Source organism: Berghia stephanieae, chromosome 4 (assembly GCF_034508935.2).
Source record: "Berghia stephanieae isolate SIO BIC M18660-M18661 chromosome 4, UCSD_Bste_1.3, whole genome shotgun sequence".
Classification (NCBI taxonomy): Eukaryota; Metazoa; Mollusca; class Gastropoda; order Nudibranchia; family Aeolidiidae; genus Berghia; species Berghia stephanieae.
Window position 1 is genome coordinate 14,193,869 of NC_088363.1, and position 144,179 is coordinate 14,338,047.

A 144,179-nucleotide genomic window follows, 5' to 3' on the forward strand; every position below is an offset into this window, starting at 1 on the left:
CGCTAAAATACTGTGTCAAACAAATGTCATTATTAGCATCCCGTCTCAACATTCATGAGACGCCGGATTCGTCGTACACACATCGCGATATTTTGAACAGCATGTTAAGTTGATAGCCAAGTATCTCAACACAAACATATAACATAGAACGAGTTGAGACCATTGAGTATGCTCCGGTGTATGGTGAAATTTTAATTCAGAAAGTGGTGAGCAGGCACTTATGTTGTATCAACAAGATTGATAGTGAATAGAAAAGTGCCAGAAGACAATAGAAATAAAACTTTTTCGCTGATTAAATTGAACCCACTACCTGGACGCATACTCGTCCTCATAAGCGTGTTCTATGTACTATCACTGATCCAGATAAATATTCGTCTAATAAAGCATTAACTGCTGTCAAATATTTTCGCGATGGTGGTTGTACACACCAATCGCGAATAATAGTGACAGAGGTTAGTTAATGAGCATATTCTCAACAATATTTTCTATAGTACATAAGCACCACCGATTGGAGTTGTCAGTATGTCCGGTTAAAAGCGCGTGAATTTTAATTTCAAATGTATTTGGCACTTATTTCTAACAACAAGTATTGAAGTGAATAGAAAAGTGCCAGAAGACATAGAGAATAAAATTTTTCTGAATTAATTACACCCATTAACCGAGCATACTCAATGTCTCAATCGTTTACTTGTTAATGTTTGTGTTGAAATATTGCTATTAAGCTAACTGCTGGTCAAATTATTCGCGATGGTGGTGTACGAACGAATCGGCGGTCCAAAGGTGAAGAGGGATCTAGTATAGACTTTGAGATTGAAAACGAAATTATTTGTGTTCTGGATAGCTCACCGGTAGAGCCACGCTCTCAAACCTGCCAGGCGGAGTTGTCGACCAATAAGGTCGCAGGTTCAAACCACACCGCCGCGAAAAAATATTTTATTGTCTTTGGCTTTGCACTTCACTTCATATCTTGTGTTACCAACATAAGTGCCTGCTCCACTCACTTTCTGAATTAAAATTCACCCATACACGGAGCATACTCAATGTCTCAATCGTTTCTATGTTATATGTTTGTGTTGAGAATATTGGCTATTAAGCTTAACTGCTGGTCAAAATTATTCGCGATGGTGGTGTACGAACGAATCGGCGGTCTCAAGAAGTAGGTGAGAGAGGATCTAGTAATGACTTTGAGTTTGAAACGAATATTTTGTGTTCGTGGATAGCTCACACGGTAGAGCCACGCTCTCACCTGCCAGGCGGAGTTGTCGTACATAAGGTCGCAGGTTCAAACCCCACCACCGCCGCGAAAATTTTTATTCTCTATTGTCTTCTGGCACTTTTCTATTCACTTCATATCTTGTTGTTACCAACATAAGTGCCTGCTCCACTCACTTTTCTGAATTAAAATTCACCCCATACACCGGAGCATACTCAATGTCTCAATCGTTTCTATGTTATATGTTTGTGTTGAGAATATTGGCTATTAAGCTTAACTGCTGGTCAAAATTATTCGCGATGGTGGTGTACGAACGAATCGGCGGTCTCAAGAAGTAGGTGAGAGAGGGATCTAGTAATGACTTTGAGTTTGAAACGAATATTTTTGTGTTCGTGGATAGCTCACACGGTAGAGCCACGCTCTCACCTGCCAGGCGGAGTTGTCGTACCAATAAGGTCGCAGGTTCAAACCCCACCACCGCCGCGAAAAATTTTTATTCTCTATTGTCTTCTGGCACTTTTCTATTCACTTCATATCTTGTTGTTACCAACATAAGTGCCTGCTCCACTCACTTTTCTGAATTAAAATTCACCCCATACACCGGAGCATACTCAATGTCTCAATCGTTTCTATGTTATATGTTTGTGTTGAGAATATTGGCTATTAGCTTAACTGCTGGTCAAAATTATTCGCGATGGTGGTGTACGAACGAATCGGCGGTCTCAAGAAGTAGGTGAGAGAGGGATCTAGTAATGACTTTGAGTTTGAAACGAATATTTTTGTGTTCGTGGATAGCTCACACGGTAGAGCCACGCTCTCACCTGCCAGGCGGAGTTGTCGTACCAATAAGGTCGCAGGTTCAAACCCCACCACCGCCGCGAAAAATTTTTATTCTCTATTGTCTTCTGGCACTTTTCTATTCACTTCATATCTTGTTGTTACCAACATAGTGCCTGCTCCACTCACTTTTCTGAATTAAAATTCACCCCATACACCGGAGCATACTCAATGTCTCAATCGTTTCTATGTTATATGTTTGTGTTGAGAATATTGGCTATTAAGCTTAACTGCTGGTCAAAAATTATTCGCGATGGTGGTGTACGAACGAATCGGCGGTCTCAAGAAGTAGGTGAGAGAGGGATCTAGTAATGACTTTGAGTTTGAAACGAATATTTTTGTGTTCGTGGATAGCTCACACGGTAGAGCCACGCTCTCACCTGCCAGGCGGAGTTGTCGTACCAATAAGGTCGCAGGTTCAAACCCCACCACCGCCGCGAAAAATTTTATTCTCTATTGTCTTCTGGCACTTTTCTATTCACTTCATATCTTGTTGTTACCAACATAAGTGCCTGCTCCACTCACTTTTCTGAATTAAAATTCACCCCATACACCGGAGCATACTCAATGTCTCAATCGTTTCTTGTTATATGTTTGTGTTGAGAATATTGGCTATTAAGCTTAACTGCTGGTCAAAATTATTCGCGATGGTGGTGTACGAACGAATCGGCGGTCTCAAGAAGTAGGTGAGAGAGGGATCTAGTAATGACTTTGAGTTTGAAACGAATATTTTTGTGTTCGTGGATAGCTCACACGGTAGAGCCACGCTCTCACCTGCCAGGCGGAGTTGTCGTACCAATAAGGTCGCAGGTTCAAACCCCACCACCGCCGCGAAAAATTTTATTCTCTATTGTCTTCTGGCACTTTTCTATTCACTTCATATCTTGTTGTTACCAACATAAGTGCCTGCTCCACTCACTTTTCTGAATTAAAATTCACCCCATACACCGGAGCATACTCAATGTCTCAATCGTTTCTATGTTATATGTTTGTGTTGAGAATATTGGCTATTAAGCTTAACTGCTGGTCAAAATTATTCGCGATGGTGGTGTACGAACGAATCGGCGGTCTCAAGAAGTAGGTGAGAGAGGGATCTAGTAATGACTTTGAGTTTGAAACGAATATTTTTGTGTTCGTGGATAGCTCACACGGTAGAGCCACGCTCTCACCTGCCAGGCGGAGTTGTCGTACCAATAAGGTCGCAGGTTCAAACCCCACCACCGCCGCGAAAAATTTTTATTCTCTATTGTCTTCTGGCACTTTTCTATTCACTTCATATCTTGTTGTTACCAACATAAGTGCCTGCTCCACTCACTTTTCTGAATTAAAATTCACCCATACACCGGAGCATACTCAATGTCTCAATCGTTTCTATGTTATATGTTTGTGTTGAGAATATTGGCTATTAAGCTTAACTGCTGGTCAAAATTATTCGCGATGGTGGTGTACGAACGAATCGGCGGTCTCAAGAAGTAGGTGAGAGAGGGATCTAGTAATGACTTTGAGTTTGAAACGAATATTTTTGTGTTCGTGGATAGCTCACACGGTAGAGCCACGCTCTCACCTGCCAGGCGGAGTTGTCGTACCAATAAGGTCGCAGGTTCAAACCCCACCACCGCCGCGAAAAATTTTTATTCTCTATTGTCTTCTGGGATAAAAATAGGTACTACCTCGAGACTACTCGTGTAAGGGCTTAACACACAAACACACAGCGTACTACTGGTCATGGTAATACACACGAGTAAAGGAATGTTGATATCAACAAGCACAGAGGCACACAGTCTTGCATACAATTAAAAAGTGATGGTAGCGACAAATAGTAAAGAGTACAAAATAAAATAATATTAGATGGGATGGTTATTCTATCACATATTATAGCCTGTACTAATTTAATTAACAAGAAAAAGCATAACATCATGAATCATATTATGTCCACGCATAAACACCAAACAGAAAACATCTCCATCACTGGAATACGGATCACACGTCATGAAATAAATAAAACAACACGAGTGGCCAACATATAACACATTGTGATTATTTTATCAACATTTACACTTGTATAAATAACTGAGGGAGAGAGAGAAAGAAATTTGGGTAGATAGACAGAAAAAAGTGTTTAGATAGATAGAGAGCGAGAGAGAGAGCGAGAGACACACAAACATACACACACACACACACACGCACACACACACACACACAGAGAGAGAGAGAGAGAGAGAGAGAGAGAGAGAGAGAGAGAGAGAGAAAGAGAGAATGCAACCAAATAACTAGCCTGCATGGAATTTTCAATCCTAATCTCCGCCACTTTCATCTCCCATTTTTTTCTCTTCTCTGGTTCAGGCTTTTCATATTTTTTTTTAAAGCTAAAGTACAACAGATTGTTTGTTTTTAGGTGTTTAACGGCGCTTTCGACACTCTTTAGGTCATTTAAGCGCCCGTTTCTGTCTTTTATTAATTTTTATCGGCATTGAGGGGCCATAGCTGCTCAAAACGTGTATTGTTGTAATAAAATCTTTATAAAATCATAATAGTTACATGTTTGTTTTGTAAAAATATCTATTTACAATTTCTGTAGGAGTTCACATTCCTGCAGATACTTTAAAATTGTAAGCGGATCGACCGACTGGAACAGAGACTTCAAGACTCTGTTATCATAATGTTGTGACCTTATCTGTTCTAATTCTGTACATTCAATTAAAATGTGTTGAACTGTAAGGTCACAGTTACATCTTCTGCAGAGGGGTTTTTCATCCCTCTCCAGAAGGAAACGGTGAGTGAGGGCAGTATGTCCGATCCGGAGTCGAGTTATTTTGACCTCGTCTCTTCTTTTTAGCCCCGAGTTGGGTCTGGGGCCGAGGTCACTTTTAATTTGTTTTAATTTGTTATGTACATCTCGACTCCAGGATCGTTCCCATTCCTTTCGGACATGTTTTTTTTTATATTGATCTTTAAATCCGCGTGTGGGATTTTACTGCCCTTTTGTAATTCTTGGCTCACCGCCTCTTTTGCCAGTCGATCCGCTTCTTTGTTCCCCTGGATACCCACATGACTAGGTACCCAGGGAAAACAAACTTTCTTTTTTTAATAAATAATTTATTTGCACCTTCCAAGATACTTATGAGTCTTGGATCGGTGCAATAAAAATTTGAGATCCCCTTAAGTACGGACAGCGAGTCAGACAAGATCAAGAATTTGTTTTTATTCGATCTCTCAGCCAAACGGAGAGCATTTAGGATTGCTCTCGATTCCGCTGTAAAGATCGAAACATTTCTATCCAGGCGAAGTGATCATGTGCCTTCCGGTGAGTGATAGGCACATCCTACTGCATCTGCGCTCTTTGAACCATCCGTGAAGATGTGAGTATAATTTTTGTATGTTTGAAATATTGCTTTTAGTGTCTGTTTGTAAATATGTGGGTCTGTTTGTGATTTTTCGAGTTTTGTTAGATCAAAATTTATGTTTGGTCTATGTATGGACCATGGTGGTGTCTTTGCCTGGACGTATGGATGTATCCTATCTAGACTGATGTTCATGTCTGCGATGTCTTTTTTTATTCTGTAACCTAATGGTGGTGTCATTTTTTGGGTGCTTGCGAAATTTTTCTTCTAGTGTCCTATCCGTGTAGTGTACGTGTTTGTGTGCTGGGTTGTCGTGCAGCGATGTGACCTTAGTAACATACTGGAGAGCCAGTTTTTTTCCTCCTGAGATGGAGAGGTGGCTCATCTGCCTCAGCATAAAGGCTTGCCACTGGAGAAGTGCGGAAAGCCCCGAGTGCCAAGCGCAGTCCCTGATGATGAATTGGGTCCAGCATGCCTAAGTAGGATGGTTTTGCTGAGCCGTATACAAAAGATGCGTAGTCCAATTTTGATCGAATAAGGGTTCGGTATATCTTTAGAAGAGTGTTAGTGTCCGAACCCCATTCCATGCTCGACAGAACTCTCATTATTCTCATTGCTTCCATGCATCGCAGTCTGAGATCTTTGATATGGGCGAGGAAATTTAGTTTCCTATCAAAGATCAAACCCAGGAATCGGGCTTCGTCCTTTACCTCAATTCTGGAATTGTTGAGATAAAGGTCAGGCTGTCTAATGCAGGTGCGTTTTCGGCAGAAGTGGACAGCTACTGTTTTTGATGGGGAGAAGGAGAAACCATTGAGATTTGCCCACTCCGACAGTTTGTTTAGTTGGAGTTGTAACTGTCTCTCAATGGTGTCCATACTCGATTTACTTCGATAGCATACAAGAAAGTCATCAACATATAAGGAACAGTCAACATTCTGTCTCATTGCATTCACTATTGAGTTTATTTTAATCTCAAACAGAATGGGAGACAGAATGCTACCTTGTGGAACTCCCTCTTCATGATCAAATGGATCAGAAAAGGTGGATCCTGCTTTGACCTGAAAGGATCTGTTGTTTAAAAATGCTCTGACAAACATTGGAAGGTTTCCTCGTAGACCAAGATTGTGCAGATCTTTGAGGATTCCGAATTTCCAAGTTGTGTCAAAGGCCTTCTCGAGGTCAAAGAAGATTGCTACCAAGTGCTCACCTTTGGCAAAGGCCTCACGAATGAAGCTCTCTAGTCGAACAAGGTGATCAACAGTTGATCTGTTCTTTCGAAAGCCACATTGGAGGTCGGAGAGGGAGTTGTTGTGTTCCAAGTAGAACATCAGACGCTTGTTGACCATTTTCTCCATCAGCTTGCATAGGCAGCTCGTGAGGGAGATTGGTCGGTAGTTTGAAGCATCCGAATGGTCTTTCCCAGGTTTTGGGATTGGAATCACGGTGGCCAGATTCCAACTAGGTGGAAAAGTCTGTGTTGTCCATATCTTGTTATAGATATTCAAAAGGACAACCAGACTATCTTGTGGAAGATGTTGGAGTATTTCATAACTGATGTTGTCAGGACCCGGTGCTGTGACATTTGTGTCACGGAGGCAGGCACCCAACTCCTCAAGTGTAAATGGTTTGTTGTCTCCAGTGTTTGTAGATGTAAAGTTTATTGGTGTGTTTTCTGCGTTTTGTTTATGGCGCAGAAATTGTGGTGTGTGGTGTGCAGACAAGGAGTTGTGCGCCAGCCTCTCGGCCAGAGTGTTGGCAATTTCTTGTTCTGTTTCAGCCACGGATCCATCGGGACGTGTCAAGTGATTTAGTGAATCACTATCGGATCCCTTAAGTTTCCGTAACATCTTCCACACCCTATTCAGGGGTGTCTGGCTATTTATTTTTGAGACAAAGTTTTGGAAGGATCTCCGTTTGTTTTCTCGGAAGATCTTCCTACACTTTGCTCGTAGTTTCCTAAATGTTGCGAAATTCTCAGGGATTGGGAATCTCATCGCTTTTCTGTATGCTTTTTTCTTCTCCCGTAGGGCCGCTCGACATTCCTCTGTAAACCAGGGATAGTGTTTTCTTGGTCTTCCAGAGGTTGTTGGTATTGTCGAGCTGCAGATATTTGTTAAAATATTTTTGAATTTGTCATAGCTGTCCACCTCTGTCGTAAGGAGTCTGTGACACTCCTGTGAGAAAGTTTCCCAATCCGCTCGCCGTAATTTCCAACGTTTGGGCTGTGGGGCCCTTGAAGTCGGGGTGATGTCGAGGCAGACTGGAAAATGGTCAGAGCCGTGATCGTCATCGATCACAGTCCAGGAGAGCTCTGGAGCTAGTGTGGGATCACAGAAAGTGAGATCAATGGCAGACGTGGTAAGATTGTGAATATTTACCCGTGTTGCCTCGAGACCGTTTGCCAAGTATACATCCATTTTCATTATGAATGCCTCCACTGCCTTTCCCCTCTCGTTTGTGTCTGTGTTTCCCCAGAGAGGACTGTGAGCATTGAAATCTCTCATATGACCTTGTCGCGGTCGGAGGGCTTGCGTGTCTCGATGATCGTAAGTGAGAGGCCAGACCAAGAATGATCTACAACGGTCAGCATCGTCAACAAGGAAGGAAGAAGGGAGGAAATCAACCGTCGAGTTCAGCTTCCCCTAGTCCACACCCTTGGGTGTGGGTGTTGTCCACGACGTGGGGGAGGGGTGAAAAGGGACTGACTCTCTACAGTACATCCTTCCGGATTCCCAACTTAGACCATCTGACCACGGGTAGATGGAGCTCGTCATCGGGGGACCGACATCCATCTAAGAGAAGGACACTCTGAGCAAAAACCCGGACAGATGGAGTTCGTAAACGGGGGACCGCAATCCATCTAAGAGAAGGACACTCCGAACAAAACCCCGGACAGATCGAGTTCGCTAACAGGGGACCGCAATCGATCTAGGAGAAGGACACTCTGAAGTAAAACCGCCACTGCCTTGTGACAGACCTTGGATGGTCAAAGGCTAAGGAAGCAAATCCTGAAAAACAGCACGCCGAAGACAGAGCAGCGCTGCCGGAAGGCGCAAATATCACAGGAAACTGGAAACTGCCACTGCATGCTTAAATCCCAAAATGACACGTCACAATAATCAAATCTGATGTGGTGCAAAGCCCGTGGAATCCCGCCGGACGGGCCTAGTGCCGGGCCTCAATGGCCCACCCAAGCGATCTGGTGGTACCTTGACTTCATCTTGCGGAACCAGCGGAGGAGGATCAAGGTTACATGCGACTGGAACACCAAACACAATTAAAATCCTCCAATGGAATGCTGAGGGCGTTGCGAAGAAGAAAATAGCTCTTAAAAAGAGACTCAAAGAGCAGGACATTAAAATTGCCTGCATTCAAGAAACTCACCTCACGGACAACATGAGATTTGCCATCAGAGGGTACCAGGTAATAAGGCATGATAGAAAGGATCACAAAGGAGGAGTGATGACATTAGTAAAAAACGACTACCCCACCGCAGGCATAAAAGTTGATACACAAGAGCAATCAGAAATACAGCAAATTAAAGTATGTATCGGAAAGAAAGAACTCCTGATTTTTAATTGCTATTGCCCACCAAACAAAGAGCTTCATTTATACAAGATAAAAATCCAGGAAGAAAGATGTCTGGTACTAGGGGACTTTAACTGTCACTCTCAAAGCTGGGGATATGGAGATATGGACAAACGTGGTGAAACAGTAGAAAACTGGCAAATTGAAACAAAACTTCAACTATTGAATGACGATGAGGATGAGGACACATATTTCTCAAGAGCGTGGAAAACCACATCTACCCCAGATCTTACGTTTGCCACAGATGATATAGCAAAGACGATAAATAGAACAGTACAGCCCAGCTGGGTGGTAGCGACCATAGGCCAATCATCACAAACCTCTATCATCAAAATGAAAACAAAACACAAACTATCCCAAGATGGAACTACAAAAGAGCAAAATGGGAAAGCTTTGAACAACTTACAGACAGCCACTGCAAAAACATAAACTGTAAAACCAAGAATGTCAACAAAAGTGCAAAAGTGATAAAGGCCATCCTAAAAGCAGCAAAAGAAAGTATCCCAAGGGGAGCAAGAAAAAATTATATACCACTCTGGACAGATGATCTTAATCTGTTAAGTAATGAAGTATCGGAAACAAAAAAAAAGGCTGAAGCAGACCCCTGTGATGACAATATTGCAGCGTATAAAGAGGCAGAAGCTACATTTAAAAAAGAAATGGCAACGACATCCAAAATGGCATGGAAAGAAAAAACGCATAGCCTTAACTTCGAAAAAGATGGAAATAAACTTTGGAAACTTACAGAAGCCCTAAATAGAGAACCGAATCACTACGCCCTTCTCGCTTTGGAAAAAGAAGGAGAACTTGTCAGTCCACAACAAGCTGCAGACCTATTCATGGAGCAGTTCAAAAAAATTAGTGACAACACAATAGAAAAAGAACTGAAGAAAAGAGTTAAAAAAGAATGCAGAAAACAAAAAAAGGAACTCAAGGAAGCCATAGATGAAGTGATGACAAAGAAGCTAACTATGGAAGAACTAGAAAGCTCTCTCAAAGTGTTAAAAACAAAGAAATCGCCAGGCCCAGACGAAGTAACAAATGAGATGCTTATCCATCTTGGAAAGACAGCGAAAAAGAAGCTATTACAACTCTACAACAGCACTTGGAAAACTGGTAAAATACCAGATATATGGAAAAAGGCTTTTATTGTCCCAATCAAGAAAGAAGGAAAACAAGCAAATGAAGCCGCAAATTACCGACCTATAAGTCTTACAAGCTGCATGTGCAAGCTGGTAGAAAGAATTATCAACTCCAGACTAATGTGGTATCTTGAAAACTATAATGTGCTTATAAATGAACAAGCTGGTTTCAGAAGACACAGGAGTACTGAAAATCAAGTAACCTACATATCCCAAGAAATAGAAGACTCGTTTCAGGATGGAAATAAAAAAAATTGTGGTATGGGTGGACTTTGAAAAAGCATTCGACAAAGTGTGGAAAAAAGGTCTGGTATATATACTACAAAAATCAAAAGTATCCCATAACATGCTCAACTGGATACAAAACTACCTAAAAACAAGAAAGGCAAGAGTAACAACACAAGGTCACAAAAGTAGAGAAGCAAAACTAAAACATGGAGTCCCACAAGGTGGAGTACATCACCTACACTATTTCTTCTCTATGTTAATGATATAAGAGAAACAATATGTCGAGGAGTGAAAATGTCGATGTACGCAGATGACCTAGCTCTGATTAGCTCTGACCAAAACTTAATCAAGGCACAACACAGGATGCAAATCACACTGGATAATATCAAAGAATGGACTGACAACTGGGCGATGAAAATAAATGCAGTGAAGACAAAGTTCACAATATTTAGCCCCTCACTAAAAAGATGAAAAAGCAAAGCTACGTATTGAAGACCATGAATTGGAAAAAGACGACGCACCAAAATACATAGGAGTCCATTTTGACCCAAGACTAACATGGAAAAATCAAATCAGCAACAGTCAGAAAGTTGGGGTAAAGCGAACACAACTCTTGAAAAAACTAGCTGGAACAACTTGGGGAGCTAGCTCCGATATACTGAAACAAACTTACACAGGATATGTGAGACCAGCGCTAGAATACGGGATATCTGCATGGGGGAAACTGCTCCAAAACTCAAATGGAAAAACTGGACAAAGTGCAAAACAGCAACATGAGGATAATAAGTGGAGGAATGAAATCGACACCGATACATGCAATGGAAACCATAACAGGACTTACATCACTATCAGAAAGAAGGGAATCAAAAATTTTGAAACAATATACAGACGTGAAAGCAATGACAGATCTGCCTCTTCACGCTAGAGCGCAACAAAAGAAAACTAAGCGGCTGAAAAGATCACACTTTATTGAAAGAGCCCAGCAAATTGAAAAAGATCACGAACTTGACGAACTATGACCCAAAAATGCAAAGCAAATACCAGAGTACCAATTTGGAAAAGGCAAAATCACTTGAAAATCAAGACTTCCGTTGGTGCCATTTCAACAAAACAAAAACACGGCGAAGAAATCAAGAAGTCTGTACAGAAGTGCATTGATCAAAACTACCCTGGAAAAAAATGGACAAGAATCTATACCGCTGGTTCATGCAATAAAGAACACACATGCGGGGGCCTGGGAGTGCACATCGAGTACACAAATGGTCAACAAAAGGAGATCAGCAAACCGACTGGTACTCGCACTTCAATCTACAAGTCAGAGGCAGATGCAATCCATGAAGCTATTAAGCAAATCCTCTCAGAAAATGAAAAACCAAGACACATAGTGGTTTTAACAGATGCTAAGACAATTCTGGAGGATATCATGGTGTCCTTTGCCGATGATATAGACGCCCTGGTGGAAGACCTCATGAAGCTAAGCAAGTTCACCAACATTGTACGGCAGTGGATTCCAGGACACTGTGGGATACTTGGAAATCAGATCGCTGACCAACTGGCAAAGGCAGGCAGTCGCATGCAGCAACCCTCCCCAATGTACTTAACAGGAGAAATCAACAAAATGGCCAAATTTATCCAGTCTCAGAGATGGAGAGAGAAGCACCCAGAATACAACATGAATGACCCAATCAAGGTGCTCAACAAAAAGGAACAGGTCATCATCTTCAGACTGAGAACTGGACACAACCAGTTAAAGGAACATATGTGGAGGATGTCCAGAGCAGGTGCCTCTGGACAATGTGACTGCGGACTTGAAAATGAAAATGGACATCATGTCCTAATGGAATGTCCAAGGTACAACCAGCTGAGAAGGAACTTCTGGCCTGACCCAACCTCATACTCAAAGAAGCTGTACGGCAGTGAGGACGACCTCAGGACCACTGTGGGCTTCATTCACCAGACCGGACTGACCATGTGACGTGACGGGAACGAAGAAGAAGAAGAAGAAGTAAATAAAAGTTGATATTTTTTAATCGGCAACAATATTTATCATGGCGTCCGATGTGTGATTGCGACATATCATTGTGACAAACACGAAGCGGCGCAAAGGTAGAAGCAGGGTGGAGGGGTGCGTGTTGGTGGAAATTACCCAATCGGCTGACAGTTTCAAAAAAGTTATTTTCAGAATGGGCCAATATTGGGGCTGGCGGTGGTGTTTGAAGGCAAAAATAAAACGTAAACAAGTGACTCATTTTATAACTCTTTGTTAGCATGGATTGGTATCTAAGCGACCCGACCCAGCCCGCCTAGATTGGTATTGATATAATCATATTTATACACAGTTACATAGCATTATTTCATTGATTGAAATATAATGGTGGGGATGTTCTCTCTCTTTCTTTCTCTCTCTCTCTCTCTCTCTCTCTCTCTCTCTCTCTCTCTCTCTCCCTTTCTTTCTTTCTCTCTCTCTTTCTCTCTCACTCCCTCCACCACCACCACCGTGCTTTAGGCATTGATCATTGTATGTAAAGTATTGTATTAATTATGGCTTTACCTATGAAAATCACACACTATTGAGAAATCGTATATATGCACATGCTAACAAAACAGATTGTGCCTTAGGTGAATGACTAGTTGATAAAATTGTGTTATCGTCGTTTAGGTCATATAACCGTCAAAAAGTTGGACATAGAAGAACCCCATTAGGTTTTTTTTGTTTTTGTTTTTAAGGGTTTTACGGCGCTTCCAACACATTAAGGTCATATAAGCGCCAGTAAAAAGGAAGAAAATGGGATAGTAAAAAGTTTTAGAATTACACTTAAAGCATCCAAGAATAAGGCAGACAAAGGAGAATTGGTTCAAATAGGCAACCGTTGTAGATTCCAAGAGCACACTATCAGTGTACTTAAGTTTGAGATCACCTAAAAGTCTCATCCAGACACAAGCACAGGTCCCCACTAAGAGGAGTACACTGAAATGTTTACAAATCATATAATACATAAACAAAACATAATACAGTGCATAACAGAGAGATGATTTACAAGGAAAAAAATATCATCTCCCAAAACTAACTATACATTTGACTGTTTCCCTCCCAGCCAGGGCCAGGACAAAACCGAGTAATCTCATTCCAAGACAAAGACAGAAAGCATGTTGGAAAACAGATATACGAGGATAGAAGACACAGTATGTACATCCCTGCCCGCTATGGGAGGTCAGGAACCCCACCCAGGACCCCATTAGTGATAAATTAAGTAAACATATGTATGCAAACATATTATATAGATAGTACCTAATATTGAACATTGTTTGTTTGGCTGTTTTCATGCACGATGGCAAAAATTATTGATTCAAATGACTGGAAAAAGTGTTTGATTTGCCAAATTGATTCATCTGAAAAATTGATTTGTCCAGCTAATTCTAAACTTCCAAACAAGGACCAAGGATATATAACCTTTCTAGAAAATCTAAACCAATACAATTCGTTACCTGATAGCGATGTCAAAACACATCTTAATGGAACTCTTGAAGAATTGAAATCGAACAATGCAAAATGACATCGGTCGTGTCGAGTGAAATATAACTCTAATGCAATTAAAAGACTCCAAGACAAGAAAAACAAAGAAGAAAAGCATGAATTTAGACTAGAAGCGAACATTACAATATCTGTTTTTGATTTTCAAGATCCATCTTTGAGTATCGAATTGCCAATTGAAACAACACCCAGGGATACTTCAGGGAACCATGTCAAAAATCAGAGGAGAAGTTGAAATCAAACAGGACAAAGTGTTTTATATGTCAAAATAAGCGGCCAGGAAGGCTCCATGCTGTAATGACGAAGGAAATGGAAGATAAGATACTTGCTACAGCAACTTTGATAAAAGATATTACAATGATCAGCTACATCGATGGTGGTGATTTAGTAGCGAAAGAGGCACACTACCATAAACTCTGCCACACCAAATACATGAATAAGGGTAGAAAATCGAAGACTCATCATATGAGGGGAAAATGTTCAGGTCCTGATGAAAGTTTCGATTTCGCAGCAGTCGTGTCTTATGTAGAGGAGAACCATAATGTAACCCACCAGTTGTCAAAACTTATTAAGAGTTTAAAAGTGAGTGCACCACTAGAGGTTGTGGAAATAACTATGCACACCCCACCCGGTTCAAAGAGCGGCTTATGAGAGTCTTTCCAAGCATATAATTCTATTCTTCTGGACGAAATACATATGTAGCACACGATAGCAAAGTTGCTGCGTTATTAGTAAAGAATCAAAAGGAACAAGCAGATGATAATACAATGTCTTTGTGGCGTGCAGCAAAAACTAACCGACAAGACATCATTCGCAAATGCCTCCAAACACCAACACAATGGGACATCGGGATTGGAAGTCAAGAAGGCGCAGTGCCTAACTCCCTGTTGACATTAATCAAAATGATTTTGGTTGGATCGTCTCCTTCAGAAAAGACAGATTCCAGGCATCAAGACAGCCTATCTATATCACAACTTATTGTGTCAAATACCAAAAATAAAAATAGAACCGAGTCGACTTTTCAAAAAAGACAGTCGCAGATCAAAGAGACGCCATTACCGTTGTATGTAAGTATTTTTTTATACACACATACAAGATCAAAGAAGATTACAGCAATACATTAAACGGGCGGCATATCACGCTGGCTATGTTTTGAGCTCTGCAACAGAAAAAGATCCTGTACTACCATCACCTCTGGAATGGGGCTGGAAAATGGACGGAGGAAAGCTCTTACCATACTGGTCATCACAGCCGAAAGTATCCAAAGTGTGCCAACAACTTGTCAAATGTGGCTGCAAGAAAGGATGCACGTCCCGATGCAAATGTTTGCGAGCCCGCTTACCATGCACAGACTTATGTCGATGTAGAGGATGTCATATCATAAACAATTAGGTAGGTTGAAAATGTAATTTGATTATGAAGGACTATAAGGAAAAGCCAAACAAATAAAAGCCAAGCACTTTGGTCAGGCTTAACTCTTGACTTTAAACAGTCAATATCAGGTCTCAAGGTAGTTAGCATTAGCTTGAAAGCTTACCCCGTCCGGGAATCACTGTAAAGTGCTTTGAACAGTTTGGTGGATATTGCCCTATATAAAAGCTCACAGGGGTTTTGTTTTCATTGTAAAGCCACATGAATATGGAGTTGGCCGTGGATTTTGTACTGTGTAATATAATTTTCATGATTTTATTCATTTTCAAATAATATTTAATTTCGCCCGATTTGACGCTGTTAACATATGCCCCGTTGAAAACAAACAACCCTAAATCTTCCAAAATGAAAGCTATAAGATAGGGAATATGTCTATGGTTGATATGCAATAAAAAGTACGAGAGAAAATATGGTAATTTCGCAACATAATAATATGTTCAGTACTAATCAGAAAGAGGGCGAATAGAATTTCCTCGATTATTCCCCCTGAATTTACTAATGTTTATAAAGTAAAATATAAAATGCTTTAAAACCAACTTTTTTTGTAAAATGTCAGAATGCTTCTCTATCAGATTGTGTTCTTGGTGGTATAAGGTACCTGTGTGCCAATTTTCATGCTTTCATCACCTATTTGCACAATTATACCTTAATTCCCCCTGCGAATACACGCATAAGTAATTGTCAATACACCAGTGAGTCATCAGTGGTCGAAATCGCCGGGTGCAATTTTATAATACCCCTTTAATTAAAAAAAAGATAAATAAATACGTTGGCTAGGTAAAATTAGTTCGGGGTAAAAATTTGTTCCGAGGTAGGAATGGAATAATAACAAAGAATACGTGTGAAAAGACAAACATTATTTGGGACATTCAAAATAGTTCGAGGAAACCGTGCTGGAATGTAATCTGGTTTTGTTTGTTTGTTTGTTTTTAGGTGTTTAACGGCGCTTTCGACACTATTTAGGTCATTTAAGCGCCCGTTTCTGTCTTTTATCAATTTTTATCGGCCTTTTTCTTTATTTTTTTCTTTAAGGGTTTAATGGCACTTGCAACACATTTAGGTTATATCAGCGCCAGTAAAAAGGAAGAAAATGGGATAGTAAAAAGTTCTAGAATTCTAGTTAAAGCACCCAAGAGAAAGTAAGACAAAGGGGAACTGGGAACAAATAGGGATCAGATGTAGATTCAAAGAGCAAACCACCAATGTACTTAGTTTGAGATCACCTATAAGTCTCATCCGGACATAAGCACAAAATCCAACAAAGAGGAACACACTCAAATGCTTACATTATACACTTGAAATAACAAATATAATAATACATAACAGAGAGATGATTTACAAGGAAAAAAATATCATCTCCCAATACAATAACTATGCATTAATGCATTTGACTGTTTCCCCCTCAGCCAGAGTATCCGGCCAGGGCCAGGACAAAACCAAGTAATCTCATTCCAAGACAAAGACAGAAAGCATGTTGGAAAACAAATATAGGGGGATAGAAGACACAGTATGTACCTCCCTGCCCACTATGGGAGGTCAGGAACCCCACCCAGTTATCGGCCTTGAGGGGCCATAGCTGATCAATCGTGTACTGTTGTAATAAAATTTTTATAAAATCATAATAGTTACATGTTTGTTGTTTAAAAATACCTATTTACAATTTCTGCAGGTATTCCTGCAGATACTTCAAAATTGTATGTAATCTCATTCCAAGACAAAGGCAGAAAGCAAGTTGGAAAACCAAGGGATAAGAAAGTATGTACCTCCTGCCATAGGGAGGTCAGATCCAAAGCAAGTTGAAACAGATATAAGAGGTATAGACGTAGAAGACATAGTAAGTCACCTTCCTGCTCACTGTTTGTTTTTGTTTTTGTTTTTAAGGGTTTTACGGCGCTTGCAACACATTAAGGTCATATCAGCGCCAGTAAAAAGGAAGAAAATGGGATAGCAAAAAGTTCTAGAATTACAATAAAGCACCCAAGAAAAGGGAAGACAAAGGGGAATTGGTTCAAATAAGAAACAGGTGTAGATTCCAAAAGCACTCTATCAAAGTACTTAGTTTGAGATCACTAAAAGTCTCATCCAGACACAAGCACAGGTCCCTGCTAAGAGGAACACACTCGAATGTTTTACAAATCATATATAATATAAAGAAAGCATAATACAGTGCATAACAGAGAGATGATTGACAAGGAAAAAAATATCATCTCCCAAAACAATAACTATGCATTCGACTGTTTCCCTCCCAGCCAGGACTCCGACCAGGGCCAGGAAAAAACCAAGTAATCTCATTCCAAGACAAAGACAAAGCAAATTGGAAAACAGATATAGGGGGATAGAAGACACAGTAAGTGCCACCCTGCCCACTATGGGAGGCCCGGAACCCCACCCAACTGCTCACTGTGGGAGGTCAAGAACTTGTAAAATATTAAGAGGAAAAAAAAAAGAAACTAATTACATGCATTTCAAATGTTTATTTATCATTGCTATTAAAGCAAAAGGGTCGGGGAGGGGGGGGGGGGGGGGGTCGGGGTTGGTCATATTCAAAGCAGAGGAGGAAACAAGAAAATACCAGCAAACAATTCAATCGACATAAACACATTACATATTATGATCGCCTTTTGCGGTTTTGTTTTATGGATTTTAAATCTGTAAAAGGGTTTATCGGCACTTGCATCATACCTGGGTCATATAAGTGCCAGGAAAAGTAAGACCACAGACATATTTTTTTGTTTTTTGTTTTTAAGGGTTTTACGGCGCTTGCAACACATTTAGGTCATATCAGCGCCAGTAAAAAGGAAGAAAATGGGATAGTAAAAAGTTATAGAATTACAATTAAAGCACCCAAGAAAAAGTAAGACAAAGGGGAACTGAGAACAAATAGGGATCAGATGTAGATTCCAAGAGCATACCACCAATGTACTTAGTTTGAGATCACCTATAAGTCTCATCCGGACACAAGAACAAAATCCAACAAAGAGGAACACACTCAAATGCTTACATTATACATTTTTTCAAAATAACAAATATACTAATACATAACAGAGAGATGATTTACAAGGAAAAAAATATCATCTCCCAAAACATTAACTATGCATTTGACTGTTTCCCTCCCAGCCAGGACTCCGACCAGGGCCAGGATAAAAACTAAGTAATCTCATTCCAAGACAAAGACAGAAAGCAAGTTGGAAAACAAACATAGGGGGATAGAAGACACAGTATGTACCTCCCTGCCCACTATGGGAGGTCAGGATCCCCACCCAGAAAGCAAGTTGGAAAACAGATATAAGAGGTATAGACGTAGAAGACATAGTAAGTCACCTTCCTGCTCACTGTTTGTTTGTTTTTGTTTTTTTTTTAAAGGGTTTTACGGCGCTTGCAACACATTAAGGTTATATCAGCGCCAGTAAAAAGGAAGAAAATGGGATAGTAAAAAGTTATAGAATTACAATTAAAGCACCCAAGAGAAAGTAAGACAAAGGGGAACTGGGAACAAATAGGGATCAGATGTAGATTCCAAGAGCATACCACCAATGTACTTAGTTTGAGATCACCTATAAGTCTCATCCGGACACAAGCACATAATCCAACAAAGAGGAATACACTCAAATGCTTACATTATACATTGAAAATAAGAAATATTAATAATACATAACAGAGAGATGATTTACAAGGAAAAAAAATATCATCTCCCAAAATAATAACTATGCATTTGACTGTTTCCCTCTCAGCGAGGACTCCGGCCAGGGACAGGACAAAACAAGTAATCTCATTCCAAGACAAAGACAGAAAGCAATTGGAAAACAGGTACAGGGGGATAGAAGACACCGCAAGTACCTCCCTGCCCACCTTGGGAGGTCACTGTGGGAGGTCAAGAACTTGTAAAATATTAAGAGGAAAAAAAAAAGAAACTAATTACATGCATTTCAAATGTTTATTTATCATTGCTATTAAAGCAAAGGGGTCGGGGAGGGGGGAGGGGTTGGTCATATTCAAAGCAGAGGAGGAAACAAGAAAATACCAGCAAACAATTCAATCGACATAAACACATTACATATTATGATCGCCTTTCGCGGTTTTGTCTTATGGATTTTAAATCTATAAAAGGGTTTATTGGCACTTGCATCATACCTGGGTCATGTAAGTGCCAGGAAACGTAAGACCACAGACATAGATAAAAGGAGGAACATGCGGAAGATGAAAATTGCTCATACTAAGAACATCTAAAAAGTGTGTATGTATTACTTAACTTAACACATACAATATTATTATAAGATCTGATTCATCCTTAATATAAATCATATATTGACATAAGAATAATAACCCAGAGATTTATACGAGAAAAGAATCACCTATCATATAAAAATATGCATGGTGTCAGTGGCTATACTCCTATGACATGCTGTGATTCCAAACATATTCCTATATATATATATTACATGTATACAGAGACGCCAATTTTCAATTTGACTCACAGGAATTTCAGACACCACTCGGAGGAATTTCAATGCCGAAAGAGGAATTTCCACACACACAAAAAGGGAATTAGGATGATATTTGGTATGGTGTTTAATATTGTATAGATCTAAATAGATAACTGATTAGAACTATATTATGATATATAAACACATTGCCAAACGCAACCTCAAAGTGTCCTTATTTCAAATGCAGTAAAGCTCCAAAACCTAATGGTGGTAGTGAGGATGATGTTGTGTTGGTTGTTGTAGTAGTAGTAGTAGTAGTAGTAGTAGTAGTAGTAGTAGTAGTAGTAGTAGTAGTAGTGGTAGTAGTGATGATGACGATGTGATAATGGCTGTTGTTGTAGTAGTAGCAGTGGTAGTGATGATGTTGTGGTGGTGGTTGTGGTTGTAGTAGTGGCAGTGGTTGTTGTAGTAGTAGTGATGATGTGGTCTGGGGGTTGTAGTAGTGGTAGTAGTAGTAGTAGTGATGATGTAGTGGTGGTGGTTGTAGTAGTAATGATGATGTGGTGGTGGTGGTTATAGAAGTAGTGGTAGTGATGATGATGTGGAGGTGATGATTGTAGTAGTAATGATAATGATTTGGTGCTGGTGGTTGAAGTAGTAGTGGCAGTGATTGTGATTGTAGTAATAGTGGTCGTGATGAAGATGCGGTGGTGGTGGTTGTAGTGTGTGTGTGTGTATGTGTGTGTGTGTGTTTGAGAGAGAGAGAGAGAGAGAGAAAGAGAGAGAGAGAGAGAGAGAGAAAGAGAGAGAGAGAGAGAGTGTAGAGAGAGAGTGCTGAAAGTGCACAGTGATAAGTAGAGCAACATGAAATTGAAAAACGAGGCTAAAGTTTGAGGTCAAAGTATTCGTGATTAGCTATTACTGGCTAGTACAGAAAGGTGAACATGAACATCAGTCCAGTGCCGTGAGCGCAATTTATTGATTTGTGTGTGCGTGCGTATGAAGAGAGAGAGAGAGAGAGAGAGAGAGAGAGAGAGAGAGAGAGAGAGAGAGAGAGAGAGAGAGAGAGGAGAGAGAGAGAGAGAGGAGTTTGGGCTAAATTTGTTTGAAGGGTTTTTACGGCGCTTGCAACACTGGTTGCAGTAGTATTGGTGGTGGTAGGGGCAGCGTTGTGGTGGTTGTAATAGTAGTTGCAGGGATGGTATGTGATGGTGGTGGTAGAGATGATGATGTAATAGTGGTTGTAGTTGTGGTGGCATGGATGGTGATGTAGTTGTTGTAATAGTAGTGGTAGGGATGGTGATGTGGTGGTTGTTGCAGCAGTGGTGGTAGGGATGGTGATGTGGTGGTTGTAGCAGTAGTGGTGGTAGGGATGGTGATGTGGTTGTAGTAGTAGTGGTAGTGATGGTTGTAGTAGTAGTGATGATGATGTGGTGGTGATGGTGGTTGTAGTTGTAGTAGTAGCATTGGTGATGATGACGATGTGGTGGTGGTTGTTGTAGGAGTGGTAGTGATGGTGATTTGGTGGTGATGGTGGTTGTAGTTGTAGTAATAGCAGTTGTGATGATGACGATGTGGTGGTGGTTGTTGTAGGAGTGGTAGTGATGATGATTTGGTGGTGGTGGTTGTAGTAGTAGTGTAGTGATGATAGTGTGGTGGTGGTAGTAGAAGTAGTAGTAGTGATGGTGGTAGTTGTAGTAGTAGTGGTATTGATGATGATGTGGTGATGGTTGTAGTAGTAGTGGTATTGATGGTTGTAGTAATAGTGATGGTGATGTGGTGGTTATGGTCGGTGTGGTTGTAGTAGTAGCAGTAGTGATGATGATGATGATGATGATGATGCTGATGGTTTTTTTTTTAAAGGGTTTTACGGCGCTTGCAACACATTAAGGTCATATCAGCGCCAGTAAAATGAAAGAAAATGGGATAGTAAAAAGTTCTAGAATTACCATTAAAGCACAAAAGAAAAGGTGAGACAAAGGGGAATTGGTTCAAATAGGGAACAGGTGTAGATTCCAAGAGCACACCGTCAAAGTACTTAGTTTGAGATCCCCTAAAAGTCTCATCCAGACACAAGCACAGGTCCCAAGTAAGAGGAATACACTCAAATGTTAACAAATCAAATAATATAATATGTAAACTAAACATAATACAATGCATAACAGAGAGATGATTTACATGGAAAAAAATATTATCTCCCAAAACTATAACTATACATTCGACTGTTTCCCTCCCAGCCAAGGAACTCCGCTCAGGGTCAAGACAAAAATAAATAATCTCATTCCAAGACAACGACAGGAAACACTTGGAAAAAAGGGTATGGGGGGATAGAAGACACAGCATGTACCTCCCTGCCCACTATGGGAGGTCAAGATCCCCAGCCAGATGACGATGATGCGGTGGTGGTTGTATAGTAGTAGTGGTAATGAAGATGATGTGATGGTGGTGGTTGTATTAGTAGTGACTGGGGGGGGGGGGTATCCTTGGAAAAATTTAACCTCGCCGGAATTCGACGGAAGTTGCCCGTAACCCTGAATTTTTTGCTCCATACGGGATTTTTTCTCCGGTGAAACCGGAGTTTTGGCATCACTGTGTATTGTGTATTTATAATATGACTAAATATGAAGTTAGATAAAATGATCATAGCAATGCAAACAGCGTGGAGCAAAAATCAATCACAGTTCGCTATTCATACCGACTAGAAATATCAGACTAAATGATACAAAATAAAATAAAAATCGTGCCTTTTTCTTACTTATTTTTGTTTGTTTTATTTTAAGGGTTTTACGGCACTTGCAACACATTAAGGTCATATCAGCGCTTGTAAAAAAGAAGAAAATGGGATAGTAAAAAGTTCTAGAATCACAATGAAAGCATCCAAGAATGAGGCAGACAAAGGGAAATCGGTTCAAATAGGAAAAAGTTCTAGAGTTACAATTAAAGCAAAAAAGAAAAGGTAAGACAAAGGGGAATTGGTTCAAATAGGGAACAGATGTAGATTCCAAGAGTACACTATCAGAGTACTTAGTTTGAGATCACCTAAAAGTCTCATCCAGACACTAGCACAAGATCCCACTAAGAGGAATACACTCAAATGTTTACAAATTATATATAATACGTACAGAAAACATACTATAGTGCATAACTGAGGGATGATTTACAAGGAAAAAAAATATCATCTCCTAAAACTTTCATTTGACTGTTTCCCTTTCAGTCAGGCCAGGGTAAAACCAAGAAATCTCATTCCAAGACAAAGACAGAAAGCATGTTGGAAAACAGATACAGGGGGACTGAAGACACAGTAAGTACCTCCCTATCCACTATGGGAGGTCAGGAAACCCAGCGAGAATGTTACTGTGGGGGAATGTCAATTATACAATACTCCTCCATATTGAATTTTCAGGAAACAACATAACACATAACATCACTTAACGAGGCATTTTTTTACTTTAAAAAAAATCCATAAGTTGTTCATTGTTTAATGCTATAAAAATTTTTTTATTTTTTTAAGTAGAGAACAAGTCGAGGGGGTGGGATGGGTTGAGGACTGCGGAGAAGTAATATCACTCTGTTGCCTTATGCGCCCCCGTGGTTCAATGAGGACTTAAATAAGTAATGTTACTCTGTTCTGAGGCAAAAATATCAATAAAGTTGACTCTGCTTGTGACCATTCAAAATCAAAGCAATGAGTTACACAGACTGGGCACCTATAAAAACTCCCCCCAAAAAACCCTAACTGATTTCATGTTTATATGAAGATAATACATAAAAATGTGTTCATTAGCACAGCATTTATCACAGCCAGTACACAAAGTACTAATGTACGATTTCATATTGATTTCCTTACCAACAACAAACACTAAATTTATTTTTTAAAGCTTCATGAGACAGTGTATCTGTCATCTGCATTTTTTGCCAAATTGGGACCTAAAATTTGCCAAAAAATTTGCCGAGGAGAACTAAGCGTTTCAGTAAAAATTAACACGCGATACAGAAAAAAAATTATAAAAGACAATTTATTACATTTGAGGAGGCTACATTATGAATAGCGTTGTTACAAAGATTTTAAAGGATCATTATCCGTAGAGAGTAGCTTCCCTTGGTTTGGGCCCAGGAAATGTTTTGTTTTTAAGGGTTTTACGGCGCTTGCAACACATTTAGGTTATATCAGCGCCAGTAAAAAGGAAGAAAATGGGATAGTAAAAAGTTCTAGAATTACAATTAAAGCACTCAAGAGAAAGTAAGACAAAGGGGAGCAGGGAACAAATGGACAGTGTAAATTCAGCATCCATTTTTTGAAATTACCTAAAGTTTGACCAAAAAATTTCCGAGGGACAACTCATAGCTTTCATGTAAAAAATTATACTAGAAGGATTACAAGAAAAAAATATATCAAAAACAATATTATTACTATTTGAGGCAGGGCCCGACATTATGAATTCTTTACAAAGATTTTAAACGATCATTAAGGGTAGAAGAAGTAGCCTCCCTGCCCAGGAAAGCTGCAACATTTCTCAAGTTTCGCACTTTTTTTTTCGTTATTTTGTTTTCGCATATTTTTTTCCTCAAAAATTTGCCACGCAATTTGCCAATTTTCCAAAAATTTGCCACGATTTGCCAATTTTGGGAAATTTGCCAAAATTTGCGGATCACCCTGATATTTGCGGCCGCAAAAAATGCAGATGACAGGTGTATAAAAAATGAGATCCGTGAACCTATTTATTCGTAGCAGACCTATAATACAGACATCCTTTACAAAAGTTTTTAAGGGTTTTACGGCGTTTGCAACACATTTAGGTTATATCAGCGCCAGTAAAAAGGAAGAAAATGGGATAGTAAAAAGCTATAGAATTACAATTAAAGCACCCAAGAAAAAGTAAGACAAAGGGGAACTGAGAACAAATAGGGATCAGATGTAGATTCCAAGAGCATACCACCAATGTACTTAGTTTGAAATCACCTACAAGTCTCATCCAGACACAAGCACAAAATCCAACAAAGAGGAATACACTCAAATGCTTACATTATACATTCAAATAAAAATAATAATACATAACAGAGAGATGATTAACAATGAAAAAAATATCATCTCCCAAAACAATAACTATGCATTTGACTGTTTCACTCCCAGCTAGGACTCTGGCCAGTGCCAGGACAAAACCGAGTAATCTCATTCCGAGATAAAGACAGAAAGCATGTTGGAAAACAGATATAAGGGGATAGAAGACACAGTATGTACCTCCCTGCCCAGTATGGGTTTACAAAAATATAATAAATAAAAATGAACAGTTCTAAAGACAAATTGGCAACCCATACTTTTCTACAACTCGTGTGTTCACTTTTTCTTAATTAAAAATTTCTAGATTTACAGTTAAAAACACACGAGAACAAGACAAAGGGGAATGGGTTTTAACTGGGGAACAGGTGTCGTTTCCTCAAGCATTAGTTTGAGGCCAGTTATTAATGACGAGGTTCTTATTTTACACCTGAGTATGGTGAGAGAATGTGAATAAAGAGCCTTTTCCAAGGAATCAACTATGCACCACCCAGAGCGGGACTCGAATCCTGGACCTTCCGACCCAAAGGTGAGTGTCATACCACAAGACCACACAGCCCGACAATAATTACCACATCAAAATATTTTTTAACTAAAAATTAGATCAAATCAAAATTGCATACCCACTAAGGGGAAAACACAGATATTCCTGATTCCTGATTAGAATAACAGGAAAAATTACGATCACAAAATACCAACAAAAAAAAAAGAAGTATAACAAAACAAAAACAAACAAATTGTTTAAATCAAGATTAAGGGGAAAACATTTTTAAAAAATAATACGAGACTAGAATAAAAGAAACATTATTTGAGTGCATGGCAGGGAAGGGTGGTTTAAAAAATGACACTTTTCGAGCTAACCTTACTTATTAAATGAGATGGTAAAAAGCAGACCATAATTTGTGGTTCAGGCAGTTTATTATTACAAATATGAAATGAGTGTGAAGTTTTTTTTGTTTTCGTTTTTAAGGGTTTGACGGCGCTTGCAACACATTAAGGTCATATCAGCGCCAATAAAAAGGAAGAAAATGGGATAGTAAAGAGTTCTAGAATTACAATAAAGCACCCAAGAAAAGGGAAGACAAAGGGGAATTGGTTCAAATAAGTAACAGGTGTAGATTCCAAAAGCACTCTATCAAAGTACTTAGTTTGAGATCACTAAAAGTCTTATCCAGACACAAGCACAGGTCCCCGCTAAGAGGAACACACTCAAATGTTTTACAAATCATATATAATATAAAGAAAGCATAATACAGTGCATAACAGAGAGATGATTTACGATAAAAAAATATCATCTCCCAAAACTAACTATACATTCGACTGTTTCACTCTCAGCCAGGACATCTGGCCAGGACCATGACAAAACCAAGTAATCTCATTCCAAGACAAAGACAGAAAGTATGTTGGAAAACAGATATAAGGCGATAGAAGACACAGTATGTACCCCCCCCCCCCTCCCCCGCCCACTATGGGAGGTCAGGAACCCCACCCAGTGAGTGTGAAGTTTAATTTACAAATCATCTTTTCTTTGAGTTATGAGCAATCCTTTCTAAATAAAAGATTAAAATACATCATATCCTTTTGATGGATTTTTAATGAAAAAATGTTACATTGTGCTTTCTAAAAACAAAAATAAATAAATAATTGGTTGAGATAAATAAAATAATTTTAAAAAACCCAAAAAACTTTTTTGAGTTTCAACCTTTTAGCAATTCCAGTCACAACATCTCAATATTAGTGAAACTGGAAAGGATGGAGCTAAGAGAAAAATAAAATAAAATAAAAAGTAAAACAAAAAGTTAAAATCCCAATTAGTTTTGGGAAACAGAATCCTGGTATTTTGACTGAGAATGAATCTTACTATATTTTGATGCACCTCAGAACTAAAAAATGAGTTTAAAAAATGCTATAGGGAATGAGATTAGCGGAAGAGTAGCGTCCCTTGGTTGGAGGTCACCGGTGGAGAAGTTATTAGAGAGAGAACGTCATGTTGGTTGTGCGCATGCGTCTCTCGTCCTCGCTTCTGGTGAAAGCGGCATGAGACACTTCACCGAAAGCGAGGACGAGAGAGATGCATGCGCAAAACCAATTTGACGTTTTCTCTGTAAGGTGACGTCCAATCTTCCGCTAATCTCATTCCCTATAAACTGAATTTCTCTCTATAATAATAATAATTTAAAAAATAAATGCAGCACCACCAACAACTACAACAAAATGCTTCAGTGTAGAAATGATTATATCAAATATCAGGAATATCAAATTGTTAAAAAAATAATCAGAATGACTGTGCGTGTGATCAAATTGTAAAATTTAGAAAACATAATAAATTTTAAAAAATAATAGATGAAACGTTTGTTGTTGTCTTATAATCGACATCAATAGTGTTTCATTCATCCTGTTTTGTTGATAAAGGGGAAACTTGATACGTTCATTTGATTTGTCTTTATAATTAAATTGAAGCTTACATTCAATTTCACATTATTATTTATAATCGACATCTGAATCTAAAACTGAATCTTCCTTTAACGGCCACCTTCACTCATGAAGATTTTGACGTGAAGAATTTATAAATTAGTGATTAGAAATGGATTGTGAATTTGTGAACGAGCTCTATTTTGGAATATTGTTATTATGCTGTCACCACCAGATTCATGTAGGTTTAATAGTAAGCCTTATCACGTATCGCAATATTTTAGTTAAAGTGAATCATTTTGTGAAGAAAGGATTTCTACTTTGTTAAGGTTAGAGAATGTTAAGAATTGAAAAATGATGATAGGAGATGAGCAGTCAACACCTATTTTGCACACCAAAATATTTGGCAGACAAGATGTTTTTGTTGTTTGTTTTTAGGTGTTTAACGGCGCTTTCGACACTATTTAGGGCATTTAAGCGCCCGTTTCTGTCTTTTAACAATCTTTATCGACCTTTGGCAGATGAGAGAGAATTGTGTTGGGTCAAAACCAACATGAACCTTTCCATGACAGGAAAATCAACATGTGATCTTTGGACCCGCTATGGCAAACCAGGGATGTAAATCTTTCCGAATTATCAGGATTTCCAAAATTTTCTAGTAGTCTACTTTTCAATAGAATATTTCATAAATTTCTTCACTTCGGAATTTTTATTTAACGATCGTAAGTGTGCACATAATGCAGTACAATTTTGTGTCCAAATTTAATATACAGTTCGCTCCGCTTAACTCAATACTTGCGGCTATACAGAGGACGTCAGCCATTCTCTTATTGGCTGAGATAGGGGTCAAATAGTGGGTTCACTTCCAGGGCGGGTGTTGCGAATATAAACAACCTCAACGTGTCTGCTAAATTTCAAGCCTAGAGCAAAACACAGTAATATTCTTATCTGAAGCATGGCAGGTATTAACAGCGCTTCCTCTTCATCAAAAACTGCATGACATTCTGTCTCACATGGACAACGGGATGAGTGTAGTGATTCTTGATTCATCTTCTTACTTTTTTCAGAACAGTGGGACCAAAAAATATCAGATTTACCAAAAAGTACAGTGCAACCTCGATATAACGACATCGTCGGGACCGGGAAAACGTGTCGTTATAGAGGGACGTCGTTACAGAGAGGATTCCTATGTGTGTATATCAGGAGGTGTTTTGGGTCTTGTGTAGTGAATGTATACTTTTTCATTTTCCCTCTGTAGTTTATCCGGGCTTGGGACTGGCAATGAATGGAGAGTGGACAAAGGATTTATAAACAGTCCAGCGTTGACCTGTCACAGGCATTCATTGGGTGAAAGGCGAGCCTTCTGATTGGTGAAAGGCGAGCCTTCTGATTGGCTGCAGTGTTGTACAAATGTGACTATTGATTGGCTGAAAAAGAAGCGTTTTCTTGGCTACAATAAGAACTAGCTCTAGGCTTATTACGAGTAGACAACATACATAGAATGGAAGATACCACTTGTAACAGTTACGAACAATTTCATGGTAGACAAACACCTTCAAGGTTTGTCGGACCAGAAATGTCGTTATACAGGGGTTTTGCTGAAATGTACGTCGTTATAGAGGGGTTTTTATTACTAATGATATATAGTAAAATAAAATGGGGCCTGAGTACCATGTCGTTATACAGGGAATGTCGCTATAACGGATGTCATTACATCGGGGTTGCACTGTAGTTTATTATTATTGCAATAGGACTGGAGAGCAAAAACTGAAAACAGATCGAAAGAGATCTCTAAAATCACAAGGGTCACGTAAAATAAATAATAAATGCCCAGCTCATACGATTGCAAGACAAAATTCACTTGATGGATCAGTGGTAGTGGAATACTGTCTTCATCATATTGGACATTCTTGTAAGTTAGGTCATCTCTCTATTTCAGATGAATTAAGATCACACATTGCAGGAAAGTTAATTCAGCGTAGATGTAGGCACAGTTTTGAATGAAATAAGAAATAAAGTTACAGAAATTGATAGGGACACTTTGTTGACAAGACGGGACATTCATAATATTAAAAATCAGTTTAACATTTCTCAGATAAGAAAAACTGCAAAGGATGGACAAAGTGTCCATTTGTGGGTGCAAGAATTGAAAGATAAAACAGACAATCCTGTCCACTGGCACTGAGTTACGAGTGCCTTGAGTCAAGGCTGGACTCGGATTACTATGGCAATTAACTAACATGAATTTAATTACTAATTTATCATCTTTATTCTTAGTGACAACCTGAGTGAAGAATTCATCCTCAATCATGTTCTTTCAGTAGATTTTCATTTTGGCTTTTCATACCGATCAATCACCAAAAATCTCATCATCAACTGCTGTGTTTAAGTTATTTAACTGAAGCTCAATCGGTTATCTACCTTGAATATTATTTTTATCAGAGATTCTTGTGTTTTTAAAACTTAATTTGTTCATCAATGTGATCGCTGAACTGGATTCAAGTCGACCACCTGCTCAACTCTCAACCTGACGCCGAAATGGCGAGGGACAACAAAAAGTTTGTTGACATTTCACAGCCTATTGACACCATTGACTTAGTGTCTAAAAATAAATTTAGATGGGAATGGCTCTCAATGAAAAATCAAACTGATGACTTTTTCTCAACGTTTATTTGCAAACTTGATAAGGATGGGCTTGCTTGGTGTTGTTATTGTAGAACTGAAGTTAAATATGCCATGGGTGGGGTTGGATGTTTAAAATCTCACGCTAAAACCAAAGTTCATCTTCGAAATAGAAGTCTATTAAAAACAACTCAGTGTTTGCCTGCTGCTATGCAAGCTGTGAAAAATAAAATTGATGGAATTTCAAGTGCTCCAGTGACCATCACAAAATCTTTGCGGTGCAGTGCAGTGCACCCTCCAACCTCAATGACTCGGGTTTACCTAGAGAAGAATCCTCCGTGCCTAATGATCCAAAGCCTGTTTCATTTTAAGATAGATTATCTCACCAGGAAGCTTTGCTATGCTCATTCTGAGCTGAGCAATCATTACCTTTATCTATTTCTCTTCATTTGATATCTTTGGCTCAAGAATTTGCTAAGGACCAGAAAGTACTTAATCACTTACACATGCAAAGACAGACTGCAAGGTATAAGTTAAGATATGGATTGTCTCATCTTGAACATATTCGTTTAGTAAATGAAATGAAGAAAACTCCTTTCTTCATCAATATAGACGAGCGGATGCCAAAAGGACCAAAGAAAAGAATATTGAATATTTTAGTTAGTCTACGCTCAAAAAATTCACAGAGAAGTGATTGTCACTCGTATGCCAGCATAGAAATGATAACTGTGAATACAAATACAGTTTTTCCAGCGGTGAGAGACAAGTTTGCCAAGGATGATGTGCCTCTTACAAATTTGATAACAGTATTGTCAGACTCAGCTGCTTACATGAGAGGGTCAGTAAATGGCTTCCACAAGAAACTGAAGAAGTAGCACCTCATATTCTAGACATAGATGGAGATGTATGTCATCATATCCACAAGGCTGTTGGCAAGTTTACTTCATTGCTAGATGAGAATAATTTTATTGTAAGACTACTTGATGATTTATAGAATGATTTTGATTACAGTGCTGATTTGAGGGAAGATCTGAAACAGATTTGTCAGCTGATGGGATGGAGGGCGGGGGGGGGGGGGGGGGGGGGGGGGGGCTGGGGCTGTGTCAGAGCTTATTCCAGTATAAAGAGCAGACCATAGGTGGATATCAATATATGATGCCTCATCTCGCTTCCTGGAATTAAAAAATGTCTTAACTGTTTTTTACTCATCATGGCTGACATCCATCAGAATTGATAACTTTACTTAAGCATGTTAAGAAAGATGTAAGATGTATTATTGCTTTTATTTTTTTTTAATTAGCAGAAAGAAGCTGACCAGACCAGGAAAAGAAAGAAAAAGAAGGATAGCAGTCAAGCTATATGTTAAGGATTATACACTTATACTGTCTAATGTTATTTGCAGCATACTGCCCATCTTTAAAAGCTTTATATTGACTTTTGAACAGAAGGAGCCCATGACCCACAGACTATATGACGAAACGGAACTTGCATATAAAACTTTTTTGACATGCTTTTTGACTCATGAGTATGTTAATAGTTTCCAGAAAATTACTAAAGTTAATGTGAGGAGTGAACATACCCATCCCCTTAAAAATATCTTTATTGGAAATGCTGCTCAACAGATCCTGAAAAATGTAAGTCATGAGCAAGAAAAGCAGTTCAGAACAACTGTCCTTATTGCATTTGTTGAAACTGGAGAATACATGAAACACTGGCTGCCACTCACAAATAGAATCTTATCTCTTCTTTCAACTCTTGATCCCGAGTTATGTGGTCACAGTAGAGCCTCCTCTGGACTGCAAGATTTGTTTGATTGCTTTCCAACGTTGACACAGGGAATAGACAGAGATAAATTGTCTACTGCTGCATCTACTTTTTATTCAGATAAAAAATTTACCTCATCAATTAAGGAAGACAAGTTAGATAAACGGTGGCCATGTGCAATATCCAACCCTCATTACAACATTTTAAGCCCAATCATTAAAGCCTGTCTCTCCATTTTCACTGGCCCAAGAGTGGAATCATCTTTTAGTGTGATGAACAATATTATAACCCCAACAACCAACAGGCTAGATGTAGGTACCTATGAAGCCATTCACAAGATTAAGTATAAATTACTGAATGCTACGACAAGTTCAGTTCAGTTTTTTCAAAGAAAGGATCCAGTTTATAGTCCAGTATGTATGTATGTATGTATGTATGTATGTATGTATGTATGTATGTATGTATGTATGTATGTATGTATGTATGTATGAGTTGCATTGTACATTAGTACGGCACCTATAAGGTGCTATGCTACATCAACATAAAAGTGTCACGGTCACAGGGAATTCACATATTGGGACCAAGCACGTCTGTTCCTGGCTAGAGTCACCAGTCCATGTAGCAGAGTGCCTGCTGGTCTAGTTGTCGAGCTCTTCAAGTAGGCAATAATAGTTCGACCCAGGAGGCGGTCTGCGTCCATGCAGAAGATATGCCCCGCAAATCGGAGCCCGCGTCTCATCACTTTATTCACTTTGAATACCTTGGTAGTCGTATCCAGTGCGATGGTGACGAGAGGGCTGATGTTGAATACAGAATGTCAATAGCACAAACAACATTCAACTCTCCATCCCATATGTGGTCTGATCACCGTCTGTCCCACTGAAAGAAAATCAAGTTGTATGCCTCTAGTGTCTGCTCTGTCTTCACACATGGTTGCGAGGCTTGGCGACTTACAGAGGTGTAACTAAAACTGTGAATGGCTTCAACAGCCGATGGCTTTCCATCATTACGGGAGAGGACTAAAGAGAATCCGCAAAGCGTCCCGAATTCGACCTGGTAGCTACAGTGATAGTCCAGTAGATTATTCTTTATCAGAGCTGCCAACCCCATTTGATGAGAATGTGTACAATGGGGCCACAAAATGGGGGAGATTTCATAAAAACGGGTACAATCCTGAAATCGACGGAAACTAACCATTGTGAAAGTAAGAGGAAGGTATACTTACATAAAGTCACTTCGCACAAGCTCAATTGCAGCAACAATGATGTTCCCAAGACTATAATCCAATCCTTTCAGAATTCTACCTCCCGGTATGAAGATCATAATTGGTCAAAAAATATATGAACATCCACTTGGTCACCAAGGTTTCTCAATAGGCTAGTAATAATATGAATTACAACTAAAGAAAACTGAAGTGACTCTGTACACTGAAAATGGGTACAATCTTGGGGGAAATGCGTACAAGCGTACAATTGCTGAAAATGCGTACAATTCCGCATTTTTTGCAGTAGGTTGACAGCTCTGCTTTATGCTACTATAAATGTAAACTGCTGGGATGAGAATGAAACGTCAAAATCCCAGGAAAAAAAAAGGGGGGAAATTCAAAGAAAAGGATTCTCAATGACAATACACCAATCAGCCCAAGAAGGCAGACAACAAATTGATAGATCCACAACTGTGTCACTAAAGAAACAATCTGATACAGAAATTCCACATTCCAGTTATAGCCAAAGGCTTTGTACAGACAATTAATTGTAAGACACGTAAGACATTAAAATTTTTTTTAAAAAATTATTCTCGCAGTCTTTCAGAATTAAAACCTGGACAAACTGAAAACTCACTTTTGCCATACGCAAGCAACAACTCCTAGAGAATGGGGCCCAATAATGGCAACGATCCAGCACCCCCCCCCCCCCCGATGTCCGGAGGGAGACGATTACGGGAAACTGGCTGAGTAAGATCAAAGAGAGAGGAATGGGGATACCCCTCTGAAGCGCATAATGGACGGCGCCCCCGTTTCGAGTCGAAATAAGTCCCGGCAACCCTTGTACGCAGAATCCCTGACTACGGACAGGGCTGCACATACGAGATGGAAGTTAGTTTGGACGAGTTCATTCCCTCGTGGGGGCAGGGACGTAACCTCCTCTAAGCTTGGTGAGAAGTTGCCAGGCTTTGATACCAGTAAGACGAGACACTGGGTGACGGCAATCGGCTTCGGTCGAGGAGCTGCCTCACGGCAAGTGCGCTTCATCGGTGGGGTCTTTCTGACTGTCCAACATGTACTCGCTGTGGGCAAGAACCTGAGACGGCAGAGCATCTAGTCGAACGGTGTGTTGTGACGATGCTACCCGGAGGGTTTGCGACGGTGCACGAATGCGGACAGGACTTTGCTGATTGGGTCGATCGTCATAATATAGAAGTGTGATAACCATAAGAGGCTGCTGCTGCCATTTCGAATCTCTTAATGTCCCAGGAGATACTTATGGAGTAATTTCAATCCCTTTTGTTCTCAAACTTCCTCAAACCCTTCAGTAGAATGGACCAGACAATGAGACAGAGAAGAGAGTAATATTGACGCTCTCCTCTCCCAAGAATGATCGCAAAAGTTTGGCTCTGAGCCCCTGTCCAGAGTTGAGCTTCACAACCACAGAATGAATAGACTCACCACAGCGCCAGCTCTACATTCAATCGCCAAGGAAGAAAAATCTACTTGTAATGATTACGGCAAAGGAAATGAAACAAACAAATGTCAGTCGTCGTCAAAGATTGATCCGGATGGTTACTGAGATCATCCAAAGCAAGGATGGACTAATCTGAGATGTCAGAGTAAAAAACGGTGAAGACTGGAATTTGTAAGAGCAGTTCAAAAACTCCATAAACTAGAAATTTCACATGAAGTTACAGACGATTCTGAACATTCTGATTGAAACACAGAAACAAAATGTATCTCTTTGAGATCCAGAAGAACCCTTAAAGTTCCTGATAAATTAAACTTGTAAGTATTTGGCCTTATGTGCAGCAGAAGCCAAGAGAATATGTATAAGTGAAAAAGGATTCCCTGAGCATCCAATAGTAGATGTTTTTAATGGCACACATGTCGTTCATGGGTTCACTTAATTTTAGAACAAGGTGATTCAGAATTTGTTACTCTGTTGGTTTCTTTTGGTTTTGGTTATTTATACTCAGTCTTGTCTTTTCATTCATTCGGAATATTGTATGGACCTGCCCTTCATACTGATTCATCGCTATCATACAGATTTTTGCAGGCAATAATTCTGATATATATTGATATACAGATTTTACCACTTGCCATATTGGTTTTTTCTTGTTCCAAGTTGTGTTGCTTCTTCCCTGAAGACCACTTATTTGAACTTCGCAACAACCCTAACACAAGCTTTCGTTTTTGTCTGTTTACTAACCTGCCGCAATTTCATCACCTGGTGTGTTCACACATCCACACATGTTGCCAATTGCAATCCATTCAGCTTTGTTTAAACAACACTACAGGCGATGACAATGGAGGTTATACACAATAGGTGACAGAGACGGGCTGTTTGGGTCTTTCCGTGGCTGCCTTGTGGTGCCTCGCTGTCATTGATGGGTTGCAAATTGTGCAATCAAGCTGTCTAGATGAGTGACTGGACTTATGTCCAACATGGTCATTCTGCTTTTTTTTTTTGTCTGGACTTTCGTTATTGATAGCAAACTGACTTTAAACAGCTCGAATTTTTTAAACCTTGAAATTTCCTATTATGATAATGCTGTACACATGTGTAACAGGTATAAAACGAACGCAAATTAAATTGAATTATCAGTCTCTGCTGGTAAATTGAATATCGTCATGGATACAAAATCAACACCTGATAATTCAGCGTTTTCACTTGAGCAACTTATTGATGTGATCAGACTTTCAGAAAAGGAAGGGCATTTAAATGCAGTGCAAAGTTTGTGTGCAGGACTTGTGGTGAAAAGGCTCAATTGAAAGGTGGAAGAAATAAGCGATATTCGTGTACTCAATTCAGAGACGATTTGATCCTTTATTATGGCCTTAATATAGATTATGATTTAGAGGAGAAACATTCAAAATTTTTATGTGACAAATGTACAAAACGTATTTATTCCTTAAGGAAGAAGGTAAGAGAAATCACATTAGCATGTGCTAAAAAATGTATTTCAGACTCCTCATTTGTTTGGACATATTTTGACTCAAATATTTCTGTACAGGAATGCCACGTATGCAGACATGCCAACCTTAAAGGTAAAGGAACTGCTGTGTCTAAGGCAAAATCAGACTTAAGTCATATTTCATTACCAGGTCCTTCAGGAGTATTACCAACTCAAACAATACCGCCAGTGATTGACTTAAACAATGATGACAATGATGATGTTTCGGAGTTGAACTTGTCTGTAAACATTCATGAAACAAGTGAGACGATCTCAGGTCTTGAAATTAGTAACCTCGATAACGAAAGTAACCTATTAACAACAAACGCAATAATTGAGGACACATCTATTAACAGTGATGCAACGATAGAACCCATAACGTTGGAGTCCATATTACAGAAGAAGATTTCAGACCCAATCACAGACATAGAGGAACAAATTTTTACAAACATTGCAAGACGAAAATTGCATTTGTCAGCAATCAAAGGACGCATCCATTGTAAAACAAAAAGACAACCGATAACTTTGCACAGAATAGCTGCCAGAAGAAAATTAGATAGGCTGGCAAGCTCTCTATCAAAGAAAAGAAAATCACACATCATAGGACAAATTAGAAAGACAATGGCTGGTGACAAATACACGGAGAATCAGCATGTATCCGAATTTAAACGATTACCAGTAAACACTGAATAAATATGTAAAGAAAAACAAACGCAAAAGAGAAGATTACAATAGATGCAGGCTATACATTGGCTATGAAAGAAGAATTAGGAATCACATGGCACCAAGAGAGACAAAGACGACGGTTATGGAAAAAGGCTGGCGTGATAATTCCCTGTGAAAAGAAAGAACGGGAAATTTATGATGAACTTGTTGGAGACTCAGTCAGTGTTGATACACTTGCCTCTCTCTCAGAGGGAACATCTGACGGGGCTGCGTCTTTCACACCTGTGGCTAATGTTGCTGATTTATGTGCGTTTGTATCTAATCTTCTTGACAATTATAATCAGGTGGGAAAGCTTACTTGGCATAATGGTGCAATTCCATCTGATCAAGTTTGGAGGGGTTCATCATGGGTGCAAGCAACTGGACCTCAAAAAGCCTGCAAGTCTACTTATGACCGGACATATACCTAATCTGAAAAAGCCTGCAAGATTCACGGACTTACTAAAAAAATCAATAAAATCCAAATCGCAAAAAGCCAGCGACATTTTTTTCGGTAATCCAATCAGCCGGCAGGCCGGCACTCTTGCACCCATGGGGATCATGGACATGACAGCATGAAATTTGCTATCCAGATTGCAAATGTAGAAAACCCCAACTCAAAAGACAACACCCATACGACACTTATGTCAAAAGTCAAAGACACCTATGACAATCTTCGTTGTCTACTATACCAAATTTCCATGGAAATAGACAATTTGCAAGAAACGGTTTGGCAAGAGAAGAGGATAGTTATCTTTTTTTGGGGGGATTACGATTTTTATTGCAAAGATTTTGGTTTATCAGGACCCCAAGGAACCTATCCCTGCCTCTGGTGCTTACAATCAAAATCAGACTTTCAAAGGCCAAAGGACAACACTACATGTAGAATATTAAATATGATAAAAAATGGCTATAGACACTTCATGAAATATGGCAAAGCACGGGTTTCAAGTGCAAAACGTTACCACAATTGCATAAGATTGATTAACATCCCTCTATAGAATGTTGTGCCCCCTTACTTACACATATTGCTTGGGGTTACACTTTGACATCATAATTTGTTAGAGGAGGCTACACATAATCTGGACATGAAGCTTGGTGAGGTTTTAGCACAAAGGGAATACGAGCAAAACGACACACAGTTTGACAACTTTGTGCAAAGCATGAAACAATAGCTTGAATTGGAGAAAAAATTACATATGATAGAGGGCTGTTGTGCATTATCATCCACCAAAGAGGAGCAGAGTGATTACTCTGAGCAAATTCAGGCCTTAAAAGATGAAATTGAAAGTCATAATATTGCCCAACTACAGATTAGACAAGGGCCAATTACATCAGGCTTGGATAACATCTTAAATTCAAGATGAATAGCCCAAAAGAGTTATCACAGCCGCTCATTTATTGGGAACCACTGCCATACCTATATGACGAAAGATGTATACAAGCACCTTACACGTCATATCTTAAATGAAACATTTGTGAAACAATAAGAGACATGGCGTTCAGAATCATAATAAAATTTGACACCCTGAATAGAAAATTTGCAAAAGTGGACAAATTAATTTCGCACTCTCATCTCATGCAGATCACAGCCATCAACGAGATATCATCAATAATTACATATCAAGGACAGTCGACAGACAGTATTTCCCAAAAAAGACAACTTCGAAGCTCTATATTTTAGAGCATCACAGCATCAAATTTATACAAAGGTGGGGGTTTGGTTTAGGTCACACCCACGAATTACGTGCCTGAGCGAGCCTTTACTCACGGTTTAGGTCAGGTTGACCTCAGGGTCAAAAGGTCAATCCTGCAGGTAAAGCTGCATACAATGCATTACGTTCCAAAAACATATAAATTGAGTAACGGCATTTCCTGTTTTCAGTCTACTGCTACTCCTCTTTTAAATTCACAACATATTTTTCAAAGCTTGGATATAACTGCATTTTTCTTGTTTGATATTTGTGTCTGGGTTTCATTATTCTGCTGTGATTAGTTCTTTAGTTATTTACATCTGAAAAACTCAATGAATAAAATCAATTACAGGAGCTATTTATTTTTTTAAAAAATTAATATAAAACTTTTGACACAACCAATTTTTTAAAAAGTTGTATCGGCGCATCTAACATTCTCTGGGCTTTTTAATGATTAAAACCGTTTAATGGACTTGTCTTTTAATCTTTTATAATATTTTTTTTCTTGCAATGCACATACAGGAAAACGGATCACACTTTAGAGACCCACATGAAATCTTTAAATGAACTTTGTAGTGTATGTGGCTATACAGCACTCACTCAAAAAGAAAAAAAACGTAACTGCTAAAGATTACTGTGTAATGATTTCAAATGTGAAATACTTTTGTTATTTGATATTGATATTGGAAAAGACTTAGAAACAACACATTCAAAAGTGATATGTTACAAATGTGTAAAAAGAATAAAAAAAATGAAAGTATATAAAGGAGAAGAGTTTTTAATAAACTCCCGGACTATTGTAAAAAACAGTCAGCATTTGTGGACAGATTTTGTCCCCAGTGACATTACAATGTGCAATGTGTGTGAAACATTTACCAACATACGAGTCGGCTGCATTAAAGGTAGGCAGTCAAGTGACATTCAAACCTTAGACACAACGCAAGACACACATTCATCACACTCCACAGAAATCACAGTAGACAATGTTATAATGACAACCAGTCTTCTTCAAGTTTCCCCTGACTTACAGTCTCATGTACCAGAATAGAAGATAAGATTAGAAAAGAACGACAGAAAATATCAATTAAATTATCAAGAAACAATACAGGACAGTTTACAACGTATTAGACAGGTAGAGACACCTAAACAATTTGAAATTATAATGTGACTTTTGACTGAAAGAAAAGTGACATAATAGAGCAGGAGTTTGGATTCCCTCCCTCTCCTGAGAATCATGTTTTCCCCCCATTTTAGTCTCTCTCTCTCTCTCTCTATCTATCTATTTTATTTATCTCTAATCTCTATCTCTCTCTGTCTATCTATCTATCTATTTTATTTATCTCTATCTCTTTCTTTCTCTCTCCCCCCCCCCCCACCCCCACCTCCCTCTCCTACGTCTTGAACACACATACGCTCACGCCGACAGACAGTATTGCAATAAATACACATACACACATAAAGTCAGATAGATAATACACATAATTTACGTTTTGTACAAATAAATGTTTAAAACCATCCCGGAATTTGGAATTATCTATGTTGTCTGTTATTCAAACTGTGAGAAAAGATTGTCTTCATTGTGTACTTTGGTGACTTATACGAAACAATTACGGTATCCCAAATATAAACGGCTATTACTATGAATTGATTGACAAGTCCATTTAGAGACGACGTAAGTAAATTCTCTTAATGTTTGTCTTTAAATTGAACCAAGTTTTATTGCATTTGAGCGTGTCGTTTTTTTGCAATTTGGGGGTAAAGTTAAAAGTAAGTTAATTATTTCTCAAAATATGAGTAATTTATAATTAACAATAACTTCCTTTCAACTAACACTATGAGAATCGAATTTATATCATAATACTCAGTATTTTCTAAATATTTTCTTTCTGTCAATTTCTTTGCGTTCATGATCAAATTAAACTTGGGATAGCAGGTTTACAAAGTAAACAAACACGCGTAATGACTGGGAGTAACAATCATTCAACAGGTAATTGTTATCATGACCCCGAGGTCACGCCCCCACAAAGGCGAAGGGGGCTGACTGGGTGGTAAGGCATGCGGTCAGGTTGAGTTCACTGAACAACTAAAGGCACGGCTTTTCGTTTCCGTGAGGTGTTCATGGAGAGCAGGGTGGGGAGTTAATACATTCTACTATTGCAAACATAGAAAAGAGGACAACTGGAACTTGTGAGGAGTTGAGAAAGGTTCAAACAATAATGAATACACACCATCTCCAAGTCGCCCCCCTACCGAATTCCAAAATTCCCACATCAACTAAGAGAGACGATGACTGAAATACACCATCAAAAATACCATTTCCTATCCCTTAATAAAAAACAGTTGCCCATCTATGAAATACTGTGCTTGCATTTGAGTACTATAGAACATAGAAATCGGTTCTCCAATACCGTTGGATATGAAATATACCCCTTCTTCTGTACAGCTTTGTTACTATTGCTATTATCATTATTATTGCATCGTTATTATTCTGGATAATAAACGTCCAGTGTGTAAAATAGGATTATTTTTATTCCTGGGAGCCTGTATTATGATTAGAGTTCCACAAACTGTATAGTTACCACTTAAGTATCCCAGGGCCAGTGGGGAGTACAGTAATTGACTATGACATTGTTTACTTTGTGTAACTGGTCAAATTTCATCACCCGTGAGAACCCAGACTGGATGTTTTGAGTGAAATTTGAAACCCCACCCCAAGTTGTGACATATGTGTTGAACCGATTAAATGTAAAGTGCAACATAAAGTAGACACTTTGTACTATATACTAGTGGGAATAATGATTTACTTCAACGTCTGATTACTGTTGTATGAATTCTTGAAATGTTTGAGAAATGTTTGATTTACAAGATAGATGTAGAGCCAGATCATCAGCCAAATCTAGATCCGTGACAATCATAACTGGACTGCGCCTACTTCTTTGTCTATGTAGCGTGAAGCCCAGCTCATTCTCCATGCTAGCATAGGTCTTTCTCATCACATAGTCCAGGACAATTGCAAAGAGATAGGGGGCTAATGTATCACCTTGAAGCACACCTGCTTTGATCTCAAACAGCTCAGTTTCACCATCTGGAGAGATAACAGATCTAGATTTCGCAGATGATCTGGCTCTACTGAACGAGGAGATGGACCAGGCACAAGAAGTCCTCAATAGACTTGAAACTGAGGCTGAACGAGTAGGACTGTGCTGTAATGCTAAGAAGACAGTTTTCCAAACCCACAACTAAGAAAAGCCAATTAGCATACAGGCAAAGAATGGAGAACGGCTGAAGGAAGTTGACAACCTAGGAGGTTGGACCCAAAGCAGTTCCTCTGATATGTCTGTCAGTAAAGCATTGGCTTGGAGTGCCTGTCACAAACTCAGGAAAATCTGGAGTTCAAACCTACAGAGGGAAATAAAGAAGAGACTGTTCCTGGCAATGGTAGAGTCAGTGCTTCTATATGGAGCAGCGACATGGACTATAACAAAAGCCCTTGAGAAGCAATTGGACGGCTGCTACACTCGTATGCTGCGGATGGCCCTCAATGTAAGCTGGAAAGAGCACATAACAAATGAAGAACTCTACAGTGACCTCCCCCCAGTGACTTCGAAGATACAAAAGAGAAGACAGAGACTTGTGGGGCACTGCTGGAGACACAAGGAGGAAATTGCAAGCAGTTTTGCACTATGGGAACCACCTGAGAGAACCAGAAACAGAGGCAGGCAGAATAAAACATACATTGACTGTCTGCTAGATGACACAGGAATGGACAACACCCGGGAGCTGCGTACACTTATGGAGGACAGGACAGAATGGCGAAGACTTGTGGTTCATGTTGGGTGTCCTAAGTAAGTAAGTAAGTAAGTAAGTAAATAGTGAAAATATGGGTCAACTTTGATGCCTTCCTTTGAGATAACTATACTGATGGTATCTATGATAATTGCTTTACCATATGAACCCTATTTCAGTGTGTGTAATGAGTGGTGTGATTTAACATAGAAGATAGTTGTAACTTAGTTATGGCATTATTTATCAAACCAATTTGACTGCTCGCTTCACTGACTTCAGGCACGTGCCATATCAGAGCGCAGGTAAAGAGAGGAAGAGCAGTGACCTCTTGACCTAGAACTGCAACTAAGTGATCCGCTGGTAAACTGCAGTGTGCGATAAAATTGGGTTTTCTACATAGAGTTATAACAGTTTATCGGGGTAGCTTTTTTTGTGTCAAATGTTAATCAAATAAACAATGGAACTCCCTGAATACCTATGCCATTATAAAAAATCTAATTATTTCTACTCATAATTCATTATCTTCGTAACTCTAAGACAAACCTCTAACAAGAAACTGTAAAAACTATAACTGACTATATCAGTCAACTTGTGCTTCAAAGTTGATGTGAAAATTATTAAAAAACAAAAAAACCAACAAGAATCAACTCCTCTTATCAAAATATGTAAATATATCATAATTGATTTCACATATTATTATAAGCAATATTTGACCACTTTAATGATATATAAAATAATATATTATGTTATAAATTGTGAATGTCTTTTATAAAACAAGTGGAAATAACTACTGGCTTTGGGATAAACCATAATTTAAGCACATACAACAGTATGTAAAATCCTACATTACCATGCACTGTGTCAATACTTTTTTCCCCTGGTGTGAAAATAATTGAAACTTGTGGCTTACGACAGCACATGAAATCAACTACAAAATGCGGCTTAATGATATCTTTTCTAGTTGATACATTAAAAGGCATTCCATTTCCATTGTCTGAGATTTGAACAATGCAAAAGGCAATGTTTTACTCCACCAAATATTTCCCACACTAACATCGATTTCATAATTGATACAAATCTTAAGAGCAATGAGGAGACATCTTTGGAGGGTGAGATTTTTGCACTTCCTTGAAATGTTGCATAGCTCTGTCAACTTGAATGAATTTCATAATGGCTGTTACAGCTCTAACAGGCGCAATTCTGAAAAAAAACCAACAAAAAAACATATGTTAAACAAACAATGTTAAAAGTAAAAGTCCACAGGAAACAAACATTTTTCAAAAAGTGAACTAGCTCGAGAAGTAGAGTTTTCATTGTCTAAACAAAAAAACAAACAGAGAAGAGCAAAATTAATTTTCTAAAATATTGGTATAAAATATAAAAAATTTAGTTTAAAACAAAAAAGAAACACTAAGAAAAAAAAAAAATGCAATAAAAAAGGAACAAAGACGCTTAAATGCTGTATGACTTCTAGATAAACTGAATTGACTTTTGATCTTAGTGTGCTTAGACAGACAGTGTTAGGCACTGTTTACTTTATCAAGAAGCCTAGTGTGCACAAATAGAAATGTACTCTAAAGGCATATATTCTTTACTACCAAAGACACATTAAATTTTGCATTCTTTGCTGTGGGAAGAAGAAATAAGTTTGAAAAAAAGGTAATGTGTGGAGTAAAAGAAGAGAGTGTTTGATTTATGAGCCAGTTGTAATAGCCAACAATTTGCCAGGAAATCTCTTAAAAGCTTCCTGTATATTTTATCATTCCTTTCTTTGTGAGTTTATTAAGTTGGATTATCTCAAAGGAAACTAATATTTCTTTAAAATGTTACTACCTTCTGCAATACATTAAGAGCTGAGGACAGGAAAAGAAAATAACTCGAGTGAAAACTCCCACATCCATTATCCATCGTGCTTTTAAAATACAAAACTACAAACGAAATATTGGTTGGACACCCCACTCCCCCTCTCCTTTCAATAATTTCAATTATTGAAACCATTAAGAGGAGTTGCTATGACTATGATGCTCATTTTGAGCATAAGATGCATCCCTATGGTGAATCATAAGACAACAACTGAAAAGTGGAAAGAAAAAGTAGTCCCTCTTTGTCATGAGGAATATGGAGACAAAGTTGATCTCATTTTGAGTAACATTAAACTGATAATAGCAATTGCTTCGAAGAGGAGATGAGGAACGAAAGTAAAGTGAGGAGCAATTGCCTACTATCCTTGGGATACAATGCTAGTCTATCACAAAATACTGCCAGATCTAACAAACCCAGCTACTGAATCGCTGCTGGATGGAGGAGGGGCTCAGAAAAAATCTTGACTGCACCCAGTCTCTTTGCATGAGTCGACAAGGGCTCTACCACTGAGCTTATCTGACTTCCTAACAATGATTAGGTAATTTTCTGTCCTCCTTTAAAGCGTCATTGAAGACAGAGTATTTCCTTTCAGTTTTCTGTGTGATTTGATTGATTTTGTTGAATGATATAAATGAATGCATGTGTGCATATATGTATAAGCGCTTCCGAGCACATTTGGTGGAAAGGGGTGCTATAGAAAGGATGCATTATTATTATTATTCTTGGTTGTTCAAAAGACCATCAATGAGATGACATACTCACGTGTAGAACCAAGCCACTGCATACATCAGCTTTGGTACGAGAAGCCGTGATCTATTGGTTAAAACAGCATCCACTGTCTTGAATGCTAAATATTTCTCAGTGACAGGGGGGAATAGCCAAGGAAATCTGTTGCAAGGAGGAAGAAAACGACAATATAAAACAATAAACAAAGGTGGAGATAGCAAACAAATATTTACTAAAAAAAAAAGGGATAGAAAATCTGATATACATTGCCGTGGATGTATAGTAAAAAAAAAAATTTGTTTAAAATTTCTCTTTGTCTCATTTGCAAAATTCTTTTCAAGCTTATGCTTCTCTGTAACTAAAAACCATGTCAGTTTTTCTTTCATAATGAGAAAGGAGAAGAAAAGTATAAAAAAGGAGCTACTTAATGCAGAACTTTAATTAAAAACTAGGGCTCAAATCTTCAAATTCTGTATTTAAATTTGAAAATAAATTTTTTAAAAACAAAAAAAACCCCGTAACCCTACCGTTTCTACCCCTGTGCGCTTCAATCTCTTATCAATCTAAAGAAAATCCGACAAAACTGTCTGAAAATAGAGGTAATCAGTTAAAGGGAAGAAACTGTATGATTTTTTTACTGATGTAAAAGGGAAAGGATAAAAAGAAAAATCAAAGAAAAAGAAATTAAAAATTTACCTGGTACCAACTCCTGCAAACATTTCGTTGTCAACTTGGTACGGATAAATGGTAGTAATGTGGATATTGCTCTTTTCTAAATGATCTAACTCATCTTGTAAAGCATCTGTATGGATGGAGAATAGGGTCATCTTAAATATCATGGGTGAAGAATAGGGTCATCTTAAATATCGTGGGTGAAGAATAGGGTCATCTTAAATATCGTGGGTGAAGAATAGGGTCATCTTAAATATCATGGATGGAGAATAGGGTCATCTTAAATATCATAAATGGAGAATAGGGTCATCTTAAATATCATAAATGGAGAATAGGGTCATCTTAAATATCATTAATGGAGAATAGGGTCATCTTAAATATCATTGGTGGAGAAGAGGGTCATCATAAATATCATGGATGGAGAATAGGTGGAGAATAGGGTCAGGCCTTCTTAAATATCATGGGTGAAGAATAGGGTCATCTTAAATATCATGGATGGAGAATAGGGTCATCTTAAATATCGTGGATGGAGAATAGGGTCATCTTAAATATCGTGGATGGAGAATAGGGTCATCTTAAATATCATGGATGGAGAATAGGGTCATCTTAAATAGCATGGATGGAGAATAGGGTCATCTTAAATATCATGGATGGAGAATAGGGTCATCTTAAATAGCAGGCACTCACTTGACAAGCCATGGGACAGAGATTAATCAGGGTGCAGTCGATGTATTTTTTCTGACCCCCTCTGTCCATCCAGCAGTGATTGGGTAGTCAAGTCTGTTTAGATCTGACGGAAAGTATTTTGCAATAGACTAGCGTCCAATCCAAAGAGTAGTAAGCATTTGTTATTGTTCGTTCCACACCACAGAAACCAGAATAAACTCTGACCTGTGACTCAATGGGCCTAATGGCTCTGAAGGACTACTTTTGAAAACCAAGTTAGAGTAAAGAATAGATTTGACCTACCACTAAATCCTGATGAAGCAAACTTGGAAGCGCTATAAATAGATGCTCCGTTCAAACCAGCCCAGCCAAGCATGGAGTTAATAGAAACCAAATGTCCATGGTTGTGCTCCAACATACTTGGTAAAAATGCTTTGGTAGTCTGAAATTAATCAAGAATAATATTCATAACGTTCCTTTAATAATGAAATTGAAATAATCACATTAAAAAAAAAAAATTTACTCATTATTTTTTACTTGAATTCACGACATCATTTTCCTCACTGAATTACTTTTACCAGTCTGAGTGGACAAATTCAGATACAGGAGAAAATAGTATGTAATACATAAATGATAACATTGTAGATGATGTATTATCAATAAAATATTAAAACTTGCCTAAAGTAGTCCTTCAGAGCCATTTGGTCCATGGAGCCTAAACTTATCATAGTTTCTATAGCGTGAAACTGACAACAGCAATTACTTGCTATCCTTTGGACAGGAGCTAGTCTATCGCAAAGTACCTTCCGCCTGATCTAAACACAGGGTTGATCTTGGTCCCTCTGAGTGTGAAATGAGTGCTCTACCAACTGAGCTTACCCCCCTCCCCCCAAATAAAAAAAATAATAAAAAAATAAATAAATAAATAAAAAAATAAAATACAAACAACAAAACAAAAATAAACTAGAATTCTTTTATGGCTGAGAAAACAAAAGGTGTATCAGCATCCAGTTTCAAGATTTATTTTCTCCTGTCATGACTCTGAGAACGAAAGTACATAGGGTGACCACCTTCCCTTTTTAAAACACTGACATCTAAAGAAAAATAAAAACAAAAACAATTATAGCTCATTACATCTATCATGTCAGTTATTGATCGAATTCGACTGATCATGACTGTTCAAATTTTCTCAATTTGTTTTTTAAACTGGTTGTTTTTATATTCTCTGTCTTCATAGTCATATCATAAACGTTCTGGTTGAATTCGATACCATTTGATGTGTTTAAAATGAAAGAATTAGAGTAATGAATGAATCTGACAGCCATTTTCAAACAGATAATCTTTACAAAGTGGAGATTTAATGGAAAACTGCTTTATGTAGGATATTATAGTAACTATTCTTCTTCATAAAGCAGCAAATAATGCAATGGCTTTAAAATGGGTGATTTATGTATAATGTAAATTCATTTTCACTTATCGTCTGATTTTAAAGGTAACTATTATAATAAAAATAGGTGGTAAAGGAAATACTTAATGAGACAATTGCAGCAAATCTGACTGGAACACTGTGAGCCATGCTGCTCATGCTGCATTTTTTTGATGATCATGGCAGTATGGTTGCTCTTTGCTAATTAATATCACAGGGAATGGTATGAGGTACTTTTGACAACTCAGTATTATTATACTTAATGCTAATTAAAAATAGGGGGGGGGGGTGGTCGAAGTGGCCGAGTGGTTAAGGCATTGCACTGTCACCCAGAAGGTCCCAAGTTCAAGCCCTGCTTCGGGGAATTTCATTCTTTTTCCTTGGGCAAGATTATTAACCCCAATTTGCTCACTTGGACAACATGAGCGATTACTGTTGACATCAGACATGTTGTTTGATGAATTATCTATATTCCTTTGTGGAATGACTAGACGACGATATCTTATGATATTGTGGCAGAAGGGCATAATTTATTTATTTTTAAAATTAAAAATATCAAACATTTAAGCATCCATAAAATGATATTTACCCAGAAGTGAGAAATGGTGTTGGTTTTAATTTGAGAGACAATTTCTTCAGCTTTGGCTTCGAGAACAGAGTCGCTGTGGACAATTCCGGCATTATTGACTAGAATAGTGACATGGCCGAACTTGGCCTGCACCTCTTGAGCCTGAAATATTCATGATAATGTAGACCTAAATACTTCAACATAGAATAAAAGGGTACAATCAATAATAATAAAAGTTAAAAGACTAGATGGTTGGATAGGGTAAAGGACGATATGAAAGAACTAGGCCTGGAGGTAGATGATGCTATGAATTGAGCTGCATGGAGATGGCATTCATTTTGACAACCCTAAGCTGGAAGAAGTATCAATAATGATAAATGAGCATGAGTGAGAACCAGGTTTGTCGAAATAGCTATCTATATCAGATCATTTTGCTTTTTTTGCTCAAACACCTAAACTCCTTCACCAAATGCTTCCTCCTTTTATTTCATTTATTTAATTATTTTTTAATGAAAGCATTTTATCTAATTAAAAAAAAATATTTGAAGAATGCCATTTTTTGGGGGTCTAATCTTTAGATAATCCGATTGCGTGCATTACTTTGATGACATATTACTATAAAATCAGTGTTATCTTATCTTGGGAATTTCTTTAAAATTGAAAATTCAGATTTTCCCCTTTTTTTTTTTTACTTTGAATGAAACTATAAAAAAGAACACATAAATGCAAGTTAATCTCTAATAGATAATCTCTAATTCTTTGCCTCCCTCCGTCACACTCTCGCCCTCTCAAACATAAACACACACACACACACATCTCTCCTACATTATGTCATTACTCCTTCTACTTGTAATGCTGATTTTAAAAAAAATAATAATTAAGACAAATCAGCATCTCAACTGATAAGTAGCATTGAAAAGTTTTCCTACTCACTAAAGAATAAACCTGATCTCTGGAGCTGACATCACAAACCATAAATCCACAATTCACTCCTTGCTCCTGAACAACCTTTGCAGTCTGACTTAGGGTTGATTCTGTTCTCCCACATAATATTATCTGTTTAAAATATACATATAGAAAAAGTGCCGCTTTTTAATCAAGTACTACATCTTGATACGTTTCCCTTTTTTCTGCTCATCATGAAGGTTCCTTGCAACTAAAACATCTTCATTTCCAAAAAGTATATAATTTTTGTTCCCTTCCAATCAACATGCTTTGAAAAAAAAGTAATCATAATAAACATAGAAATATGGAAATCGAAGAAATTTAGACGGCCTGACACAGGTGAGACATGGACAACTACAATGACAATGGAACGGTGAGAAAGCAAATTGGACATAAAGTTTTAAAATTACAGACTAAGTACATGAGTGCAAGCCGTCCTGTCAGTGTCTTATTTTTATTATTCCTTCAGTGAGAGAATTAGACTCTATTGCTCATAATATGGCACTGTTCTGTCTTTTCAAGACAACCCAAAGAGACGAATTTATAACATTCACTTCATATTTTTAAAAATTATTTTATTAATCAGGAATGCTCTTTGCTAATTTTTTTTACAAGCAGTAAATATTTCATGCAAAGCTTCACCTTATCAAATGTTCTCACCTTTAAATCATAGAGAAAAGGATACATATATCCATTTAGCTTTCCCTAACTGTTGCCTTTAACCAACCAATACTTTCATCTTTATAAAAAATAAATTTACTGATATCTACCAGGTCAGCCGGAAGATTTCAAAATGCTGGTTTTACTACTTTAGTAGTATAGTAAAAGTAGCAATGGTAGAGGTAGTTGTTGTAGTAGTATAGTAGAAGTGGCAAAATAGTACTTGTGGTTAGTAATCGGTAGTTTTAGCTTTAGTAGTAGTAGTTGTAGTAGTAGGTGCGTTCTGTCCATTTGTGTTGTGAAACCCTTTCCACAGATCCACAGAATTACAGAATGCATAGCAATCCTTCGATTGTTATGCATTTTGTAGAGATAAGCAGATCGTCTAATGCTTTTTGTGGATCCATAGAGGGTGATATACAGAATGCGCAACAAAAATAGTTCCCTTCACAAAAAGCATTGCACATTCTACCAACCTGCAGAATGTGTAGCAAGGGACTATTGCACATTCTGTAGATCCATGAACAGCATTGCGCAAATCACCAATCTGCAGAATACATAAAACAACAATTGATTGATGCACATTCTGTGGATCTTCAAAAATGCTGTGAGATCCATCAGTCACACAAATCAACGGACAGCCAGGACTAGTACTTGATAGTAGTTGAAGTAGAGTAGTAGTTTTAAATGGGAAATGGTAGGAGTAGCAGTAGTGATAGTGATAGTAATAGTATGAGTATGAGTGTGAGTTCATCATAGAGGGCTGGTGGCCCGTTGATGGTCTTTGGATCGGTCTCCACCAACTTGTGGAGGTCGAAAGGATGGCTTCAATGGGAAATCGGTGCTGTATTTTAGATCCTGCAGGAAACTGTCAATTTGGCTTTTAAAGCTGTTTATGCTTGGCGCTGTAACTATTTTTTCAGGCAGGCTATTCCATGTCTCAACAATTCGCTGACTAAAGAAATTTTTTCGGATTTTTAAACGGCAATTTTGTTTGGCAAGTTTATAACAGTGGCCTCTTGTTCTTTTGTCCTTGTTAAATGTGAGGTAATCTTCTACGTTTACTTTATAGAGACTGTTGGTCAATTTATAAGTTTCAATTAGATCTCCTCTGAGTCTTCTGTACATGAGGCTAGGGAGGTCTAATGCTCTGAGTCTATCTTCGTAGCTGAGGTTTGAAATTTCGGGAACAAGTTTGGTGGCTTGGCGTTGGACATTTTCAATAAGTAAAGCATCTGATTTATTGATGGGGGACCATACACAGTTTCCATATTCCAAGTGTGATCGTATTAGACTTTTAAAATGAGTGGTTAATATGGGTTTGTCGATATAGTCGAAAGATCTTCTGACAAGTCCCAGGATTCTATTTGCTTTGTTAACAGTCTTTTCACAGTGCTGGCTAAAATTCAATTTGGGGTCCACTTATACACCGTCTTTTTCACATAAAGTACTTTCCAAATTGATTTCAACCCCTTACTATCCTTCATCCTGTAGACATATTGGCTGTTGTTGTTTCCTAGGTGCATAACCTTGCATTTATTTGCATTGAAACAGAGTTGCCATTTTTTAGACCACAACTGAAGTGTGTCCAGGTCATCTTGCAGTCGGCCAGCTTCATTGACATTATTTACAGATGAAAAAACTTTGGCATCGTCTGCAAACATTTTTATGAAGGAGTTTACTGCTTCGGGCATGTCGTTTACATAGCATATAAATAAAACTGGGCCCAAGACACTACCCTGGGGGTAGTTACCGAGGTATCTAGACTACTCTAATTAATAATATTAATAACACCAGTAGTACAATCAGTATCATTGGATAATTCTAATATTAACATTAATACGAATCTACTCCATTTTATTTAATTGAAATTGTCAATAATAATAATAAGGCCGGCTCTATTTCTCCGAACCCTCAGGAAAATAAACTTGAACTCTATTTCTCCGATGGTCGGCTAGCCTCCAGTAGCTGATGAGTTATGGACGCGATGTCGATGCAAAAGTAAATGCTCAAACAGAGTGGACATGGAATTCTCACGAATCATCAAGCTAGCATTTTTAGGCACATTGTTGACAAAGACAGATTTTATATCTAAAAAAAAAAGTTGTGCTTTCGCAAATACTCCCTGGTGCGTTCACTTTTGCACTATCAAAGAGAGAACAGAAATAAACCAAAATAACAAAGCCAAAGTCTCAAGACGGGAACAGAGGTTGAGAGATAGGACAGCACAAACGCAAGATAGAAGTGTAACAGAAAGTTGGGATGAATAAAAGAAAAAAAGTTGTGCTTTCGCAAATACTCCCTGGTGCGTTCACTTTTGCACTATCAAAGAGAGAACAGAAATAAACCAAAATAACAAAGCCAAAGTCTCAAGACGGGAACAGAGGTTGAGAGATAGGACAGCACAAACGCAAGATAGAAGTGTAACAGAAAGTTGGGATGAATAAAAGACAGAGCACCCGGGGCACTGGCAAAAGAACCCATCCCCCTCCCCCCCCACCCAATGCATACACTTTCATCATTCGCATAAACACTCTGACTCTAGAAAATAACCAAAAAAATATTGAGAACAGAAACCCTTCAAAAAGATAGAGATCAAGTTTATTTTCCCGAGCATTCGGCTCGGAGCGGAGAAATAGAACTTCGTAATAATAATCTCACGTGTTTCGGACGATGTTTAGCCAATTCAATAGCAATTTCTCTTCCGATCCCACGACCACCTCCTGTGATAAGGATGACATCATCAGTAATTTCCTTGTACTTTGCGGGCGAGAGCCATATATACATTTCTCGTATACATATTTTGACAAGATTTTCCAGGCAAATTAGAAAAGCACGCAGTCTTTTGAACATCTCTATCTTAGAAAGGATTGCTCTTTACAATGATAAGTAATTGTTCTGTCATATCCTTCTTCCATGAGCATAAAAATTGCGTCTTTACGATTCAATTTTTCTCATTAAATAAAATACTCTCCATTATTTACGTTGTCATTGTTTGCCATGCATTTATCATGCATCTTTTAGTTGTATTTTTACAGGACTCGTCAATTGCAAATTGAAAGTGAAAGTAGAGGATGAACAGGAAGTTGACATTTTGTGTTTTGATTAAAATTGTGAACGGGACGCTATTTGGGGTGGAGACAAAAATCATCTGACGATAATTTCTATTGAATTGTCTCAAATTTAGGCTAATTCGTACATTAATTCATGCCACAACTCGTAACATGCTGTTAAAGATACTTTGATTTTAAAAGCGAATCAGTGCCTAAGAGGTTTGTGCATGTTTTTGTTGCTACCTTATGAAGACAATCTCTATATGAACTGACAAGAGAATCACAACAAACAACAATAACAATGGTGGCGATTTTGACCACAGCGGAGCGTCGTTCGTAGTTGTAGACGTCTAGTTTAGCGTTGGTGGCATCTAGGTTTGGGTGAAACGGGCAATTCTAAGCATATATGAGCCAAGGTCAAAAGGTGCCAATTTTTTTTTTCTCAAAATAAAAGTGACATAATAGTCCATTTATATTTCTATATATGTAGCAAAAACCCTGTACTTCATGAATCAAAGGCCCTTTAGATAACATTACGGTCAAACGCAGCATAATAACGTCAACAATGCCTATAGGTTGCTGGTGTCACCTGTGACCGGTGACACCAAAATGAGACAAAAAGCGCAATAACCAAATGATTTTTGTTAAGTATCAAACTTTATTTAGTAAGTTATAAACAAAAAGACACAATCAACAACAATCATAGTACAATAGTGTTACCAACTATTGGAGAAAAGGTTGCTTTTTGGTGTCATCGGTCACAAGCAACATAGAATGCAAATATATTATTTCATAAAGATGATTGTACATTAACAACAACAACAATATTGCATATGCTTATAACCAGCAATGTTCAGTAACTTTTGGAATAAAATGTTGGGAAATAATGTGACCAAAGCATATCAATGGTCTGATGATCAAACCTCTGAAGTAGCGTTTTCGTGAATCCGTTGATCAAAGCTCTGATGTCGACATCAGAGTTTCGCGCCTGGCGTTTTCACGGCGATCAATCATCCGATGTCACTTCCGAGGTTTGAACAACGGGTTTTGAGATAGAGGAGAGCTGCAACACGTTTCTTAATACTTTGTATTGCATGGCAATCATCATCATCATCATCATCATCATCATCATCATCATCATCATCATCATCATCATACGGATGTAGGAGATGAAAATTTAAAAATTTTAAAAATTTAAATAAACTTTAAAGATTAAGATAAAATTCTTATTTCCTTTAGTTTGTTCAAGTTTTTTCAATGTATATACAACACACACACACACACACACACACATATATATATATATATATATATATATATATATATATATATATATATATATATATATATATATATATATATATGTATATATATATATATATGTATATATCATGAAAAAGGAGTTGTACTTCTTTTAGACAAATCAACATCAAAGTGCTATTTAGATCATGTTGCCATCTCAGAAAGAGTTATTTTAGTAAAGTTGAAAGGAAACCCGTTTAATGTTAATTTTATTCAAATATACGCCCCGACATCAGGCAGTGACGAAAACACAATTGAGACATTCTATCAAGATATGGAACAAGCATTAAAACAATGTAAATCTGATGAAATTCGTTTAATAATTGGTGATTTCAATGCAAAGGTTGGTAACGAGAGAGTTGAAAATATCGTTGGTCCCACGGACCAGGTACCAAAAATGATAGAGGGGAAAGACTTGTCGACTGGTGCAGATTGGAAAACCTTACTATTGTCAATACATGGTTTAAAAACCACGATAGAAAGAAGTGGACATGGATAAGCCCAGGTGGCCTTTATAGAAATCTGATAGACTTTATTCTGGTCCAACATCGATTCAGAAATATCGTACGCAACTATTCCAAGCGCAGATTGTAATAGTGACCACAGACCTGTCAAGGCCACGCTAAAAATAAAACTTAAACAAATAAAGAAAAAGAAAGTGGAACCAAAACTGCAATTAGATCTATTGAGAATTATCCATCAAATAAAAATGATTACAAAGAATGGGTGAAAGAAAAAAAGCGCAAACGGTAATATACTTATCGACAACAATGTTTTTTGTTTGCTTGTTTGTTTGTTTGTTTTTGTTTGTTTTTGTTTGTTTAGCTTTTTCTTTTTCTTAAAAAAAATAATAAATCAAAAGATCTTTGTTGTTTGTTGGACAGGATGGGTAGGGGTTTAAATGGTGGTATGATATCAGGATAGCATCAGGTGGACATGTCATGGGATGACGTGATTTAATTTAATAGGGTGATTGTCATGATCGAGCTTTGTTATTTTGAATTTATAGAGATAGGGAGAACAGGTGATCGGCGTATTATCTTTTTAAATACCCAATCATTATTTCGTACATTATATTTACTAGTAAAGCATAACCGGGAGATAATAGGCTTGAAGTTCAGTCGCATCGTGACTTTAGAAATTGACAATTATTTAGCAGCTGTGATATTTATGGATGCTCAAAATTATAGAGTCCAATGTCAATACAACCCTATTAACAGTAAAATGAAATATTGATTTTGTAGTTAAAAACACAATCATTCTTTCTAATCCACGAAAACAAACTATACATCATTTACATGACGTGTTTTTGATTGCTTGAAAATCCTTCTCCGTCTCCCTTGAACTCTGAACTAACATCAGAGGTTTGATCATCTTGAGACTAAAGAATAAGAGGGCGCGCTTATCTCTGAAGTTGACATCAGAGGTTAGATCAGCGGATTGGCAAAAACGCTACCTCAGAGGTTTGGCCATCGATATCTTATTTAGCGACATTGTGTCACTTGTGACATTAGACCGATGACACCATTACTTATGTCACAAGCAATACCAAATTGCAATTTCGACAATATATCATTAATTTCAGTCAAACCAGTGTAATAACCTCAGGTAAATATGGAATTTAATAATATTTCAGAAACAAAAGACTTCAAAAATAGAAATATACATGGAAAATAGAGCATCTGAATGTGACTTGTGACATAAGACCGGTGACACCATTACTTATACTTATGTACAAGCAACACCAAATCACACTTTCGTCCATACTATATCATTATATTCAGTCAAAAAAGCATAATAACCGCAAATCAGATGACCATCCAAGCCAACAGTCAATTATGCTAAAATGAAATTCAATAATATGTTAAGAAACTAAATACTTTCAAATTGGAAATATACTTAGAAATTAGTAATACTAATACCATTGTTGCTATTACTTGGGTCAAAATCGGCACTAGAACGCAATTTTGCCTCAATAAATCAAGAATAGCAACTGTACAAATCTAATACAGTCTGTTAAAATGGAATTCAATGATATTTCGAGCTTTGAAGAACATGATAACAGAAATACATTAGAAACTTCAAACTTAAGTGTCAACTGTGACATTTTAACCAATGACACCAGTGGTCACAAAAAGTACCAGAAGTCACACAAACTCTAGAAAAATATCAGTCATGGTAATGAATTCATGTAACCAGACGATAACATCACCTTACTGCTCAAATCTGCTTGTTTGTAGTAATTTAGTGTGTTAATAGTAAAACAAATCAAATTTCTTGACAACCCTTCTTTTATCTGGATTCGTGAAAAGCTTGAGTTTTGTCTTTTTCTTGATTCATACAACCCTGAAACATGAAAAATTAGAATTACAAGGAAATGATTAATTGTGTCAAAATCACAGTCTCAGATGAGATGTCATAATATCATATTTGTAAATAGAATAACAGATGAAAACATAATTTGTTGGTGGCACTTTGTAATATCCAATATCAAGTGTTGCTTGTGACAATGTAAAATAGCGATGACACCAAAGTTCAACTTACCTTTTCTGCATAGAGCCACGCTGGAAAGGCAACTGAAAGTGCTGCACTTCAAAGGCTGGTAAGAAGGGTGGATCAAAATTGCGAATCGCCATTTAACGAAAAAAGATTCCACGTGTTCACGCATGCCGTGTTGCTTGTGACAAATGACCACCAAAACCAGTAAACCTCAATATCAGCAAAACGGAATACATTTACTCCAAGATTTGAGTTCAGAAGGAAAATCTATGCTTTTTACTCATAATAAAACATTTTATAACCATTAAATATGAGCTTTAAAGTTTCGTGTCGAGTCTTAGTATTGTGCTGTGTTTGATGACACTAAAGGTCACAAGCAATACCAACTTTTTAAGAACTCTATATGAAACTTAATCAGATATGTAATATACTGCAATTGCGTTTAAAAGTAAATTTTGACTTTATACTATTAGCAAATTTTAATCATGTGAGCTAAAACATCACATTTAATTTCTACATGCTTTCTATAAAGGTGATGCGTTGACCTCGTTTTAAGACATGCCAAACTGCATTCAAATTTGACTTTCAAGTTGTTTATTTCATATTCTGTTCAACAGAATATGTTGAGCTATCTCATTTTATCTCTTCTTCATATTATCAATTGATTCCAAGCATTAAACCCAATGAAAACAGCCCATAATTAAGTAAAAATCAAATTTTCTTAACACTGGTATCAGACGGGCACCTTTTGACCTTGGCTCATATAGATATATTATTTATTATTATCGAACGATATTTGTTCAGATTGTCTTTATAAATTTGGTTTCAAATTGATATTAGATTATTATTCTTATAGAATTTGGTTGTTCAGCGTCGGTCAGCTGTCTTACTTTGGCCATTGGCTGTGGACTGTGTTGTAGTCCCAAGTCTAAGTCTAAGAACCGAAACTTGTGTCATTGAATTGTCATCCGATTCTCTCATCTCACATTATTATTATTATTATTATTATTATTATTATTTTATTATTATTATTATTATTATTATTATTATTATTTATTATTATTATTATTATTATTACTTAAGATTATTAAGTCACGTAGTCTAATGATAGTGTTAACAACTGACTGTTATAAATTTATTGCCCAATATGCCATTATATTATTTTCACTTTCACTTTGTTTGGGACAAGGGCCTGCCAGATGATGCCTAATATAATCTTTCTGAGACTGCAGGTGAAAGACATTAAGATTTTTAAAAATAATACGTTAATATTGTTTTTTTCAATACATACTCCAGGTTGTATAGAATAGACGAAAATGGGAAACCCGCTGACAGGAGAAGCTCCTCTTGTCATATACCCAGTGGAACATTACCTCACAGATATACCTCACTATGTATTTGATTCAAGGTATCAATTTATGTACTACTAATTTTTATTTTTCTTTCTTATTATTAATTTTATTTTTAAAAAAAACTGTATACATAAGTGTTTTGTATAGTATAAGAACATTTATGTATGTATTTATTTTTTATCCTCTTCTTCTCATATCCCAATTCTCCTCTCTGCTAAAACCTTGGTTTTAAAAAGTGGTAGAATGTTTTTATTTAAATTGCTTAACACTCAATTCTTCCACCAGAGACTCCACATTATGTATAGATTACCAATGAGTCCTGGAAAGATAATGTATCTCTCATTTCCTGAGTGAAAAATATACAACAACTACAACTACAACGGTCATGAATTATTCTGGAAAACAAGCAAAAACAAAACAAGTTGTGGTTTTAAAAGTGCATCTCAAATAATTGCAATAAACATTGACTTTAGAATCGTGGTGCATATATAAGCATTGCTCTTTCTGAATTCCATAATTTTTTTAATTTGTAAAAAAAAATTATTTTAAATTTTGTTTTTAAAATTTTCTTTTATAATTTATACATTCTTTAAGATTTTTGTTAAAATAAATTATCTGAAATTGATAGTAGACTAATTCTCAAGTATTTTACAAAAACTTCTCACTATTTCTTTCGCTTGTGTTTTCATCAGCCTGGTAAGCACACGGTATTTTCAAATGCTCGAGCCCAATCGTAAAAGATGCCATTGTTGTGGTTGCGGGTGTATCGTCATTTCAAGATCCAACCCTTCCCTTAAAGGAACACATCCGGACAGAATGGATGGTTTGTACAATCCATTTAACTTTGTATTTTTTTTCTTTCGCAATTGTTCATTACAATATTTTAGGGGAGAAATTTTATATTTAAATTTTTCTGTTCTGTTATTATTATTACATATTATTAATTATAATTAATATACATTAATCATACAACAACAAACAACAACAACAACAACAAAAATAACAACTACAACAATAACTAACCATCAACAACTACAACAATCAACAACAAACAACAACAACAACAACCACAACAACAACAACAAATAACAATAATTCACACCAACTATAAAACAATACAACAACAACAACAACACCAACAACAAAACAAAACAAATAAGCTCTCCAAATCACAATAACCAGAACAACGCAACCACCCATCCCTCACCAATCCCCTGCCACAAATAAGAAATCTGGATCCTCTGGTATCACCTCAATTGAAACCTGGCAGAACCTATCTAGCAGTCCTGTGAAAAATTTTCTGTATGTTCTTTTAAAAGATAATTGATATAAGTTGATGATCTGCTCTGACCTGTTTTCTATTATTTGTATGTTGACTGCCGTTCACTCTGAACTAACATCAGAGGTTTGATCATCTTGAGACTAAAGAATAAGAGGGCGCGCTTATCTCTGAAGTTGACATCAGAGGTTAGATCAGCGGATTGGCAAAAACGCTACCTCAGAGGTTTGGCCATCGATATCTTATTTAGCGACATTGTGTCACTTGTGACATTAGACCGATGACACCATTACTTATGTCACAAGCAATACCAAATTGCAATTTCGACAATATATCATTAATTTCAGTCAAACCAGTGTAATAACCTCAGGTAAATATGGAATTTAATAATATTTCAGAAACAAAAGACTTCAAAAATAGAAATATACATGGAAAATAGAGCATCTGAATGTGACTTGTGACATAAGACCGGTGACACCATTACTTATACTTATGTACAAGCAACACCAAATCACACTTTCGTCCATACTATATCATTATATTCAGTCAAAAAAGCATAATAACCGCAAATCAGATGACCATCCAAGCCAACAGTCAATTATGCTAAAATGAAATTCAATAATATGTTAAGAAACTAAATACTTTCAAATTGGAAATATACTTAGAAATTAGTAATACTAATACCATTGTTGCTATTACTTGGGTCAAAATCGGCACTAGAACGCAATTTTGCCTCAATAAATCAAGAATAGCAACTGTACAAATCTAATACAGTCTGTTAAAATGGAATTCAATGATATTTCGAGCTTTGAAGAACATGATAACAGAAATACATTAGAAACTTCAAACTTAAGTGTCAACTGTGACATTTTAACCAATGACACCAGTGGTCACAAAAAGTACCAGAAGTCACACAAACTCTAGATAAATATCAGTCATGGTAATGAATTCATGTAACCAGACGATAACATCACCTTACTGCTCAAATCTGCTTGTTTGTAGTAATTTAGTGTGTTAATAGTAAAACAAATCAAATTTCTTGACAACCCTTCTTTTATCTGGATTCGTGAAAAGCTTGAGTTTTGTCTTTTTCTTGATTCATACAACCCTGAAACATGAAAAATTAGAATTACAAGGAAATGATTAATTGTGTCAAAATCACAGTCTCAGATGAGATGTCATAATATCATATTTGTAAATAGAATAACAGATGAAAACATAATTTGTTGGTGGCACTTTGTAATATCCAATATCAAGTGTTGCTTGTGACAATGTAAAATAGCGATGACACCAAAGTTCAACTTACCTTTTCTGCATAGAGCCACGCTGGAAAGGCAACTGAAAGTGCTGCACTTCAAAGGCTGGTAAGAAGGGTGGATCAAAATTGCGAATCGCCATTTAACGAAAAAAGATTCCACGTGTTCACGCATGCCGTGTTGCTTGTGACAAATGACACCAAAACCAGTAAACCTCAATATCAGCAAAACGGAATACATTTACTCCAAGATTTGAGTTCAGAAGGAAAATCTATGCTTTTTACTCATAATAAAACATTTTATAACCATTAAATATGAGCTTTAAAGTTTCGTGTCGAGTCTTAGTATTGTGCTGTGTTTGATGACACTAAAGGTCACAAGCAATACCAACTTTTTAAGAACTCTATATGAAACTTAATCAGATATGTAATATACTGCAATTGCGTTTAAAAGTAAATTTTGACTTTATACTATTAGCAAATTTTAATCATGTGAGCTAAAACATCACATTTAATTTCTACATGCTTTCTATAAAGGTGATGCGTTGACCTCGTTTTAAGCACATGCCAAACTGCATTCAAATTTGACTTTCAAGTTGTTTATTTCATATTCTGTTCAACAGAATATGTTGAGCTATCTCATTTTATCTCTTCTTCATATTATCAATTGATTCCAAGCATTAACCCAATGAAAACAGCCCATAATTAAGTAAAAATCAAATTTTCTTAACACTGGTATCAGACGGGCACCTTTTGACCTTGGCTCATATAGATATATTATTTATTATTATCGAACGATATTTGTTCAGATTGTCTTTATAAATTTGGTTTCAAATATGATATTAGATTATTATTCTTATAGAATTTGGTTGTTCAGCGTCGGTCAGCTGTCTTACTTTGGCCATTGGCTGTGGACTGTGTTGTAGTCCCAAGTCTAAGTCTAAGAACCGAAACTTGTGTCATTGAATTGTCATCCGATTCTCTCATCTCACATTATTATTATTATTATTATTATTATTATTATTATTATTATTATTATTATTATTATTATTATTATTATTATTATTATTATTATTATTATTACTTAAGATTATTAAGTCACGTAGTCTAATGATAGTGTTAACAACTGACTGTTATAAATTTATTGCCCAATATGCCATTATATTATTTTCACTTTCACTTTGTTTGGGACAAGGGCCTGCCAGATGATGCCTAATATAATCTTTCTGAGACTGCAGGTGAAAGACATTAAGATTTTTAAAAATAATACGTTAATATTGTTTTTTTCAATACATACTCCAGGTTGTATAGAATAGACGAAAATGGGAAACCAGCTGACAGGAGAAGCTCCTCTTGTCATATACCCAGTGGAACATTACCTCACAGATATACCTCACTATGTATTTGATTCAAGGTATCAATTTATGTACTACTAATTTTTCTTTTTCTTTCTATTATTAATTTTATTTTTTAAAAAAACTGTATACATAAGTGTGTGTATAGTATAAGAACATTTATGTATGTATTTATTTTTTATCCTCTTCTTCTCATATCCCAATTCTCCTCTCTGCTAAAACCTTGGTTTTAAAAAGTGGTAGAATGTTTTTATAACTTGCTTAAACACTCAATTCTTCCACCAGAGACTCCACATTATGTATAGATTACCAATGAGTCCTGGAACAGATAATGTATCTCTCATTTCCTGAGTGAAAAATATACAACTACAACTACAACGGTCATGAATTATTCTGGAAAACAAGCAAAACAAAACAAGTTGTGGTTTTAAAAGTGCATCTCAAATAATTGCAATAAACATTGACTTTAGAAATCGTGGTGCATATATAAGCATTGCTCTCTTCTGAATTCCATAATTTTTTTAAATTTGTAAAAAAAAAATTATTTTAAATTTTGTTTTTAAAATTTTATTTTATAATTTATACATTCTTTTAGATGTTTTGTTAAAGATAATATATCTGAAATTGATTGTAGACTAATTCTCAAGTAATTTACAAAACTTCTCACTATTTTCTTTCTGTGTTTTCTTCAGCCTGGGAAGCACACGGTTTTTCAAAGTGGCTCGAGCCAAGTGTAAAGAGGGCCTTGTTGTGGTTCGGGTGTTCGTCATTCAAGATCCAACCCTTCCTCTTAAAGAACATCAGGACAGAATGGATGGTTTGTACAATCATTTAACTTTGTATTTTTTTTCTTTCCAATTGTTCATTAAAATTTTTTGGGGGAAATTTTTTTTAATTTTTCTGTTCTGTTATTATTATTATTATTATATTATTATTATTATTATTATTATTATTATTATTATTATTATTATTATTATTATTTTATTATTATTATTTTATTATTATTATTATTATTATTATTATTATTTTATTATTATTATTATTATTATTATTATTATTGTTATTATTGCTATAATTAGTGTTATTATTATTATTATTATTATTATTATTATTATTATTATTATTATTTTATTATCATTGTTTCATTTCTATTGTTACTGTTATTCCTTACTCAAATACATATAAATCCCCTGACTATAATTAGAATTCTGATCCTCTGGTATTCGTCATCAATTGATCCGGCAACCTTCTTCAGTCCTGTGAAAAATTTCTGTATGTTCTTTTAAAAGATAATTGATATAAGTTGGATGATCTGCTCTGACTGTTCTGTTTTTTGTATGTTGACTGCCGTTCACCCTCCCTTTCTGTGAAGCAGTGTGATTATGAAAACTTCACACTTTGTAAATTTGCTTAGTTGTGTTGAACCAGTGAGTTTAAGAGTGTCTGAGTCTGAGTTATATTTAGGCTTCTACAAAAGATCAGCTCATTAATTCTACTACCATGTCAAAGTTGATACAGTTATGTTCTGATGAATGAAGCTGCTCAACGTGACATGAAAAGAGGATTTGTTTTCATTTTTACAATTGACTTTGGATTCCTTTGAAATAACATGCCAGAAGATTTCGTAGATCGTTCTGCTGACCTCAAGCATGACAGAATTCTTTTTGGAGTGTATTTGTTCACAGCACTTTTTATTGTAAATATGAAGGTGAAATTTGACAGCAGACAATGGGCGGGCAGAGTTCACTGCGCTTTGAGGTTTCGACGAAAGGCGCTATATTATTATTATTATTATTATTATTATTATTATTATTATTATTATTATATATCTTATTATTATTATTATTATTATTATTATTATTATTATTTTTATTATATGCATAGCTTTATTTAGAGTATAAACATTACTTTGTCTCATCAAGTATTAATTATGTAGCCTGAAATATGTAATGAATTGTGTGTATCTTTAGATTCATAGTCTGAAATTTAGTATCCAGGAGTTATTTCATAAGACTATTTAAAAACTTTTATATAGATTTAATTTTTGATTTTATCCAGCATTGCTTTTCATAAATAAATGTGAATGACTGCATGTTGTTAATGTTGAAATAAACTTATTTTCATTTTTTATTTTTTCTTTCTACAGTTATCTACAAAAGCTTGAAAAATCTTCCAAATTGCCTCCCTTTTCAAAAGCATGTGGTGAGTTAATACGAGTAGTTGATCATTTGTAGGAGATTTTTGTGGATCTAGACAATTACTGTTGCTGTTTTATTCACATTACCAGTTAGCTTCAGTTATGTTCACAAGTTTAGAACCATAATTTAATATTTATTTTATAGAATTTAATGAAATTTTGAAGTCCGTAAATACGATTGTAACAAGTGAGATCCTGAAAAGATTCCAAGTATTGAAATAATCTTGTAAGCTTTGTAGAATAATACTTATCTGTGTGTCAGTTAGGACTAAAATTGGTAAGGTGAAGCTCATAATTCAAGGGAATAAATTTTATGTTGGTTTGCATCAAATATTTTTTCAATGTTTTTTCTCAAAACAGTGTTATGTCTGGGTGAATCGGATCAAAAAATGTTGATTAGGATTAAAAATACACGAATCACAAACTGTTTTTTGCAATGTAGTAAATTATATCAATTCTTTACTATAAATATTATTTAAAAATAGTCCTTCATAATCGTTAGCCCCGTGGAGTCAGGAATTTATCCTGGTTTCTATAGCTTGAAACAGACAATAGCGGTTTGCTTGCTACCCTTTGGATAAAACTGCGCTAGTATATCACAAGGTACTTTCCATCAGATCTAATCCATTAACTGATGGGTGGACATGGGGTCAGAAAAATATCTCCACTTCACCCAGGATCAATCTCTGTCCCTTTTTGTGTGAAGAGAGTGCTCTACCAGCTGAGCTATTGAGATCCCCATTCATTACTATAATTAATAGAAATTAACCACAAGTTTCATATTTGTGGCTATACATTCAATTTTCAGCACACAGCTCATCTCATTATAATATAGGTTTGAGATGGTGGATCAAATTTATCATTGAATCTGTGTAAAATTTGTTTATTTATATAATTTTCAAATGATTATTTTTAAATACTAATTAATCTGAAGTGATATCTTTTAGCTCTTCTTATAGTCATCATTTATAAAGGGGGCAGTGAGTACATTAATTATCATTAGTTGTAAGTGCAAGATAGAGATAAGGCAATGATTTTACTCCAAATGGTATGAGGTTTCTTATTACAAATTAATACTTGTTTCAGTCATGGCAAGTAATTTCTCATGTAAAGAATCTTGATTTTTAAGATTGTATTATTTATTTATCTATGTATTCATTTATTTATTTATTTCCCTTTATTTTTGTCAAATTTAATCAGTATTTTTTACTTTAAGTAAAAACCAATTCTTGCTTGTTTTCAGAAACTTGACAGAGCAGCCGTGTTGATAAGACAGTACATCAAGTTCAGTTTATACGACAGATTAAGTACCCGGCCATTCCTAACACTGATAGAAAAGAAATGGATTGCTTTTCAACTTTTATGTGCTCTCAATCAATGTCATAAAGTAAAAGTAAGGCCGTTTAAAAATCTTTTTGATAAAGTTGCAATGCGACCAATGCCTGGGTTATTCCAGTCTTCCCTTGGAATAGACCCTAAAGAAAAACTTCTCCTTCGGGATGAATAAAGGGAATTTATTTATTTTTATTTATCTCTTTTCACTTTGAAAGCCAAATGGCTAGAGAATCATTGAATTCCCCCCAAAAACCTGTTAAAAGTAATAAATTGATTTAATAGCATCAAATCTTTTTTGGGGGGGGATTTTGAAAGAAAGATATTAATCATCTGCTCAGATGTATTTAATACTGCATTACTATTCATTTGGATTTTATGCCCTGTCCACAACTGATGCTGTATGTATTTAAAAATTCTGTAAATTGCTGCTTGGTAAAATTAGACATTGTAACTGTCCTATAATGTTGTTTAAGGTACTAATGTCTGTTAAATGTTTTTTCTCTCTCATTTTCTTTCTAAAACCACTTTATTTATTATTTTTATCTGTATTTTAATTTTCGTCTCATATTTTTTTTACATTCATAATCTATAACGGACACTAAATATAATGTTTTCATTAAGATATTCTTGTAAAATGGTACCGTTTTGAAAAATTAGAAAACAAAAACTTTTTCTATGTCGATAGGTGTGCCATGGTGATATCAAAGCCGAGAACATTTTGATCACTGGCTGGAATTGGACAGTTCTCAGTGACTTTGCCAGCTTTAAGCCTACCATGCTGCCTCATGTGAGTATTATTATTATTATTATTATTATTATTATTATTATTATTATTACTACTACTATTAGTTTTTTTTTTGTTTTTGGTTTTTAATTAATTAATTAATTAATTTTTATTTTAAAAAAATTTATTTTTTTTTGGCTCTGCTTTTGTTCCCACTGATAGTGCATTATATTTTTATCTTTAGTTTTTAAAGTAACTTGATTTTTTAAAATGGCTTTTAGAAACTGGAATAAGTTGGAAACATGGCCTTTTGTGTGTGTGTGTGTGTTTCTAATCATAGTCATAGTGATAACACATTTAATCAACTGAACTCTCTTCCGTATCAGAAGAAATTGCTCAGAATGATTAAAGGTCAATAAAATATTAAGTTTCAAAGTTGCCAATATTCCGTATATTTACGGAATTCAATATACTATAACCCCCCGGTATATTTTCTAATCACCTGCTAAACGGAAAACATGTAAGTACAAGAGTCTTTTTACTGGAGTTCAGCACTCATAAATGTTGTTATTCAATATTTGTGTAAAAGTTCAGTACATTCTTGCCTCTTGAATTGGCAACCCTGATATTAATGGCAGGTCAAAGTTTTAAGTTGGCAGCTCTGTTTTGTTAGCATTTTTTATGTTGATATACAACTTCTTCTTGACCATTGTTTTTTTTTTGTTTGTTTTTTTTTTTTTTAATTTATAGGATAACCCAGCTGACTTTTCCTACTTCTTTGACACCTCACGTCGTCGTATCTGCTACATTGCACCGGAGAGGTTCACAGGACAGCAGCAGAATACCGATGGGTCCGTGGAAAGCAGTGGCAATGACGACTCCCAGAAGATTTATGAAGAACTCAGACCCGCCATGGATATTTTCTCTGCTGGGTAGGTTTCATATGAAATTGTTTTTTTTTTCCAGAACAAGGTGATGGCGCTTTTAAGTAAAAAAAAGCATGCTACAAGGTTACACATTTTCTTTGTATATTTACAGAATTCAGTATGTTATAAACCCTCAGTATATTTTGCAGTCATCTTCATAATGGTAAATTTGTAAGTGACCAGTTCAGCACTCAGATAGATGTCGGTCGATGTGTTTGCGTAAAAGTTCAGTAATTTTTTGCCTCTTGAATTGGCATCCCTGATGTTATTGATACATTTTTTTTTTTCATTTTAAATTTTTTTCTGGGGTGCCTACAGATATATGTTTAGCAAGAATATTGTTAGGCATTGATAATGTCTCTTTTAATGCCTTTATGTGTTACTGTTACTACCCAGGAATGAGATGTCAATGTTCAACCAATGTTCTATCTTTGATCCTTCTCTTTTGGGAAGACAGTCATATATGCTAATGCATTTTTTTTTTTTTTTTTTTGAGAAGTGGTGTTTTATCCCATAAGTCTGTTTCTCTCTCTCTCTCTCTCTCTCTCTCTCTCTCTCTCTCTCTCTCTCTCTTTCTCTTTCTCTCTCTCTCTATCTCTCTCTCTCTCTCTCTATCTCTATCTCTCTCCCTCTTCCTCTCTCTTTCTCTCTCTCTCACTCTCTCTCTCTCTCTCTATCTCTATCTCTCTCTCTCTCTCTCTCTCTCTCTCTCTCTCTCTCTCTCTCTCTCTCTCTCTCTCTCTCTCTCTCTACAAACTAGCCTGTATGGGTCCCTGACAGAACTAAGGAAGACAACAACGTTACTTCACACCAACTAGACATTCAAACATGTAGACAATATGAGGGGGAATGAAGTAGAAGACAAGTTTGAATAAATTATTTTTTTGCAGAGAGGGACATTGTGTTACTTAAACTTTTAAAAGCTCACTCCCAACATAATACAGATTGACACGGTTCACCACCATATGTTAATTGTTTATTTTTGCTTTTTTTTCTTCTCCCAGCTGCGTGATGGTGGAGATGTTTTGTGATGGGTCTCCTCCTTTCAACTTGTCACAGCTGCTCAACTACAGCAAAAAGAACTACAGTCCCTGGAAGCTGATTGACGCCATTCCAGACAATAACATCAAGGTTAGGAAAAGTCTTGTTTTTTTAAAGCTGTCTAAAAGTGAATACTAAACTCACTTTTAATAGTAACTTTGAGATTTTGAGTATCAGCATACCTGCCAACCTTTCCGCTTTTGGCGGAATCATTCCTATTTTCACGCTTCCTGTTTGTACTATTCCGCCATTGTCTCTAAAATTCCGATCTACAAAAAAAAATATGATGATAATGGTAAGAATAAAAAAGAGCAAAGAGTGTTGTGAAAGAGGTGAAATTCCTATTTTATGTCTCAAATTCCTGTTTTTAGGCGTTCTGATTCCACTTTTGGAATGTGAAGGGTTGACAGGTCTGTATCAGTTGTTGAAGTGCAAGATACCAGTTAATGTTTGTGTTGGCGCATGGGTAAATTCTGCCACAACCAACAAACCTTGTTATGAACTAGAGTTCAGCTATGTGGTCTAGTGATATGACGCTCGCTTTCTGATCGGAAGAACCTGGGTTCAAACTCAGCGCATATTTGCAGGCCTGCCAGCCGTCCCGCATTGTGCGGGACCGTCCCGCATTTGCGCCAAGCCGTCCTTCATTTTTGAAAATTATTTTCTAAAAAAAAAAAACAAAAAAAAAAATCAAAACAGAAAGAATCGAATCTATAAGAAGAAAATAATAATAATAAAAAAACCTCTACTTTATTTACTATGGATTTCAAGTAATTATATGGGGTTCTATCGTTTACGGTTAAAATGGTTTGCGTCGTAAACATGTTCAGTTCGGTCGGGTGTCCCTCTTTTCATTTTCAAAAGGTTGGCAGGTCTGTAGTTGAGTCCTTGGAAAAGGCGCTTTACTCACATTTTCTCACTGTGCTCAGGTGTAAAGTGAGTACCTGGCCGTTAATAGCCTTGTCTCTGTCCGAAAAAAAATATAATATTGTCTGACAGGTCTGACTGCTCGTTCATGTTACGTATTGCTGCGGTCAATGACCCTTTGTAAAGAGCTTTGAGCACATTTAGTGGATATTGCGCTATGAAAAAAGTTTTTTAAAAAACTAGACCATTAATCAGTAGGTATTTGATGTCTAAAGGCAAATTGAGATATAAGTGTCAACAAACATAGTGTGTGATTTTTCTTTAATGCTGACACGTTTTATTTTATGGAGAAACTACAGCATGCTGTGCGGCTTTGTGGTCTAGTGGTATGACACCCACCTTGGGATTGGAATGTCCAGGGTTCTAGTCCTGCTCTGAGTGATACATAGTTGAGTCCTTGGAAAAGGGTCTTTATTTGCATTCTCTCCCTAACAGGCATCACGTCTCATCCTAAATGTTTATGTGTTACTGTTGGCCAGAGACCCCTTGTTAAGTGCTCTGAGCAAGTTAGTGGATATTGCGCTATATATATTATGCTCAAATGCTTTTTGTTTATAATCATTCATGATAAATTTTAGATGGAACTGGTGGAGCACATGTTACAACGGAAACCCGAGATGCGTTTGTCAGCAGAGGAGTACCTGATAAAACAGAGAGGAAAAGCCTTTCCCGAATATTTCTACACCTTTCTCAAGTCTTATGCCCAGCAATTTGCAGTGTCACCCATTGTGCCATCTGATGATCGCATACTATAGTAATAAGCATTTTGTTTATTTCTTTATTGAAAAGCAAAAATATCTTAAAACATTTTAATGAAATTATTCATTATTATGAAAACGTTTTGTTTCTAAATACCCTTTAGATGCAGTGGATTTATTTTTTTCTCCAATATATTTTTGTTTCAACTATTTGCCTCTTCCTTTTCATCTTAGCTATTGAAGATTGTTCTGTGTTTTCAAAATTGACTGACAGATAATTATTTATATTCCAGTTTGAACCGTGACATTGAATACATTTTGTCAAACTTAGAGGTTGATCAGAGACGTGAAAAGAACAACAAATTGGTGCTCGTTATATCACTAGTCACATCTGTTGCAAGAGATCTTCATGTAAGTATAGCCATGTTTCATAAATCAGTCAGTCCTTGTTCTGTTTTTCATTTCTTCATAGCAGCATTTTTGATGTTTTAGAAAGACTTTATGATTGCGACATTTTAATGTTTAAACCAGTTAATTGCCGCACTCTGGAAAAACACATGTTAAAAAGTTTGGCCAGAAAATGTGTCCTTTAAATATTGAGATTTATGTAGGCTTTTTACAGCCTTTTATCTGCTCTTGTGCATTCATGAACGTATTTAATTCAAGTCTCTCAAAACCGGGCATGCCACATAGTGGAAGGAGGTGTCCGAATTTACCTTTACAAACAGTATTTTTCTGTTTCACAATGAGCATCAAGACGGCACTTGAAGGGGCGTCGACAACTGTTGCAGGCAGGCAGTTCCATTTGTCGACTACCCGAACTGAGAAAAAATTCTGCCTAAGGTTTAGAGAACACCTTTCCTTGAAGAGTTTGAATCTGTGTCCTCTGGCGGTGCTGGTGGAATCAAGATTGAGAAGGCTCATGTAACAGAGTATAAATTATGCGTGTATTTGAACACTTCAATTAGGTCTCCTCTGTCTCTCCTATACTGCATGCTATACTGTATATTGATTGATTTTAAATGACCCTCGTCTTGGGGAAAAAAAAACTCTCAAATCTTGGACTTCGCAGAGTTTCGGGTTTGAGACTTTTTGCCTAGATGAGGATCATTTAAATTTAAATCCATCAATATTTGAAGGACTAGTTTTCTGGCCAAATATTTAAATTCATGTCTTTTCAGAGTATGGTAGTTAACTGGTTTAATTTTTTTGTGAACAATTATTTTTGATGAGGGGATAATGGCTGTTGGCAACTGTCAAATGTAAAATGTCTCTGTTAACAACTTTTTTTCTTTTTTTTTTTCTTTTTTTTTTCTAATAATTTATATTGTAAAGTGCCCAGAGCTTGTGTTTTACGTGCTGAATAAATGTGTATTATTATTATTATTATTATTATATTATTATTATTATTATTATTATTATTATTATTATTATTATTATTATTATTATTATTATTATTACTTTTAATATTTTTTTTCACAGTTCAGCAATTCTCGTCTGATTGCTCTGAAGCTCCTACTGATGCTGTCAAATCATGTTACAGCTGACATCATTCTAGACAGAATTCTACCTTTCATGGTAACAGCTTCAATTTCTTACCTCATGATTATGTTTTTTTCTCCAATGTTACATTTTTTTTTCTTGTTTTGAATTTTCTTTTTAATTTCCTTTTTTTTTCAAAAAAGTATTTAATTGCTCTTAACATTTTTCATTTATGTGTAACTCGATCTACTTTCTGTTTTCGTACAAAAGTAGATAATTTTTAATGTGGAATAAAATACACAGTGACTTATTTGGGCAGACCTACCTTCTACGAGTACTAAGAAAAATTCTTAGAATTACTAAATTTTGGCTCCAATTTCAGCATTTCATGAGCATCTCAAAGTCATTAAAACATATTTAAAATGACAGTTGATGCCAGACTATATAATTTTGAGGATTTTGAAGTGTTATTTATTCTTTGTAAAAGTAAATTGTTGATCTATAAAGTTAACTGTAGTGACTACAAAAATTTTTTATCTCCTAAAAATCTACGAATTTTTAGATTTTCAAGTCAGCAGGCCTGCTCCGACATGTCATGTGACTATTTTATGTCGATGGGTCTTTGTGACTTGTCATTAAATATTTGATTTTGGCAACTCTCAATTTTTAAATTATTTTTTTTTGGCACACGTTAAACCGTATGCTTTAATCTGCAGTTGTATTTTGCTCAAGACCCTTTACCTGAGGTGAGAGCGGAGACCATACGTGTTGTGACGGCGTGTGTTAGAAATCTGACAAGTGTGCCAAGAAAGTAAGTTTAATTACACAGTTAGTTGTAAAAGTCCTTACCAACTCTAGAAGATTCAAATAACATTTTTCTTGTTCAGATTTGTTTTACAAAAAGTCACACAATTTGAAGGAAAAAAAATCATTGTTATAATTAATTACAAGAAGTTAATACTGTTTTGTAAGACTTGTTTGCTCAACAAAATTAGGCAAAGCGTGTTTAAGTTTAAAAATTCAATTTGTGTAATGGTCCAGTATTACGACATTTCAGTAACAAAATCTTGAAAATGGTCAGTAAGGTTAAAGAGTTAAGATTTTCCTGTGTTAAACTGTTTTCATATGTAATTTAACCCCAAGTCCTCTTTCATTGGACAATCCAGTTGTCTCATGCTGTTTGATTTGGATGGTTATAGATAATGTGAAATTGAAATAAGTGTGGAAATTATTCTTTCGATTCATTTTCAAATATTCCTTTCAATGAACCGGTTTTGTTGTGCAGACTGGTGAGATTATTAGATATGTGATTCACTGCATAAATTTTCAATTGTATACCTGATTTCACTCCTTTTTATTTTTTTTGCAAGAAAGCTAGACCATCATTTAATAATGTATAGTTGTAAATAAAGGATTAATCAACAAAATGGGACATCTTTAAGCTTAAAAATTCAATAAACATTCACATTCTTCCTATTCCCATAAATTCTTCGTGAAGTAACAATTGTCGCCGCTGTTGTGACTTAAAAGCTTAATGCCTTTTAGGGTATGACATAGTAAATTTTTTACATTGTTGTTTCAATCAAATTTAATTTAAAAATACTTTTCTTCACTCATTTGATCATCTGTTACATCTTTTTTTTATTACAGTGACGCCAATGTATTTCAGGATTACATCATCCCTGCACTGGTAAGATATCACCCTTGCTATAATGGTCATGATTACAACTAGTTCTCTTTAATTTTTTAAAAAGTAGTAGTAGTAGCCCTTCAGAGTCGTAAGTGCAGCTATGTGGCCTTGTGATATGACTCTCGCTTCCGTATCGGAAAGTCCTGGGTTCTAGCCTCATTCGGTGCATAGTTGAGTCTTTGGAAAAGGCTCTTTACTCTCATTCTCTCGCCGTACTCAGGTGTAAAATGAGTACCTGGTCGTTAACAGTGCTGTCTCTGTCAGAGAAAAAAATTGTAATATCGCCTTATAGATGTCATGTCTCATTCTACATGTTACATGTTGCTGTTGGTCAGGGACCTTTTGTAATCCCAATTTTATTAATGATAGCTATCACTCGCTAAATCTGGACACGATACCAGACAACCACAATGTACTTTCTGCCACATCAAACAATAACTGAATCATTGCTGGGTGGACATTGAGGTTAGAGCAAAAAAAAAAAAATGCTTAACCCAACCTGGGATTCGAACCAGTAATTTTGCTTGTCAAGCGAGAGCTGTCTCAGTTGAGTTTTTATTATTATTATTATTATTATTATTATTATTATTATTATTATTATTATTATTATATTATTATTTATTATTATTATTATTATTATTATTATAAATTATTATTATTATTATTATTTATTATTATTATTATTATATTATTATTATTATTATTATTATTATTTATTATTATTATTATTATATTATTATATATTATTATTATTTATTATTTGTCGAGCAATGATATATTTCTTGCTCCTGTCTTCTTTTGCTTTGATGCTTTTCTTTTTCATTTTTGATGTAATCTATTACTCTCTGGCTTGTTTTTAAAAATTTTCATCATAGTAATAGTACTTGAATATTTATAATTACCTCAGGCCCCTCTGTTGAATGACGATGTGCTTCAAGTTAGACTGACATTTGCTGAAAACATCGCATTGTTGGCGGACATGGCTGTCAAGTAAGACTTTTTAATCCCATACTACTTCTTCTTCTTCTTCTTCTTCTTCTTCTTCTTCTTCTTCTTCTTCTTCTTCTTCTTCTTTTCTTCTTTCTTCTTCTTCTTCTTCTTCTTCTTCTTCTTCTTCTTCTTCTTCTTCTTCTTCTTCTTCTTCTTCTTCTTCTTCTTCTTCTTCTTCTTCTTTTATTTATTATGTAGTAGCCCCATTTTATGGAAAATCACTCTGCATTTGACATCCATATGAATAAAAGAAAAAATAACGTAAGAAAAAATGGAAAAAAGCCGAAATGTCTTCAAGGGGCCTGTCTTCAAGAGACCCTAACCTTTTCCAAGGCAAGAGACTTGCTGGTATATCATCAATCCATCCAGCAAAATTCTTGATGGTTGACTGACATGATTTTGATCGAAAGAGGATCTCTGAAACCCCTGTTACTGAAAAGACAGCCATTCAATCTTCAGCCTGAAGCTTTGGCCGTAATGGAAGAAGAAGATGAAGATACAGAATCATGCCCATGCTCGATTTTTTTCTTGGAGAAAAAAAAAAAAAATCAAGACAGTTACAATTTTTGGGTTTTTCATGTGTCGTCTTTTTTGTTATCTATTGCTTATTGGTTCGTCTGGTGATCACTCGTTTTCATCATCATCAAACAATAATTCTCAGCATCAGATTTACTCGAAAGTTTTCTCACCAGGTATTTGGATATGGCTCAGGCCCAAGAAATCCGAGAGGTCATAGTTCAACTAAAAGATCAGACAGTCGACAAAACAGCCATATCGGAAACAGTTGTCAATGTCAAGGTTTGAGTCTTTGTTTTTTAAACGTTGTATCCATTTATATTGTCTTTGTTGTGACTAATCGTATCATATTTTATCGTTTAAGTGCTAATAGGTTCTAAAAACCTTTAAATACTCTGTAATTTTTATGCATAGATACAATTTATCAATTATATTATTAGTATTCAATGTCAATTAATCGATGATATTGAGAATTAAATATCAAATACATAGATAAGTGTCATATTCAATATTCGTAGTATAATTTATTCTATTTACATTCATTTGGCATGTCCAACTTCTACATTCGAGAGTTTCAAATAATTGATGTAACAAAATACAATAATATCCCATGTCATGTTACATTATTCATGAAAATCAAATATAATGTTGGTAAGATCTTTATCAATGGCATTCTTAACATTATTAATTGAATTAGAATTTTTGTCTCAAACTTTAGATTATTCCAAATTGTCACAGTCCTTTGAATTAGATTATTTTTCCTTTTAGACGAATTACATCTTTCAACAAATATCTCCCCTAGTGTTTGTAACATGCTAATAATTTTTAAAATCATTATAATCTATATTGTGAGAACCATCTTACCACACTAATCTTGTGACTTACCATTTTACACCAATGAAATCATAATATTTAGCTTTTTCGGGGTTCATATTCAAACCTTTTTTTTCTTTTGGTTCATTTATGAAGATATTTATATAAGCATCTATTAGTAAGGGTAAATAAGAAAGATTTTTCGATATCTGTGTGAGAGATGATAAATGATAGATAGTAGATGTGTAGTTTCATGTAAGAGAAAAATAATTTTTTAACCAATTTTTCTCTCATACACTAGTAATTAACTTAATGACAGCGAATAATTTAGCCAATTTTGGAACCACGAAAAACAAAACAAAAGACAATAGTTTTATGACATCATCATCATCGTTGTTCTGTAGTAGCCCCAGTTGTTCAAGGATCGGTAAACAGTTTACAATTTCATCTTTCACACATTCTAACACTGAAATAACTTAAGACACCCAGACAAGTGCTTTAATTCAGAATGATATGCATTAGATCATAGTGGAAATGTGACAGTTGTACACGGCTTTGTTGGATAATAAAAATTAAAAAAAAAAAAAAAAGTATTCCTTCAGAGCCATTGGCCCATGAAGCCGGAGTTTATCCCGGTTTCTATAGCGTGAAATGGACAATAACAATTGCTTGCTACCCTTTGGATAGGAAGCTAGTCTATCGCAAAGTACTTTTCACCAGATCTAACAGTTCCAGCTGCCCATTCACTGTTGAGTAGACAGGTGGAGCAGAAAAAAATCTCGACTGCACCCTGGATCGATCTCGGTCCCTTTTGCGTGTGAAGCGCGTGCTCTACCAACTGAGCTATCGGGACCCCCGTGTTTGATATTGAAACTCATTTATTTCATTCTCTATTTCAGAAAACTCCAGATGAGTTAAAACCTGAAATTCAGCAAGTATGCGTTATGTGTGGTGATGCGTTTATCTGTATTGAGATAACAGTTTTCCTCCTTGTTTTTTGTCTGATTTGACTTTTCATTTCCTATTATAATTTACAGGTTTTTTTTTAACATTATTGTTGTCCTTGTTGTTATAATCTACACCGTCTTTGTCATCATCATCATTAATTCATTGATTGTTGTTGAGGTTGTTACTGTTGTTGTTGTTGTTATTGTTATTGTTATTGTTCTAATGGTGGGGCTGGGATATCACTTTTGCCGTGTTTTCTATTATTCCTCCCCTCTCTGATCCTATTTCAGGTTGACTTCTGTCTTTGTCTTGGAATGGGGTTACTTGGTTTTACCGTGGCCCAGGCTGGAGTCATCGGCTGAGAGGGAATCAGTCAGATGCATAGTATTAGTTTGGAAGATGATACTTTTTCCCCTTGTAATTAATCTCTCTGTTATGCACTTTTATAGTTTTTTGTTTTGAATATAATATTGTGTAAACATTCGAGTGTATTCCTCTTTGTGGTATTGTGTGCTTGGGTCTAGACAGGACCTTTGGGTCATCTCATATTAAGCACGTTGATAGTTTGTGCTTGGGAATCTACATCTGTTCCCCGTTTAAACCAGTTCCTTTTGCCTTAATTTTTTCTTCAGTACCTTCAATTGTAAATCTAAAAAATTTTGGCCATCCAATTTTCTCCATTTTTACTGGCACTGAAATGACCTTTAAATGTGGTGAGTGCTGTAAAACCCTTAAAAACCAACAAACAATTACCAATTATGTTGTTGTTGGTATTACTATTATGGTGGTAACTACTTAACTTTCCTCATGCATGACAATACCAGGTTTTAGCTTAAACCCCGGATCCTCGACCGTTGTATAAACGTAACACACCGTTCCAACCCCAATACCCATTAGACGGTTTTAATACAACACACCTTTTCCGAGTCACACGCGCATCAGTTGTAAAAACGTAACACAGATCCGACTTTGATTCAGATAAAAATTCCATTGTGTTCTTTATGAAATGAAAGTCGAAATTTGATTGGTTGATATCATTAGTTTCATCCAATCAGCAAACAGTTTATTTAAGATTTGGGTTGAGTATGACATATGAAATGATGCAATCAAACCCGAGTGACGCTATATCTTAGCTACATCATTCAAACTTGCTAGGCAAGTACTGGGAACCGGTCGTTATTTCCGGTTGACCCCAATGTGGTAGAAGGGTTAAGAGGGTCATTAAAGTGAAATTTTAAAAAACAGGAGGTCTGAAAAGTGTAAATGATACTCCGATGCTGTTGTTGTATAGTTGAATTATGTGAAATTATGATCTGTGCGGCTATGTGGTCTAGTGGTATGACACTCGCTTTCGGGTCGGAAGGTCCTGGGTTCGAGCCTCGCTCGGCGCATAGTTAAGTCCTTGGAGAAGGCTCTTTACTCACATTCTCTCACCGTACTCAGGTGTAAAATGAGTACTTGGCCGTTAACAGCGTTGTCTCTGTCCCAAAAATTTGTAATATCGCCTGACAGGCATCATGTCTCGTCCTACATGTTATGTGTTGCTGTTGGCCAGGGACCCCTTGTAAAGCGCTTTGAGCACATTTAGTGGATATTGCGCTATATAAAGCTCAATTTATTATTATTTACTTATCTAATAAACCTGTGGAAATAAGTCTGTTATTACCTTGTTTGAATACAATTTATGTTGTGAGCGTAGCTAAAAACAACTGGATGAGGTATAGGGATGAATAGGAATTTATTGCAGTTGTTTATGACAAATATACATTTGGGGTTCAGCTTTTTGCACAGGTTTCTATAAATGAGCATTTTTATTTTTATTGTTTATTGATTATCGTTTGAATAATAGTCATTTTGAGCCATAAAACCCATGGATCTGGAGTTTATCCTTGTTTCCATAGCCTTAAACGGACAATAAGAATTGCTTGCTACTCTTTGGATAAGACACAAGTCTATCTCAAAGTACTTTCCACCAGATCTAACACCTAATCACTACCCAATCACTGCTGGGCGGACAGAGGGTCTGAGAAAAATATCTCGTCTTCAATGGGGACCGATTTCAGTCCTTTTGCATGTGGTGTGACTGCTCTCCCCACTGAGCTCTCATGACCATTTTGGTATAAGGGGGCACAGAGGGAATTTATTGCAGTTGTTTCAAACATGCTCTTGGGATCCAGCTCAGCTTCTTGCATAGGTGAGCATGTGTTAGTTTTATTGCATCTTGATAATGGTTTAACTTTGAGCAGGTTAGTGGATATTGTGTTATATAAATGCCTAAGTTTTTTTTGTTTTTGTTTTTTTGTTTTTTTAATAAGGTTTCAAATATTTATCTTCATTTCGAATGAATTTCAGGTTGAGTCTAATTATGACATGGAACTCCAGCAGCTGAAAGATTTGATCCAGCAGAAGATCTTCCAATTGCTCAGTGATCCAACCCATTCGGTCAAGATGACCTTGATGAATAACGGCATGGACAAGCTCTGTCTTTTCTTTGGACGACAGAAAGGTGAAGCATTTTTGTGTTACAGTGTTTGTAATGTTGAACAAATAGAAAAATACATAAGTAGTATATATTAATATTTTACCACAATGTTGTGGTAAATATTAGAATAATAATTTGCTCCATTGCTACATGTCGAGCACTATTCGTACCATATTTGTATCCAACATGATTCAGTAAGTAGTATACGTATATATGTCAGAAGCTTCCCGTATCTCTCATTGCACATTTTAAATGGTGTACGAAATTGTTTATCACATTCTGTTTATTGTTCTACTTGAATTTTCTTAACATGTCTGTCACGTTGGTTTTGTTGTTGGCATTGTCACTATTATTATTATTATTATTATTATTATTATTATTATTATTATTATTATTATTATTATTATTTATTTATTATATTATTTATTATATATTATTATTATTATTATTATTATTATTTTATTCTTATTGTTATTATTATTACTATTATTATCATCATCATCATCATCATTATTATTATTATTATTATTATTATTATTATTATTATTGTTATTATTATTATTATTATTATTATTATTATCATCATCCTGTAACCCTCCCTCTCATCACACTCCACAGCCAATGACATTCTACTGTCCCACATTGTGACTTTTCTCAACGTGAAGGTAATGAAACATTTTTTTCTTTTTCAACTTCAGTACTTAAAAATGCTAGAGCTTTTAGTTATTCAATTCGACACCAAAATAACTTTGAACGGCACCTGAAATTTTTAAAAATATTTTCAGATATTAATTTAATCTCATTATATTTAGTTGTTCAGAAATTTCATATCGTGATATGAATATCCTTATAATTGTTTGTTTTTTTGTTGTTTTTTTCATTTTTCTTTTTAAAAAGAAGAAAGATAAAAATAGTCTGTCAGAGCCTATACGTACCCAGTGATATTTTATTTACCCAAAACCTACATTACTGTTATTTGCTTCGTGCCGCTATTATTTGGTCTTGTGGTATGACACTTGCTTCCGGATTGGAAGGTCCTGGGTTTGAGCCTCGCTCGGGGTCATAGCTGAGTCCTTGGAAAAGGCTGATTACTCAGGTGTAAAATGAGTTCCTGTTCATTAACAGCATTGTCTCTGTCGGAACAAAAATTTGTAATATTGTCTAACAGGTGTCATGTCTCGTTTAACATTTTATAAAGTGCTTTGAGCATGTTTAGTGGCTATTGCACATATAAAGCTCAATTTTTTTATTTTAAAATAAAATGTCTTTCTTTATCAAACCTCTTTCTTAGTTTTCCAAAGTAATTGGTTTAAAGAAGTCATGAAACGATAGCCTACTTTCAAAATAAATATCATTATCATTGTTTCCTTTATTTATTTGTTTATTTATTTATTTATTTATTTTTTGTTGACATTTTCAGGATGATTGGCGACTCCGAGCTTGTTTCTTCTCCACAGTGGTCGACATAACCATGTATGTCGGATGGCAATGTTCTCAAGTACTTCTGCCTTTGCTGCAACAGGTACAGATTAGCTTGAGTAGATCTTGAAGTAAAGACTTTACCCATTTTATCCTGTTTCCCTCTTATAGTATAGATAAATTAAGAAAATAAATGAATGATAATTATAATAATAATCAAAATAATAATAATAATAATAATAAAAATAAAAATACTACCACTAATAATAATAATGATAATAATAATAATAATAATAATAATCAAAATAATAATAATAATGATAATAACAATAATAATAATAATAATAATGATAATAATGATAATAATAATAATGATAATCAAAATAATAATAATAATAATAATAATAATAATAATAATAATAATAATAATATCATCATCATCATCAAAATATAATAATAATAATAATAATAATAATAATAATAATCATCATCATCAAAATAATAATGATAATAATAATAATAATAATAATAATGAATTTATTCAACCCATAGGGGAAATAAAATTGTCTTTAGAGTCTATTCTGAGGGAAGACTGGAATAAACCCAGGCATCTCCCGCAGTGCTGCGTTGTAAGCTAGGGCGAGGTGACGAAGTGACTTGCTCAAGGGCACACAGCACAGCTGGGATTTGAACTCTGTACCTTTTGGGTACAAAGCAAAGACCATAACCCTGAGCCACACTGCCCCATATATATTTTTGCTTCTTTTTTTTTTTTTAATTGGTTTTAAACTTCTGATATTACATTAGGATTTGCCTTGCAAGCACAGTTAATTTTATATTTTTTTAAAACTCAATAAGCTTAAGCTTTATCCTTGCCTTGCAAGCACAGTTAATTTTATATTTTTTAAAAACTCAATAAGCTTAAGCTTTATCCACTAAGTATGCTCAAAGCGCTTGCCAACAGCAACAGCAACACTTAACATGTAGGATAAGGCATGATGCCAATTTGGCGATATTACAATTATTATTTTTTTTTGCAACAGGCAATGCTGTTAACAGTCAGGTACTCATTTTACACCTGAGTACTGTTAGAGAATGAGAGTAAAGAGCCTTTTCTTAGGAGTCATTTATGCTACACTCAGAGCAGGACTCGAACCCAGGACCTTCCGATTTGAAAGCGAGTCTCATACCACTAGACCACATAGTTGCGCTACTTAATCAACCAATTATCTCTTTCAAATCCAGGGCTTGAGCGATGCGGAGGAGTTCGTCATTACAGGAGACTTGCATGCCCTAACAGAACTGACAAATCACTTGCTGTTGAACCCAGCAATGATGCACATCTTAGTCTGTGATACTGCTCCACTTTTTGCTCACTCTGTAAGTTTCCATCTGCTGATAATGTTGTGTATATATATATATATATAATCTAGAGCATTTATATAGCGCAATATTTTTAAACATACTCAAAGCACTGTACAAGGGATTCCTAGCAAACAGCAACACTTAACGTGTAAGATGAGACTTGCAACCTGAAAGAATGTGAGTCAGCCTTTTCCAAGGACAAAAATGAAAGTGCCTGAAGCGGGGTTCGAACTCGTGACCTTCTGGGTCATAGTGCAATGCCTGAACCACTCGGCCACCTCACGCCCCCCCTGTTGCTGCACAAAGTGATCATTTATATTGCGCACTTCTACGGATTAACTATGCTCAATGCAATTCATAATATTTCATTTATAATATAGTATAATCATCACCATCATAATTGTTATTGTCTTAACCATCATCATCATCATCATCATTGTCATTGTCTTAACCATCATCATCATCATCATCATTGTCTTAACCACCACCATCATCATCATCATCATGGATGAATCTTTGTTTACTTACTTATATTTTTCCCAGAGTCCCTGGGTCCGCCAAGCTGCCATTGGGTTCATCACAGCTGTAGCCAGAGCCTATGACATTCCCGACATCCACTGTAAACTGGAACCACAGATCAGACCATTCCTCACCAGAAAAGTGTTGCAGTTGCGAAAACCAGTACGTTCAGAATCTTTATATTAGAATTGAACAGGGTTGCTAATTTTCCGTACATTTACAGAATTCAGTAAGATACTAAACTTCTGTATTGTAAATTTTCCGATCACTGGGCAAACGGAAGCCAAAATAACTTCTTCCTCTTTGCATTCACTGTTTTTCCATATAACTTAGTATATTGATGGCAAACATCTCAAAAACGTGGCCGAATGGTTAAGGTATGGCACTGCTACTCGGAAGGTCCCAGGTTGGAGCCCTGCTTCAGGAATTTTCTTTTTTTTTTCCTTGGGCAAGAAGATTATTAACCCCCAATTTGCCTACTTTGTATAACATGGGTGATTCCTGTTGACATTAAACACTTGTTTGATGGATTATCTAGATTCCTTCAAGGAATGCCAAGGCGATGGCACCTAATGATGCTGTAGAGATGGGATTATTTTTTTCTTTCTATTTGGTCAAAATAAACACTTAGTTTTGTACAAACTTTATACGATTTGAATTATAAATAAATAGATAAAATTCCCTTTATTCATCCCATAGGGGAAATTTTGTCGCTAGGGTCTATTCCAAGGGTAGACTGCAATAACCCAGGCATCAGCCGCAGTGCAGCGCCGCAAATTGAGCTAGGGCGAGGTGACGTGCTCAAGGCCACACAGCACAGCAGCGGGTGATCGAACTCGGTACCTTTCGGGTTCGTAGCAAAGACCATACCGCTGAGCCATGCTGCCCCTCTGATCTTCTATAATTTTAATGACAAAAAATTTTTTTAAATTGAGCTTTATATAGCGCAATATCCACTAAATGTGATCAAAGCGCTTTACAAGGGATCCCTGGTCAACAGCAACATTTAACATGTAGGACGGGACATGACGCCTGTTAGGTGATATTACAATTTTTCTGACAAAGACAACGCTGTTAACGGCCAGGTACGCATTTTTCACCTGAGTACGGTGAGAGGATGTGAGTAAAGAGCCTTTTCCAAGGACTCAACCATGAGCCGAGCGCGAGGCTCGAACCCAGGACGTTCCGATCCGAAAGCGAGTGTCATACCACTAGACCACATCGCCGCACACAAAATTTTCAGTGTTTTTTTTTCTTTTCCTTTTACTTCCAGAATGTGATCCTCGATGCCCTTGACATGCCGGTACCCAGAGACGTTTTAGACTACTTGCTTAGGTCTCCCGTGCTTGAACAGGTGTTTGATATGCTCAGCAAGAAGGTCTTTGTCAAGAGTATAGCACGCCAGCACTCCAACAAAAGTTATCAAGAATTGGACGATCAACTTGCTCTGGTATATTGTTGTTTTCTCCACCACACCACTTCTCTTTTTATCTATATTGTATTGTACCTGAAAAAAGTGGGTATGAAACAGTGCCAGTGCTTTGACTGTTTGATTACCAAAGTTTCAAAGTTTATTCAATCTTAGACTTTCACCAATAAATCATGCAATTTGATGACAACATAGATACATGAAAGTGGAAAAAAAAAAATGGTAAATGGAACCAAAAAATAAACTAATACCATTAATAACTACAAACAAATACAACAATCGTAATACCACCAATACGTACAATAATAATAATAATAATAATAACAATAATAATAGTAATAATATTAACAAGTCGAGGAAGATAGGATGGTTTTTTTTTCTTGTAATTTTCATTCTTGCTTTGTCTGACACTGTTTCATACACACTTTTTCAGATCTTTATCTTACACCAGTGCCTGCTCCCTAATTTGTCAATTCTATATTGCACCTTACTTACTTACTTACTTAAGCTGCCCCTTGGGGCGCCCAACATGAGCCACAAGTCTTAGCCATTCTGTCCTGTCCTCCATAAGCGTACGCAGCTCCCGGGTGTTGTCCATTCCTGTGTCATCTAGCAGACAGTCAATGTATGTTTTATTCTTCCTGGCTCTGCTTCTGGTTCTCTCAGGTAGTTCCCATAGCACAAGACTGCTTGCAATCTCCTCCTTGTGTCTCCAGCGTCTATATTGCACCTGAATGATAAATAATCTCAACTTATAATAATGCCTACAACGATGAAGATCTCAATGGATTTGTTAATTAACGTTATAATAGATATAGATTAGGGAAAATGCAATTGTCACTGATTCTGTCCCCCTTGTTTTGTCCATCCATAGCCTTACTGAAATGACAAATTCTTCTTGCTGTCTGGATTTTAAGCTGTGTATTAATGTTTTGTCCATCCATATAGCCTTACTGACTTACTGCAATGACAAATTCTTCTTGCAGTCTGGATTTTAAGCGGTGTATTAATGTTTTGTCCATCCATAGCCTTACTGACTTACTGCAGTGACAAATACTTCTTGCAGTCTGGATTTTAAGCTGTGTATTAATGTTTTGTCCATCCATAGCCTTACTGACTTACTGCAGTGACAAATACTTCTTGCAGTCTGGATTTTAAGCGGTGTATTAATGTTTTGTCCATCCATAGCCTTACTGACTTACTGCAGTGACAAATACTTCTTGCAGTCTGGATTTTAAGCTGTGTATTAATGTTTTGTCCATCCATAGCCTTACTGACTTACTGCAGTGACAAATACTTCTTGCAGTCTGGATTTTAAGCTGTGTATTAATGTTTTGTCCATCCATAGCCTTACTGACTTACTGCAGTGACAAATACTTCTTACAGTCTGGATTTTAAGCTGTGTATTAATGTTTTGTCCATCCATAGCCTTACTGACTTACTGCAGTGACAAATACTTCTTACAGTCTGGATTTTAAGCTGTGTATTAATGTTTTGTCCATCCATAGGCTTACTGACTTACTGCAGTGACAAATACTTCTTGCAGTCTGGATTTTAAGCTGTGTATTAATGTTTTGTCCATCCATAGCCTTACTGACTTACTGCAGTGACAAATACTTCTTACAGTCTGGATTTTAAGCTGTGTATTAATGTTTTGTCCATCCATAGCCTTACTGACTTACTGCAGTGACAAATACTTCTTGCAGTCTGGATTTTAAGCTGTGTATTAATGTTTTGTCCATCCATAGCCTTACTGACTTACTGCAGTGACAAATACTTCTTACAGTCTGGATTTTAAGCTGTGTATTAATGTTTTGTCCATCCATAGCCTTACTGACTTACTGCAGTGACAAATACTTCTTACAGTCTGGATTTTAAGCTGTGTATTAATGTTTTGTCCATCCATAGCCTTACTGACTTACTGCAGTGACAAATACTTCTTACAGTCTGGATTTTAAGCTGTGTATTAATGTTTTGTCCATCCATAGCCTTACTGACTTACTGCAGTGACAAATACTTCTTACAGTCTGGATTTTAAGCTGTGTATTAATGTTTTGTCCATCCATAGCCTTACTGACTTACTGCAGTGACAAATACTTCTTGCAGTCTGGATTTTAAGCTGTGTATTAATGTTTTGTCCATCCATAGCCTTACTGACTTACTGCAGTGACAAATACTTCTTGCAGTCTGGATTTTAAGCTGTGTATTAATGTTTTGTCCATCCATAGCCTTACTGACTTACTGCAGTGACAAATACTTCTTGCAGTCTGGATTTTAAGCTGTGTATTAATGTTTTGTCCATCCATAGCCTTACTGACTTACTGCAGTGACAAATACTTCTTACAGTCTGGATTTTAAGCTGTGTATTAATGTTTTGTCCATCCATATAGCCTTACTGACTTACTGCAATGACAAATTCTTCTTGCAGTCTGGATTTTAAGCTGTGTATTAATGTTTTTTATTGTTTTTCGTTATTGGCTGAAGTGAAGAGAGCCCAAAACGTTGTGTTTTGGTATTTTGTCATTTTTTGTTCATTACTTTTTACAGTCCACAGCTTCTAGCAGCGATTTATACCATTTATCTCGTAGTATCACTAAATATAGATGTTTATATTTATACTACTTACTACAGACAGATTCTTTCGACTGCTTTGCACTACAGGATTTATATTTGATGAAGAAAGTATGAGATAGTATTCGAGTTTGATTTTTTCCTACAAACATCAAAGTTGATAAGTCAAGCGAATAGTTCAGATACTCACTTATTTTTTAAGAAAGTTGTGTGTGCAAGTTCTGAACATTTCCTGGTATCTTATCCAAAGAGTAGGAAGCAATTTCGACTGCCTGTGTGTGTTGAACACCTCAGAAACAGGGACAAACTCAGACTTTGCAAGCTTTTTTGAACCAAAAATGATCTTATCCATCTCTTCCATTCTTTTCAGGTTTGTCGAAAACTCTTCTCACTTGGAATGACAGAAAAGATTGAAGCAAAGTTACTGGTGAGATTACTATTATTATTATCATTATGATTATTACTATTATTATTATTATTATTATTATTATTATTATTATTATTATTATTATTATTATTATTATTATTGTTATTATTTTTTTATTTTTTTATTTAATTTTTTTCTTTATTGATCAGAAGATTATAATTTCAATGTTGTGTTCTCTGTTACGAGTATTCTATTAAAAACTGCAAAAATGTTTTGTTTTTTTATATTTAATACAAAGAAAGAGAAAGAAATAGCAAAAGTTTAAATCAAGAAAATGGCTTGTAATCTGGCAGCACCTGTTTTTAAAAAATATTGCTAATCTTAGATAAATAGCCCGATACCTTTCGAAATGTTGTCGAAATAATGTAATCAACCTATTATCACATTATGCTGTATACCCAAACCCCACCCGTTCCTGACAGTATTCTGACATTCCTACATTTTTTAAACAGTGTGTAATTTTTTAAATTTATTTATTTTTGTTTTGTTTTGATTTGTCCTTTTTTCTTTTTCACCAGACAATGAAAGACTTGTTGTTGAAACTTCACAAGAATAGGGCTAGGTAACGATTAACATTATCTCTTTATAAATTGTACCTATGCGTTATTACATTGATTTAGTAGTTAGTTGAAAATTCATTTTATAGTCACAAATATGAAAACTGGGATTAGTTTTTTCTTCATTGTGGTGGGGAATAGATGCCATTTCTTGCTTTGTAAAACACTCAAAGTTTGTATTTCTCATTGTTTTGTTTTTAAATTCACTTTTCGGGGTCTGACTCGTCCCGACATGAGTCAGTGGGTAACATATAATATGTCTGAGTGGGTTTTTTTTTGGTTTTTTTTTAACCTCAGGAATGGGAGACACCCAATGTTTGTCGTTGCTTTGCCAATTTAGAATTATCTCCGTCTTTTAAATACGACAATAAACAGGTATAGGTATATTGACCTTAAAATTAAAAAAAAAACAAACAAAAAAAACATAAATTAAAAAGTCAAAAAAAACCCTCCCCCCCAAAAAAAAAACCCCCCATAAATTAAAAAGTAAAAAAAACAAATAATAAAAAAAAGAATTATATAAATAAATCAGTAAATAAATAGATAAGTAAATAAATAAATATATGTTTAAAATAAAACAGAAAATGACTTGATTTTATATGACTTAATAACCCTGTACACTCTAAGATAGGGGGCTATAGATAGTAATCATTGCATGTCTGAGTGGTTTCTCATTACTGTTTTCTTGTGTTGTCATGATAATATGAAAGGGTTTTTAAAAAGAAAAGAAAAATGTTTTTATTTATTTATATTTCAGGATATACAAAGGTCTATTGCCCTATTTGATCCTTTTATGATATCGTAAATAGGTAGTTCTTCAGAGCCATTCAGTCCAGGGAGCCGGAGTTTATCCCGGTTTCCATAGCGTGAAACAGACAATAGCAATTGCTTGCTATCCTTTGGATAGGATATTAGTCTATCGCAAAGTACTTTCCGCCAAATCCAACAGACTCAGCTACCCATTCACTGTTGGGTGGACTAGGGGGGGGGTCAGAAAAAAAATCCTGACTGCACCCGGGATCGATCTTGGTCCCCTTGCGTGTGAAGCGAGTGCTCTACCAATTTAGCTATCTAGACCCCCTTGATATCTGTATGTTATTTTTTTTTTTTTTTATCATACCAAGTTTGTATTATCAGATGTAAGTAAATGAACTTTTAACAATTTTTAAAATATATTTTGTCTGTAGAATTAAGCATGTTGTTTCCTTATTATCTTTTCCCCCCCTTTTCCTACAATAATCTCGACAAAGTTCTGTTGAGCCGTTGTCTCAGAACACCGGAATCACCCAGACCAATCCAGGTAGCATCAACATCAAGGCCTTTGGGGGAATGGTCACCAGGAGGCATGCGGATCTGCACAAGAACCGATCTGCCAATGTCCAGGCAGCGCCTGCCTCTACTGGGTATGTAAGGTTTATGGGCTGTTTCATACCTGCCTATTATTACGGACCGTCCGTAATTGTTACGGAAGTGTAAGGACAATTACGGACTTACGGAAATAGAAGAAATATTACTGATACAAATGGTCACAACGTTAAATTAAAAAAAAAATTTTTTTATTATTTACCGCATGCTACAATAAAAAATATCAATGCTAGGGAAAGACAATGGTGTGGTAGCTTTTTGTAAGGAAAAGAACCCCAATATTATTTTATCAGGCTGTCCTCTATATAACATGGTAAGTTTATTTTACATATATAAAAGGGTGTATCTATCATTATTTTTGTTTGCTTTAGTATTACTGAAATCTGACCATTAATTACTGATGAATTTTGTATTTCTTACTGAATTTGAAATTTTCAAGTTGGCGGGTATGCTGTTTGAGATTGAGAGGTAAAGTTTTAAAAAATTAAAAAATTAACCCTTCAGAACCATTAGGCCCATGAAGTCTTTGTCCAGGCAGTACTGGGTCTCATACATGCCGAATCTTACGAATTTTTCATAATTTTACGAATATAAAGACACATTTCATGGCCAAATACGAAATTTTATGGAAAATTAGGATATTTTGATTCTTAGTAATACTTAAATGATAGTAAAAATAATAATAATGATAAGAAGAAGAAGAACAACAACAACAACAACTACTACTACTACTGCTACTACTACTACTACTACTACTACAACTACTACTACTACTACTACTACTACTACTACTACTACTACTACTACTACTACTATTACTACTACTACTATTACTACTACTATAATAATGATGATGATGATAATAATAATAATAATGAGAATAATATTGTGGTTGTTCATACGCAATTTCAGAAATTATGAATTTCCTTGTCAAATTACTAAAAATCGACATTAACTTTACTAAATTTGAAGTTTTCAATTTGACAAGTCTGGGGTATGTAATGTTTATGGGCTGTTTGAGATTGAGACGTAAAGTAAAGAGAAAAAAATTAACCCTTCAGAACCATTAGGCTCATGAAGCCAGAGTTTATCTTGGTTTCTATACCGTGAAATAGACAGTATAGCAATTGCTTGCTATCCTTTGGATAAAGCGCTTGTCTGTCGCAAAGTACTTTCCGATAGCTGTGACAACCAGCTACCCAATCATGGCTGGGTGGACAGAGAGGTCCGAAAATATTATTGATTACCACCTGAGATCGATCTTAGTCCCTTTGCGTGTGAACCGAGTGCTCCACCAACTGAGCTATCGGGTTTGAGAGGTGGTAATATTAATAATAATAATAATAATAATAATAATAATAATAATAATAATAACAATAACAATAATAATGATAATGATAATAATAATGACAGTAATAAAAATAATAATAATAATAGTAATAATAATAATAATAATAATAATAGCAATCTTACTATAATGGATCAAAAATGTTCAGAACACAAAGGCTTTTTTACCAGTTACCTAATAAATTGACAAAAATGTGCAATGCCGTCTCTTGTTTATTTTCAAACACCAAAATTTACAGCACAGTATTTATTGATTCGGTACTTTACTTAAGTTTTGATTCAAATTCCAAGACTTTATTTTCAAGAAAATACGGACGCTTTTTGTTTTTTTAAAAGATGTCATTATTTGATTCATGTAAAGAACCGTAAGTTTACTTCCTTTTACATCCATTCATGTGTATACTTCTTCAGGAAAGCACCAAAGAAGGTCAAGAAGCAGGATCCAATTAATATGGTGAGTGGAAGATTTTTTTATTTGAAAATTATCAGAAGTTAAATATCTTCAGTTCTTTGTCTTCTTCAAATTAACCCGTTTTTTGTTTTCACCTTTTCAGTCAAACTATGCAGTACAATTCATGCTTCATATCGGAAGGAATAAATGTTGTTTTTGATTTTCAGATTATTTGTTGTTGTGTGTGTGTGTTTGGTGGGGGTTGGGGGGGGGGGGAATCAAAAGTTAAATCTTTTCTCTTAACTGGTGTGCTGGTATGAGGAGAGACCTGATTGATTGATTTTGTCTGGAGTGATTAGAAAGTTAATTTTAAAATTCTTCCCCTCTTTCTGTCTTTCTTAACTATCCTTAGAACTGATTTATTGTATATTTGTTCTATTGAAAAAAAATTTTTAAATGTCCAGAATCCAGAATGGAAGAAAATGTTTGGCAATGATGACCAAGGGGTCGCGACCCCCTTGTCCACCTCACCCAAGTCATCAGCAGCAGCAACACCACAACAACCACCGACCTCATCAGCTCTTCTAAACCCTGCAGACGCCCTGACGGGTAAAACGTCGCCTTCTGGAGCCCTGACCCCTCCCCAGGCACTGCCAGGATCGTCCCTGTCGTCCGCCTCGCCGAACATCAGCATCGCTACAGCTGCGGCAGCTGCAGCTTCCTTACAGTCCAGCCTCGACTCATCCATCCAGACTCAGACAAGCTCGGACAGTTTTCAAAGGTCATTGACCTCCTCTCAGGATCCCGAAAAGCCACCAAAACCTGGTAAACTTTGATTGTTTATAGAATATCTATCATCTGCATTTTTTGTGGCTGCAAATATTAGGGCGATCCGCAAATTTAGGGAAAATTGGCAAATCGCGTGGCAAATTTTGGGGGGGGAAAAGAAGCGAAAACAAAATAACGGAAAAAAAAGTGCGAAACTTGAGAAATGTTGCAGCTTTGCCTGGGCCCACAGAGTTCTGTGCCTGGGCCCAAACCAAGGGAAGCTACTCTCTACGGATAATGATCCTTTAAAATCTTTGTAACAACGCTATTCATAATGTAGCCTCCTTAAATATAATAAATTGTCTTTTAATATATTTTTTTTCTGTATCGCGTGTTAATTTTTACTGAAACGCTTAGTTCTCCTCGGCAAATTTTGGTCTTTTTGGCAAATTTCTTGGCAAATTTTGGGTTTTTTGGGGGCAAATTTTGGCAAATTTTAGGTCCCAATTTGGCAAAAATGCAGGTGACAGGAATATCAGACCTGCCTAGTACTACGAAAAATTCGTAGAAATACGAATTTTTGGCTCCAGCTACAGAACTGCATAGGTCTCTTTGACTCAATAAATCCTGTTGAAAAGGAAAGTTTAGCTTCCATTTTAAAAAAAACAAAAATTGAGCTTTTATATAGCGCAATATCCACTAAATGTGCTCAAAGCTCTTTATAAGGGGTCCCAGGCCAACAGTAACATTTAACATTTAGGACGGGACTCGACGCCTGTTAGGCGATGTTACAATTTTTTCGCACAGAGTCAACGCTGTTAACGGCCAGGTACTCATTTTACACCTGAGTACAGTGAGAGAATGTGAGTAAAGAGCCTTCTCCAAGAACTCAACTGCTCCGCACAAGGCTCGAACCCAGGACCTTCAGATCGGAAAGCAAGTATCATACCACTAGATCACATAGCCGCACTGACCCTATAGTCATAACTATGGAGCATTTCTGGACCATGCTGAGAGCGAAATTGTTTATTTCTAAAGCTATTTAAAGTGATTTTTTTTTTTTTTTTCCCTTGGAAACTACGAATTTTTGAAATTTTAACTTGGCAGCTCTGGAATATAATAATGATAATAATAATAATAATAATAATAATAATAATAATAATAATAATAATAATAATAATAATAATAAAAATAATAAAATAATAATAATAATAATAATAATAATAATAAAATAATAATAATAATAATAATAATAATTATAATAAATCTTTATTGTCCCCAAAAAAGTGGCAATTTGTCATTTGGTTACACATTTATAACAATACAATATTGACATAGACACACTCACACAAGATGCACACTAGTAACATCGTCGTCATCATAAAAAAAAAAAAAAAAAAAAAATATATATATATATAAAAAATCCTTCTGACCCAATAAGGCCCATGGAGCCAGAGTTGATCCCAGTGTCTATAGTGGGAAACGGACAATCTTTTGGCTCGCATGTGGAATAGTTATGGTACAACAAAATGAAATTTATTATGTAGGGTATAAATATAGACGTTCAAATTTTATATTTTATGAGATATTTTTGTAAACAAATCTTTAGAGTGCTCGGCTATCTAAGGAGCTTGAATTATTACTGTATTCTCACCTCTTGCTTTGCCTTCAATGTTGTTTCCACAGCAGGTACTTTCTCTGAATCATCAGGGCAGAATCGGGGCAATATTCAAATGTTTATTTATTTTATTTTTTACAATTAATCCATCCATCCATTTATCCATCCATACATCCATCCTTCCAATCACTCAGTTTACCATCCACAACATCATTCAACACAATCGTTCTGTACTTTGGTGATCTTTTATAGAATCACTAATTAAGGTTAAAAAAAAAAAAAAAGAATTGTTTTATTTTATCACTGAATCCTGCACCATCTGGCTTAACCAGACTAATTAATTTGAAATAGATATTATTGATCCATATCTTTGACTATTCCTGCTAAATCTGTGGACTATTTTCTCTCCTCTGAAGCACACATGATATGCCAATTAATCATAAAATATGTATTTAATGTGTTGACTGAACACATGTGTCATAATTTAGGAGAGGGATCTGAGCTTGAATCATTCTCCATTTCTATCCATCCGCATTTTTATAGCATACCTGCCGAATCTTACTAATTTTTCGTAATTTTACGCATTTTAGACAAATTTCATGGCCAAATACGAATTTTTATGAAAAATGACGAATTTTTATGGAAAATTGCGAATTTTTAATTCTTAGTACTACTTAAAATAATAATAATAATAATAATGTAATATAATATAATAATAATAATAATAATAATAATAATAATTAATAATAATAATAATAATAATAATAATAATAATAATAAAATAATAATAATAATAATAATAATAATAATATATATAATAATAATAATATAATAATAATAATAATAATATATAATAATAATATAATAATAATAATAATAATAATAATATAATAATAATAATAATAATAATAATAATAAATATAATAATAATAAGTAAAATAAAATAATAATAATAATATAATTAATAATATAATATAATATAATAATAATAGTAATAGTAATAATAATAAGGATAAAAGAATAAGATACACATCTACTACTACTACTACTACTACTACTACTACTACTACTACTACTACTACTACTACTACTACTACTACTACTACTACTACTACTACTACTACTACTACTACTACTACTACTACTACTACTACTACTACTACTACTACTACTACTACTATACTACTACTACTACTACTACTACTACTACTACTACTACTATACTACTACTACTACTACTACTACTACTACTACTACTACTACTACTACTACTACTACTACTACTACTACTACTACTACTAACTACTACTACTACTACTACTACTACTACTACTACTACTACTACTACTACTACTACTACTACTACTACTACTACTACTACTACTACTACTACTACTACTACTACTATACTACTACTACTACTACTACTACTACTACTACTACTACTACTACTACTACTACTACTACTACTACTACTACTACTACTACTACTACTACTACTACTACTACATACTACTACTACTACTATACTACTACTACTACTACTACTACTACTACTACTAACTACTACTACTACTACATACTACTAACTACTACTACTACTACTACTACTACTACTACTACTACTACTACTACTACTACTACTACTACTAACTACTACTACTACTACTACTACTACTACTACTACTACTACTACTACTACTACTACTACTACTACTACTACTACTACTACTACTATACTACTACTACTACTACTACTACTACTACTACTACTACTACTACTACTACTACTACTACTATACTACTACTACTACTACTACTACTACTACTACTACTACTACTACTACTACTACTACTACTACTACTACTACTACTACTACTACTACTACTACTACTAATAATAATAATAATAATACTTTATTGCATCCCAAAAAGGAAATTTTTTGTACAGACGTGTTATAATTTACACATAAGATAAAAATACAATGGAAATAGGATGTATATATATAAAAAAGGAGCAGCTCTATAACCAGAGCTGCGCTTTATAATATGAATAATTTCAACACTGTAAAATAGTTAAAACTGTCACTATAAATTGAAAATTGAAAAGATTGCAAAACAAATAAATTAATAAATTAATATTTATATTTTTAAAAAGTAAAAATGAGAAATAATTATATAAAATTATTATTGCTTGTTGTTATAAAGCCTAATACTGGACGGCAGAAAAGATTTTCGGTGTCTCTCTGTTTTCGTTGAAATAGAGAAAGGGCGACCACTTCTTTCTGACATAATAATTGATGGTCTTAGTGGATGATACTGGTCATTTAATATTTTAGTTATTTTATTTATACAAAATTTCTCGTATAAAAGATCTACATCGTCAACATCATTTATATAGCGTTTAATGGATTTTTTAATATTTGAATTTATTTTGTTCCTTTCCACTGCTAAGCAATTGCCTCCCCAAGCTGTTATACAAAATGACAAAACACTTTCGATTACTGCTCTATAAAATAATGTGCAGAGGGTTTTATCTATTCTAAACTGAGAGAGTTTCGATAAAAAAATATGTACGTCTGCACATCTTATGCCTAATTATTTTCAAGTGTTCATCCCACTTGAGCCTGTCATCAATCGTTACACCAAGGTATTTGTAGTGAGGAACTCGCTGGACGAATTGGTCCTTTAATTTTAACGGTTCTATCGGTTCCTTCACTCTCCTAAAGTCAATCACTAGCTCCTTTGTCTTGCTTATGTTAAGCTCTAGGCGGTGGGCATCACACCAAGACACAAATCTATCAATTTCTTGCCTATAAGCCACTTCGTTGCCATTTGTTATGAGGCCTTGAAGAGCGGTGTCATCTGCAAACTTTATTAAAGGTACACTCAGGTTTTGACTTCTACAGTCATTCGTGTATATTGTGAATAATACAGGGGACAATACACAACCTTGAGGAGCACCAGTATTTGTAGTTATACAGGAAGATTTGTTTTGCCCTAATTGAACATATTGTGCTCTCTCCGTAAGAAATTCGAGCACCCAAGCAATTATATACTTGTTTAAATTCAGACTAGTCAATTTTTGAACAACCAACTGAGGTTGCATTGTATTGAACGCTGAAGAAAAATCTGCAAAAAGCAATCTGCAATAGCTCCTAGCGTGATCTAGATGCCTGTAGATGTTGTTTGTAAACAGCAAAATGGCATCCTCTACGCCACGTCCTGGTTTGTAAGCAAATTGATGACTATCACTCAATGGCATAAACTGATTCCTAATTTTAACAAGAACAAGTTTTTCTAAAGATTTCATGACTATTGAAGTCAGTGCAACAAGTCTGAGATCGTTCATAGTTTCAAGTTTTTCTTTTTTTGGAACAGGAATAATTTTTGAAGTTTTCCAAATTTCAGGGATTGAAACGCATTGGAGGGACCAGTTAAAAATATGTGTATAAATGGGGGAAAGCTGGTGGGCACATTCTTTTAATAGTTTTCCTTTCAATCCATCCGGCCCAGCAGCCTTCCTCTCGTTTAGTTTCGAAAATACGAATCTCGTTTCCTCTTCACTGACCTCAATAGTCATTTCATCTTCCAAAGCCCTGTCTAATTTATGTTTTTCATTTTCAATATCAAATTTGTTTGCTGTGTCGAAACGTGAATAAAATTTATTTAAAGTTTCAATTTCGATAACTTCTGATATAATCGTGGGCTTTGGATTATAGTTCACAGCAGTTTTAAGCCCCCGCCACGTGTCCCTTATATCCCCAGAAGAAAAGCATTTTTCAATTTTATTTTTGTACTTATCTCTACAACAAGATATTACCCTCTTTATCTCTTTTTGTAGTACTACTACTACTGCCACTACTACTACCACTACTACCACTACTACTACTACTACTACTACTACTACTACTACTACTACTACTACTAATAATAATATTGTGGTTGTCCATACACAATTTCAGAAATTACGAATTTCCTTGTCAAATTACAAAAAAAATGACAATTTTACGGCAGAACTTTTTCTTGTACAAAGAACTAAATTGTATGGTGATACACTCACTACATTTTTTGAAATATGATAATGAAAACCTTAAAACAGTGACAGAACTAAATAGCATTGAGACATTATTAAATGTTGCCTCTTTTCCCTCTAGGTTTTTTAAAGTGTTGTGAAAATAAGAATGTTACGATAGTACATTTTCTACTACAAAGAACTAAAAAGTTGTGTGTCGTTATAAACGGATTATACTTTTTGAGCTTCTAATATGTTTTTTCACCGAAACGATAATGGCATTAAAAGCAAAAACGGGCATTAATATAGCAAATTACAAATTTTAAAATCAAAATAAGTTTAATCTGCTTTTTAAGACTGTCAGTACTTGCAAATTTTTAAATTTTTCACAAGAAAAAAAACCTTTATTGCTGATATGCTCGAGTGCTTTTTCCTTTATTTTATGATTTGGAATTTTTAGATTAAGAGGAATTGAAAAAAGTCCTCAAAGGAATTGATTTTCGTCATTATTTTTCAATTTTCCTTTTCCTTTTTTTGCCCATTGAATTCTATAGTTGGAATGGAGAGAGTTTTATTTAATCTCTCCTTTTTAAAAAATTAATAAAAAGTCTAACTGAACTGTGTGTGGACAGCAATAAATGAAACAAAACAAAAAGAGGGGATCCTTTTCTGCTTGAGCTGCTGTCTGTGTTTTCATAGTGTCCTCAATGTCTGTAAAGAAAAAAAAGTAATCTAGCTTTTATTAGAGACAAAAATTTAATCATGAATCCCATATTTGAATTGATAACAGTGTCAAATCATTATCTTTTTTAATTTAATTTTATTTTTAACAAGATAATAGGAAAAGTGTTGATTTTATGTATTTTCTATTTATTAAAAACAAAATGTCACGATGGTGCAGGTTTCAGTGAAATGTATTGGCAAGTATCAATGGAATCATTCAACACTATGCGTTTTATTTAAAAAGGAATATTTGGTTATTCTCCATCCTTCCCTTCAGTCATCACCCGCTATGCCAAGTGTAAATGGGAGTTACGCGACTTGGTGCATCACCGACGTCACCAGTTTGAACAAGATATCTTGTCTACCGATGTCATTTCTGGTATCGCTTGGGACATGCCACACCCTGCAGATAACTGGAAACCCAAAGGAGTGTTATTGGCCCATCTACAGGAACACAGGGGAGGAGTGAACCGGTGAGCTTATACTGTAGTAGGCATACCTGCCAACCCTTTCAACTTTTGGCTGAATCACTCCGATTTTGAATTGTCCGTTCCACCACTTTGTCGTCATGGTCTCTAAAACTCTGATTTTCAAAAGTGATGATAGTGATAAGAAGGTCGGGGGGGGGGGGGGGGGGGGATGGTATTTTGTGTTTATGTATTGTCAAAAGTGGGACGAGTATGAAAATTAATTGCTTGTTTTTTCAGTGTTCCAAAAGATGTCAGTCGATGGGTTTGCGTACAAATTCAGTAAAAATTTGCCCTCTTAATCGGCAACCATGTGCATAACATTTTTAATTCCGATTTTAAAGAAATGGTGTTACTGGAAATATGGAATTATTTATTTGTTGTTTTTTTTTTTTTTTGTCTTTTTTTTTTTTGTCTTTATTGTTCGTGTAACTTAGATGTTAATATTTTTCCAATGCATTTTTAAACCTTTGACCCCATATTTAGTATATCGGTCAGCCACGACCACAAGTACTTTGCCAGCTGTTCCAACGACGGGACTGTCAGACTGTGGGAGGTCGGCAAACTGGAGGGAAAGACGGCGGCAAACAGGTCCAAAGTCTGTCTCAATAAACAAGGTGAGAGTAAAGCAATGATGGTAGTTCACTAGACACCTGGATAAACAAGGTGAGAGTAAAGCAATGATGGTAGGTCACTAGACACCTGGATAAACAAGGTGAGAGTAAAGCAATGATGGTAGTTCACTAGACACCTGGATAAACAAGGTGAGAGTAAAGCAATTATGGTAGTTCACTAGACACCTGGATAAACAAGGTGAGAGTAAAGCAATGATGGTAGTTCACTAGACACCTGGATAAACAAGGTGAGAGTAAAGCAATTATGGTAGTTCACTAGACACCTGGAATGTTTTATAATTACAGGAATAAATAAAAAGTCAAAGGCTTTCATTTAAAAAAAAAGAAGAAGAAGAAATCAAGCAAAAATAAACATAATAAAAAAAAAAAAAAACATTTAAAAAATTCTCTTTATTCATCCCATAGGGGAAATTTGTCTTTTGGATCTTTTCCAAGGGAAGACTGGAATAACCTAGACACCAGCCGTAGTGCAGCCCCGCAAAGTGAACGAGGGTGAGGTGTCTTGCTCAAGGCCACACTGTGAACTTGGTACCCTTCGGGTACAAAGCAAAGACCTTACCACTGAGCCACGTTGTCCCCATTTGGTTCAAATACCTTTTCAGCCAAAGCATAAGGATATCTTAATTGACTCTCCTTTTGAATTCGTTGTTTCGAAACATGGAGATAAAAGCTTTTATGTTCCCATGCAGTGTCTCTTGAGATTTGAATATTTTTGTCATTTTGTCCAAGTCACATGGCAAGTGAAAGCTGTATTTGTATATATTTTTTAATTGATATTTTGAGAAATGAGTCAATAAAATTTCAATGATATACTTTTAATCATTCAGTAAATATGGGTTTCTTCTTCTTCCTGATCATCAATGCCATCATCGTCATCATTATCATCATCATCATCATCACAATAATCATCTTCGTCATCATCATCTTCACCACCATCATCATCATCATCGTAACCACCATCATCATCATCATAATCATGATCGTCGTCACCATCATCATCATCATCATCATCATCATCATCAACTTCACCACCTACTATATCTATGTCATGTTACCAGGTGGAAGGATCAAATGTACGACATTCTTGGACAAAACTGGTGCTCTGGCTGCAGCGTCAGACAATAACACTGTCAACGTTTACAAGTATGATTTAGGACATTACCTTTCAAAATGTGACATTTACAATTTACATGTTGTGTATTTTTTTTTTTTTTTTTTTTAAATTTTGCTTTTTGATAACTTTCTACAATCCTTTCAAATTGAAAATTTAGGGAGCAGGCACTGGTGTAAGATAAAGATCTGAAAAAGTTTATGTGAAACAGTGCCAGTCAGAGCAAGAAAGAAAAATACAAGAAAAAAATAAAACCATCCCAAAAAATCTTTCCTCGAGAAGGACTGATTTACTTGGGGATGGTATTTTTTCTTGTTTTTTTTTTATAAGTTGATACAAATTTTTGTTCAGTGCATACAGATTTTCAATCAGTGCATACAGATTTTCAATCAGTTCATACTGATTTTAATCAGTTTATACAAATTTTAAATAGTTTTCTAAACAGATTTTCAATCAGTATATTTTTTATCGGTTTATACAGATTTTAAATAGTTTTAAAGAAAACAGATTTTCAATCAGTATATTATGAATCAGCTTTTACTGATTTTAAAACGGTTGATATCGAGTTAAGATCTATTTTTTTTTTTTTACATATTTTCAATCATTATATTTTTAGTCGGTTTATACAGATTTTAAATATATTTTTAAATAGATTTTCAATCAGTATATTTTGAATTGGCTTTTACAGATTTTAAAACGGTTTATATCGATTTAAGATCTTTTTTTTTTACCGATTTTCAATAAGTATATTTTTAATCGGTTTATACAGATTTTAAATATTTTTTTTATAACAGATTTTCAATCAGTATATTTTGAATCGGCTTTTACAGATTTTAAAACGGTTTATATCGATTTTAAATAATTTTTTAAAACAGATTTTCAATCAGATTTTTAATCAATCTTTACAGATTTTAAAATGGTTTATATACAGATTTTTAATCAGTTTATACAGATTTCAATACTTTTATTGTATGCCATTCTATTCATTAAATCATCACAAACGGAAACCTTCCTTGTTGTTGTTCCCAGGTTAGACAACGGCTCGGTCGTCATGGAGACAAATCATTCCGTGGACCATGACACTTTTGGACAAGTGATGGACATTGCCCACTTTGACTCTGGTATGGAGTTGCCAAATCATGATACCAATAAAAATGAATGTTAACAATGTGAAAATGAATATCGACATTGACTCTATTATGGGGTTGCCAAATTGTGATTCAGATAAAAATGAATGTTAACGTTGACGGGTATGGAGTTACTAAATTATGATTCAATTGAAAATGAATATTAACGTTGAATGGTATGGAGTTGCCAAATTATGATTCAAATAAAAATGAATGTTAATGTTGAGTGGTATGGAGTTACTAAATTATGATTCAAATGAAAATGAATGTTAACGTTGACTGGTATGGAGTTACTAAATTATGATTTAAATGAAAATGAAATGTTAACGTTGACTGGTATGGAGTTACTAAATTATGATTCAAATGAAAAGAAATGTTAACGTTGACTGGTATGGAGTTACTAAATTATGATTCAAATGAAAATGAATGTTAACGTTGACTGGTATGGAGTTAACTATATTATGATTCAAATGAAAATGAATGTTAATGTTGACTGGTATGGAGTTACTAAATTATGATTCAAATGAAAATGAATGTTAACATTGACTGGTATGGAGTTACTAAATTATGATTCAAATGAAAATGAATGTTAACGTTGACTGGTATGGAGTTACTAAATTATGATTCAAATGAAAATGAATGTTAACGTTGACTGGTATGGAGTTGCCAAATTTTTATACAGATAAAAATGAATGTTAACGTTGACTGGTATGGAGTTGCCAAATTATGATACAAATAGAAATAAATGTTAACATTGACTGGTATGGAATTGCCAAATTATGATACAAATAGAAATAAATGTTAACATTGACTGGTATGGAATTGCCAAATTATGATACAAATAGAAATAAATGTTAATGTTGATTGGTATGGAATTGCCAAATTATGATACAAATAGAAATAAATGTTAACATTGACTGGTATGGAGTTGCCAAATTAATGTTCAAATAAAAATGAATATTAATGTTTATATAGCATAATTATGTCAGCTGGTTCATATTACATACGTACCAAGTACCCCGATAAAATCGGATTTACCCCGACCTTTTCTTGATTTTACCTCACCCAGCGGGATTTTGGCAAACTCCGATTTTTTAATCAATTGAAAAAAAAATTTCAAATTTCAAATTTTTTTTTTTATATCAGTTGAAGCCACCTGCTTGCCTGTATTATTTTATGATTGATAGAATCAGTTTTGTTTTCTCCCTGACTGAAGGAAAGGATTGTCATTTACAATTACAGTAATTATTCAGACCTCACCTTGGCACATCCATCATACCTCATACAATTCGTCAGACAGTTCACCTCAACAAGTGTTGTTTGAGGGTTATAGATCTATTTATAGTTGCTTGCGCCGCTACGCATAGGGTAAGCTTGTTTTTGTTTTTTTTTTCCTCTTAACCTTAACATTGCTTACCCCTATTTTTTTCCCCTATATTCCTATTTTTTTTTGAAGAACCATCCTATTTTTTTTCACTATGGGTTGGCAGGTATGATATTATTTCTCATCATTGTTGACACAGGTGCTTGTTCAGTGCTGTGCTATGCCACAGTCTCCAGTCATCTGGTCGGCTGGGATCTGCGTTGCCCATCCACCGTCTGGACACTTCGCAACGATGCTAAGCTTGGCCTGATCACCAGCTTTGCTGTCAGCCAATCACAATGCTGGCTTGCTGCTGGGACGTACAGTGGAACTGTTGTATGCTGGGATATGAGGTTCAGAATGCCCATCAACACCATACACCACCCGTCAGGTTTGTCTTTCACTTTCAAGGATTATTTGGTTTTTGAAAAGAATATTTGATCATATCTCTCTCATCCCAACTTATTCTCCTCCCTGCCCCTCTTGTTACTCCTGGGTGGGGTTCTTGACCTCCCATAGTGGGCAGGGAGGCACTTACTGTCTTTTATCCCCCTTTATTTGTTTTCCCAACATGCGTTCTGTCTTTGTCTTGGGGTGAGATTGCTTGGTTTTGTCCTTGCCCTGGCCGGATTTCTTGGCTGGGAGGGAAACAGTCAAATGTATAGTTAGAGTTTTGGGAGATGACACTTTTTGTCTTGTAAATCATCACTCTGTTATGCATTGTATTGTTTTGTTTACTTATTTTTACTCATGATTTGTAAACATTTGAGTATTTTCCTCTTAGTGGGGACCTGTGCTTGTGTCTGGATGAGACTTTTGGGTGATCTCAAACTAAGTACATTGATAGTGTGCTCTTGGAATCTACATCTGCTCTCTATTTGAACAAATTCCCCTTTGTCTTACCTTTTTCTTGGGTATTTTAATTGTAATTCTAGAACTCGTTTACCATCCCATTTTTTTGCTCTTTACTGGCATTGATATGACCTGAATGTGTTGCAAGTGGTGCAAACTCTTGAAAACAAACAAACAAGCATCTCTTTTTACTCACATTTACAGTTTATCACTTTTTGATTTTTACTCATGGTTTTAATAACATTCTCTTGTTTCATCAAAATAGAATGGGGTTTTTCTGTCAACAGCTCCTGTATAAGGTCGAATAATATTAAGAAGTATTAAATGAAAGAATAGTGATTAGAACTCGATATCTAGTATCCATTTTATAAGATTATTGTCAATTTGAATGGATGTTTCCCAAATATAAAAGCTCATTAAAAGAAAAATACAATTGTTTTTTATCTTTTCAAAATTCCCATGTATCCAGGTCGTAGAGTACGAAAGGTGGCCATGCACCCGAATGAACAGTCTTGGTTCGTGTCCTCCTTCAACTGGAACAACGAGGTATCCATGTGGGATGCCGAGACTGGACAAAGGCAGAAAACCCTATGGCCCAGTTCTACCCCACCTCTCTCATACCACTTGGTGAGAGGAGTTATTCACATTGATGATAATGATTGTGACAATGATGAGGATGATAATAAGAATAATGATAATCTACATACTGATGGAACTAAGATCACATTACCGCAAATCAAAGAATGATTTATTTAAAAATACATTTTAAATTTTTTTTTCACAATCAGTTGGTGTTTTTTTTTGTTCTTATGTTTTTTTTTTGGTTTTTTTTTTTTTATTTGGGGGGGGGGGGGGGGTTTAAGCTAGTGATAGAAGTTTATTTTTGCAGAAAGAGAATATATTTATATCCATAACTATAGCGCTTTGTAAAGTGGTATGAGCAAGTTTTAGTGGATATTGCACTATATAAAAGCATAACATTGGGGGGGGGGGGGGGGGGGGGTTGCCAGAGCTAATTTTCTACATATTTATTATTTTTGGATTTGATGGCTTTGATAGTTAGCCTTTTATATCAGATAATACTGACATTCTGCTTGTTTCATAATGAAATTACACTTGGACTTTAAAATGGAAGGGCAGCCTTTTAAAAAGTCTATCCTGTTAAAAGAAAGACATGAATTAAAAACTTGAAGCTTTTTATGGAGACTGGGGTTTTTCTCCTCATTGGTGATCATGGGTAAAAGTTCGCCGGAAAAATCCGGCATGGCCGGATTTGTATTTTTGAAAGAGGTCTCGCCGTTTTTTTTTTTTTGTCTGGCCGGAATTCGAAAATGAAAAAAACCGGCAACTGGATCACCATTGTAGTTTATATAATTAACCACACTTCTGTTTTTTCCTCTTATTGGTAGTTGCAGGATTTTTTTTTTTGAGCACCTGCCTTTGCAGGATTAATATCATTGAGTAACTTTCACCCATGTTGGTGATACTACTACTACTACATAATTTCAGAACCAAGTTTTTACACAGTCATAATAATGATCTAAAATAAGTAAATCGAGATGATTAAATTCTGAAATCTCAAATTAGTTAACCTTGCCTTTATTCTTTATTCCTCACTCTCCAGCAAAATAAAGGCAAAGAAGAAGAAGGCATTTGTGGCCTCCACGTGGGAACCACAGACACCAAAACCTTTGCTCTGACAGGAGGGACAGACATGAGGCTACGCTATTGGGATCTAAACTACGCCGCCAACTCTACCTGTTTCAACCACGGAGTGGATGATCCACGATCTGTGTCTATCAACTATGTGTGAGTAGACTTTAGCTGTTGTTGGATTAAAATAGAAGAAAAAAGAAATATACCCAGAGATGCCGTCATCCAGGCATTCGTTTACATTTTTATAAATAATTCTTATCTTTTTAAATGCTGTTGATGATTTGTAAGAGTAAATTTTATGATGTGTATTGCATGCCATGTCTATTGTGTGCCTAGAGGTATATTGTATGGGATAGTCACTCTATGATTACATTACCATTATTACCATTATTATTGTTATTATTATTATTATTATTATTATTATTATTATTATTATTATTATTATTATTATTATTATTATTATTATTATTATTATCATTATTTTGTCCAACAGCAACATGTCACATGTAGAACGAAACATGATGCCTGTGAGGCAAAAACAACGATGTTAACGGTACTCATTTTACACCTGAGTATGGTGAGAGAATATATGAGTAAAGAGCCTCTTCCAAGGACTCAACTATGCGCCGAGCAAGGTTCGAACCCAGGACCTTCCGATCCGAAAGCAAGTGTCATACCACAAGACCACATAGCCGTACATCTCATTTTCTTCCTTTTTGTTGGCGCTGATATAACCTTAATGTGTTGCAAGGACCGTAAAACCCTTAAAAACAACAAAAACTAACATCTAATTGTCTTGTATAAATAAATGCAGTCGTCAATAAAAATCATACGTCCTCACTTTTTTACATCCCTTACTCCTCTCTCTCTCTCTCTCTCTCTCTCTCTCTCTCTCTCTCTCTCTCTCTCTCTCTCTCTCTCTCTCTCTCTCTCTCTCTCTCTCTCTCTCTCTTTCACTCTCTCTCTCTTCTCTCTTCTTATATATATATATATATATATATATATATATATATATATTATATACCTTACCCGGGTTCCATCTCTTTCCAGAGGTCGGTTGTCATGGCCTTCCATCCTTCACGGTCCATTGCAGCCTCGTTACAGTCTGCCATGCGCCGTCCTGTAGCTTCCTTGATGCCATCTGTCCAGGATTTCCTTTGTCTTCCTCTGCCTCTCTTTCCTTCAATTCTTCCCTCCATTATCCTTTTTTCGAGACTATCATGTCTTCGCATATGTCCAAAATATGACAGCTTTTGTGCTTCACAGTCAAAAGAAGTTCTTTTATATATATATATCCTTCTACTAAAATAGTTAAGTCTCCTTATGATAACTTATTATTTATAAGTTAAGTCCTCCGAAGGAGTGGTTACATACACACTTCCAAGGATTCTGAATCAGAAGAGTAAAAGGTCAGAGGTCACGACCATTCTACCCTATTTGTATTTTTTATTTTCTCTCTTTAGATCACAGTTAATCGAGGGATCTGAGGTTATCCAAGAGAGAGAGATCGCTAGAGAACCCTTGGACAAGTACGAGAGGGAGAGAGAGCTACACTTGCTGAATTCCGCCCCTCTCCAAGGGCACCATGACACCATCACGGACATTGCTCTCATTCACAGCAGCCAGGACTTAGTTTTGTCTGGTTCTAGGAATGGACATATTAAGGTGTGGAAGTAGATTGAGTCTGAAAATGTAGAAATATTGGTGAGAGTCGTTGGTGAGTAAGAATGGCAACGAGATTTTGCATTCCAAATGGAGAGTTAGTGTAAAGAAATGAAAGAGATGAATAAATGATGTTGAAAAAAAAGATAGAAAAGAAGAGATAGAGGAGAGAGGGGTGGGGGGGGGGGTGAGGGAGGAGAGAGAGAGAGGGAGCTACACTTGCTTAAAAGTTGTATAAAAAAGATAGAAATGGAGTGTGAGAGAGAGGATATATATATATATATATATATATTATATATATATATATATATATATATATATATATATATAAAGAGAGAGAGAGAGAGGGTGGGAGGAAAAGCCGGGGGGGGGGGGGGGGGGTAGACAGTTCGTTTTCACATAATTAACACCACACAAAAAAAAACAAAAAAACAACCAAACAAAAAAATCTATTATTTATCGACCATCATACATGCTTTCATCATTTACAATATTTGCCTGATAATATTATTATGTGGATAATCCGTTTGTCTTTCATGTATATTCATTCTATTCTCATATAATCTGCTGCAAGTCATCAACGCCGCGAGTCAAAGGTGATACTAGGCTGCTCTAAGCTGTGGACTGTAAAAATAAATTTATAAATTCAAGAATAAAAATAAATATAATAGCTTCGACAAAAATAGATTTAAAAAATTAAGGAATAAAAACGAATATAATAGCTTCAAAAACAAAAAATAAAGGAAAAAATGAAAAAAATAGCAAAATAATACTAAACACGGAATGTTTCAGACTCAAAACCCTTCTTCAGCCAATAACCAAAAAAAAAATTAATTAAAAAAATAAATAAAAACATGAATGCATCGTGTAAAATTTATATGGAAGTAGGCTACTTCTGCCTGAATTTTTTTAGTGATGTATTAATGGTTTTTTAAAAAAATTATTTTTAATATTGGCTGGAGAAGGTGTTTTGAGCCCAAAATGTTCCGTGTTCGGTAATTTTTTTTTTTTTTTTTTTTTTTTTTTTTTTTTTTTTTTTTTGTTGAAGCTGTTATATTCATTTTTGTTCATTTCTTTTTAAAATCATCAACATGTGATGTCACTGTCATTATTGATAAGCTAAATCTTTTATTTATCACGAGGAAGTCGTAGTAAAAAAAATGAAAAATAATGTCTCTTCAGAGCCATCAGGCTTATAAAGCTGTAGTTTATCCTTGTTTCTCTAGAATGAAATGGCCAATAGCAATTGCTTGCTTTCCTTTAGATAGGATGCTAACCTATCACGACGTACTTTCCACTTGATCTAACAGACCCAGCTAGCTATCAGTGCTGAGTGGACAAGGGGTATCAACTTTGTCCATACAATTTTTGAACCTGTGAGAAAATATTTCTGCTATTTTGTTGGTGCTAGATAGTCAGATTTTTGGTTTATTTTTAATTATTCGAATGACAGAACTAATGAAAATTAATTCCTTCCTTAGTTTTTCAAAATAATTTAGTTTTGTTATATTTTTGTGGCCAATGTGATGGAAACGACTTTTTTGGTACAGCCTCGTATCGATGGTCCGCAGATCAAACCGCTGAAGTCCCAATTTTCACAGTCGGCAGATCAAACCTCTGAAGTCTACATACAAACTTTGTGTACCATATTTTATTTAACTTTTGGCAGATCTGACCTCTGATATCATCAGAGGTCTGATCCATCCAAAATGAATAAAACATGGTACACAACGTTTGTATGTAGACTTCAGAGGTTTGATCTGTCGATCGTGAAAATCGGGACTTCAGAGGTTTGATCTGCCGACCATCGAGGTACAAATGGACTTGTACTGTGACACATGTGATCGAAACGATTTTTGTATTTTGCTGATTTATTGAAAAAGAGAGAAGATATTTGCTATTTGCAGCAGCAATGTTTTCATGAAGTATCTACGAATATTACTTGAACATGAAGTTATTCTCATGCTGAAATCTTTAACGTATTCCGATGATATTTATTTATTTTCAGTTGGGATTTCATTTTGTCTTTCTTTTTTGTTTTGCTGTTGTGTATATTTTTCATATTTAAATTTGAAAAAAATTATTTTCCTATTGTAATGTTGTTTACTAACTGGTTTGCATAATAACAGTCTGTGCTTTTTGATGTCGTCTTCGTCTAAAGCTTTTTTTTTTTAATTTGAGTATTTATTTGCCATATCTTGTTTTCCGCCTTATGTTTCTTGACCATTTGTCTTATATTTACACAATTGATTTAGTTAATTTGATCTTGATTATTCTAGTTTTCATCATTTGGGTCCTCTGAGATTGATAAAATCCAACTTAGCCTCTCAAAGACATTCCTGTGGATTAAAAATGGAGAAAGCATTTTCACTGTCTCGAAGACAGTAAAACGGACTGTAATAATCACTTGTTACCCTTTTTGAAGAACCCCAGTCTAACACATAGTACTTTCCACCATGTCTAAGTACTTTCCACCATATTTAACAGACTGCCACCCAATGACTGCTGGGTCACCACACTCGCAATCGATACAAATTTTAATTCCTTTGCTCCAGGGACATAATGGATAATTTATAATTTACTTTTTTCAAAGTTCTTTATTTTTAAATTTTTTGTTGTTGTTTATCTTTCTGAATTAAAAATAAAATGTGTGGTAATCATTTAAGTAGATATTGATGCTCCTCTCAATAGATGCCCAATGATTAAGAATTCTGATCTCAAACCCTCATCCTGGGTGGGGTTCCTGACCTTCTATTTGCAGGGGGGTACATACTGTGTCTTCTATCCCCTTATATCTGTTTTCCAACATGCTTTCTGTCTTTGTCTTGGAATGAGATTACTTGGTTTTGTCCTGACCCTGGCCGGAGTCCTAGCTGGGAGGGAAACAGTCAAATGCATAGTTATTGTTTTGGGAGATGATATTTTTTTCTTTGTAAATCATCTCTCTGTTGTGTATTATTATATTTGTTATTTTTGTATTATGTATAATGTAAGCGTTTGAGTGTATTCCTCTTTGTTGGATTTTGTGCTTGTGTCCGGATGAGACTTATGATTTCAAACTAAGTAGGCCTACATTGATGGTATGCTCTTGGAATCTACATCTGATCCCTATTTCTTCCCAGTTCCCCTCTGTCTTACTTTTTCTTGGGTGCTTTAATTGTAATTCTAGAACTTTCTACTATCCCATTTTCTTCCTTTTTACTGGCGCTGATATAACCTAAATGAGTTGCAAGCGTCATAAAACCCTTAAAAACAAACAACAAAAACCCTTAAAAACAAAACAAACATATCCCATTTTCTTCCTTTTTGCTGGCGCTGATATAACCTAAATGTGTTGCAAGCGCCCGTAAAACCCTTAAAAACAAACATCAAACCTTCATCATGGCATTGCATCAGGGTTTTGCTCGTCATTAATTGATGCTAATAAGGTTCTTTGAGGTAATCTTTTCATTTTCAGATATTTTATGTTGTTGTTTTTTTGTAGTTTTCTCTAACTTCATTGACACAACGGAATTGAAACCTAATGCTAGTCAAAAAAAAAAAGAAAAAAATCAACCAGAACTGCGTGCGGTCTTTGACCTCCCGAGATGGATAGAAAGGTCACTAGTGCTATGTCTTCTTTCTTTCTTTTTCTGTTTTCATTTTCCATGTTGCTCCCATCTTTTTTCTTGATTGGCATGGCTCAGGGTTTGTTTGTTTTTTTTTCTGGTTATGACAGAGATTCGTAGCTGAGAGGGAGGCAGTTGAGTGTGTGGTTCCTTTTCATTAAAAAATTTCTTAAAGATGATATTTTTTTCCCCTTTTTAATCATCATTTCTCTGTTATGCACTATTTTATTTTTGAATCTATACTTTGTAAACATTGGAGTGTATTCTTGTGGCTGGATAGGACTTTTAGGTAATGTAGAAATAGGCACATTGATAAATTGTTCAGGTAATTATCTGTTCCCTATTTGAATGCATTCCCATCATTCGTCTATGTGGTCTAGTGGTATGACACTCGCTTTTTGGATCAGACGGTCCTGGGTTCGAGCCTCGCTCGGCGCACAGTTGAGACCTTGGAAAAGTCTCTTTGCTCACATTCTCTCAACATACTCAGGTGTAAAATGAGTACCTGGTCGTTAACAGGGTTCTGTCTGTCCAAAAACATTGTAATATCGCCTAACAGGTGCCATGTCCTGTCCTACATGTCCCTGCAGCCAGTAAAGCATTTTGAGCATGTTTAGTGGATATTGCGCTCTATACATACCTGCCTATTATCTATAACAGTTCAATTTTTTTTTCTTTTTTCATTACTGCTTTAACTTTAGATCTAAACCTTCTTTCCATCATCATCTTCCTTTTTGCTGGTGCTGAAATGACCTAAAAAATACAAGGGCCGTAAAACCTCTAAAAAACAAACAAACAAATAATAGAACAGCCCAATTCTAATTGTGCAGTGTTCATTGATTTACATTTGATTTATTTCATTTCCATTTTGTTTCGTTATACGTTTCTTTAAATGATCATGTCTTTAAGATTTTCATTGTCAAGTGTTTGTAATAAATCGTTAATAACTAAACCAATCCTTGAAGATTATGTTTTTTACTTGTATGTGAAAAAGAAAAAAGGGATGAAGTTGGTGGACATTTTATTAAAAAGTGAAAGCGTAGGATGAGGTAAAAATATGAAGACAGCTATTTATGGTGCAAAGGACTTATGCTGATACTTGCTAAAGACCTTAAAGTTGTTCTAGTTCTATTCTTTTCTTGAGAAAGACAATACCACGTAGCCTTAGGAGACACCACGAGTAAAGTCAGGAAATTGAGGAATGGAGTCCTTCAGGGATCTGTCTGGCACCAATGTTGTTAATATCTGCATGCTGAACACTTCTTCCGTGGGGCTGAAATATGTGAACAATTGGGCCCTTGTTACTCAAATTAAAGTCTGGACCCGACTCGAGAGCACACTCAGTGAGGATATTGCCCATGCGAATTAAAAACCTACTTTGACAAGTTGTACTCGAAGATGAACACGTATATTACTGTAGTCGCAGCATTTCATCTATGCAGCAGTTGGCACACCCAGATACTGAACGTCCTTGTCAGGGACCAGGTTTTCCCATATGAACCATATCCGAAGCACCTGGAGTTACACTGGACTGCAGCCTTACCTATCGGGTCCATCTTGAAGTTGTTGCCCAGAAGATGGAGAAATGCAAGAGTCTTCTGAGGAAGCTAGCGGATACAACTTGGGGGGCTGATCAGGTATTCCTTAAAAGACTTCTGCCCTGGTAGCAATCCACACCCCCCCCCCCCCATGTCAGGTGGGAGACGATTGCCTGGCACTGGTTTAATAAAAATAGAGAGGGGAACAGGGTAAGCCCCTCTCAGATGCACAATGGATGGTGCCCGCGTCTCGAGCCGAAATGCATCCCGGCAACACATTACTCGGCAGTCCTGACCATAGACAACACAGGGTGTCTGTGGTCCTGACTTCGCGAGATGGAAGTAGAGTTGGATTAATTCGGTCCCTCGTGGTGGCGGACAAGAAAGACTCCTCGAAACTGAGAGAGAAGTTGCCAGGCAAGAGGAGACATTAGATTGTGGCAAATCGACTACGATCGAGAACCTGCCAAACGGCAGTGCCTCTTCATCAGTGAGGATTTTCCACCTGTCCCACTTGTACATGTTGTGGCAAAGAATCTGAAACCGCAGAGCTTCTGGTTGAGCGTTTTGTTATGACAAGGCTAACAGTCGAGTTTTTTGCGACTGTACACAAATGCGGCAACTAATTTACCGTCTTGATAGACCGTCATAATATAACTGTTGGGGCTAACCCACAACGGAGACTGACTCCGACATCATCATCATCATCACCACTGGGGTTCCTGACCTGCCATAGTGGGCAGGGGGGTACATGCTGTGTCTTCTATCCCCTTATATCTGTTTTCCAACATGCTTTCTGTCTTTGTCTTGGAATGAGATTACTTGGTTTTGTCCTGGCCCTGGCCGGAGTCCCAGCTCGGAGGGAAACAGTCAAATGCATAGTTATTGTTTTGGGAGATGATATTTTTTTCCCTTGTAAATCATCTCTCTGTTGTGTATTATTATATCTGTTAAATTGAATGTATAATGTAAGCATTTGAGTGCATTCCTCTGTCGGATTTTGTGCTTGTGTCCGGATGAGACTTATAGGTGATCTCAAACTAAGTACATTGGTGGTTTGCTCTTGGAATCTAAATCTGATCCCTATTTGGTCCCATTTCCCCAATGTCTTACTTTTTCTTGGGTGCTTTAATTGTAATTCTAGAACTTTTTACTATCCCATTTTCTTCCTTTTTGCTGGCGCTGATATAACCTAAATGTGTTGCAAGCGCCGTAAAACCCTTAAAAACAAACATTATCATCACCATCATCATCATCATCATCATCAAACGAATAGCCGATAGCCAAATAAATCTAATGTAAACAGAGCAAATCGATCAGCTTGTCTTTAAAAGAAAGATAATCCTCTTATAAGTGGCCGTTCAGTTAATTAATAGGGAATGAAATTAACGGAAGAGTAGCGTCCCTTGATTGGACGTCACCAGGGGAGAAGATATTTGTAAACAAACCAACTACAAGCCAAGCGCTCCAAATACAAAATTTATTATTCATATTTCTGTACAAAAATGCATATCATAATCAAAGGTTATGCATTTTTGTACAGAAATATGAATAATAAATTTTGTATTTGAGCGCTTGACTTGTACTTGGTTTGTTTACAAATAACATCTCCACCGGTGACGTCCAATCAAGGGACGCTCCTCTTCCGCTAATCTCATTCCCTATAGATAGTTCGAAGATGACGTCACTCATGTCTTTGTTATTGTTTTTTGCCATCCGCGTTTATGAGTAATGCTCACTGAACTGTATTAACCTGACTATAAACGTTCATGGATACACACAGTTTTGTGTGTTGGTCCCTTATACTTCCGGATGGCAATGTTATGAGCCAAGCGCATACTATCTATAGAATTATATTTACTAATTACTAATGTAAGGCGCGTTCTGTCGATTTGCGCGATCGGTCGGTCGTGCTTAAAACTAATACTACCCTACTCTGGGAAATAATAATAATAATAATAATAATAATAATAATAATAATAATAATAATAATAATAATAATAATAATAATAATAATGGTATAAATTTATAGTGCGCCAAACATCCCTTCTTCAGGAGGGCTCTGGGCGTATAATATAGATTAAGCCCTAACACAGTACACGAACAACGCTAATTATACACATAATCCCATATTAAAAAATTTGTCCAGAAATCTCGTCCTTCAAATAACGAACGATTTAACCCTCTCCTTACCAGCCATTTTCAGAATTTTCCCTGAAACTTAACACTCGCCCAACACAAAAATATATTTTTTCTACTCATACAGAAACGGAACAAGTACATTCTCTACATATAATTGTCTAGTGTCTAATTTTTATCGCTAGAACAAAATATTTTCTTTATTATTTGTGATGTACAAAGGATATCAGAATAATAAAATTGTTGGTTGCATCGTAACGAATGTGACGATTTTCCTTTTGGTGGTACGTAGAGGGTTAAATGACTCTCGTCTTAGCAAAAACTCTCAAACCCGGGACCAAAAAGGTCCTCCCCAAAATCTGAGGCCAATTACTTCACTTAACACAATCAAAAAGGCATTATCTATAATATTAGCTCTGGCAAGGATTAGGCCATTCATTGAAGCATATCTCTCATCGAGCCAATGTGGCAGCCGCCAATGACAGAAGTATTGCAGAAAAGCAAGAAGTACATTCTATACATAAAAGTGTTCAGCAAAATGAGATCTACAAAATAGTATCAAGTTTTTATAGCTATGATAAACATAATCCTTTCTTTAAAAAGATATAGCATTGTGGAGAACATTGTGCTTATTTGAGTCAATAAAAAAAAATTGATACGGTGCACAACTCGACTGAAAGATTTGAAAATTAGAAATGTATTTTTTACAGATAGATAAACAGATAACTTGATTTCCTTTTATACTTTAAAGTCAGTTTGAAAGTTCGTTGAGTCAAACAGATAATATCATAAAATATGCACCGACGACACTTGACACTCAAAATCAACTAATTTTGACACTGTAAAAAGTTGTCAATTTGCGTCATCTATTTATGACATCAAGTATTATTATTTCTTCCGTTGTGTTGTTGATTTAGCGGTGATCAGTGTTGTTATGTAGTAGTATGTTCTAATTGCGTGCATGTTTGTGTGTGCGTGTGTGTGTGTTGTGTGTGGTGTATACATGTGTGTGTGTGTGTGTTGGCATTTTTTCAGCAAATAGTGTCATTCATAGTGATATTATTCACTTGATCACATGAAGGTATTTCAGTCGCCATTTTGATTCATTTTTTACTATTAGGGTTAGCTCGAGATCGAAGGATTTTTTTTCTATTAGGGTTAGTCAAAAGTCTTAGTAAAGATGCTAGGATGTTTGTTTTTCCATAAGTTAAGTAAAGGGGAGACATTCCAAAAGCTCCTACATCCCCAGTATTCTTTAAATTTGTATTTTCACCGTTGACATTTTGTCAGGCATTTATTTATTCAATTTGTCATTATATAGAAGTAATTTAAAAACTCTAGAACAAACCTTGATAGATTTGTGAAAGTTTAAAATTTCCTAATTTGACCATTGTCTTGATTTTCGGCCGCCATTTTGATTTGTTAAGTATTGAAAAGTAGTGCAAAGCAGTCCGAGAGTTGTTTTTTTCTATTAGGGTTAGCTCGAGAGGTTAGTCATAAGTCTTATTAAAGGTGCTAGGGTGTTTGTTTTTCCATAAGTTAAGTAAAGGGGAGACATTCCGAAAGCTCCTACATCCCCAGTATTCTTTAAATTTGTATTTTCACCTTTGATCTTTTGTCAGGCGTTTATTTAATCAATTTGTCATCATTTTTTCTATTAGTAGTGCATGGGCCAGTGGGCGAAACCCTCCCCCCCCTGGGGGAGTTTTCGCCACATGGTTTTTCTGAAACAGCACTATATCTTGAGTATTAATCCGGGTGTTACCGTTTTTTCAAGTGTCATTTACGAGAGTTACGGCCCTTGAAAGGTCATTAGGTGCAATTTTTTGTGAAATCGTTTTTGTGCATAAAATGGTTGTTTATCACCTTAAAATTGTTTCACATACAATCAATAATGGAATTTTATTGTAATTTCTCATTTTTTGCCTCATGTCATAAAATATTTTACAAAGCCATATAGCGTTTTTAAATCTTTGATAGCCATTTTCTCTATAATTTGAAAAAAAAATCTATTACAGTGTACTTGTTTCCCTTCAGGATGAATAAACAAGAGGGATTTTGCACTAGCACAATTCAGGCATGCTTCAGGGACATATAACACAAATTAATCCGGGTGTTACAGTTTTTTCAAGTATCATTTACAGGAGTTATGGCCCTTGAAAGGTCATCGGGTGCAATTTTTCGTGAACTCATTTTTGTGAATAAAATGATTGTTTATCACCCTAAAATTGTTTCGAATGCAATAAATAGTGGAATTTTATTGTCATTTCCATTTTTTGCCTCATATCATAAAATATTTTACAAAGCCATATAGCGTTTTTAAATCTTTGATAGCCATTTTCTCTATAATTTGAAAAAAAAATCTATTACAGTGTACTTGTTTCCCTTCAGGATGAATAAACAAGAGGGATTTTGCACTAGCACAATTCAGGCATGCTTCAGGGACATATAACACAAATTAATCCGGGTGTTACAGTTTTTTCAAGTATCATTTACAGGAGTTATGGCCCTTGAAAGGTCATCGGGTGCAATTTTTCGTGAACTCATTTTTGTGAATAAAATGATTGTTTATCACCCTAAAATTGCTTCGAATGCAATAAATAGTGGAATTTTATTGTTATTTCTCATTTTTTGCCTCATATCATAAAATATTTTACAAAGCCATATAGCGTTTTTAAATCTTTGATAGCCATTTTCTCTATAATTTGAAAAAAAAATCTATTACAGTGTACTTGTTTCCCTTCAGGATGAATAAACAAGAGGGATTTTGCACTAGCACAATTCAGGCATGCTTCAGGGACATATAACACAAATTAATCCGGGTGTTACAGTTTTTTCAAGTATCATTTACAGGAGTTATGGCCCTTGAAAGGTCATCGGGTGCAATTTTTCGTGAACTCATTTTTGTGAATAAAATGATTGTTTATCACCCTAAAATTGCTTCAAATGCAATAAATAGTGGAATTTTATTGTCATTTCTCATTTTTTGCCTCATATCATAAAATATTTTACAAAGCTATATAGGGTTTTTAAATCTTTGATATTGATAGCCATTTTCTCTATAATATGAAAAAATATATATTACAGTGTATTTGCTTCCTTTCAGTGATAAATAAACAAGTGGAATTTTGTACTAGCACAATTCAGGCATGATTAATGGGCATATAACACATATACATTTGTAACATTTGACCTTGCTGTAGCAAAGAAAGCTTACGATATTGTCTGGCAAAACCCACAGCTTTACAAAACAGTCATTATTCACCTGGGTGTCTTTCACACCATAATTTCATATCTTGGTGCCCTGGGAAAGCTCCAAAGTGGATCTGGTTTTGAAGAAATTGTGACTGAAGCAGGGCTATGTGCACATGGTTCTATGGATAGGGTTATGAGTGGAAAGAACTACAACAGGGCTATACGAGTGCATGTGTCTGTTTTGGAGGCTCTAGAGAGGCTTCTGCTTGCAAAATTTGAGCAGAACACGGATTCAAAACTCAGTAAAGACCTCATGTCTTACATAAAGGAATTCACCGAAGGAATTTCAAGCCATACAGCTAATAAAATTCTCCAGTCAACTGTGTATGCTGAGTTATTTTCCCAGTATGAAGCCTTCAAAGAGAGTGTCCGCTCAGGAAAGTACGGAAAAACTGCACAATACTGGATCCAATACATGGACAGAGTTTGGCTTCTCCTCCAGTTTCTGCGAGCTACCAACTTTCTTCTTCATATATCTTGTTTAAAAGAACTGTGCACACTGCTTTTTACCATGAATCACCACAATTATGCCAAGTATCTCAGTGTATATTTTGTGTCACTAGCCAACCTGATTCATTCCCACCCAGGGGCAGAAGAAATGTTACAAGATAATGGATTTAGTGTCTCCAGATCAAGGACGCCTGCTGGAAGAATAGCAGTTGATATGACCATTGGACAAACAATAAACAAACATGCAAAGACAAAAGGAGGTATTGTTGGGTTCAGCAAGAGTCTTCCAAGCTATTACCGTTGGAGTGTAACAAGACACAATCGAGCAGAATATGTATCAGCAACCCAAAGAATGATCAGCAACAACAACTGTATAGATATAGACACCCACAAAGAATTGAGCCTTGCAGAAAAAAGACAAAGTGAAAAGCGAGTGCAAAAGATCCTCCAGGCATTTTCAGCATTATTTATCAATCCCTTTGAAGTTGAAGATGGTCTGGTCAGTCTAGCTTCAGGAATGAAAGTGCAAGAGGATGTTGCTGATGACCTGCTAGCCGTGGAAAAAACAGGAAAAAGATTGTTTGAAAGTTTTGTTGAAAACAGACTGAAGGAAAAGACTGTAGAATTTCACAAGCCATTAGAAAGGAACAAGACCAAGACATTTGCATCATTGAGGAAAGTGGTAACAGTGAAAAAAGACATGAACGTGGTCAAAATCAAGGCACAAAGAAATTTATTTGGCCAGCTTCTTGTTTTGTCCCAAGAACACAGTGTTGATCTTCAAAAAGTTCTTCAATATCCTCTAACACCTACTCCATGGTCGCTGGCTTCATCAGATGGTTTACCTCTGAAGACCAACAAAGCAACTCTGTTGCACAAGCTCACGCCTGACAATTCATTAATGTTCGAGGATTATGCAAAAACAAAACAAACACCGTTTACATTGTTGATGGCAATGCACTGTTACAAACTCTGTCAGCAATCCCAAATACATTTGGTGAAGTAGCCAAACTTACATTTTCCTCCTTACCACAAGCAGCTTGTGTACACTTTGTGACTGATACTTACATAGAAGATTCAATCATAGAAGATGCATACTTGTTAAGAGGATCTGCAACAACAGTGCCCAGACGTTGGAAATCATTTCTCAGCTGCGTTGATAACAAAAGACCCCTCATCAGGTTTCTCCTCAAGGAATGGGAAAGTAACGAATATGCAAAGAAACTGAGAAACAGGGAAATTTTCTTTGTCTGTGAAGAGAGATGCACCTTACTTTACAGTGACACGGATGAATTTACCACAGCTGTACCTTGTCTAGATTTCTACTCATCACAGGAAGAGGCAGACACACGAATTATACTGCACTGTCAATATGCTTCCCGCCAACCAAACTGTGAAACAATTGTTGTCAGATCACCAGACACGGATGTCTTCTTACTTCTCCTTTCATTCTCAGAGACAATTGGAAAGACCCTGATTTTTGATACTGGCTGTGGCAACAACAGGCGACAAATCAATGTCTCTCAGATAGCAAAGATGCATTACTTGGTGTCCATGCATTCACAGGCTGTGACACAACAAGTTGCTTTGCTGGGCAAGGAAAGCTGAAAGCTCTAAAGTTTCTTCAAAAGGAGGAAGATCTTAGAATTCTGTTCTCCAGATTTGGAACATCAGCAGCTGTTTCGAGTAATGACTGTCTCATGTTAGAGTCATTTGTGTGCAAGCTGTATGGCAAAACCTCATGCACAAGTGTCAACAAAGTGAGGTATGACATAGTTCGCCAGCGTTTCAAAGGAAAGAAAGGTACCATCTCATGCAGTGGTGGAATTGATCTGTGTCAGATGCCTCCTTGTAGTCAAGTATTGTCACTGCACATATCAAGAGCCAACTTTCAAACTCTCATTTGGAGGAATGCAGTGTGCCAGAATCCTAGCATTCCAAAACCAGAGGATAACGGTTGGCAGAGAAATTCTGCAAATGAATTGGAAGTACAGTGGTTCAAAGATGCTTTCATTCCAGATGAGTTGCAGGAAATTGTGTATGAAGAAAGCTGCACCAGTACTGCCGAGGATGGTAGTGATAGCTTTGACAGTGATTTCCTTGACGACACTTCAGAGGACGAAGAGGATTTTGCTACTGATGATGAGGATATGTAATAAATTGGTGAGCAGTGCAAACTGTTAAGGAGTAAAGCATGTTTGCAAAACACATAAGGAGATTGTTTTTATGTACTTACTGCATCTTGAATCAAGAATCCCTTTTGAGTATCAATTATTCTTCATAATATAACAATGCGATTTCGTTCAAAAGTCTTCGGTAATGATGCTTCACTTGGGTTGTGAACAAATTAATCTTTTTTCATGATATATCTATTGTTTTTACCACACCTTCAACTTACTTTTAAATGTGACAACTGGACATCAATACCATGTTTAAAAAGAATGAAAATTATGATGAATTTGGCATCCGACAAAGTGGAGAAAAATGTAAGGGTTGCGTACACTTTTAGTTTTTCCTGTGACGTAGAAATATGAAGGTTGTTGTTGAGGCTTGGGCCATAGCTTTCTTCAGTGCTACATTTTTAATTAACATGCTGTTTTTGGCCATATTTAAAATAATTTTTTGTGTAAAACACTGAAATAGCCCATAAGTTTAGATATGACACTTCATGAGATTACTGACAAATTGTTTCAACTTTCTGTGAGTCTATATAATATTTACAAATTGAAAGCTTGTGCACATAGTTTGATAGTATATTCAATTTCCTTCAGTTTGATACCCAATTTGCATATATTTGAATTAATATTGTAGTCTCCAGAGCCTTTGAAAGAAATGTTGTCTCTTTTTTGCAAGGGGACACAACTCACTTTTTTCAAAGAGCCATAACTCTCTTAAATGACACTTATTTTTACGGTAACAGTGGAATTTGTATGGCCAATAAGTTCTATTATTTGAAAAACATAGTGGCATAAACTCCCAAATGGGGGGGAGGGGGGGTCCCAGTGGCCTAAGCACTATAGGGTTAGTCATAAGTCTTAGTAAAGATGCTAGGATGTTTGTTTTTCCATAAGTTAAGTAAAGGGGAGACACTCCGAAAGCTCCTACATCCCGAGTATTCTTTAAATTTGTATTTTCACCGTTGATATTTTGTCAGGCGTTTATTTATTCAATTTGTCATCATTTTTTTCTATTAGGGTTAGCTCGAGATCGGAGGATATTTCTTTTTCTATTAGGTTTAGTCATAAGTCTTAGTAAAGGTGCTAGGATGTTTGTTTTTCCATAAGTTAAGTAAAGGGGAGACATTCCGAAAGCTCCTACATCCCCAGTATAATGTATTCACTTAATGTAAATCTTGCTGCTCGAAGCTCGAAGAAATAAGTAATAATGTGAAATTGAATTTAAGCTTCAATTTAATTACAAAAACAGATCAAATGAACGTTTCGGGTTTCCCCTTTATCAACATAACAGGATGAATGAAACACCGCAGATGAATGATGAATGAAATACTGTGGTAGTGGCGTAGTTAAAATGAATAAACAAAACATTGGTTGGCCGGAAATTGGTATGCTCCTTTGTTGTAAGGAAGCACGAATTAAAATAGAATACTAGATATTTCTAAAAGGTGCGCAATTAATTAAGTGAAAAGAGGGGAGGCGGGGAGGAACTGTGTAATGCAGTTTAGAACATGAAATATAAAAACGTGTAGACTGTTGTCTTTAAAAAATATATTCCAGCCTTGTGGAGAACATTGTGCCATTTGAGTCAATAAAAAAAAATTATACGGCGCACAACTCTACTGAAAGATTTGAAAATTAGAAATGTATTTTTTACAGATAGATAAACAGATAATTTGATTTCCTTGTATAAGTTAAAGTCAGTTTGAAAGTTCGTTGAGTCAAACCGACGACACTAACACTCTCAAAAACAACCAATTTAGACACTGTAAAAAGTTGTCAGTTTGGCGTTTTTACGCAAATCGTCGCATTCGAAATAATTATTCACTTAATTACTTTAAGGATATCAGATCTACACTAAGTTTTCAACAGTTTTCATCTATTTATGACATCAAGTATTATTATTGCCCCTTTGATGCTTTCAATGTGATGGTTTCGGGTGGATAATACCCAGGTTTAATTTCTTTGGTAATAATTTTTTTAAAAAATAATAATAATCTAAAAAAATGGAAATTTAAAACAAGAAAATAGAAGTAGCATTGAAGGTAAAATAAGCTTTTAGAAAGACCTTATTAAATGTTATGAATAGTCAGGTGGCTCCGTAGCGCAGTGGATAAGCTGTCAGACTCTAACCTTGAAAGTACTGGGTTCAATCCCATTGTGGACATTTTTAAAAAGTTTACTTTATTGAGAAAGACATCATTTTTGTTGTTATAGTTACTGGACATATATTTAAAACCTTAAATTAATCTATTATCATTATTATTTATTATTATATTTGTAAAAAAAACAACATCGGTACCATTCAATGTGTTATCGATGTGCATTTATATGTAAACGTCGATTGTTATCATTTTATAATATTTTATCATTATCATCAGTGTAAACGCGTCTTTGTAATTTTATTGGGGTCTTTTTTCTGTTCTTCTTCTTCTTCTTCTTCTTCTTCTTCTTCTTCTTCTTCTTCTTCTTCTTCTTCTTCTTCTTCTTTTTGGGTTTGTTTTTGTTGTTTTTCAAAAACTTCCCGTCCCATCATTGTTTATGTCTATTTACCTTATCTACGCCATTCACACTACACATCTCTCATTCGTTCTTAGTGTCTTATTGGTCGTGTTTTGTTGATAAAGGGGAAATCAGAAACGTCCACAATATGTCTTCGTCTATTAAATTGAGGCTTACAATTCAACACTTATCGTTATTTTTTTCCTTCGAGCTTCAAGCAGAAACATTTTCATTAATCAACCAGCAGCGCCAACGGAGGTGCATAAAAATGGTGCGTTTTAGTACACCTCCAGTGGAGGTGCATAAAAACGGTGCCTAACGCCACCAAACATGATCACCAGAGTGCTGTACTGTAAGGTAAGTTCTCGATCCCAGGATCGTCTTTCAAGTCTGCTCAAGTCTGCTACTTCAGGTTTATTTTCGCAGTTGACTTTCTTACCACAACCTGTTTTCACACAAGAACAACTATATGTTGCTGTGTCATGGGTCAGAGGCTATAGTAGCTTGCACTTTATGGTGGGCCACATAGAAAAATCAACAAGGGGATGTACCAAGTTACACGGACAACGTTGTTTACCAATATGCCCTCAATAAATGATGGTCGGTACAATATCGAATGAAAATAGTTCTTTCCCCGCGAAATTGCGGGCTTTTTACTAGTTTTATATATATATATATATATATATATATATATATATATATATATATATATATATATATATATATATATATATATATATATATATTTATACATATATATATATAGTGTAGTGTGTTGTTGCCTAACAGGCAAGACGTGTTTTTGTTGTTGTGACATTTCTCTTCATTTTTTTTTTTTTACCGATTTCAAGGATTTACACGTCTTATTTCAATTTAATTTTTATTCAAGGATTTTTGTACAACACGTAAGATACCATTGTGATATTGCTTTAATTATATTTTATACGGTTTCGACATCATTTTTATCGAAATTGTTTCGGACTATTTTACAATGTTTCACCAAGACCCCGTTATGTTTACTCGTTCTCACAATCAAGTTTTACTGTCGGCTGTCGTTGAACTTTTATTCACCCTGCGCTTTTATTATTTACAAATTGAAAACACACACTCCTACCTCAAACGTGAACACCATTACAATCAACAAAAGATTGTCTGAAAACGTGGTGGTCGACGTAAACAACATGTTATTGAAACAACAGTCCCGGGACGTCAAGTGAACTGTCATCGTTCAACTCGACCACCAAAGACGTTAACAAAAATATTGACAAATGACACAAGACCAAGTCATGGAAATCATAACATTTGTATTTGCCATATTAACGCACAGTCATCGAGAAACAAGACATTCGATATAATCGATGTCATAGATCAACACGATATCGATATTCTATATATATAACTGAATCATGGTTGCGTCAGTTCGGTGATGAACCTATAATGAAAGAAATGACACCTCCCGGCTACAAGATGGAATCGTTCCCAAGAAATGGACGATCAGGAGGGGGGACCGCCATCATATACAAACACGCTCTTTCGTCTAAAATACAAAAGAGGCCAATTTCGTTCAAAAGTTTTGAGTGTGTCCAAACCACATTGACCTACCCTCAAATTTCATTTTTAATCACTTGTATCTACAGACCACCCCCAAGCAAAAAGAACAAACTGAGACAGAATGATTTTGCTGACGAATTTTCTGATTTTGTATCAAAAGACACATCAAATAAGCGAACAAATTTTATCGGCGATTTGAATATTCAGTTTGATGTTGATAAGAATAGTCTCGTTAAAATTATAAAAAATATGCTGAATGAACATGGCCTGACTCAGTTAGTGACCTCTCCAACTCAATGATTGGGGCACATCTTGGACTGGTTCATCACTGATACACCCTCGCTTGTTGAATCAATTAAAAATATCAAAAAAGAAATTTCAGACCAGAATCTGATTCTGGCAACTCTCAAATCCATCGAAGAGAAAGCAAAGAAAGTCAAGATAGTGTCTAGGGATACTAAAAGAATAGACATTTGTTCCTTCAAAAACAATCTGTCAGAGGAACTAGGAAGAATGGATATACCATCAGCACAGAAAACGGACGAGGTACTGCGCAACGTCATCGACAGGCATGCGCCAAAGACAAATAGAATAATAAATTCCAGGAAACCGTCTCCGTGGTTTAACCAGAGTGAAAAAATTGCCAAAAGGGAAAAAAGGAATGCAGAGGCATCGTGGAGAAAATCGGGCCTTGAGATTGACCGGCTGATATATATAGCAAAAAAGCATAAGTATAAAACCACCTGCAAAAGAGCAAAGAGAAACTATTATAACATGAAACTATCATCAGTGAGGGACACTAAGGAATTTTTCTCTGTTTCAAAGGAACTTTTAGGGGAAGAAAAGGGCGTGTGTCTACCCACTAATATCCTGGTAGAAAAGCAGCCGGATGCATTTTCAGATTTCTTTTCGGGAAAAATATCGAAAATTCGGAACAATTTGGACCTCGTGCAAAATGAAGATACAAATTTCCACCCTTTTTTGGGTTCACATGGATTCTCTTGTTTTAAAGAAACAACTGAAGAAGAGATTTCTAAAATAATTTGTTCATCTTCCTCGAAGTCATATGATTTAGATCCTTTACCAACTAATATTTTGAAATTATGTTTTCCTGAATTGATACCTTGCATAACTTATATTATAAATCAGTCACTTATCTCAGGACAAGTCCCAGATATCTATAAACATGCAATTGTAAAGCCTCTCATAAAAAGCAAAATCTCGATGCAAATGACCTTAGTAACTACCGTCCCGTCTCAAATCTGCCATTTCTTTCTAAAATCCTTGAAAAAGTTGTACTCAGACGTCTTTCACAACATCTCCACGAAAACAATCTATGGGAAAAATTTCAGTCAGCTTATCGTTCTTACCACAGACCAGAATCTGTTCTGTGCTGTGTTGCGAGTGATTTGCTTGATGTTTTAGATAAAGGTTCTGTTTCTCTTCTGACATTGTTAGACCTTTCGGCGGCGTTTGATATTATTGGTCACGGTATTCTCATTAAACGACTTAATATAACTTTTTGGCTTGTCTGGGACTGTCTTGCAGTGGTTTGAATCTTATTCAGATGGCAGAAAGCAACAGGTTATGATTTTAGATAAACTTTCTCTTCAACATACATTGTCTTTTGGTGTTCCTCAAGGCTTTGTTTTGGGTCCAATTCTTTTTGTTTTGTATACTTCTCCATTATCTAATGTCATCACTGGTCATGGGCTGCGCTATCATCTCTATGCAGATGATACGCAACTTTATGCTACTGATAAAACTAAAAATCTCGAAAATATTGTGAAACGTGTGGAAGAATGTGTGACGGATATTTCTGTACAAAAATGCATATCATAATCAACTTTATGCATCTTTGTACAGAAATATGAATAATACATTTTGTATTTGGAGCGCTTGGCTTATAGTTGGTTTGTTAACAAATAACTTCTCCGCCGGTGACGTCCAATCAAGGGACGTTATTCTTCCGCTAATCTCATTCCCTATAGAAAGTAATGATTAAAAGTGAAAAAGAGAAAGAGAGAGTCAAAAGAGAAGACTCAATGCTCTTATCTCTTTTAGTGATCTATATATATATATATATATATATATATATATATATATATATATATATGTGTGTATATATATATATATATATATATATATATATATATATATATATATATATATATATATATATATATATATATATATAGGTCAAGGCCTTCAAAGTAAACATTTGTTAGGTAATCAAACCAATGCCATCGAAAGTTTTAAGAGATTTTCAAATTTACAAGGGGTTTATTGTCCTATATATATATATATATATATATATATATATATATATATATATATATATATATATATATATATATAATAAAAACCACGGAATGTAAGTGCTCAACTTTAATGTTAAAGGAGAGGTAAATATATATATATATATATATATATATATATATATATATATATATATATATATATATATATATATATATATATTATAGAGTTAGTATCATTTACTTCTACAGTCCAGTTTCATACGACGAGGCCAATCTACGGAAGTGTGTGTATCGTTATTGTTTATGGTTACACGTACTTCCCGTCGATTGGCCTAGTGACATGAAACAATACTGTATAAGTAAACAGTAATTATGTGTATAGGGAATGAGATTAGCGGAAGAGTAGCGTCCCTTGATTGGAAGTCACGAGCGGAAAAGTTATTAGAGAGAGAACGTCATGTTGGTTGTGCGGCATTGGACACTTCACCGAAAGCGAGGACGAGAGAGACGCATGCGCAAAACCATTTTGACGTCCTCTCTGTAAGGTGACGTCCAATCAAGGGACGCTACTCTTCCGCTAATCTCATTCCCTATATAATTTTTAAAAAGTATAAATCGCACTGTTAGCCGATTGTTGTCATTTTTTTTACAATCTTTGCCCCTTATTTGTTTTTGTTTTTCCAATTCTATAACATTTTATTCATGCTTTAATGAGACATGACTATCGAGCCTCTTAAATACTACAAGACTAGGTAAATGTGCCAACTTAGATAATATATTATATCCATAAAAATTATAACGCAATATCCACAAAACAAAACAGAAAAAAAAAACAAAAACAAATGAAAACAACAATAATAAAAGAAAGAGCACGAAGCTTCCGGGTGGGTTAGCGACGGTGCACGACTGGGGTAAAGTGTTTGCTGGTTGGGTCGATCGTCATATCATGGTAGTGTGAACCTACGTGGAGTTTCCAAGGGAAAATAAAGAAAGAAAAAGTCAATTTAAATAGCTTTAGAAATAAACAATTTGTCCTCAAGCATGATCCAAAAATACTCCAAAGTCCTGAAGGTAGATTCTAAGAAGCAAAACGTTCATTTTCAACAAGATTTATTGAGTCAAAGAGGCTTATGCCGTTCTGTAGCTGGAGGCAAAAATTCGTTTTTTACGAATTTTTGTGGTACTAGGCATGTCTGATAACCGCCCAATTCACGGCAAACGTCCTTGAGACTGCGTAGCCAAGATCATTCATTCATATCGTAAACACGGTGAATAAATTGAATTAAAATATCTTAACAAATTGGCTATTTTTAGTCTTGTCTTCATTTTTTGATTTTGTTTCTCATTAAATAAACAAACTCTTGAGCATTTTAATACAGCCCAATATACACTAAACGTTCTCAAAGCGCTTTACAATAGGCCCAAAGTCAACAGTAACACTAAACATGTAAGAATTGACGTGATGCCTGTGTAGGCGATTGTACAATGCTATTTTCAGACGGAGACAACGCTTTATTACCAGCCAAGTTACACCTAAGTACGGTGAGATACTGTGAGTAAAGAGCCTTTTCCAAGGATTCAACTATACCCGCTCAGAGTGGGACTGGACCTTCTGATCCGTCGGCAAGAGCCATACCACCTAACCGCACATGTATCAAGATGTGTGTAGGCATAATGATAGAAGAGAATGAATTATAATATCGAATAATCACACGTGTGTAATGAATTGTCCACATTCCTTAAAAAACGCCCCAAAAACTTGAGATTTTATAAAGAGCAATATCCACTAAACGTGCTCAAAGCGCTTTACAACACGCAAAACACCAGCAACCCTAAATTATAACACATTAGGCCATCATCGAAGAAATCTTCATCCTTAAGTATGTATGCAAATGAAACAGTAATACTCGTTCTATTGCAGTCATTCAGGGCCATAAGGCCCATGGAGACGGAGTTTATCCCGGATTCTATAGCGTGAACCGGACAATAGCAATTACTTGCTACCCTTTGGATAGATGCTAGTCTATCGCAAAGTACTTTCCGACAGATCTAATAGAACCAGCTACCCATCATTTACTGCTGGGTGGACAGAGGGGTCGGAAAAACAAAATTTCGACTGCACCCGGGATAGATCTTGGTCACCTTGAGTGTGAAGCGAGTGCTCTATCGACTGAGCTATCGGGGATCCCCACTCGGAGAGAGATCAACAATCAGAAGAAAACTACTTCAAAGAGATGGGTAAAGGGGTAAAGTTTGACGTCTAAACTAAATCTACAATTCACGCCTTTCCGAGTGGACCATGAGATGCCGTCACTTAGGCATTCCATGAAGGAGTAAAAATGAGCTTTTATTTAACGCAATATCCACTAAACGTGCTCAAAGCGCTTTACAAAGGGTCCCTGGCCAACAACAACATTTAACATGACGCCTTTTGGGCGATATTACATTTTTTCGGACAAAGACAACGCTCTTAATAGTCAGGTACTCATTTTACAAGGACTCAATTATGCGCCGAGCGAGAATCGAACCCAGGACCTTCCGATCAGAAAGCGAGTGTCATACCACTAGACCACCACAAAGTCGTCATTCCTCGCGGATCGCGAGATGCTGTCACCTAGGCATTCCACGAAGGAATATTCTAGATATCCCATCAAACGAACCCCCGATTCAAATAGGAATTACCCGTGTTGTCCTATGTAAGCGAAATGGGGGTTTATAAATAATCTTGACCAAGGAATACAAACCAAAGTGCCTTAGGCGGGACTCGAACCCGATACCTTCCGGATCACAGAACTTACCCACCGACCATTTCCCCACTCTCTCGTATACCATTTTACTATTTAAAATGGAATGGGCGGTGATAGGCTTAGATTTAGTGTCACTTTTAGTCAAATTTGTTCATCTGAAGGTCGGGGGGGGGGGGGGGCGATGTGGCCTAGCGTTTAAGGCATCGCACTGTGACCTGGAAGGTCCCGGGTTCGAGCCACGTTTCAGACACTTTCGTTTTTTTTCCTTGGGTAAGAATATTAACCCCCAATTTGCTCACTTGGACAACATGGGTGATTCCTGTTGACATCAGACATCTTGTTTGACGAGTTATCTATATTCCTTCATGGAATGCCTAGGCGGTGATATCTTATGATGTTGTGACGGAAGGGCATATATTTTTTCTCTGAAGGTCTGAAATCGTTCCGATTAACCGGCATGCTCTTCGATTGATCCATAGAATTTATAGAGCGATGATATTTTCTCCCTTCGACTAAAGCTAAGACTTTTCAACTCAAATGTGAAGTCTGTCCTACTGTATGGATGTGAAACTTGGAACGCATCACAGGCATGTATAAGGAGGGTACAGATTTTCGTAAACAGGTGCATGCGTAAGCTACTCAGAATAAAATGGATGGATAGAATAAAAAATGAAGAAGTATGGAAAAGAACACAGCAGAAATCATCTCTCTGTTATGTATTATTATTTTTTCATTTTTTTTACATATGATTTGTAAATATTTGAGTGTATTCCTCTTAGTTGGGTTTTGTGCTGGTGTCTGGGTAAGACTTTTAGGTGGTCTCAAACTAAGTACTTTGATGGTTTGCTCTTGGAATCTACATGTTTCCTATTTGAACCAATTCTCCTTTGTCTTACCTTTTCTTGTGTGCTTTAATTGTAATTCTAGAACTTTTTACTATCCCATTTTCTTCCTTTTTACTGGCGCTGATATAACCTTAATGTGTTGCAAGCGCCGTAAAACCCTGAAAAACAAAAACAAACAAACAACCGGCTGTTCCGATAAAGCGCCAATCATAATGCTTTGTTTTTTTTACCAGCTGTAAAGACAGCGGGCCTTGATCGCCTACAAAAACTAAAAAAACCCCCAGGATTAGGATTTAAAAAAAAAAAGAGAAAAAAAAAATAAAAAGAGAAAAAAAAATAAAAAGAGACAAAAAAAAATAAAAAGAGAAAAAAAAATAAAAAGAGAAAAAAAATAAAAGAAGGAAAAATAAAAATAAAAAGAGAAACAAAAATAAAAAGAGAAAAAGATAAAAAGAGAAAAAAAAAATAAAAAGAGAAAAAAAATTAAAAAGAGAAAAAAAATAAAAAGAGAAAGGAAGAAACAAAATATAAAATTAAAAAAAAATAAAAAAGAATAAGGAAAGAGAAAGAGGAGATTGATTGATTTCATGGAGTAGGTCTTCCAACCTTCGGGACTCCTTGGGGGGACCCAACAGGGGTCCTGGGGCAGGCCGGGATGATCCAACAGGGATCTGGGGTGGGGTCATGGCCCTTATAAGGGCCGTATAGATAATTGTATAAGGTGGCCCTTATAAGGGCCGGTGTATATAATTGAAACAGGTGGCGCTTATTAGGGCCGGTGTATATAATTGAAAAAGGTGGCCCTTATAAGGGCCGGTGTATAGATGATCATTGTATATAAAATTCAAACTCGAACAAATGTAACTTCAAAAATTGTAATCAACAATATAAGGTGCAAAATCCAGCATTATTTCTTGCTCTTCGGTTATATCAATCGGACATCGGCAACAACAGAGGCAGCAAAAAAGATCACCGATAATTCTCCCACATAGTGAACGTTTTGGCAGTTTATAGTCGTATTCGTAGACGTTCAGGGATACGTCTCCTATACTACTACTGTCAGAAGGGTCGACTGAAGTTCCTTCGTCTTCGGGCGAATGTTCTTCGAAGCAAGACTCTGAACATGTTGGAAGTTTATAGTCGTATTCGTAGACGTTCAGGGATACGTCTCCTATACTACTACTACTGTCAGAAGGGTCGACTGAAGTTCCTGAGTCTTCGGGCGAATCTTCTTCGAAGCAAAGCTCTGGACAGGATTGCAGGGAGTTCAGGCTTGTCATCGATTCTTTTACTGACAAACACGGCAGACTCGTCGTTTCATAATTATTTTCAGTTATCATTTCATTTTTCATCGAGATTTTTTGCTCTCTTACCTGAAAGGCCAAAGGTCCAGGATCGCTGCTTGATTTGAAAAAACGCTTTAGCTTTGAAAAAGCTTTCTTTATTTTGCCCATCGGTTTTATATTGCCCGCTGCTTGTTGATGCGATTTAATTTCAGGGCAACTCGTTGATTCCTTAATCGCATCGCTTACCTGAAAGGTCAAAGGTCCAGGATCGCTGCTTGTCTTTGAAAAAGCTTTCTTAATTTTGCCCCTCGGTTTTATATTCTCTGCTGCTTGTTGATGCGATTTAAATTCAGGGCAACTCGATCCCTTAATCGCTTCCAATGGATCAATCGCTGCTGGAAGTTGCAAAGATTTACATGAACGATTAAAATTTTTCTTCTTCGGTAAATTTCCGGAATGCCTAAGCATAGGCTTCATAGGGTTGAGGAGATCATCAATCGCATCGAAGGTCGCCATAGTAGAATCAATGGAAGAGTCGTTGGGCCGGTAGTTTCAATAACTCTCCCGGCCAAAGAATTCGTAACACTTTGGTGAGTTTTGTTTAATTGCGCGGACGTGACCATTAATTCTAAAAAAAGCAATGCTAAAACTTTGCGAGTCATTTTTTGAAAAAAAAAAGTTTTTAATATTCCTTTTCTATTTTTTAACATGACGCAACTATCGACGTCTCTTGATTTAAGTTTAAGTAAAATAATCACAACGGTTATACCTATAACGTACTCACACACTAAACTGTTTGTAAGATTGAATGTTTATAATCTGATTGATATAATTTAGCTAGAAGTAATCACGAAAATGGCTGTCTGATAACAACAACAAAGACTTGAGTAACGTCAATTTAGTTCCTAGCTGGTCTGAGACAGAAATGTTGCATTATTTATTGTTTATTCATTTATCTATCTATCTATCTATCTATCTATCTATCTATCTATCTATCTATCTATCTATCTATCTATCTATCTATCTATCTATCTATCTTTTCTATTTATCTATCTATTCATTTATCTATCTATCTATTTGTCATACGCGTCTTAAGGGAAAAATATGACCGCCTTTTAAAAATGTTTGATTTGTTTTTCTTTTTCCTCTTCCTTTTTCTTTCTTTTTACTAGCCGAAGACCAGGATTGATAAAGACAAACCCAAACTAGACACTTTTATTGGTACTGGCTATAAAGTTGTTTGTTTTTAAGGGTTTTACGGCGCTATCAACGATTAAGGTTATATCAGCGCTAGTGTCAGGAACGCTAGCAACAACTAGAGAATGGGGCCCGATAATGGCAGCGATCCAGCCCCCCGATGTCCGGAGGGAGACGATTACGAGAAACTGGCTGAGTAAGATCAAAGAGAGAGAGGGAATGGGGATACCCCTCTGAAGGCATGGTGAATTTAAAATACTACAACAACAACAACAACAACTACTACTACTACTACTACTACTACTACTACTACTACTACTACTACTACTACTACTACTACTACTACTACTACTACTACTACTACTACTACTACTAAATTTTTTAAATTGAGCAATATCCACTAAATGTGCTCAAAGCGCTTTACAAGGGGTCAACAGCAACATTTAACATGTAGGACGGGACATGCCGCCTGTTAGGCGATATTACAATTTTCGGACAAAGACACCGCTGTTAACGGCCAGGTACTCATTTTACACCTGAGGACGGTGAGAGAGAGAGTGAGTAGAGAGCCTTTCCCAAGGACTCAACAATGCGCCGAGCGCGAGGCTCGAACCCAGGACCTTCCGATCCGAAAGCGAGTGGCATACCACAAGACCACATAGCCGCATTTGTAGCACTACTACTACTACTACTACTACTACTACTACTACTACTACTACTACTACTACTACTACTACTACTACTACTACTACTACTACTACTACTACTACTACTATTACTACTACTACTACTACTACTACTACTACTACTACTACTACTACTACTACTACTACTAGTAGTAGTAGTAGTAGTACCACAAGACCACATAGCCGCATTTGTAGCACTACTACTACTACTACTACTACTACTACTACTATTACTACTACTACTACTACTACTACTACTACTACTACTACTACTACTAGTAGTAGTAGTAGTAGTAGTAGTAGTAGTAGTAGTAGTGCTACAAATGCGGCTATGTGGTCTTGTGGTACTACTACTACTACTACTACTACTAGAAGTAGTAGTAGTAGTAGTAGTAGTAGTAGTAGTAGTAGTAGTAGTAGTAGTAGTAGTAGTAGTAGTAGTAGCAGTAATAGCAGTAATAGTCAGTAGTGCCAGTTAGATTACTGTCAAGAATTTTTTAAGCCTTGGCCTGCATAAAAGAACTGCAACAACTCTCAGACAGGAACTGGACCTCCACGAGTTCGCACGCAATAAAATCTAACATTAGAATCATCTCATCAAGATCGCAATAGATACGTAATATCACCATACTCTCATTTGTAACTGTGGTCACCATTCATTTATAAGATAATTCATCTTTTTATTCACATCATCTTAAACAACTCGTCATTTAAAAAATTTAAATTAGCTAGTTATTTACCAAATCTTTATTATTATAAATGTAGTATAGTTAGCTTTGTAGCGCTCATCAGACAATAACAAAGATGGTAGCTGTAGAACAAACATGCTTAATTCGTAGATTATTACAAACATTCTCAAAAATCTCAGATTTAAAGTTTGGACCCTGGTCTGTTTGTATGGTAGGAAAACCGGTATAAGAAATATATTTAACAAGCTCTCTACAATCGTCTTTACTCTAATATTTTTCAGAGGAAAATTTCTTGTATTAAACATAATTGTAAGTAAATATTGATATCTAATCTTACATCGGGGTAAAACACCCAACTCAACAACAACAACAACAACAATAATAATGATGATAATAAAAATAATAATAATAATAATAATAATAATAATAATAATAATAATAATAATAATAATAATAATAATAATAATAATAATAATAAAAATAAATAATGATAATAATAATAATAATAATAATAATAATAATAATAATAATAATAATAATATAATAATAATAATAATAATAATAATAATAATAATAATAATAATAATAATGATAATAATAATAATTAAAAAAAATAATAATAATGATAAGGATGATGATGATGATGATGATGATGATGATGATGATGATGATGATGATGATGATGATGATGATGATAATAATAATAATAACAATAATGATAATAATAATAATAATAATAATAATAATAATAATAATAATAATAATAATAATAATAATAATAATAATAATAATAATAATATTGATAATGATAATAGATGTGGTGATAATAATAACCAAATATCGCCATACTTCGTTTCACAACATCTTTCTATATTTAATACGTAATAGCTAAAACTCACATGACATAATTATAGTGAGGTTCCTGAGCAGTTGTAGAAATAATGTTTTATCAAATCACATAGTGACTATTTGAGGACAAAATACAAAATATGAAACCAAAACAGACTTCAGTATTCCAATTAAATAAGGTTTCAACTCAGAAGACGGTGGATGGAAGGAGAGAACATAATCGAAGGTTAGGGTGTAAAAAGCATTTTATCTTATTTTATAATTAATTATAATTAAGTCGTCATCATCATCATCATCATCATCATCATCATCATCATCATCATCATCATCATCATCATCATCATCATCATTGCCTTTTTTCCCCCTGGGTCAGGGTATAGGCCACAGACAAACAGTTTCCATCCTTCTCTATCCTGAGCTATCTTTTTAATCTCATTCCAGGTCTTACCACTTCTCTGTATATCAGCTTCTTTAATTCTTCTCCATGTTCCTTGTGGCCTTCCCCTTGATCTTCTGCCCTGAGGGTTCCAGTCCAATACTTTCTTTGTTATAGTGGAGCCGTTCTTTCTAAGCGTGTGTCCAATCCACCTCCATCGTCTTCTTCCTATTTCCTCTCCCACTGGTTTCTGTTGTGTTCTTTTCCATACTTCTTCATTTTTTATTCTATCCATCCATTTTATTCTGAGTAGCTTACGCATGCACCTGTTTACGAAAATCTGTACCCTCCTTATACATGCCTGTGATGCGTTCCAAGTTTCACATTCATACAGTAGGACAGACTTCACATTTGAGTTGAAAGGTCTAAGCTTTAGTCGAAGGGAGATATCTTTAGTTCTCCAAACTCTGTTCAAAGATGTGAGTGCAGCCTGTGCCTTTCCTATTCGTGCTTTCACCTCTGCTTCTGTGCCTCCATCCTTGTCAATTATACTTCCGAGATTTCTTTCATTAGCCAATCAACTCAGGTCACCACCTGGATTAGAAATGATTTATAGAGTTGGTGACATGTGCTGTTGTAAAGCGACATTCGTTAACAGCTTTAACATGTGAGATGTATTTTGTCGCACTGTGATTTTGCCTGTGATTTAAAAAATTACCTTTCATCATTTAAATATTTACAACAACACCCTAATCTCAACTGAACTTTTTTTCTTACTTTTACTTTGAAGGGACAACAATATATATTTATATATATATACGATACGATACAAATTCGCCCATTGAAACCAAACACGACATCAAGACGATAGCAGTGTGTTATCTAGTCGATAATATGAGCGACAATAGAATCAGGCCATTTTGTTTAATGTATTTAAAAATATATTTCTTTCTTTGACGCATAGTTGAGTCCCTTGGAATAGACCGTAGCCATCGTTAACATAAAGATAGTATGCACTTGGCTAAGAAGCTCATAACATTGCCATCCGGAAGTATAACGGACCGACACACAAAACTGTGTGTATCCATGAACGTTTATAGTCGGGTTAATACAGTACAGTGAGCATTACTCATAAACGCGGATTGCAAAAAAACAATAACAAAGACCCGAATGACGTCACCTTCGAACTATCTATAGCCTGACACTGACCAAAGAATGAAGTCAAAGGACAAGTCTTTGGCCGCAAAAGAAAACAAATCGTGATTTGTATTCAATATTTCAACCAATGGGAGCACTTGTTTCCTTGATCACTAATAACAACAACTCACAAGACGCTGTACAAACCTAAAACATGACGTCAAACTATAAGTCCTAGAGGGTTCTAGTGTCAGACCGAAGCCATCGCTATGTTATAGCCTGATATTGAAATCCAAAAGGACCGGCAGTTTAACGTCATTATTTGGTTTTTGCACCGCTTAGTGAGTTGTCATTAGTAGTAGAGCGCATGGAAACAAGTTATTTCATTGGTTGAAGTTGAACTATTGAATACAACTCACGATGTGGCTTTTTGTGTGGCAAAAGACTGGCATTTTGAAGTCATTTATTGGTCATTATCAGGCCATAACTTTACGAAGGCCACGGTCAGACCCGAGAGACAAAGTTCCCATATGGGATGAATACAGGGAATTATTATTTTTTATTTATTAATTTGTTAATTTTTTTAGGGGGGGGGGGCAATCCATTTCCATATCATAGTCTCTTGTACTAGTGGTCATTTGTGCGTCTAATAGATAATCAATTATTTATTTACAGATGGACAAAGGGACTGGGAGAGGAGAGACAGGATTCGACAGGAAGGAAACAGCACAATTAGTGCCGGTAACTGGTGTTGATACGACTGATGTTCCTTCTCTTTCTCCTGGGTGGGGTTCCTGGGAGGGCAGGGAGGCACTTACTATGTCTTTTATCCCCCTATATCTGTTTTGCAACTTGCTTTCTGTCTTTGTCTTGGAATGAGATTACTTGGTTTTGCCCTGGCCCTGGCCAGAGTGCTTGGCTGGGAGGGAAACAATCAAATGCATAGGTAATTATTGTTTTTGGATATGATACATTTTTCCTTGTAAATCATCTCTCGGTTATGTATTTTTATGTTTGTTTTTTAAAATGTTTATTGTAAGCATTTAGGTGTATTCCTCTTATTGAGATCTTGTGCTGGTGTATGGGTGAGACATTTAGGTGATCTCAAACGAAGTACATTGATGGTGTGCTCTTGGAATCTACATCTGTTCCCTATTTGAACCATTCCCCTTTGTCTCATTTTTTCCTCAAGTCCTTTTAATTGTAGCTACATCTTGAATCTTTTCACTAACTAATTTTCTTCCTTTTTAGTTGTGGTGTTGACGATGATGATGATGATGATGATGATGATGATGATGATGATGATGATGATGATGATGATGATGATTATGACAATGATGTTGGTGGTGGTGATGAAGAAATTCTAGTACGATTTTAACGGTTTGATTTTTTTATTTTAACGCCTCCAAAACGTTTTTTTTTTTAAGTCAATAACTTTAAACATATATCTGTTTTTTTAAAAACCAATTAGGTCAAACTTAAATCAACATTAACTGTGATGACAGCTGGATTTCGTCAAACGTTAAAATCGTACTAGAATTTGTTTAACACCACCATCATTATCATTATCATCATCATCATCATCATCATCATCATCATCATCATCATCATCATCATCATCATCATCATCATCATTATCATCATCATCATCATCATCATCATCATCATCATCATCATCGTCTTCATCAACACCAACGACCACAGCCACTACCACCACCACCACCACCATCATCATCAATTTAATAAACACAAGTAAGACAAACTATCTATACAAAATATTTTTCAAAAGTAAATTTTATTATACTTTTACATCAGAAAAATAACGTGTTTATCTACTCTTTCCATGAAAGCATCTCCATTGTCGGAGAAACCATCTGACTTGGACGTCATTCAATATTCGCGTCAATGGAAATAAAGTAGTTAAATAAGATAAGGGCAATGGTTAGGATCAATAATGACAATACAAACAATTTTGCCAAAAAATCCGTATTTTCATTTGTTTGTCAAATTCCAGTCTTACCTAGATATACATTTTTCAAATCCAATAATGTTTTTACGTAATCCTCCATACAGATTATTTTTTTTAAAAACACCAGAAAATTGAGCTTCAATATAGTGCCATTTCCACTAAACGCATCAAAGCGCTTTACAAGGGGTCCCTGACCAACAGCAACATTTCACATTTAGGACAGGACATGGCGCTTTTGATTTTTGTACTCAATATTGTCAAATTAACTATGGACGTTTCACGGAGCATTTAAAGGTTTTTAAAACAAATTAGGCTCTTTAAAACGATACGATACAATACAATACGAAATCTCTATCGGTTCCAGTCTCGTAAAGCTGCGAAAAGAAGTCTCCTTGTATCTATCAATAAGCCATAAACCCCCTCCTTACCACCCATAGGAAAATCGTCACATTCATTACGATGCAGCCAACATTTTTGTCATTCTAATTTCTTTTGTACATCATATTATTTGAACAAAAATGTTTGCTATAGTTAAAGTATATCAACACTGTGGTGAAGAGCTCATCCTTTCTTTAAAAAAATATATAGCCTTGTGGAGAACATTGTGCTCATTTGAGTCAATTAAAAAAATTTAAGGCGGACAAGTCTACTATAAGATTTGAAAATTAAAAATGTATTTTTTACAGATCGATAAACAGATAACTTGATTTCCTTTTATAATTTAAAGTCAGTTTGAAAGTTCGTTGAGTCAAACAGATATCATAAAATACGTACCGACGACACTAACACTCTCAAACACAACCAATTTCGACACTGTAAAAAGTTGTTAGTTTGGCGTTTTTATGCAAATCGTTGCATTCGAAATAATGTATTCACTTAATGTAAATGTTGCTGCTCGAAGAAATAAACAATGTGAAATTGAATGTAAGTTTCAATTTAATTACAAAAACAGATCAAATGACCGTTTCGGGTTTCCCCTTTATCAACAAACAGGATGAATGAAACACCACAGATGAATGAGATAATGTGGTAGTTAAGATGAATAAACAAAACATTGGTTGGCAGGAAATAGTATGCTCCTTTGTAAGGAATCACGAATTAAAATAAAATACTAGATATTTCTAAAAGTAAAAGGTGCGCAATGAATTAAGTGAAAAGAGGGGAGGCGGGGAGGAACTGAGTAATGCAGTCTAGAAAGTCAAATATAAAAACGTGTAGACTGTTGTTGTTGAAAATAAATACAATGGAATTGAAAATAAATACCAAAAAATAATAAATAAGGGATGTCGGTATAAGTATAAATCATTAGTGACAGCAGCAGGAAGAATGTGATGATTGACGTGTCTAGAATCTTTTGGTTGTTGTTGTTGTTGTTGTTGTTGTTGTTGTTGTTTTTGTTGTTATTGCTGAACACATGTACATATTTGTGGAAACATTGTATCATAAACTGATGAATTTCTACTTTTGACCAGTGTAGATTAAATTTATGTAATCCTCTTTGACATAAACACAAGCTATTTCTGAAAATTTTACAATCAAAGGAAGCACGTAATATTCACTTTAGCTTGTATTCATCAGTAATGTGTATTGATAGTTATAATGTGTAGATGGCTAATAGTTAAAAATGTCCATTCGTTCCTTCATACACAAATCCTGTATGTATATAGTTTAAGTTTCAATTAACCGGACATTCCATATTAACGAATTCCTTCAAAGTGGATAGGCAGAAAATTCATAATTTTAATAATGTAAATCTATGAGTTCCGATCCTTACCTGTTATCGATTTTAATATACCTGTAATAAGCGAAATCATTTCCTGTTGTTTTTTTAATTTACGAAAAAAAAACAACTTTTTAATTTAGACAAATTGATTAAGAGGTTCATACAGATCTTTGCAGCTGTGCATTGAAGGACAGCTGAGAAAAAGAAGTAAAACACTCGCCACTTATTAAAAATCTGACTATAGACATTATTGATTATTTCAAACATCGGAGATAAGTCTTCCAATGCCTATAGTAAATATTCATCGATTACTTCCCTTAGTTTGTCGTCTGCAATCTGTATCAAGAAAGTTAAAGATCTCAACAACAAAAAAGTAGTAGCCTACGTCTATGTGGTCTAGTGGTATGACACTCGCTTTCGGATCGGAAGGTCCTGGGTTCGAGACTCGCGCTCGGCGCATAGTTGAGTCCTTGGAAACGGCTCTTTACTCACATTCTCTCATCGTACTCAACAACAACAACAAAGGAGCACAGATGACGAAAACAATTTGAAATGTGCTCTCCTGAATGCCCGCTCTGTGCGAAATAAAGCTGTGTTAATAAATTATTTTATCGTCGAAAACAAATTGGATTTATTCTTTATTACAGAGATTTGGCTAACATCTTCTGACAGCGGCTAGTCGTATCATCAAGAAAATAGAGACCAAAGACGTGGAGGTGGTTTGATGTGTGTTTTTAGAGACCAATTGAAAATTATCAAACGAGAAAAACAAAACTACGACTCATTCGAATGCATCGAAATTAACTTTAGTCATAATAACAGACATTTTAACGTCGTAACCATTTACAGACCACCACCATCAACTAAAAACATGAGCACTAATAAAACTTTTCTAAAATAATTTGAAGACTCTCTCCACGCAAAAAACACCGAGAATGGAGAAATTATTATTCTAGGTGATTTTAATTTTCATGCCGAGATTTCGGACAACTTCACTTAACTTCTAGAAATATTCAATTTCAAACAAAATGTCAAAGAACCAACTCACGAGGGTGGGCACACCCTCGATCTCGTTATCACACGGTCTATCGATACTTCTACTAGTGAGATCAGGATCGGAAGCACAGACATTTCAGACCACCACCCAGTATTTTTTAAGATCAATGTCCCTGTCCCAATTCCAAATCGGCGTACAGTCCGCTATAGAAAAACGAAAGACATAAATCACACCAAATTACTAGACCAAATTCGGGAGTTGGACATAAATAATAACGTTATACATACACACGGTGTCACAGAGAAATTAGATCACATCACTCAATAATTGTCTGGAAAAACACGCGCCCCTCAAGTCCAGAACGATCATCCTAAGACCAAATTCCAAATGGTTTACTGCTGAAATCCGAAAGGCCAAACATGACAGACGTCATAAGGAAGGTATTTGGCGTAAGTCTGGACTTGAAATTCACAAGCAAATATATAAAAAAGCCAAAAATTATACCAACCAACTAATAGTCAGTACCAAGCGGCAATATGTGAAGGACACTCTGACAAAAAGCAAACTCGACTCAAAAAAGCTTTACAATACTGTCAAAGAAATGATCACACCATCGAATACAAATAATCTACCTACAAATACATATCCAAAAGAACTCTGTGACAAATTCAACACCTTTTTCATTGAGAAAATTTCCAACATCCGACAGAACTAGACAACGACAGCCCCACAAATCTACATTCCAGCACGACATCACGAGTTGAAACAACAAGCATGACTTCACCAATGAACACAACAACAATGACAAGGCACGTGACATCGCCCTGTGTCAAATTAAAATTTCATTTCTAAATTAATCGAAAAAGTCGTTGCTGCTCGTATTATTAACCATCTAGAGACGAATGCCTTAAATGTTAAATTTCAATCTGCCTACAAAGCCTCCCATAGCACGGAAACGGCATTACTTAAAGTTTTTAATGATATTGTAAATGATATAGATAATAAAAGTGCTGCGATGCTTGTTTTACTAGATTTAAGTGCGGCATTCGACACTATCGATCAAAATTTACTTTTGACTAGATTACGTGATCAATTTTAATCAGTGGCCCAGCTTTGGACTGGTTAAAGGAATATTTGTTTGAAAGAACCCAGTCAGTAATTATAGAAAACCATGTATCAACTCCATCCATATTAACGTGTGGAGTGCCTCAGGGATCTATTCTCGGCCCCTCCTTTTTACAATGTATACTGCTCCCCTTTCTCATATGTTATCCACTTTTCCCATTGATTTTCATTTTTATGCTGATGACACTCAGCTGTATACAAAACTCAATGATGATTCAGAGCTGTCATCAGTATCTGTTATGGAAAATTGCATTGCTAACATAAAGGATTGGATGAAACTAAACAAACTTAAATTTAATGATGACAAGACGGAAATGATAATCTTTGGAAATAGGTATCAACTCTCAAAAATATCTACAAATGAGATACTAGTAGGTGAAAATGCTATTAAACCTGGTTCTTGTGTGAGAAATCTTGGGGTGTATTTAGATCAAGGGTTATCCATGGAAGATCATGTTAAAAAAATTTGCCAATGTTGTAACTATCACATTAGAAACATTGGAAGAATCAGACATTATATTGATGAAGATATTACAAAGATGCTTGTTAATTCGTTTATTACTAGCAGATTAGATTATTGCAATTCCCTTCTCATTGGCTGTCAAAGTAGATGAATTCATCATCTACAAAAAAATCTAAAAAAAGCGGCTAGACTTATAAAATTAACGAAAAAAAGAGATCATATAATACCAGTTCTCCAGGAATTTACTGGCTTCCTGTGAAGTATAGGATGGAATTTAAAATATTGTGCTATGTTTTTAGATGCCCTGTGTGGTGTCCGGGGTCCCTCAACTGAGAGGGTCAAGAATAGCCCAACGCCAAGCCAGCGTGTCGTAAAAGGCGACTAATGGTGTGTGATTCCTCCATCTTTGAGTCACCTGGTCCTCCAGGTTGGGGGTTGGCAAAGGGTTAACACCCCTTTCCGTTAAACTCTAACCGTTACAGAAACACAGACAGACAAACCAAATCCTTTTTTTAGCTTGGGCGACCGAAGAGTTTCTGGAATATCAGAATTTATGAAGGACAACAGACAAAGCCGAAAGGACTCTGCTGACCCGATGACGTCTTCGCCAAACAAGCAGCTTCGAATTGCGTCGTGAACGTTCGCACCATGTATGAAGCAGGAAAAAGCTCTCAAGTTGTGACTGAGATGAGAAGATACAGGCTGCATATAGGAGTAAGCGAAACCCACTGGATACAATCCGGACAGAAACACCTCAAGTCTGGGGAGAAGATTTTATATTCAGGGAAGGGGACGGATTCATACACAGGGAGTAGGAATAATTCTAAGCAAGTTTGCCCAGAAGTCACTGAGAGGATGGGAACAATGCGGAGAAAGGATCATCATGGCGTCCTTTACAACACGGAGTAAGAAGATCAGCATGAACATTGTACAGATCTATGCCCCAACAAATGATGCAACAGATGAGGACAAAGATACATTTTATGGTCTGCTACAACAAGTCATTGACAAGTTGCCAAGGAAAGACATCAACATATTGATGGAGATGCTAATGCAAAAGTGGGACAGGATAACGTAGGCTATGAAGGTATCATGGGACGTCATGGCATGGGAGAAATGAATGATAATGGTGAGAGATTTGCAAATTTCTGTGCATTCAACAGTTTGGTGATTGGAGGATCAGTGTTCCCCCATAAGAGGATCCACAAAGCAACTTGGGTCTCACCAGATGGTATGACAGAGAATCAGATTGATCATTTTTGTATCTCTCGTAGATTCAGACGTTCATTGGAAGATGTGACAGTACGGAGAGGGGCAGATGTTGGATCAGACCACCACCTGCTATTGGCAAAGCTTAAGCTCCGACTCAGAAAACACGGGGCCAGATCACATACAAGAAGAAAATTCGAGGTGAATGCACTTGATGGGGAAAAGAATGAGGAATTCAAACTACAATTGAGTAATAGATTCCAACCTCTTACTGAGCTCGAGGAGGACATAGATGTAGAGTCACATTGGGCAAAGATCAAGGAAGTCTACATAACAACTTGCCACGAGGTATTGGGGGTAAAGAAATCGGAACATAAAGAATGGATAAAACCAACCACCTTGGACCTTATTGAAAAGAGGAGAACAAGGAAGGAACAAGTGAATGCAAGCCGAACAAGGGCTTCAAGACTGGATGCACAAGAGCAGTATCGAGCCATAGCTAAGGAAGTCAAAAGATCTGTGAAGAAAGACAAGGAAGCATTCATGAACAGACTTGCAGAGAAAGCAGAAGCAGCAGCGACTGGAGGACACATGAGGATCCTTTATCAAACTACCAAAACACTTGCTGGAAAATATGGGAAACCAGAGGTACCAGTCAAAGACAAAGATGGGAAAACTATTTTTGGAAAAGAGGCTCAATCTGAACGATGGAGGGAACATTTCAACTGCCTTCTGAACAGACCACCACCAGACAACCAGCCAGAAATTTTGCCTGCAAGGAATGAGCTACCAATTAGCTGTGATCCACCATCGATAGCAGAGATTGTGGGTGCCATTAACAAGATGAAAAGGGGGAAAGCTGCTGGACCAGACCAGATTCCACCGGAGGCTCTAAAAGTTGATGCGGAAAGAAATGCTGAGGCCCTGCACCCACTATTTGAGAGAATCTGGAATGACGGGATATTCCCAAAGGATTGGAAGGAAGGACATCTTATCAAGCTTCCAAAGAAAGGGGACCTCAGTAATTGTAATAATTATCGAGGCATCACTCTTCTTTCTATCCCAGGAAAGGTTTTCAACCGTATTATTTTAGAGAGAATTAAGAATGCAACAGATGCTAAACTGCGGGACGAACAGGCAGGTTTTCGAAAAAACCGTTCAACCACCGACCAGATTGCCTCTCTGCGAGTCATAGTGGAACAGTCTATAGAATGGAACTCTCCTCTTATTGTCAACTTTCTGGATTACGAGAAGGCTTTCGACAGTATTGACAGAGCAACATTGTGGAAAATTCTGGCACATTATGGACTCCCTGAAAAGATAGTAAACCTCATTAAGGAAATGTATGAAGGATCAAGTTGCAGGGTTGTACATGAAGATCAGCTTACTGACAGCTTTGAAATTAAGACTGGTGTCAAGCAGGGATGCTTGCTCTCTCCATTCCTGTTCATCCTTGCCATTGATTGGCTAATGAAGGAAACCTCCAAAGGGAGAAGAAATGGGATACAGTGGACCCCCTGGACACAGTTGGATGATCTGGATTTTGCAGATGATCTGGCTCTTTTGTCCCACACCCAGGACCAGATGCAAGCAAAAACCACAATTATAAACAGCCTGTCGGAATCAATTGGTCTAAGAATTCACCCTGCAAAGTCAAAGGTCTTGAGGATAGGTACGCGTCAAA

At 35.8% G+C, this 144,179-nt stretch overlaps 2 protein-coding genes across 2 annotated transcripts; one reads left to right on the forward strand and one right to left on the reverse strand.

The window, feature by feature from the left end:
* Nucleotides 1-40,049: 40,049 nt before the first annotated feature.
* Nucleotides 40,050-52,541, reverse strand: LOC144970062 (short-chain dehydrogenase/reductase 3-like). The gene is made up of 7 exons (XM_078909263.1): nucleotides 52,130-52,541; nucleotides 48,797-48,919; nucleotides 47,885-48,025; nucleotides 46,173-46,311; nucleotides 45,228-45,333; nucleotides 44,568-44,693; nucleotides 40,050-43,142 (listed from the first exon to the last, which is right to left on the reverse strand). Exons 1-7 carry the CDS (start codon nucleotides 52,319-52,321, stop codon nucleotides 43,022-43,024), a joined length of 948 nt encoding a protein of 315 aa, XP_078765389.1. The 5' UTR covers nucleotides 52,322-52,541; the 3' UTR covers nucleotides 40,050-43,021.
* Nucleotides 52,542-52,556: 15 nt separating this feature from the next.
* LOC144970061 (phosphoinositide 3-kinase regulatory subunit 4-like) lies at nucleotides 52,557-105,961 on the forward strand. Its single transcript, XM_078909261.1, has 35 exons — nucleotides 52,557-52,740; nucleotides 61,511-61,622; nucleotides 62,256-62,380; nucleotides 63,710-63,765; nucleotides 65,004-65,153; nucleotides 65,781-65,882; nucleotides 66,570-66,751; nucleotides 67,750-67,876; nucleotides 69,292-69,467; nucleotides 69,705-69,822; nucleotides 70,894-70,989; nucleotides 71,610-71,704; nucleotides 72,544-72,583; nucleotides 73,491-73,573; nucleotides 74,266-74,371; nucleotides 75,802-75,837; nucleotides 78,203-78,356; nucleotides 78,951-78,997; nucleotides 79,753-79,854; nucleotides 80,997-81,131; nucleotides 81,660-81,797; nucleotides 82,909-83,085; nucleotides 86,006-86,062; nucleotides 86,581-86,624; nucleotides 87,870-88,022; nucleotides 89,743-89,785; nucleotides 90,187-90,547; nucleotides 97,124-97,319; nucleotides 97,800-97,930; nucleotides 99,007-99,091; nucleotides 100,089-100,180; nucleotides 101,710-101,940; nucleotides 102,871-103,028; nucleotides 104,026-104,210; nucleotides 105,521-105,961. The coding sequence occupies exons 2-35, from the start codon at nucleotides 61,531-61,533 to the stop codon at nucleotides 105,732-105,734; spliced, it is 4,287 nt and encodes a 1,428-aa protein (XP_078765387.1). The 5' UTR covers nucleotides 52,557-52,740; nucleotides 61,511-61,530; the 3' UTR covers nucleotides 105,735-105,961.
* The last annotated feature ends 38,218 nt before the right edge of the window (nucleotides 105,962-144,179 follow it).

What these genes read in the sequence shown, in the direction of transcription:
- LOC144970062 (XM_078909263.1), bottom strand. Translation starts at nt 52,321, where the DNA reads ATGTTCAAAAGACTGCGTGCTTTTCTAATTTGCCTGGAAAATCTTGTC. An exon ending in CTAAACATCGTCCGAAACAC is followed by an intron (nt 48,920 to 52,129) that starts GTGAGATTATTA and finishes TATTTTAAACAG; the next exon opens with ATAATATTATGTGGGAGAAC. An exon ending in TGCTTCATCAGGATTTAGTG is followed by an intron (nt 45,334 to 46,172) that starts GTAGGTCAAATC and finishes CCATCCATACAG; the next exon opens with ATGCTTTACAAGATGAGTTA.
- LOC144970061 (XM_078909261.1), top strand. Translation starts at nt 61,531, where the DNA reads ATGGGAAACCAGCTGACAGGAGAAGCTCCTCTTGTCATATACCCAGTG. An exon ending in CTGACAAGTGTGCCAAGAAA is followed by an intron (nt 71,705 to 72,543) that starts GTAAGTTTAATT and finishes TTTTTATTACAG; the next exon opens with TGACGCCAATGTATTTCAGG. An exon ending in AGATTGAAGCAAAGTTACTG is followed by an intron (nt 86,063 to 86,580) that starts GTGAGATTACTA and finishes CTTTTTCACCAG; the next exon opens with ACAATGAAAGACTTGTTGTT.